Raw genomic sequence first — 142,772 nt, forward strand, 5'->3', positions numbered from 1 at the left:
CGAGTGTAGCACTTGCAAGGATAAGTGCCAGGAGAGAGACGAATGGACAAGGGAGTCACATAGAAAGCAGAAAGTGGGGGGGGGGGGGCGGAAGGAAAGATGTGCTTGATGGTGGGATCCCACTGGAGATGGTAGAAGTTATGGAACATTACGTGCTGGATGCCGAGGCTGTGCAACAGTAGCTGAGGACAAGAGGCGAGGATTAGTAGGGTGGTGGGAGGATGGGGTGAGGACAGACATGCATGAAATGCAGTGGAGGGCAGTATTGATGATGGAGGAAGGGAAGCCCCTAAGGAGGACATCTCCTTCGTTCTAGAATGAAAAGCCTCATCCTGAGAGCAGATGTGGTGGAGACGGAGGAAGGGAGAAGGGGTTGCGATTTTACAAGCAACAGGCTGGGAAGAGGTATAGTCCAAGTGAGAGTCCATGGGTTTATAATAGACATCAGTAGAGACAAAGAGATCGAGAAAGGGGAGGGAGGTGTTGGAAATGCACCAGGTGAATTTGAGGGCAGGGAGCAAGTGGAGGCAAAGTTGATGATGTTGACGAGCTCCGCATGGGTGCAGGAATTAGCACCAATGCAGTTGTCGATGTAGCATAGGAAAAGTAGGGGATGGACACCGGTGTAGGTTTGGAACACAGATTGTTCCATGTAGCTGACAAAAAGGCAGGTATAGCTGGGACCTGCGGATCTATGCAAGTGCCTTTTGTTTGAAGGAAGTGGGAGGAGCCAAAGGAGAAATTATTAGGAGTGAGGACATGTTCTGCTAGATTAAGGAGAGTGGTGGTGGAGGGGAAATGGTTGGGTCTGGTGTCCAAAAAGAAATGGAGAACTTTGAGGTCTTCCTGGTGGGGAATGGAGGTGTACAGGGACTGGACATCAATAGTGAAAAAAAAGATGATGGGGGCCAGGGCTTTTGAAATCATTGAAAAGAACCGATGTGTGAAGTGTCACAGATATAGGTAGGAAGGGACTGAACTGGGGGGGATACAACAGAACTGAGGTATGCAGATATGAGTTCAGTGGGGCAGGAACAAGCTGTATAGGGTCCATGAAGTTTTTGCTGCTTTGCCTCACTTTTATAGACTCTGTGTCCATCTCCTGAAAAATGGTGGAAAAAATTAAACTAAGATCTCCCCCATATCTTTTGGCTCTCTGCACGGATTACATTTCTGATCTTCCAGAGGACCAATTTTGTCCCTTGCAATCCTGACGTATCTATAGAATCCATTACGATTCTCCTTCACCTTTACTGCTAGGGCAACCTTATGCCTTCTTTTAACCCACCTGATTTCTTTCTCTTGCATTTCTTATACTTCACAAGCACCTCATTTGTTCCCACTTGCTATGCACCTCCATTTTTTGTCAATATCTCTTGAAAATCAGGGTTCCCTACACCTGTTATCTTTACCTTTTATTCTGACGGATGCATACATGCTTTGGACTCTCAAAATTGGACTTCCTGAAGGTCTCCCACTTACCAAGTAAATCTTTGCCAGAATACAGCCTGTCCCAGGCCACACTTACCAGATCCCTTCTGATACCATCAAAATTGGCCTTTCTCCAATTTAGAATCTCCATCCACGGACCAGACCCATCATTTTGCATAATTACTTTGAAACTAGTGGCATTGTGATCAGTAGATGCACAAACTTCTGACACCAGCCCGTCTCATTCCCCAAAAGCAGATAAAGTATCATGCATTTTTGCATTGGGACTTCTAAGGACTGAGTAGGGAAACTTTCCTGAACACGTTTGACAAACTCTATCCCATCTAATCCTTTTACAGGATGGCTATCCTAGTCAATGTGTGGAAAGTTAAAATCACAACCTTAATATAACAACCTTATGTTTCTTGCAACAGTCCACAATCTCTCCACAAATTTGTACCTCTAAATCCCTAGGACTGTTGGGTGGTCTGTAATATTGCCCAATTAACGTGATCAAGTCAAGTCAAGTCAACTTTTATAACTCAGTTTCACCCATAATGCTTCACTAGACGAGTTCTCCCGTCTGTCCTGGCTGAGCACTGCCATGACATTTTCCCTGAACAGCATTGCCACCCACTTCTCCTTTACTGCCTCCCGCTCTGAGTCTAAAAGAAAGGAACCCCGGAATATTGAACTGACAGTCCTGCAACAGTCTCACTTATGGCTACAATATCATAATTCCAGGTGTTGATCAATGCCCTGAGCTCACTTCCTACAATACTTCTTGCCTTGAAATATATGCAGCTCAGAACATCAGTCGCACCATGAACAATCTTTTGATTCCTGATTTTATCTAAGGTCTTGACCACGTCTCCACAACATTTCCACTATCTGCTCTGGCACCCTGATTCCCATCCTCCTGTAACACCAGTTCAACTACCCCCTTCCCCCCCATGGATAGAGGGGGAAGTCAGATCCCGGAGCTGAGCAGGGAGGTGCTTAACGAAACAATGTGTGAGGTGGGGAATGAGGGCACAATTGGGGAGCAAGGAGAGACAGAAGTTCCCATGGAGTCAGAGAATTCAACACTTACCTCAAGGTGCTCTGCGGGAAGATGAGATGTTCCTCCTGCTGTCCGAGACATTGGTGAGAGTATTGTGTGCAGGTTTCATCACCCGGCTACAGGAAGGACATCATTAAGCTGGAGAGGGTACAGGAAAGATTCACGAGGATGTCACCTGGACTGGAGGGTTGGAGTTACAAGGAGAGACTGGACAGGCTGGGACTGTTTTCCCTGGAGCGGAGGAGGCTGAGGGGTGACCTTCCAGATTATAAAACCAAGAGGGCTGTTGATAAGGTGCAAGGTCACAGTCTTTTCCCCGGCAGGGGCAGGAGTCTAAAACTAGAATGCACAGCTTTAAGGAGAGAGGGGAAATGGCATACTTCTGTTAACTCTGTTATCTAGAATTACAATCAGAGACTGAAAAGTCCGACAAGACTCCAATTATCCCGTTTCTCTATTTCCCATTCCTTTTAAAACCCAGTTTTCTGCTCCCTTTAAACTCATCTGGACCCCATTTCTAGCTCCCTTAAAACCCAGCAGGTTCACTGGGAATGATCATTTAACTGCGTAATGTAAAAATAAATTTTAATGGTGTTTTCTCATTGGTGCCCCCATATTCCAGTCCATCAACTCGCAGAGTGCTGGATTAGTGGAATTTTCCGATGGACCCTCTATCATCCGGCCCTGGTTAAATTCAGTGGGGCACACTGTGCTATCTCCAGTTGCAACCCAATTAAAATCTTGACAACATTCCCAATTAAAATCTCGACAACATTCCCAATTGAAATCAGTTCAAAAAATATTCGGAATTAAAATCACCTTTCTATATATACAATTGAAATCAGATAAACTTAAATAAATTTGTTCTTTAACGCAAATCTAAGGTTATCCTGTGAAGGATATAGGTCTGAGTACATAGCTAAAGTGCAAATGATACTTACTGCGATCTCTCTAATTATGTGTTGTAATAACAATGATTATAATCACATCTGCTTCTTGGAGTTGAAATCACCTACATAACTAATTAAACTCATGTTAATCACATTTGATAACTAGAGATAAGTGTAATTACAATCACTGATTAAAGTCACAGTGCTGACTTCAATGAAAATCACTGGTCCAGATTCGATCGTGACATGAGTGAGAGAGAGATAGAGAGTCCCATCCCCTTCCAGTGACAGAGAGTATTAGAGAGAGAGTGATCTGTAGTTCTCCCTGGAGGCTCCAGACCCCTCCCACATTGCACATGCGGTTATGGGTGGGTTAACCAGCAGCTTTGAACACCACCCACCCAACCCCTCCCCACCACATGCTGTATTGATGAAGGGTAGTATCTGGGGGTAAGATGGAGGCAAGTGGCAAAGGGAATTTGGAAGGGGAGAAGGGGATGAGGAGATTTCTATGCTGGGGTGGGTCAGTATGCACTTGATGAGCTGAATAATGTTTTTTTTTTGCAATTGTTGTATTTGCAATTTAGGAGTTGCCATCAAAATTAATCTTAGAAAGATCCAGTAGCAACAGACTGTGCTATCACCTACTGGGAAATAGACCGCTGACAGTATTCCTCTGTCCTGGGCCAGTCTTTCAAGTTGTCTCCAAGAAGGGTAGCCCATCTTATTGGTGTATTATCCCCCCCCCCCAGGAATGAGGTATTTGTAGCTTCTTTTAGTGTTTTTGTAGCTTGGGGCTTTTAACAGATGGGGTTGCTAGCCCCATGCCCAACCCTCCTCCTTTCACAGCCAGGCTTGGGACTGTCCATGGCAGAGTTATTAATGACAAGATGTCAATTAAAATCACTCAGTCACGAATCCAATTGGAATGATCCCCAGATTGCTCCAATCAAAATCAAGCAGTGATAATTCAGTGACAACTAGAGTGCCTCCAATTCAAAACTCTTAGTGATGACCAACAGAAATTACCCTAAAAGTCCCATTCAAGCCACGCCGTGGTAATTAAATTCACCCAGAGATTTTTCTGATCGACAACCAATTAATATCTCCCAGTGATGACATTAATTCCGATCAGCATCATAACACAAATCAAAAGCACCCAGCGACAATTCAAAACAAGATCACCCAGTAACACAAGAGGTTTTGCAGATGCTGGAGATCTGGGGCAACACACATGCACAAAGAACTGGTGTCAGGGAACTGAACAGTCAATGTGTTGTGCCAAGACCGGATCAAAATCAGCCAGTGATAGGAGGCCCTCTGTTGGTCAAGGTCGACCATGGACGTTGCGTCATGGTTGTCTACATGATATACCAGTCAGTACACAAGCCAGGGAAGTGCGATATGGACAGCAAGCTGTTACCTATGCAGCGGGCTCCCCTCTCCACGCAGTTGATGAATCCAATGGAATGGCAGAGGCTGATACAGTTTGGCACCAAAGGCATCTCAGGAGTTGCCGGTCAGCCCTTGGCCCCACTAATCCATACTGACTTGTCATGCTATCTAAATTAATCCCATTTGGCCCATATCCCTCTAATCCTTTCCTATCTATGTACAGTCCAGTTACTTCGAAACCCCTCAATTGTAGCTGCCTCTAACATTTCCTTTGGCAACTCGTTCCATAACCCACCACCCTCTGGGTGAAAATCTTATCTCTCAGGTCTCCTCTCAATCTTCCTCCTTTCGCCCTAAACCTGTGCCCTTTAGATCATCACCGGGGAAAAGACTGTGACCTTATCAACAGCCCTTATGGCTTTATAAACCTCTATAAGGTCACCCCTCAGCCTCCTTCACTCTTGGAAAAACAGTCCCAGCCTGTCCAGTCTCTCCTTGTAACTCAAACCCTCCAGTCCAGGTGACGTCCTCGTGAATCTTTCCTGTACCCTCTCCAACTTAATGATGTCCTTCTTGTAGCCGGGTGATGAAACCTGCACACAATACTCTCACCAATGTCTCGGACAGCAAGAGGAACATCTCATCTTCCCGCAGAGCACCTTGAGGTAAGCGTTGAATTCTCCCACTCCATGGGAACTTCTGTCTCTCCTTGCTCCCCAGTTGTGCCCTCATTCCCCACCCCACGCATTGTTTCATTAAACTCAGTTCTGGGTTCTGCCCCACCCTTTGTCTGTGGAGGGAAGGGGGGCTTTATCTTTCTCTGCAATCCTCTGGACCAGGAACTGTAACCCCACCCTCCCTGCACACGTCGCAGGGTCCCGGACCCCGAATGGTTAATGGGATCATATCCCTGCGTGTGCAGTGGATTGGCTGGGTCCTTCCACTGTTTTCAGTCCACAGAACAGGAGCAGGCCCTTCAGCCCATTATATTTGTGCCAAACACAATGCCAAATTCAACTAAATCCCTTCTGCCTGAACATGATCCATATCCCTCCATTCCTGCACATCCCTGTGTCTGTCTAACAGTCTCTCAAACACCTCGATCATATCTGCCTCCGCCACCAACCCATTCCAGGCACCCATCGCTCTCGGAGGAAGAATCCACGCAATCTAATATTAGACATTTTCACCCTGGGAAAAGATGCCAGCTGTCTACTCTTCTACGCCTCGCAGAACCTTATAAACTTCCACCAGGTCTCCCCACAGCCTTGGCCGCTTCGGGGAAACAACCCACGTTTGTCTTCTTCTTATGGCTCATGCTGTAATTCAGGCAGCGTCCTGGAAAACCCCTTCTGCACCCTCTCCAAAGCCTCCACACCCTTCCTGTAACCTGACTACCAGAACTGCACACAGTACTCCAAGTGTGGCCTAACCATACTTTTATACAGCTGTACTTTGCTCCTTGACTTCAGAAGGGAACCAGGGAAAAGAAGCAAGCTGTGGCGATTGGGGATTCTTTAGTTCAGGGTACGGAAAGGAGGCTCTGTGGATGAGTATGAGATTCCCGGATGGTATGTTGCCTCCTGGGTGCCTGAGCCTGGGACTTCTCGGAATGAGCTCTCAGCATTCTTAAACGGGAGGGGAGACACTGTGGACTATGTAGGTACCACATGCATACAGCAGGCAGGAAAAGTGACGAGGTTCTGCAAAAGGAGTTCAGGGAGTTAGGTGCTAAGTGAAAAGGATAGGACCTCCAGGGTTGTAATCTCAGGATTGCTACCCGTGCCATGTGCAAGTGAGGCCAGAAATGGGAAGATTATACAGTTTAACTCGTGGCTAGGAGATGGTGTAAGAGGGAGAGCAGAAGATTTTTGGATCATTGTGCTCTCTTCCAGGGAAGGTGGGACCCATACAGAAGGGAAGGTTTGCACCTGAACTAGAAGGGGACTAATATCCTAGTGGGAAGGTTTACAGGGAGCAGGTTCAGGAGTCTGAAGACCAAGACTCAGCATTTTAGGAACAGCCTCTTCTCTTCCACCTTCAGGTTTCTGAACAGCCCATGAACGTTACCTCGCAGTTCCTCTTTCCATTACTTATTTCCAAAAGCAAGTTGATGGTAAATTTTTATGTCTTGCAGTGTAGTGTAGCCATAAAAGAAAATTCCACAAGATAGAGCTGATTCTGATATCTCCAGTTGAAATTACCCTGAGATACAAACAGAACAGCAACCAATTAAACTGGTAGCAACAATTAAAGTCTGACTGACAGAGTCTCCTAAAACCGTTGTGATAACTCAAGTTCTGCTATCTCCAACTAAAATCTGTTTTAAAATCTTTACAATTAAACTCTCCAGAATATATCTAGTTAAAGCCCTGAGTTAACTCTAATTAAAGTCACTCTCAGATACCACTAACTAAAATCACCCAGATCCCTCTGATTAGAACATAGAACAGTACAGCACAGGAACAGACCCTTCAGCCCACAGTGTTGTGCTGGTCCGATTAAATTAGTAATCAAATGGGCAGCCTACCTAATCCCCTCTACCGCTATCACTATTCCAGGCAACGCATTCAGGAATCCATCACTCTCTCTACTTCAATGCATGCTCTCTGGTATCAGACATTTCAAACTTGGGGAAGGAGGTACTGGTTGCCTGCTTTATCTTGTGCACCTCATGATTTCATAAATCTGTTTCAGATTTCCCTTCAGTCTCTGCCTTTCCGGAGAAGACAACCCAAGTTGGTACAGCTCCTTTTCAATTATTCCTTTACAACTACAGTGTTTTCATTTCCTTCGACGCCAGTGTCATTCTTTGTAATGAATTGTTGTATCGGCTTTGATGAAGACAGACACAAATTTTTTGTTCAATTTCTCTGCCTTTTTCTCATACGCCAGTACAATTTCACCTGTCAGTCATGCAAGGGACCCGTGTTAGCCTTTGAAAACCTCTTGCCTTTTCTACGCAAATTCCTTGTTGTCACATTTCCAGCTGGGGAACTTCCTGCTCTCCTAAATGATGTTATGGAATATTTAGCACGGTCCAAAATGTTACCGGGCCATAAGACATCGTATCGGAATTAGTGTATTCACCCATTGATGCTGCTCCACCGATTTTGTTATCAACCCCACTCTCCTCTGCCTTCTCCTCACAACCTTTTATGCCCTGACTAATCAAGGATCACTCAACCTCCACTTTAAATATATCCAATGACATGGCCTCCGCAGCTGCCTGTGGCAATGAATTCCACAGATTTACTGCCCTCTGGCTAAAAAAAATCCACCTCGTCTCTGTTCTAAAGGAACATCCTTTTATTCTGAGGCTGTACCCTCCAGTCTGAGACTCTCCCACCATTGGAACCCAAAATACACAGTAGTACATAGAGATACACAGAGACCTAGACTGTAGGAAACATCTCCATCTTACAATATTTGCTAGGTTTCATTTCTTCTAAACTCCAATGAGTACAGGCCCAGAGCCACCAAGTGCTCTTCATACCCAGGATCATTCTTGTGAATCTCCTCTGGACCCTCTCCAACATTGCATATCCTCTCTTAGAGAAGGGACCCAAAACTGCTCATAGTTCTCCCAGTGCTGTATAAAGTCTCACGAAGGGACCTCTGGCTAGCTGTGTTTGACCGCCCCCCTCAACCTCCTTTGGCAGCCTTATCACTGGACCAAAAACAATGTGCAACTTCTCTCAATGGACAGAAAGTGCATTTGCTGTTCCCCAAGAGGAGTTAGTACATGCACTCCACATCCGCCACATCACCTCAACCGCATCTATATGCATTAGAGTATAGGTAGGCAGCTGCAGCTGAGGGTGTACCTCTGTTCAGTTCTGGTCACCCTGGAACAGGAAGGGTGTGGAGGCTTTGGGGAGGGTGCAGGAGCGGTTCACCAAGATGCTGCCTTTTCCAGTCCCTCATCTGCAAGGCACTGGGCAGGAGGGTGGTTGGACACTCCCCATTTGCCTGGGTATGTACAGCTCCGACAACTCTCAAGAAGCTTGACCCTGTCCGGATCGGTTCAGAACAGCCTGCTCAATCAGCATCCCGCCCAAACTCTCCAAAACGCTCCCTTCCTCCACCACCCGTGGTTTTCCCCACATCCTACCCCCACTGAAAATCAGTTTTCTTTCACTACCCAACAAACCCACTCAACAGATCTGTGATGGCACATTCCTCACACGGACTGGGGTGCTACAGGGGCTCTCAATAACCCCCCCCCATAACTTCTTGAAGGGGCAGTGCAGAAGCAGTCATCAATTCTGTAGTACTTGTATGTGTATATATAAACACATGTATATACAACATATCTATACACAGATATTATATATATATATATATATATATATATATATATATATATACACACACACTCACTCAAGTATATAAACACACGTGCACATAAAATAAAAATACACACAGAAGTAAAATTACACAAACATGCATATATAAACACACACAAGTATATATTTACGTAGAGATACAGCTGTATATATAGAAACATACATGTGCATATATAGACAAACACATAAACACATGTATTCACACATATATATACATTCACATATACAAACATTTGTATATAAATACACACTTATATACACATCCATATAAGCATGCATATATATTTATACATACTCACATGTATATATACAGACACATATACCTGTACGTACATACGTACGTGTGTGTGTGTGGATATATACATACATACACACACACACACACACACATATATATATATATATATATAGATACTTACATGTATACAGACAAAATAACACACCTATTCAGACATGCGTATATATAAATGCAGATATACACACATGAACATTTACACACACACAAACACATACGTACAGATACACCTACTCATGTTTGTGTGTATATAAAAACACCTATATAAGGACAGACATATAAATATACACACCTACTCAAACATACGCACATGTATATATGCACAATACACAAACATAAACACATGTTTATAGACAAATATACATAAGTATATACACATGTCTATTTATATCTATGTCTCTCATATATAACCATATAACAATTACAGCACGGGAACAGGCCATTTCGGCCCTTCTAGTCCGTGCCGAATGCTTACTCTCACCTAGTCCCACTGACCCGCACTCAGCCCATAACCCACCATTCCTTTCCTGTCCATATACCTATCCAATTTTACTTTAAATGACAATACCGAACCTACCTCTACCACTTCCACTGGAAGCTCATTCCACACAGCTACCACTCTCTGAGTAAAGAAATTCCTCCTCATGTTACCCTTAAACTTTTGCCCCCTAACTCTCAACTCATGTCCTCTTGTTGAATCTCCCCTACTCTCAATGGAAAAAGCCTATCCATGTCAACTCTATCTATCCCCCTCATAATTTTAAATACATCTATCAAGTCCCCCCTCAACCTTCTACGCTCCAAAGAATAAAGACCTAACTTGTTCAACCTTTCCCTGTAACTCAGGTGCTGAAACCCAGGTAACATTCTAGTAAATCTTCTCTGTACTCTCTCTATTTTGTTGATATCTTTCCTATAATTCGGTGACCAGAACTGTACACAATACTCCAAATTTGGCCTTACCAATGCCTTGTACAATTTTAACATTACATCCCAACTCCTATACTCAATGCTCTGATTTATAAAGGCCAGCATACCAAAAGTTTTCTTCACCACCCTATCCACATGAGATTCCACCTTCAGGGAACTATGCACCATTATTCCTAGATCACTCTGTTCTACTGCATTCTTCAATGCCCTACCATTTACCATGTATGTCCTATATGTATATGTATATACACAGACACACACAATAAACCTATAGACATCTATATATACACACTCATATATAGAGACCCTTCAATACACACATATATATAAACACATACATATATAGACAAATGCATATAAACAAACACGTATACTGTATATACTCAAAAGTGCACACATGCACACACATGTATATAAGGCCACGTGTATATATACACATTGGTACACACATACCAGTTTATATATGTATTTATAGGTGTATTTATACCCATGCAAATATTCACACAAGTACACACACACATATATAGACAAGTACACACAAACGTGGGAATATACACACACATACAGGTGTATATATAGAGGTGTATTTATACACGTGTATATAAACTCACATGCACACACACACATACATGTATACAAACACATCTGCACACACGTCTACAAATGCATGTATATACACACATACAAATGTGTACATAGATGTACACATGTGTACACGTACACTATCAGGCGTCTGCACACTCACGTGCATACACGCGCACTCACGTGTATACACACACACTCGGAGATGTCTGCACGCCCACATGTATACACAATCACACATACACACACTCACACACGTCTATCTCAGAATCAGGTTCATTACCAATGGCATGTTATGCAAAATTTTTTAACTTAGCAGCAGCAGTTTAAAGCAATACATAATCCAGCAGCGAGGAAATAATAAACAAGTCAATTATGTATATTGAATAGATTAAAACATACATTGTATATTAAAAGAAAGTGAGGTACTGTCCAAAGCTTCAATATCCATTTAGGAATCGGATGGCAGGGGGGAAGAAGCTGTTCCTGAATTAATGAATCAGGCTTCTGTACCTCCTACAATAGACAGTAGACAGTAGGTGCAGGAGTAGGCCATTCGGCCCTTCTAGCCAGCACCACCATTCACTGTGATCATGGCTGATCATACACAATCAGTACCCCGTTCCTACCCTCTCCCCATATCCCTTGACCCCGCTATCTATAAGAGCTCTATCTAACTCTCTCTTGAATGCATCCAGAGACTTGGCCTCCACTGCCATCTGGGGCAGAGTATTCCACATATCCACCACTCTCTGGGTGAAAAAGTTTTTCCACATCTCTGTTCTAAATGGCCTACCCCTTATTCTTAAACTGTGACCTCTAGTTCTGGACTCACCCATCAGTGGGAACATGCTTCCTGCCTCCAGTGTGTCCAATCCCTTAATGATCTTATATGTTTCAATCAGATCCCCTCTCATCCTTCTAAATTCCAGTGTATACAAGCCCAGTCGCTCCAGTCTTTCAACATGACAGTCCCGCCATTCTAGGAATTAACCTTGTGAGCCTACACTGCACTCCCTCAATAGCAAGAATGCCCTTCCTCAAATTTGGAGACCAAAACTGCACACAATACTCCAGGTGTGGTCTCACCAGGGCCCTGTACAGCTGCAGAAGGACCTCTTTACTCCTATACTCAATTCCTCTTGTTATAAAAGCCAGCATGCCATTAGCTTTCTTCACTGCCTGCTGTACCTGCATGCTTGCTTTCATTGACTGATGTACAAGAACACCTAGATCTCGTTGTACTTCCCCTTTTCCTAACTTGACTCCATTTAGATAGTAATCTGCCTTCCTGTTCTTGCCACCAGAGTGGATAACCTCACATTTATCCACATTAAACTGCATCTGCCATACATCTGCCCACTCACCCAACCTGTCCAAGTCACCCTGCATTCTCATAACATCCTCCTGACATTTCACACTGCCACCCAGCTTTGTGTCATCGGCAAATTTGCTAATGTTACTTTTAATCCCTTCATCTAAATCATTCATCTATATTGTAAACAGCTGCGGTCCCAGCACCGAACCTTGCGGTACCCCACTGGTCACAGCCTACCATTCCGAAAGGGACCCGTTAATCACTACTCTTTGTTTCCTGTCAGCCAGCCAATTTTCAATCCATGTCAGTACTCTGCCCCCAATACCATGTGCCCTAATTTTGCCCACTAATCTCCTATGTGGGACTTTATCAAAAGCTTTCTGGAAGTCCAGGTACACTACATCCACTGGCTCTCCCTTGTCCATTTTCATAGTTACATCCTCAAAAAACTCCAGAAGATTAGTCAAGCATGGTTTTCCCTTCATAAATCCATGCAGACTCGGACTGATCCTTCTACTGCTATCCAAATGTGTCGTAATTTCCTCTTTTATAATTGACTCCAGCATCTTTCCCACCACTGATGTCAGGCTAACCGGTCTATAATTCCGTTTACTCTCTCCCTCCTTTCTTGAAAAGTGGGACAACATTAGCCACCCTCCAATCAGCAGGAACTGTTCCTGAATCTATAGAACATTGGAAAATGATTACCAATACATCCACAATTTCTACAGCCACCTCTTTAAGTACCCTGGGATGCAGACCATCAGGTCCCGGGGACTTATCAGCCTTCAGACTCAACAGTCTATCCAACACCGTTTCTTGCCTAATATAAATTTCCTTCAGTTCATCCTTTACCCTAGTTCCTTTGGCCACTGTTACATCTGGGAGATTGTTTGTGTCTTTCCTAGTGAAGACAGATCCAAAGTACCTGTTCAACTCATCTGTCATTTCCTTGTTCCCCATAATAAATTCACCCGTTTCTGTCTTCAATGGCCCAATTTTGGTCTTAACTATTTTTTTAACTACCTGATGGCAACAGTGAGAAAAAGGCATGCCCTGAGTGCTGGAGGTCCCCAACAATGGGTGCTGCCCTTCTGAGTCACTGCTCCCCACAGATGTCCCGAGTACCCTGCAGGCTAGTGTTCAAGATGAAGCCGACTAGGTCGTGAGCAGCAGCCCCCCAATACCAGACAGTGATGCAGCCTGTCAGAACGCTCTCCATGGTAAAACTACATAAGTTTTTGAGTGTATTTGTTGACATGCCAAATCTCTTCAAACCCCTAATGAAATATAGCCACTGTCTTGCCTTCTTTATAACTACGTCGCTATGTTGGGACCAGGTTAGATCCTCAGAGATCTTGACACCCAGCAACCTGAAGCTGCTCACTCTCTCCACTTCTGATCCCTCTATTGGTATTGGTATACATGCACATGTATATACACAAATGTATATATGCACACATATATCTGTGCACACGTGTACACATGTATAAATACACACATACTGCACATGCATATACACACAGTATACACACATGTATACACACATTCACATACATGTATATACACAAATGTACACATGTATATTTGCACATGTGTATATATGCACACTCTTGAGTATATATGCACACACACTTACACATGTAAATACTTGCACACATGTATATATGTACAAACATGTGTATATACAAACATAGGCATATGTATATATACACATACACACGTGTATATACACACACATATATGCACACACATGCATACACAAAAAAACAAATACAAACACATACATACACAGCCATATACACACATCAGCATACACATGCGTACACACATGTATCCATGTAGTATTTATACACGTGTATATATACACACACAAATACACATAAACACAAGTATATGTGCACACACAAATGTGTGTATATGAGTGTGTGTCTACACATTTGTACATGTGTGTATACATGCGTGTATATTTACATATGTGAGTATATGTCTGTACTTGTCTGTGTGTATACGTGTATGTGTTTGTGTGTATATGTGTATCGATGGGTCTGTGGGTATATATTAGATTGTGTGTGCACATATTTGTATATACACGCACTTACCCATGTATATTTACACACATACATATACACACAAATGTATATATAAACACATTCACACAAGTATACACACACATATGTATAACAAAACAGATAAACACGTATGCACAGTCACATGTATAAATACATACACATTCCCACATATATATATACACACACGTAAACAATCATATGTGCACACACATATGCACATGTATATATGCAATGACGGGGTTATATACAAACACGTATATACTCAGACATTTACAAATATATATACACAGACACGTCAATGCACACACTCACACACAAACATATATAAACACAAATGTATTCACACACCCACACATATACAGACACATGTATAAATACACATGCATATATAAACATGTACACATACACAGATATATACATACAGACATGTATATATAAACACATGCATATATACACATGTACATACACACACAGGCAGAATCAGAATCAGGTTTATTATCACCGGCATGTGACGTGAAATTTGTTAACTTAGCAGCATCAGTTTAATGCAATACATAATCTACCAGAGAGAGGAAACAACAATAATAAATAAAACATAATAAAGTAAATCAATTATGTATATTGAATATTTTTTAATGTGCAAAAACAGAAATGCTGTATATTTTAAAAAGTGAGGTAGTGTCCAAAGCTTCAATGTCCTTTTGGGAATCAGAAGGCAGAGGGGAAGAAGCTGTGAGTCACTGAGTGTGAATCACTGAGTGTGTGCCTTCAGGCTTCTGTATCTCCTACCTGATGGTAACAGTGAGAAAAGGGCATGCCCTGGGTGCTGGAAGTCTTCAATAATGGACGCTCCCTTTCTGAGACACTGCTCCCCAAAGATGTCCTGGGTACTTCGTTGGCTAGTGCCCAAGATGGAGCTGACTAGATTTACAACCTTCTGCAGCTTCATTCGGTCCTGTGTAGCCCTTCCATACCAGACAGTGATGCAGCCTGTCAGAATGTTCTCCATGGTACATCTATATAAGTTTTTGAGAATTTGTTGGCATGCCAAATCTCTTCAAACTCCTAATGAAGTATAGCTGCTGTCTTGCCTTCTTTATGATTACATCAATATGTTGGGACCAGATTAGATCCTTGCGTATCTACAGTGTATATATGTGTGTGTATGTGTAGTGTATATATGCGTATATATAGTGTGTGCCTGCATGTGCATGTATGTGAGTGTATGCATGTGTGCGCACATGCGTATGTGCGTGCGCGTGTGTGCACTTATTTGTGTGTATGTGTATATGCATCTGTGTGTTTGTGCATGTACGTGTGTGTAATGTACGTGAGTGTACTCTAATGTACTCTGTCACTCAATTCTTGATGCCCAGGAACTTGAAGTTGCTCACTCCACTTCTGTTCCCTCTATGAGGATTGTTCTGTGTTCCTTCGTCTTACCTTTCCTGAAGTCCACACTCAGCTCTTTCATCTTACTGACACTGAGTGCCAAGTTGTTGCTGCGGCACCATTCCACTAGTTGGCATATCTCACTTGTGTACGTCCTCTCATCACCACCTGAGATTCTACTGACAATAGTTGTATCATCAGCAAATTTGTAGATCTACTTCTAGCCACAGAGTCATATATACACACAGATATATATATATTTTTTTTTTAATTTATATTTATATTTATATATATATATATAGAGAGACACACACACACACACACATATATACATACACATATATTTACACCAATACATATATACATACACAGACACATATACACAGATACATATACACATACACACAAATAAGTGCACATACGCATGTGCGCACACATGCACACTCACACACATGCAGGCACACACTATATATACGCATATATACACTGTAGATATGCACACATATATACACTATATACACACACATATATACACTATATATACACAGGTATATATCTATATACTATATACACGTGTGTATATATATATGTGTGTGTGTGTGTGTGTGTGTGTGTGTGTGTGTGTGTGTGTGTGTGTGTGTGTGTGTGTGTGTGTGTGTGTGTGTGTGTATGTATATGTGTATATATGTGTGTGTACCTAAAAGCACATACCTAAAAGCAAACACATATGTATACACTCACGTGTATGAAACACCCTGGTTTCCTTGGCTGCGTACATCTAGGGACTATGCCCTCAAGTCCTGCCAAACTCGTGAGACTGAGATGGCTCATCCCAACCTGGTTTTGTGTGGATGCTGTGTAATTTGCTACCCTGTTACAAACTAGCTTCAGGAAATGACAGACAGTACACTGCATACGATTAAAGGAATTATATTTATGAATCTTAACTAAAGGATTCGTAAAGAATAACAAAAAGAAAAGGGCCCATTCTAATTAAACTGTCAAATGTGCACAAGTTGGAGCTCAGCTTGAACTCCTCTGTCACTCACACACTGGGCCCTCATCAGCGTGAATGCCCACATCACCTTCTGAATGTCCCTCGCAATCCACCTTGAACAAACGGGTCTCCCACCTGATTGTCTGCTACGACCACTTCTCCCCAGTGTCTTCCCTCTTCATCTCCCGCTGAACAAAAGCCAACCTTATTGTCCCTCGCCAAGAAAACCTACCGCTAATTGAATGGCATACACTTCACATCACCCCTTATCTTCAACAATAACCCAAACATGCTGACAGCAGAACAGGCCAGCTCAATTAAATACCTACAGCATAACATAAATACACTCATATACACACAAACACACATACATATGTATATATACACAAAAACATATAGACACACATACATACAAACACATGTATACATACACGCACATATATACATATAAACACATGTATTTATTAACATATATACAAACATGTTTTACATGCACAAACATGTATATATACACACAAACATACAGACACACAAATTCCTCCATTTTGTTGCTGCTGAGGTACAGGCAGAAACAAACAAGAGGCGGCCATAGTTAAAATCGTCCACTGTTGGTCCAACCAGTTGGTGTCCATGCTACAGGATTACTTTGATAACATCAGCTGGAATGTCTTCCATGATAAGGATGTCTCCGAGTTCACGGATGGGGTCACGAGTTTCGTCTGGAAGTGCATCGAGGACATTGTCCCCCAGGAATCAGTCAGGGGTCTATCCAATCAGAAACCCTGGGTCAACGGTTTTGTGTGAGCTGCCCTTACCACGCAACACAGGGCTTACGTTGCCAGTAACCAACAGGAACTCAAGAAACGCAGCTACGATCTGTGCAAAGTCAAGGCAGTGAAAAAATACAGGGAGAAGTTCCAGATACAACTCTCCACCAACAACACACACAGCTTATGGCAAGGTCTGCACACCATTGCTGTCTTCAAAGCTAAATACAGTGGAGTTTCCAACATCAATGCCTCTCTCCCAGATGAGCTAAATATCTGTTTACCCTTGATTCGATGTTGCCAACACTGAGCCCGAGGAGAGAGCTGCTGATGCGACCGGCAGCTTGTTCATCTCCGAGGCTGAAGTACCAGTGAGTGGACAGTCACAAGGCTGTGGGACCGGATGGTATCTCAGGACAGGTTCTCAGAGTGTGCGTGGCACAACTGCCAGGTGTGTTTACAGACAGATTTAATCTCTCCCTCTCCCAGATTAGATGTGCCCTCCTGCTTCAAAGCATCCACCATTGTTCCTGTACCTAAAACAATCAAGGTAATATGTCTGAACGACTGGCGACCTGTCGCATCACCTCAATAGTAAGCAAATGCTTTGAGAGGTTGGTCAAGGACTACATCTGCAGCATGTTACCACCCACACTGGACCCCCTAGAATTCACTTACCGACACAACTGATCAACAAATGATACAATAGCCACAGCTCTGCACACCGTCCTTACATGTCTGGAGAAGAAGGATGCTTATGTGAGAATGCTGATCTTGGACTACAGTTCAACATTCAACACCATCATTCCCTCCAGGCTCAACAAGAAGCTCAGAGACCTCGGCCTTCACACTGCCTTGTGCAGCTGGACCCTGGACTTCCTGTCAGATCACCGGCAGGTGGTAAGAGTGAGCCCCCTCACCTCTGCCCCTCTGATCCTCAACACAGAAGCCCCTCAGGGCTGTGTCCTAAGTCCCTCATTTACTCTCTGTATACCCTTGACTGTGGCACCACCCACAGCTCCAATTTCCTAATTAAGTTTACTGATGATACTACAGTGATTGGCCTAATCTCGAATAATAACGAGGCAGCCTACAGAAAAAATACTTATCCCCATGCCCCAGCAGTGTCAAGAAAACAACCTCTCCTTCAATGCCACAAAAACAACGGAGCCGGTTGTGGACTGCAGGAGGAGTGGAGACAGGCTAGCTCCTATTAACGTCAATGAGAGGGTGAACAGCCTTAAGCTCCTTGGCATACACATCACCAAGGATCTCATGTGGTCTGTACATACTGCCTGTGTGATGAAAAAGGCACAACAATGCCTCTTCCACCTCAGACTGTTGAAAAAGTTTAGTATGAGCCCCCAAATCCTAAGAACTTTCTACAGGGGCACAATTGAGAGCATCCTGACTGGCTGCATCAGTGCCTGGTATGGGAACTGTACTTCCCTCAATCGCAGGACTCTACAGAGAGTAATGAGGACAGCCCACCGCATCTGTAGATGTGAACTTCCCACTATTCAGGACATTTACAAAGACAGAGAGTAAAAAGGGCCCAAAGGATCACTGGGGACCCAAGTCAGCCCAACCACAAACTGTTCCAGCTACTACCATCCAGGAAACTATCACAGAATAAAAGCCAGGAGAGCTTCTTCCACCAGTCCATCAGACTGATTAATTCATGCTGATACAATTGTATTTCTATGTTATATTGACTGCCCTGGTGTAATACTATTTATTATAAATTACTTTAAATTCCACATTTAGACAGAGACGTAACATAGAGTTTTACTCTTCATGTATATGAAGGAAATAAGTAATAACGTTAATTGAATACTTACACACATATATACACGCGTGCATATATACACATGCATAAATATACACATATATGAACACACATGCATATACACACACATAAACATGCACATATATATATGAACACAAACATATATACACATGTATACACACACATTTATGCACATACGTAAGTATATACACACATACATATATACAAACACACATATACACATCTATAGACACACATGTATTAACACATACACATGCATATAGTCACACACCTTCCCACATATACACATATATACACGTGTCTATGTATATTGTATGTACACAAAAGCATATATATATTAACGCATACATATATACATGCATTTATAAATACACTAACACACAGGTACGTGCATACATGCACGCACATGTGTATATATACACACACATGAATATTATCACATGCATGTGTACATATGCACACACATATACACATGTATAATCAGATACACACATACACTATATATATACCCACATACACTATATATATATATATACACACATCCACACACGTGTATATATTTAAACACACCCCTGTGTAATATATACATACGCTATATACGTCCATGCACCCCTGCATATATATATATATATATATATATACACACACACACACACACACATATATACATATACTTACACAGACATATATACACTCACACATACACACATGTATTTACATAAGAGTGCATATTAACATAGATGGACATGTGTTAATATACACACGTGTGTATATGTACACACACAATACATGCATATATACTGTAAGATTCAAAATTAAGATGTGCGTTTCTGACAGGTCCGGGTTAAAGTCAAAGGACAAATGTGATTTAATTATGTCTAGGGACAACTGTGATTTAATTATGTCTGGGTTAAAGTCTGTAAACAAGTGTGATCTATTTATGAATGCAGAAGCCTTGACAAAATTAACTGTTTGTGGAATCATTGAAGTCCTGAGATATGGACTATTGTTTTACAGAAACGTGTAAAAAAACAACTCCAAATATGGAATGGGAAAACACTGTGTACCTCCCGAGTCAGGGAGGGGAGGGGTAAGGAAGAAGGATAAAACCTGCTGCCCTGTAAGGTTCAGGGTTCCCTTCTCTGAGGGGGCCCAGCTGTGCAGAACTGTTAATAAACTTTGTTTCCTTGAATTTGTCTTGAAGCCATTATTCGGGAGCGTGGCTCGATTCTGACATATACACACACAAATACACGTATATACACACTCGTGCACAAATGAATACACACACACTTTTTGGAGTGTTGTTTTGCCTTCAAGGTGTAGTTTTTGCCAGGATACTGACTCACCAGCAGTTGGACCTCCCAGATACAGGTGCATTTTTACCACAATCAATTGAAACACCCTAATTTGGTTTGTCATGTTGAAGGGGGTGAATACTTATACAATCAATTACTTTGTGTTTTGTATTTGTAATAAATTTAGATCACTTTGTAGAGATGTGTTTTCTCTTTGACATGATAGTCTTACTGATATCAATGTCAAAAAGGCCAAATTAAATCAATGTGATTCGATGTTGTAAAACAATAAAACATGAAAACTTCCAAGGGGTGAATACTTTTTATCGGCATCGTAGATATGTGTGTAAAATTCCGATTAATCTCACTGTTAAACTCTCTCGAAAAACATCTGTGAATATGGCCTGAATATAACTCAATTTAAGATGACCAACATATCCCCATTACTGTAAGTCATTTAATTAAAATAATGCACGATTTAGAGAATCGAAACTTACTAAATTCACAGTAAAACAAATAAAAATCAATGCAACTCTGACAACAGGTGAATGGTGGGGCGCTGGGAGTGTAATGGAACAGACACAGCTTGCAGGACAGGCACATGGTTTCCCCAAAATGGCGTCACTGATAGTCAGGGTACTTGGAACGTTGGCCTTCTTCAGTTAGGGCACTGATCGCAGGAGTTGGGGTCGTATGTGCGGCTGCCCTTGGACTCCCCCTTCTGCCTTTCTCACACTCCAGCCAGCTCCCTTCCTTTCTCAGCCCCGATTCCATCATTGAGCTCTGCGGACCTCTGGCTCCTCCCTGTGGCCGTTGCAGGTACAGCAGCCCATTGACAGGAGCTGCGGTCAAGTCGAAGTCGAGTTTATTCTCAGATGCACAAGTCCACGGGCACACAGGTGCAATGACACACTTACTAGCAGCAGAAGCACAGGCTTCTGTTAAGATAAGCAACATTCACAGGGAAAACAAATTGTACAGCTTTTACAAGAAAGAACACAATTTAAACAAAAATAAAACTTCCATTGTACTGTAAAATGGTCACGGTATTTCTATACTGAGGCAGTTATTAGAATTGTGCCGGCTGGTTGAAGAACCAAGTGATGGGAGGGAAGTAACTTCCTGAACTGGGTAGTGTGGACTTCAGGCTTCTGTACCTCCTGCTCACACGTCCTCTGGTCACAGCTTTGCAAATCATTTCTTCTTGTGCTTCTTGATCTCGCCGCTCGAGATTCAGTGTCACACAAACCTGCCATTTTGACCTGGCCCACGCCTTCATTAACCAGGTCCAACACTTCCCATTTTTGGATCTTCCCCCTCCTTACACAAGTCAGTTGGTTGTGTGGAGGGATGGGGTATGCACACAGTGGCAAGCAAAAGTTTGGGCACCCCGGTCAAAATTTCTGTTACTGTGAATAGTTAAGATGAACTGATCTTAAGTCATAAAGTTAAAGATGAATCATTCTTTTTAACATTTTAAGCAAGATTATTGTATTATTTTCGTTTTCTACAATTTTAGGGTAAAAAAAAGGAAAGGAGCACCATGCAAAAGTTTGGGCACCCCAAGAGATTTGAGCTCTCAGATAACTTTTACCAAGGTCTCAGACTTTAATTAGATGATTAGAACTATGGCTTGTTCAGTCATCGTTAGGAAAGGCCAGGTGATGCAAATTTCAAAGCTTTATAAATACCATGACTCCTCAAACCTTGTCCCAGCAATCAGCAGCCATGGGCTCCTCTAAGCAGCTGCCCAGCACTCTGAAAATTAAAATAAATGATGCCCACAAAGCAGGAGAAGGCTATAAGAAGATAGCAAAGTGTTTTCAGCTAGCTGTTTCCTCAGTTTGTAATATAATTAAGAAATGGCAGTTAACAGGAACGGTGGAGGTCAAGTTGAGGTCTGGAAGACTAAGAAAACATTCTGAGAGAATGCTCATAGGATTGCTAGAAAAACAAATCAAAACCCCCGTTTGACTGCAAAAGACCTTCAGGAAGATTTAGCCGACTCTGGAGTGGTGGTGCACTGTTCTACTGTGCAGCGAAACCTGAACAAATATGACCTTCATGGAAGATTCATCAGAAGAAAACCTTTCCTGCGTCCTCACCACAAAATTCAGCGTCAGGAGTTTGTGAAGGAACATCTAAATAAGCCTGATGAAAAAAACACCTCTCCAATTGTTAAGCACATGGGTGGATCGATCATACTTTGGGCTTGTGTTGCAGCCAGTGGCACAGGGAACATTTCACTGGTAGAGGGAAGAATTAATTCAATTAAATACCAGCAAATTCTGGAAGCAAACATCACACTGTCTGTAAAAAAAAAGAGCTGAAGATGAAGAGGATGGCTTCTACAACAGGATAATGATCCTAAACACACCTCAAAATACAAAATGGACTACCTCAAGAAGCACAAGCTGAAGGTTTTGCCATGGCCCTCACTGTCCCCCAACCTAAACATCATCAAGAATCTGTTGATAGACCTCAAAAGAGCAGTGCATGCAAGACGGCCCAAGAATCTCACAAAACTAGAAGACTTTTGCAAGAGAAGAATGGGTGAAAATCCCCCAAACAAGAATTGAAAGACTCCTGACTAGCTACGGAAAGCATTTACAAGCTGTGATACTTGCCGAAGGGGGTGTTACTAAGTACTGACCAATGCAGGGTGCCCAAACTTTTGCTTCGGGCCCTTTTCCTTTTTTATTTTGAAAATGTAAAAGATGGAAACAAAAAAGTAATCTTGCTTAAAATATTGAAGAAATGTGTCATCTTTAGCTTTATGCCTTTTGGAAATCAAGTCATCTTTTATTCGCTTAGCTATTCACAGTAACAGAGATTTTGACCAGGGGTGCCCCAACTTTTGCATGCCACTGTATGTGGGGCTGGGAGAGAGGGGGAGGGTTGTGGAGGTATGTGGGACAGTGGAGCCACGTTAATCTGCCCATACCTTTCCTGGTTCAACACCATTTAGCTGATTAACTGGGTGCGCACTGGGACACATAATCAGTAATGTAACCAGCTGTTTCCAGTCATTAATCATTAGACACCCTCGCTAGGCAACCCAGCCAGGGCTGATCAGGCCCGGCTTGTGTTTATCCTATGGACCAAGGTAATCCAAGGCATGCAATTTTGAGTGGTCGTGTATTTTAGACTTTGATTGTGGTGGAGGCAGATACAATAGTGGTGTTTCAGAGGTTCTCAAACAGGCACAAAGGCATTCAACGGTTGTGGAGATATGGGCCAGATGGGGTCATTTTAATTTGGCACCATGGCTGGCATAGACACTGTGAGCTAAAGGACCGGTTCCTGTTCTGTGTTAAGTACAGCAGTGCAGAATCCCCTGAGCAGACCTTTCCCAAACACCATGGGTGAAGTAACCTGCACGCTATCTACATTACACCTCTGCCAGGTCAAAGACTTACCTTTGGCTTGATTTGATGCTTTGTGCAATAGGTGAGGATAGCTCCAAGAGATCTCCAGAAGCTCGACACCACCCAGGACAGCTCAGTCCGCTCAATTGACATTCCGGCGCTTCCCCCCCTCCCTTCTTCACCACCGCCGGTGTACATCAACTGCAGTGTGCACCGTCTACTGAAGGCACCAGTTACTCAGCCGGGCTCCTCCGACAGCTCCTCGTCACTGGTGAGTGTGTAAACCTAATTCCCTACCCATCAGTGAGTATGCAATGTCCAATATTAACACCTGTCACCCGTGTAAAATCTGCCTCTAGTGAATGCAGGACTCACTATTTTCTGGTGCGTATACAGGATAATATTGCCCAGCCGTCAGCTCTGCATGTACTCGCACAAGGCGGCACAATTTGTGTGTGACCTAATGTGGCATCCATCACTTGTGACGGGGCAAGAGCCAATGTAACTCTTGTCACCAGTGAGCAAAATACAGCACAGAGGGCAGGTTTGCTGTCATGACATCGTGTTACTCGGCTCCGTCGCCTTCCTGTTCTTCGAATCATTACTATAGTCTGACTCGATGCAATTTGAACTCGTGACCTCGTTCTGATCTGGCGCCTTATTGTCTGCTGACACTGCACTTTGTCTGTTGTACAACACTCCCGTCACCTCTTCAAAAAATATCTTAGCCATTATGTGCTAAGGACGCATTTCCCCATACTCTAACGCTACGCCACCTTCCTAACCAGTCCTTGCCTTTCCACATGCTGGTCGAGGCTGTCTCAGATCGTCTCCAGTGACTTTCCTGCCACTGATGTCAGCATCGCCCGTCTGTAGCTCCCTGGCTTGCCCCTTACAGCCCTCCTCCAGTCTTCCTGTAACTTGCCCGTGACGATGTATGTATTTCCACCCTGCAATATATTTCCGACTTTTCCCAGTTTCCTGGGATACGCTTGGCCCAAACTTGGGGATTAATCTACCTTTATGTCCCAGACACGTTGTTCTCGTCCCTAAACACACCTTCTTCCACGTCCGTTTCCACGGTGAAGAGACAAGTATTAAGACCTTTCCCGTCCCCTGTGCTCCACACACTACCCTGATCCTCAGGGATCCTATCCTCTCGCTGGTGAACCATGTGCTCTTGATATACTTGTGGAAACTCTCAGCACTCTCCCTCACTTTGTTGGCCACTATCATCTGTGTGGCTAAATGGCTTCAGTTAACTGCTGAACAATGCCTCTCCTGACCGGACTCATCATCCAAGGCTCCCCACCACTCACTCACCAGCCTGCACAGGGACATGGCCCTAACTCTCCCATTGAGAGCCCACACCTTGCCAGCCATCCCTCTCCTGGGATTCAGATCTAACATCCATCACTAGTGAGCGTGCACATGGACTTGTGCCTCTTTTCTCACAAGTGAATAGTAAGTGTGCGAGGACTGGAGCTTCCTATCACCAGTGAGTGTGAAAGACTTTCACCACCCCTGCATGTGTGTGTGTGTGTGCACGCAAATCCCAACATGCCATCTGTCAGCAAGACACTGACAATCTCTCCAGAGAATAGGCAGCCCTGGTACCTGATGCTCCACAACTGAGTGTCAAATGGAGGGGGCCGGTGGGTGTGCGAGGCCCACCACACCACGTGCCATCACTTTACGCGACTCATCCAACCTGGCGCCAGTGAGGTTGTGCCCAGTGTTGTCATACAGTGTACACACCCCATCAAGAGTGCAAGGTCAAGACCCCCCCCCCCCCCCCGAACCACTGTGAGCGAGGCTTATATCCCATCTGTCTCAGTGCAAAGCCTGATGCTGTCGGTCAATGAGTGCACACCTGTTACTGAGTGTGCAAAGGCACCACACAACCATTGCCAGTGTGCAAGATCTGGTGCACGCCTATTATGGGTGTGCAAGGTTTGATGCCAGTGGGAGGGGTGGGAAAGGGCCGAGGAGATGGCAGGGCGGGAGAGCTGCGGGGGGGGGGGGCGATGAGGCAGGAGGGCAGAGCTGATGCCCCATGGGACGAGACGGGCAAGTTGGGGATGGAGGAACAGACGCTGGTGGACACCACATCTTACACCCTCAGGTATAACTGGGAGGGGTGGGGGTGCCTGCACTGACCCTCTGAGAACCCAGCCACGTTGTGAAGGACGGTATTAAGAACACACTGTGCACAGTTGGATTGGTGCCCCTTGGGGAGTCATTTCAATGTATAATACAAAGCAACTTTACAGATATTGTACAGAATGCTTCAGCATGAGGCGGCAGGGTGGGGAGAGGCCTGAAGGGGCGTGCGGCAGGGAGGGGAGAAAAGACACGCTAAAGGAACCTGACAGCGTGGGAGACACGGGAGTTAAAATGAATGAAATAGGAAAGGATGAAGAAAAAAATGAAGAGCTAAGGCTTAGAGACTGTAGTGTGGGAATGGGAGGGTGGAAGGGGTGTGGAAGAGAGGGACAGGGATGGCGAGAGCGCGAGGCTGGGTAGGGAGGAGGTGACTGAAGCAAGGGGGTGAGGGGGAAGCGTCGGATGGCTGAAGACAAAGTGAGACAGAGTGGGCGCGTTTGAGAGTGTGAGCGACATGGAGGAGACCCCACTCCCAAAGGAATCTGTACAGCGCCCCCAAGGCTGGTTCATACCGGTCGAAATCGGCATCCCCACACCGCGACGGGCACGGAAGCAGTCTACGCGGTCCCCCCCAAACCCCACCCACCCCTCACCCATCCTCCCTCCCTCGCGCCTCCCCCCACCCCCTCCCTCCCAAATCCTGTCCAGCACAGGGAAGCATCCTCCTCCTGTCCGCCTCGCAGGGTAGTGCTCACACGCACAACCCCTTCCTCCTGGATCGGTGCGGAGATCACAGTCCGTGCTCCCGACCCGCGGCGTGGCTCCTGGTTGCTCTGTCCCACCGATCAGCTTCGAGGAATCCCGTCCTGGCCCCGCCACACCTCGCATTACGGTGCAGACACACACACATCGACACTACCACCGCCTCCAGAATCTGTGCAAAGTCTATGGCTCCTCACACCTGTCTCCCACCGACTTGGGGGTGGGGGTTTCAAAAAAATCCCATCCAGTGTGGGTGAGCACTTCCCTCCTCCTTCGCCCTTCATTGTTCTGCCGTCTCATGTTAAGGTGCGTGCACACACACAGACGCTGTCCCCTCCTCCAGAATCTGCATGGAGTCCACGGCTCTTCCTTCCTGTCCCCCGCCAATCGAGTCCGAGGAAACCTGTCCGTCTGCGGCAGACCCTCTTCCCTGGTCTATCTGTCCGAGGCGCCGCCCTCCTCCTGCTCCCGATCGGCCGCTGTGCCGGAGTGTACTGAGTCCTTGGAGAAGGGGGCCAGTTCTCCGCAGCATTGCGGGAAGCCCCGTGTTTATATTTATATATTTATAGATACCTACGCAGTATGAAAAGGACAAGGTGGGTGGGGGTGGGCCGCTGGGCAGTCACCTGGCGGTGGGGTTGCTGGGGGAGCTGTGCTCCGGCGAGGACTCGGGCCCCGGCCCTTCCGTCTCGACTGAGGGCTCCTCCTCGTGGCGGGCCAGTGCATCGGGGCCGGGCTGGGCGGAGGGCGAGGCCGGGAAGGGCGAGGAGGGCAGCGGCTGCTCACTGGGCGTGGCCGTCTGCATGATCTTCTGGCGCACCTCGCGAATCTTCAGCTGCAGGCACACCTTGGTTGGGAAGATGTCCGAGTAGCGAGCCTGGAAGGCAGCCGTAGCTTGTGCTGCAGGGGCAGAGGGGCAGGAGTGAGGGGGGTGGGAGGGGAGTGTAAGGACATGGGGAAGGGTGGGAAAAACAGGGATGAAGAAGAGAGGAAGTCGTTACAACGAATAGTCCTGGATGGTGTGACGTCCCCTCTAACAAGCAATGTCCCATGCCCACCCCCCGGCACCTCCTCAGCTCTCTCTCTCTGATTTAACAGCAGCTGGATACAGTACACCCAGCCACACGTTTGATTTTGTCACTGTTATTCCTGCTCAGTAATGGAGGCACGGGGGCACGGGATCCCTCACTACATCCAACCCCGCCGCGGCTTGTTCCCACCCCCTCCACATGCGTTCCGCTCGTCGCTGTGTAAGCGGACACAGGGTTGAAGGGACATTGGGAGGGAGGGAGAAGGGGGAATGGGGGGAGGAAGTGGAAGATCGCCACGCGGTCACTCACCAGAGGGGAAGAAACCATGCTCCTGGAACAGCTGCATGACCAAGGCACGCCGCTGGTCGAGGGTTCGCCGCAGCGAGGAGTAGGGCACCTTGTCCGCCAGGTCAGCCAGCACGTCGTCCGCATCCGATCCTTGACTCACTGAGAGAACAGGGCACATCAAAGGCTGGGGCTGGTCTCGATGGCCCTCTTCCTTCTCAATCTACCCCTTTCCTCGCCCCCCTCCCTTCCCATCTCCTTCATGGTTCTCTCCTGCTCCCTCACAAAGCAGATCCACTCTCTGAATTTTCCCCATGACTCTCACTCTATACATCACACCCGACCCCCAGATTCCACCCCTTACTGAGGGAGGGGGGGGGGGGTAGAATTCAGAGCAGCCAATTAACCCATCCACCCCACCCATCGTTGGGATATGGGACAGAACTGGAACTCCTGGAGAAAATGCACTGGTTACAGGGAGAACGTGCAAACACCACGCACACAGAGAAGAAAGCTGGTCTGCACAGGGAGTTATAAGCTACCGGGGGAAGGAATTAGAAACAAACTGACACAAACTCAGTGAGAAGTAGTACAAATCCTCCCTTCCTCCTCCTCCCCCGTTCCCAACTCCCTTCCTACACCTCTCAGTTTCACCCCCATCTCCGGCCAGTCCACATTAACTGCACTGTGTCCCACACTGACCCCCGAGGGTCTCTCCTTCCACTCGACAATTGGCTCTGGGCTCAAAGCAGCACAGGACCTTTGCAACTGAGGACATCAACCCTGCCCAGACCCCACTGAAACAGGAGCTGCCCACGCACCACATCTGGGTGACCTCCCCCAGCCCCACGTACCGGGTCTGTCAAAGGTGAAGATGTCGCCCTCCCGGCTGGCGCTCTTGGGCGTGTTGGGCTCAGAGCTGCAGCTAGATCGACGGCGCAGTTTCCTCTTCGGGGAGATGGGGTCTTCCGTTGAGGAGTCCAGGTCTGGGGGGAGAGCCGCAGTATGAGAGCACGGAAGAGGGAGGGAGGGGCGCAAGAGGGTGGGGGTGCAAGGAGAGGAAAAGAGACAGGGGTAACAGAAAGACAAGAAGAGGGGAAGAGGAGAGGGGTGAAGGTGATTGGGGATAGCAGGGGCAGGGAGGAGTGAGGGTGGGGGGTAGAGGGAGGAGCAAAAGAGAGAATAAAGGGGATAGAGGGAGGTAGGGGGAGTGGGAGGGAGAAGCTGGAAAGAGCTAGCAGAATGGAGGTAGGATGGGTAGATTGGGGAACAGGGAGGGAAGTGTGGGTGGTTGGAGAGAGGAGAGAGTGGGAAAGGTGAGGGTGATGGGGTGGAGAGGTGGTGATGGAAGAGGGGGAAGTGACGGCTGTAGGACAGTGGGGAGAATGGAGTACCACCCCATACCTGTGGAATTCTTGCGTTTCTTGCGGTAGCTGCTAAGGATGGTGCGGGGCGAAGTGGTGAGGGCCTGCAGGGTGGGCGAGGGCAGCACCTCCTCAGGCCGGAACTCGGGCAGCTCGGCAAAGCGCTCCTCAAAGTCCACCTCCAACAGCACGCTGCGGGGAGGAACAGCACCATCAGACCGGGAAGGGCAACACCATCATACGGGACAGAAGAGCCATCAAAAAGCAACCAAGTCACACTGGGTGAGAGTTTCAGATTCACCAATAAAAAAAAGCAGGATTAAGTGGAGTGGATTAAGAGTGTTAAGAGTGGGAAACTGAGCCTTTGGCTTAAGAGGCTTCAGAGGGAGGCACAAGTGAGTCACTGGTAAAGAATTTGCATTATTAGTTTTATATAATATACCAAGTCATAACAAATTAAATTAAATAGGGATGCAGGATCAGGTGGTGTGTTGTAGCTGCATGTTTTGGGAGCTGGTGGATCTCTGTGTTTCCTGGTGACCACATCCGCAGCGAGTGTCGGCTGCTCGAGGAACTCAGGCTCAAAGTTGATGACCTGGAATCTGAGCTTCAAACACAGCGATGCATCGGGGGGGGGGGGGGGGGGGCGGTTACCTGGACACACTTTCAGGAGGCAGTTGCAACGATTAGATACTTCAAATCCCGCATCGCGAGGTAACAGAGCGTGACTGACTGCTCGTGAGACTGGTGGAGGAAACCAAGATGCAAGATATGTGGAAGGGCATGTGGTAATGAGGAAGCAGGGAGTCTGCAGAACAGGCAGATTTGGAGAAAGAGGAAAGAAGTGACAGATGGAATACAGTCTAAAAAAGTATGGTCATGTACACTTTGGTAAGAAAAAATAAATGGGGGGGGAAAATTCAAAAATCCAAGGTGCAAAGGGACTTGGCAATTCAGGATTACCTAAATTCATTTTCAGACTGAGTCTGTGGTAAGGAAGGCAAATGCAGAGTTCAAGAGCACTCAAATATAAGAGGAAGGATGTAATGCTGAGGCCTTTTAAGGTATTGGTCAGACCACACTCAGAGTATTGTGAGAAGTTCTTATCTAAGAAAAGTAGTGCTGTTTTTGGAGACGGTGCAAAAGCGGTTCACTTTCTGGCCTGGGATGGGGAAAGGGGGAACTGGGGGAAAAACAGGGCCAAGAGTTGGGGGTGTCCCAAGCAGAGAGAGACACAGGGCAGGATCTGACCCCCCCCCTCCCCCACGCCATGAACCCAGTCCCCATTAACAAATTATCTCCACTGGCCGCCACATTAACCCCTCACTTCCCCATGATCCCAGTCCTCGCCCCACGTCAACCCCTCACCTCCACGACCCCAACCACCACATTAACCCGTCGTATCCCCATGACCTTGGTCACCACGTAAACCCATCACATCCCTGTGACCCCAGTTGCACACCACTCACTTGTCCACCGAGTCAAATGTTTTCTTCAGTGGCGGCGGCCGGACCTTCACCTTCTTGGGAGGTTCTTTTTTATCAGTGGGGTCAGAGGGGGGAGCTGCAGCCTTACCAGGCTCGCCAGAGGCAGGTGAGGTTTGGGAAGTGCTGGGTGCCTCCCCTCGGCTGTCCAGGAGCGAGCCCCGCCACTCTCCGCTGCCTGCGTACTTCACCTGTCAAATGCACACAGTGGTGTCAGGGGTCAGATGCACCGGACGAGAGGCCATTTTCCTCCATATCTCTCTCTCTCTCTGTTCCTCACCCCAATACCTTTCTCTCTCTCTCTCTTCCCCCAGGGGTGCCCTATTGGACATGTAGCATATAGTCCTCTTTCAAGTCCCATCCTTCTTCACACCCTCTTTCTCAGTGCTCTCTCAAAAGGCCCAACCCCTCCCTCTCAATCTCTGCCTCCCAGCCCTCAGCCCGACTCCGCACTTCCCAGCGCTCTTTCTGTCTTGTTTCTCTGCCTCCTCTCATCTGTCTAATCCAGTGGTCCCCAAAGGTTATGACAGCACTGCTCCTAGAGTTGGGAGGGGTCACTCAGTAGGAGGGGGGCAGCTGAGGGGTTACAGGTTTAATTTAAGAAATAAATTAATTATAAGCATTTTATCTTCAGTACCTCATAACTGATTACGAAGATCAAGTAATCATCTTTTGTTTACCCATCATTCCCTGACTTTGCTCGAAGCACATTATATTCGTTGAAAAGAAATGTGACACTTCTGTATTTGCATATCATGAGAAATCTGGGCTGAAGAAATTGTGTTATTTCCATGTCCAGTGCATTATTACTGTCTACTACTGTAGTACAGTATAAGCTAGTGTGATTTCTATACTCTCTTCACGCAGTGAAGCAATTCATCTGAAGTTTAGAATCTACTGTTCAATGGTCTTCACTGCATTTCTCTAGCACACGGCTCAACCAAGATACTACTGCCCTACTTTATGTATCTTTAGGCAGAGAGCCTGAGTTGTGAGGGCATCATACCCTCCCCCTTTATTGATCACAGTGCTTGAGGTTGGACTGAACAATAGGAAAATGACCGTGGTCATTAAACAATAAAGAAAATAGCAGAGGCAGACCAAACTAAAAAGTGCAGACAGTATAGTGTGGAGTACCAGAAAATATAGGTTGATATCAGCACTAAGCAATCAACAGCAGCCAATGTGCAAAAGTTTTTTTTCCCCAAACGAGGCAATGAAACTGTCCAGGCCCTTTGAACATTTGAAGAAAATACACTCTGAGAAAGCAAACAAGAACTCGGCTTATTTTCAGCCACTTCACAATTCAGAAATGGAAAACAATGTTTGGAAAACATGTTTGCCAGCACTTCAAAAAAAAAGTGCTAGTTTGCATCCTTCATACATTTCATTGCTTGTTACTAAATCTAGAATGCCCCATACAATTGGAGAAAGACTGATTCTGCCAGCAGTAAGGGAGATTCTGAGTATGGCTTTGCATACATCACCAGACCAAATAATTGAAGTGATTCTGCTCAGTGACAACTCTGTTCAAAGACAAATAGATGAGATGTTGGAGATTGTGCAACATATCTAGGGCAACAAAATTTACTCTGCACTTGGAAAAGTCAACTTTGCAAAGCAACAAATCTTTGTTGCTTGTTTATGTTCACTTTGTAAAAGAGGAAAGCATTGTTCAAATTGTAATTTGCAAGGGAACTATCAACAGATACAAAAGGAAAGTTAGTATTTCGGGTTCTTGAGTAAGTTTTCAAAGAGAAGAACATTCCGTTCACAAAAATTCTTGCCCGTGCCACAGATGAGAACACCAATGACATGATAGTACCGATGGGGTTATTACTTTCATGAAAAAAGCTGTACCCAACATATTTACATCTTACTGTGTAATTCACAGATGGTATCTTGTCACAAAAAAACCCCAAGTGATCAGCTACGTAAATCATTAAGTACTATTGTCACAGTGGTAAATAAAATCGTCCCATGCTCTCAATTTTCAGCTATTTTGAGAGCTTTGTATTGAGAATGATGAACAGTTTGAGTAATTGCTGTTGCACACAGAAGTCAGATGGTTCTCAAAGGAAAACTGCTAATATGTCACTAATATAGCTGTTAATATGAGACACTCGTATGTGCTTTTTGAAACTAATAAAATTCTTTGAAGACTCGAATGCTTCATTCAGTAATAACTCAAGAATAGTAACCATGACATTGCTTATTTGGCAGAATTATTTGCAAAGTTTAATGAAATTAATCTTCAATTGTAAGGAAATGATTTGAATCTTATCAAAGTCAAATCAGTCGTCTTCACATTTCTGTCCCAAGTTAACCCTATTTAAGTCCAACATTGGCCATCTAATTTCCAAGTCTATGAGTTGGAAGAACAAGAAAGAACACCAGATGATGTTCTTCAAGTATACTGTGCCCCACCTGGGTAAGCTGCATAAAGATGTCAGAGAGATTTCAGGATCTTCTCTTGATCCAAATTCCAGATTGGGTAATAAATCCATTCCTGAATACTTGTAACGAGGAAGGATAGGGAAAGAACCGATTTCACTACAAAATGACTGAGCTGACGCCAAGGTTTAAAAATTCACATCAACACTTTTGATTGCAGAAAGTTATCTCTGAGTGCTATCCTGCACTGTGGAAAAATATTAAGGTGTTCTTGGTCGCCTTTCCAACATCATATTTAGTGGTGCGTGTTTCAGTGCAGTCTCTTTCAAAACAAAATAGTCTGCAAATTAGTGCACGTAGGGATCTGCTGATTGATACTCTACCTGATGTCAGCTTCACTGTACTGAGCCCATCCGTCTCATTGAAAGGTGAAAAAGCAATGGACTACTGAATAGTTGGACTACTAACGTACACTCTAAAACTATTGATGAAAATTGATTTACTGTAATTAAATAGAAATAATTTTATTCGTAGTTTTAAATAAATTTGAATCATTGGTTTGCAATTTATTACTCCTTTGAATTTCTAGTTCCTATTTTCTTCACTGTGCATCACAAATCTAAATTCTTTAGTTTTTTTTAAGTAATGGCTGGAAAGAGAGAGGGGTCACTGTGAACTAAGGTGCAGGAATCCAGAGAAACACTGGTCTATTCCATCTCCCCGTCACTATTCTAGAACACAGAACATAGAAATCTACAGCACATTTCAGGCCATGTAACCTGCTCTACAAACTACCTAGAACTGCCCTACCGCATAGCCCTCTATTGTTCTAAGCTCCACCTACCCAAGAGTCTCTTAAAAGATCCTATTTTATCTGCCTCCACCAACCACCATCATCAGCAGTGCATTCCACACATCCACCACTCTGTGAAAAACTTACCCCGACATCTCCTCTGTACCTACTTCCGAGCACCTTAAAACCATAGCCCCTCTTGTTAGCCATTTCAGCCCTGGGAAAAAGCCTCTGGCTATCCACACGATCAATGCCCCTCATCATCTTATACACCATCAGGTCACGTCTCATTCTCTGTTGCTCCAAGGAGAAAAGGCCAAGCTCACTCAACCTTTTCTCACAAGGCAACGTCCTTGTAAATCTCCCCTGCACTCCTTCTATAGTATCCACATCCTTCCTGTAGTGAGGTGACCAGAACTGAACACAGTACTCTGTGGGGTCTGACCAAGGTGTTACATAGGTGTAACATGACCTCCCGACTCTTGAACTCAATCCCATGGTTGATAAACACCATATGCCTTCTTAACGACTCTCAACCTACGCAACAGCTTTGAGTGTCCTATGGACACTGACCCCAAGATCTCTCTGATCATCCACACTGCCAAGAGTTTTACCATTAATACTATATTGTCTTTAAATTTGACCTACCAAAATAAACCACTTCACACTTATCTGAGTTGAACTCCATCTACCACTTCTCAGCCCAGTTCTGTATCCTGTTGATGTCCCCACTGTAACCTCTGACAACCCTCCAGACTATCCACAATACTCCCACGTGTCATCAGCAAATTTACTAACCCACCCTTCTACTCCTTCATCCTTGTTTGAAATGAGAGAAAGTCAACATGATTTGAGAGGAACACGTATATTTCAAAAACAAAGGATAAGAACAAATGTAAAAAATCCTTGTATTTCAGTCAGAGGGGTGAATCTATGGAACAGTTGTAGTGAGAATTTAAAATCTTGCACCACACTTAAGTTTAAAAAATTATTTAAAAGTAAATTAATGAACAAATATAAAATACTTGATTTAAAATGAATGGGGGGAATGTAAATAAATGATGCTTTGAATTGGATTTTGTGTTAAAAGATTACGAAACTTTTTGTTTTGATGTGATGATTGATGCCAAGTATGTTTCTGTATAAGTAAGGGGGTAGGCGTAATAAGCTGTAGCTTCAGCCTACACCCTTTCGGTCTGTTTCAAATATTTTTATTATTTAATTTTGTCTTATGAAATCATCGTTGAAAATGATGCTTTTTGTTATGTTTGTACTGACCGAAAAAAATAAAAATTCCATTCATTCGTTCATTTATAAAAATCACAAATGAGGAGGGTTCCCAGAACCGACCCCTGCTGAACACCACTGGTCACCGGCCACCATGCAGAATACGAACCTTCTGCAAACACTCTTTGCCTTCTGTAGGCAAGCTAGTTCTGGATCCACAAAGCAAGGTCTCCTTGGATCTCATGCCTCCTTACCTTCTGAATGAGCCTTGCATGGGGAACCTTATCAAATGCCCTACTGAAATCCATATACACTAATCCACTGCTCTACCTTCATCAATGTGGTTTGTTACTCCCTCAAAGAATTCAATCAGGTTTGTAAGGCACCACCTGCCCTGAAAAAGCCATGCTGACTATCCCTAATCCCCAATTCTAACTCTTCCTTCCTGCTCCCCCACCATCCTTCCATGCCACACCATCTCCTCCAACACACCCAACCCTCCACAACTCTCCCACTCCGTCTCTTCCCACACCCTCCCTCTCTTCCCCCTCACCGCAGGCTCCTTCTTGACCATGACCTCGGTGTTGGTGGACCTGCTGCTGTAGGCGGTAGGACTGCCGCTGCCCTTGGCTGGGACCCCCATCCCAGTCTCTCCATGGCCCCTGTCCTCGCCGGGTGGGCGCTCCTCCCTGGGGAACCCCTCCTCAGGGCCCAGCAACCCCAGGAGCTGTGATCCCTCCTCCAGCCGCGGCGATTCAGGCCGCCCGTCCTCTCTCTCCGGCACTGACTGCTTGCCCACTCCCCGTCCGGATGCTGGCGTGTCAAGTCCAGCTGGTGGAAGGCTCAGGGGGCCGGACTTGGCCTTGGCTGCCTGCTTCGGAATAGGTTGGGGTCGCAGGTTAAAGGTCAGATTCCCTGTGGGTTGGAGAAGGGGAGGGGAGGAGACAACAAGCAGAGATACCGATCAGAATTGGGATCTGGAAGCCACACAGCAGAAAGTGGCCACGTCCCGTTGAACCTTTCTCATTCGGAAATCTATCCAAGTAGGGAGGCGGGTGTGGAGGGAGAAGAGGAAAGGGGGGGAACGGGGAGGACGAGGTTGGAGCGGGGCTCCAGAGGGGTGCGAGATGGGGGCAGAAGGATCAGGGGCCATGTGTAGGGAGGCGAGTATCCCATCTGGACAGGTGGAGTCAGATCATGAGACGGCAGGGAGCTCACATCTGGAGCTATGGGAAGGGCCGATTGCACATCGACATAATATGGGAGAGTTGAGACGGCACAGGGGAAAGAGAGGAAGGAGAACAAGAGAGATCTCAAGGATCTCACACCCAGAGGGGGAGCAGGTGCAGAATTTGGGGAGGGGATGAAACAGAACCAGACTCAGGGGGGTGCTGCGGTGGAAAGAGGGGGGAGGGTGGAAGAGATCTTTGGTAGGGTGCTTGGGGAGAAAGGAGGGTAAGGGTAATAACAGTGATGTGACACTGGATCTCCTGGGATGGGGAGCTGGACCGCAGGACCCTCTGATCCTACTTCCCCACAAGTAGGCACCTCACTTACCTTGTGGAGGGATGGTCAGCCCAGTGTGGAGTGAGGTGGCTGGTCCCTGGGACGAAGCTGGAGCGGCTGATGTTGATGGGGCAGGAGGAGCAGGCGAAACCACCGCCTTGGGTAGGATGGTGGTTGGCAGTGAGCTGGCTGAGGTCGGAGCACCTGGCTTCACCGAGGCAATGGCCACTGGAGGCTGCACAGATGGGAGGGGGCCAGTGGTCAGGACTGGAGACTGGCCTAGGGGGAGAAAGGGTGGTAAGAGTAATAGAGCTCACGAGAGACACAGGGAAAGAGAGAGAGAGAAAGAGAGGGGGGGAGGGGGGAGAGGTGAGGGGGGAGAGGGGGACAGCGGGAAAAGGAGAGGGGGGGACAGAGAGAGAGGGAGGGGGGACAGAGAGAGAGGGAGGGGGGACAGAGAGAGAGGGAGGGGGGACAGAGAGAGAGGGAGGGGGGACAGAGAGAGAGGGAGGGGGGACAGAGAGAGAGAGGGAGGGGGACAGAGAGAGAGAGGGAGGGGGGACAGAGAGAGAGGGAGAGGGGACAGAGAGAGAGGGAGGGGGACAGAGAGAGAGGGAGGGGGACAGAGAAAGAGGGAGAGGGGGTACAGGGAGAGGGAGAGGGGGTACAGGGAGAGGGAGAGGGGGTACAGGGAGAGGGAGAGGGGGTACAGGGAGAGGGAGAGGGGGTACAGGGAGAGGGAGAGGGGGTACAGGGAGAGGGAGAGGGGGACAGAGGGAGAGGGAGAGGGGGACAGAGGGAGAGGGAGAGGGGGACAGAGGGAGAGGGAGAGGGGGACAGAGGGAGAGGGAGAGGGGGACAGAGGGAGAGGGGGACAGAGGGAGAGGGGGACAGAGGGAGAGGGAGTGGGGGGACAGAGGGAGAGGGAAGTGGGGGGACAGAGGGAGAGGGAGTGGGGGGACAGGGGGACACGGGGACACAGAGAGGGGGACAGAGATAGTGATTAGTGTAGGTGCAGTGACACACGCACACACACACACACACACAGAGGATCTCCAATACAGAGTGTTCCTCCCCTCCCCCCCAACAAGTATCTCAGCACACCCTCCCACTACTGGGCACACTGAGCTTAGCCTGATACATCATCCTTGTCCCTCTGATCATCAACATTCAGAACTCAAGCAGTCCACACATCCAGTGCCTGGAGTAGTAACCACAATCCCTGCCTGCACCTGTTGTATAGAACCCCCCCTCCCTCCCACCCCCATGTGCAATGGGCTCCATCCCACTGTTCCCCACACTTACAGCACCACACCCACTCAGGGAAGATCCCAGCCGCTCTCGCGGATCACCACAGCCGTGCTCTGTACATAACCACCCCGACCCCAGCTCCTCTACAGTCTGATGGACAGGCATACACACACTACTGTATCTCACCCTGCCCTGTACCTAGGGCCCTGCTACCTCTACTCTGTGCCGTCCACCATGTCTCTCTCAGTCCCCTACACTGGGTGTCACTGAACATGGATCACGCCTCCTTCACCATATGTGTTCTACTCTCGCTGACACCGCCCCCCCCCCCCCCCCACAAGTAGATCCTGGCTTCCCCACTGTACACCGTATGCAAATTCCAGTTCCTTCAATGTACACATATCCTGGCTTCCTTGCTGTACAAAGCCCCTTTACTTCCCCTCTCGCATACGATCTCTGATTTCCTTCCACTACACGCAACCCGAGCCCGCCGGCAAATTCGGTTTGCAACCCTGGCCCCTCCACTGTCCAGCACCCCCACCCACCTGTCAGCAGGGGCTGCAGCAGGGTGCAGCCGTCGGCAGCGATGGTGGTGAAGCCCAGGGCTACGGGCGGCTGCCTGAAGGCGGCGCTGCTGCTGGGGGAGGGGGTGCCATGGACGGAGGACACCGAGGTCACCAGGGGGACAGCCGGCTGCACACCCCCACTGGACGGAATGTAGGCAATCCTGGGGGAGAGAGCAATGGTCAGGACGAGGGTACACGCACTCCCACAGTGGGTCCCACTCTCCCTGCTGCCCCTCCCTTCCGATCCTCCCGCAGTGCAGCCCTCCCACCTCGCCGCCCCTCCATCCCGCGGCACTCCCTCCTCGCTGACCCTCCATCCACTGCCCTGACACCCACCTGGTTGAAGTCGGCAGCAGCATCTTCGGCGGGTGGCTGCCTGCGGCCATCACAGCAGCAGTGGGTGCGGCCGTGTAGCTGGTGTGGGACACGGAGCTGGCTGGCTGCTGTATCGGGTTCTGTGACGTGATCTGTGGCTGCACCACAGGGATCGGAGCAATTTGTATTATCTGTGAGATAAACAAAAAAATCACCAGGCAGGATACAACAATCTCCACCTAATCCATTCCAAATATTACCGTTACCCCACTTCACACAGACACAAAATGCTGGAGGAACTCAGCGGGCCAGGCAGCAACTATGCAAAGGAATAAACAGATAATATTTTAGGCTGAGACCCTTCAATAGACTTTGGAGCCTTGGCCTGAAACATCAACTGCTTATTTCTTTCCATAGATGCTACCTGACCTGCTGAGTTGCTCCAGAGTTTTGTGTGTGATGGATTCTGGCATCTGCAGACTTCCTCATTTTCTTGTCTATATTACCATTACCCTCCTTCAGCTGCTCCATGCCATCTGAAACTCCATTCCAGGAATTATTATTACCCTCCTTCAGTGGCTCCACTGCATCTGAAACTCTATTCCAGGAATTACCATTACCCTCCTTCAGTTGCTCAATTCCATCTGCAATTCCATTCCAGGAATTACTATTACCCTCCATTCCATTTGTAATTCCAGTCCAGGAATTACCATTAACCTTAATTCAGCAGCTGTATTCCATCTTGAAGTGTAGTCCAGATGTTACAATTCACCCACTTTATCCCATCCTGAACTCCATTCCTATTATCACCACTACCCTCCAATATCTTCCCCCACTCTATTCCATCCACATCAGCATTCCAGGTATTATCTCTACCCTCCTTCACAGCTCTATTCCAGTTAACAGTGCCCTCTAACTGTTAGAGGGTACTGGGAACACCCTCTAACAATTCTCAGCCTGGGTTCCACAGATCTCTTGCTTAATGGAATTGGACTATGGAATTAAATAAAGGTTGGGTTGGGTTAGGAACCCCCTGCTCTAAAACCTCCACCCTACTCTATTTCGATTTCAACTCCATCCCAGTTTTTAACGATCCTCCAGCACCTTCGCTCACTCCATACTGCCTTCAAACCCATTCCCATCATACCCACCACCTTCATCTACTCTTCATTCATAATTCCAGTCCAGTTGTTACCACCTATCTCTAACACCCTCAACCAGCTCCAATCCAGTTAGTACCACCACTATCTCAGCTGCCTCCTCTCCTCCATTCCAGTTTTAACCGCACCCCACAAGTTCAATACCCTCCCCTAACACAGCAGAACCTCCGGAGCCAGCTGAGATACACAAGAAGTGTGTGTCGTTTTGCGGTTCTGAGCTGCGTTCAACCACAAATCCTGCACGTGCTGAAACACTGGAAAATCATATCCACGTGGGGGGGGGGAGTGGGAATTTGGGAAACAAGTAGGATGAGGAAGGGAGGGAGGGTAGGTGGGAAGGGGATCCCGAAGGGGTTGTATAAAAGGCAAATGGAGGGGATGTGCGGGTGGGGGGGGAGAATGGGGGTCATGTGGGGGTAAACAGGGGAGGTGCAGGGAAATGGGGGGCACGACACAAGGAGGGTGCTCTCACCTTGCTGCCCTGCTGCCCCCCGTTGTGCAGGGTGATGGGCGGAGTGGCCACGTGGACGGCCCCCGACACAGTCCCGCGGACAGAGACCTGAGGCGAGGGCAGGGCCACTAGCACCTTGCCCTGCACGGGGCTGGGGGCCGGGAGCAATGCTGGCGGCTGGAGCACCTGAGCCGTGTTGATGGGTGACAGGGCTGGCACCGGGGACATCGACTGAGCTGTGGAGAGAGCGCAGCAGGGGTGAGGGGGTGATCACTGCACCAAGCACCTCCCCCCATCCCTTCCTGTCTCCCCACTGTCCGAGTCGACTCCACCCCCAGCACAAACACGCATTTCACTCGACGTTTATTTGACATATTTTATTTATTTAGAGATTCTTGCGGCCCTTTGAACCACACAGCCCTGACAACCCCAATTTAACCCTAACCTTATCACCGGACAATTTACAATGACCAATTAACCTACTAACTGGTAGGTCTTTGGACTGTGGGAGGAAACTGGAGCACCCCAGGTAAACCCACGCATACCACGGGGAGGATAGATAGATGACACCATTCGCCTGAGCTGCAAAAGTGTCTTTGTAGTTTGCTGAGGGCTAGATCTGTGGCATTCAAGTCTGGTGATCCAGGACTAGACAAGGAGGCCGGGTACTTACGCAGAGCTATCGCAAGAAGAAAGGAACAACCCTGAACAAGGCTAGAGGCAAAATCAGATGCATATCAATTCTGGCAGGATTTGCAGGCCATTACTTCCTACAAAGCAAAACCTAACACATGAATGGCAGCGATGCTTCACTCCCAGATGAGCTCAACGCCTTTTATGCACGCTACAAGGATTCCTGCTGCACCTGGTGACCCTGCGATCCCTTCCTCAGAGGCTGATGTCAGATTACCCTTCAAGAAGGGTGAACCCTTGCAAGGCCACAAGCCCCAGTGGGGTACCTGGAAAGCCTCTGAAAAGTTATGCCAACCAATTGGCGGGGGTGCTCAAAGACATCTTCAACCTCTCATTGCTATAGTCATTAGTTCCCACCTGCTTCATAAGGGCAACAAGCTTACCAGTGCCAAGAAGAGAGCTGCCTTATTGACTATCATCTCGTAGTACTCACATCTATGGTGATAGAGATGTTGGTTATGTCCAGAATCAACTGTCTCAGCAAGCTCCTGGACTCACCCCAATCTGACTATCGCCACAATAGGTCTACAGCGAATGCGATCTTCATGTGGCCTTGGATCACTTGGACAATACTAACACTTATGTCAGGCTGCTGTTTAACATAATCTGCATACAGCTCTGCATTTAACATAATAATTCCTACAAGTCAAAAAGCTCAAAAACCTGGACCTCTGTACCTCACTCTGCAACTGGATCGTCGACTTCCACAATCTGTGCGGGTCCGAAATAACATCTCCACCTCGTGATAATTGACACTGGTGCACCTCAGGGATGTATGCTTGTCCTACTGCTCCACTCTCTCTACACACATGACTGTGTAGCTAGGCACAGCTCAAATGCCATCTATAAATTTGCTGACAACACAACTACTGGCAGAATATCAGATGGTGACGAGAAGGCATACAGGAGCAAGATGAATCAGCTGGTTGAGTGTGTCACAGCAATAACCTTGCACTCAATGTCCATTAAGACCAAAGAATTAATTGTGGACTGCAGAAAGGGTAAGATAAGGAAACACACACCAGTCCTCATAGGGGGATCAGAATTAGAACGAGTGAGCAATTTCAAGTTTCTGGATGTCAACATCTACGAGGATCTATCCTGGGCACAACATATCGATGCAGTTACAAAGAAGGTACAACAGTGGCTATATTTCATTAGGAGATTTGGTATGTCACCAAAGACACTCGCAAGTTTCTGGCAAGCATTTCAACTGGCTGCATCACCTTCTGGTATGGGGAAATGGGGAGGCCATTGCACAGGATCAAAATAGCTGCGGAAAAGTTGTAAACTCGGTCAGCTCCATCATGGGCACTTGCCTCCCCTGCATCCTGGACATCTTCAAGGAGCAATGGCTCAAAAAGGTGGCATCGATCATTAAAGAGCCTCATCACCTAGGACTACACACCACCTTCGCATTGCTATCATCAGGGAGGAGGTACAGCAGCCTGAAGGCACTCGCTCAACAATTTATGAACAGCTTCTTCTCCTCTGCCATCAACTTTCTGAATGGTCATTGAACCCATGAACACTACCTCACTACGTTGTCTGCACTGCTTATCTAATCACACTTACTGTAATTCAGAGTTTTTATTATGTATTGCAATACACTGCTGCCGGATAACAACAAATTTCACAACACATATGCCAGATATCAAAACTGATTCTGACATTAACTACGCTACTGTGGTGCTACCGTGTTTTGATGCATGCGATATTTTAATGAATAAAATCTGAAGCCTGTCTCCCTCTGATTCTCACCTCTCCCAATACCCTCTTTGCCCCTCCACTCGTCACCCCCTCCTACCCTTCTCCCCTCCTCCTCAGTGCCTCTTCTAACTACAGCCTCTCCTATTCCTTAGTCCCTTCCTCCAGTTTCACCATCACCCTCACCCATCACTTCCTCCCCTCCCTTATACCCCTCTCCCATTCCGCAGGTATTCTCTCCTCACTCTCGCCCGTCCTCTCCCCATTCACTCTCAATCCCTGCTCCCTGTCCCCTTATCTTCCCTCCCCGCCCCTCTCCCATTCCCCTCCCCTCGGTCACCTCCTCACCTTTCGGGGTCCCTGTGGTACTGCCCATTGGGGTGGGTTGGATGATGGAGATGCCCTGGTGGGGCGGGACAGCTCCTGTTGCTGAGGCCGAGGCCGGGGGTAGCAGCTTGCCATTGGTGGGAGGAAGTGCGAAATGGAGGCCAGTGCACCCTGACTGGGCACGAACAGGTACGGGGACCGCAGACCGCCCCCCTCCCACCCCCTGGGGTTGGGGTAGGACGTACTGTAGCTGGGCCACTGCTCCCCCCCTCAGGGGCTGGGGCTGCAGGACCCCCAAGGGCAGGGTACCGTTGGGGCTGCCTCCGCCCTGGGCCACCAGCTGCAAGGAAGGTGGGGCAGCCCGCTGGACCCGGGAAGGGGCAAGCGGTGGGGGCGGGGGCCTCCTCTCAGGGGGGTAGAGCAAGCCCAGGCCAGGTGGGAGGCAGGCAGGAGGCTCTGAGGCAGGGGGTGGGCCGCCAACAGACCGTAACACTGTGGCCCCCCCTCCGCCTGCTGAGGCCTTGGGGCAGCGGGGAGCCGAGAGCCTCTCAGTACCTGGTGGGGCAATGACCGAGTGGCCGGAAGGGGGGCGGGTGGGCTCCCCCTCTTTTCTGGGAGGCGTTCGCCCTTCCCTGGCACGCTCCTGGGGCGAAGGGGGAGGCAGGATGCCGTGTGGGCCACGGGATTCACGGCTGTGGGAGGGGGTGGAGGAAGAGGATGAGGGGGTCACAGATGCAGATGCTGCGGCCTCGGAGGGTTCCCGAACAACTGTGTCACCATGGCTTGGCGCCCGGACTCCCGGCTGTGGAGAGCTGCGGATCACCGGTGGAAAAGTCTGTGGGGAGAGTCAGTGTCAGTCACCATCTTCCCATCAATTCAATGCCCCCCTCCCACCAATCCATCTTCCCTAACCAAACACCCTTCCCTCCCAGACTCGCCCACCAAGCAGGTCCCACATGCCGTAAGGGAAGGTGCAGCGGCAGGAAGGGGTAGCGGTGAGGGTGTGCCACAGCAAGTGCCCCGCCGGAGGGGTAAAATTCTGGTAATTGTATCAGGAAGTGATGCAGTATAAGGGAGGAGGGAGGGCTTGTTAGGATGGACAGTGTTGAAAAGGGAAGGAATGCATATTGCATGAGAAGAGGTGGAGTGGAGAGAGCAGAGGAGGTGTAAAAGGAGGGGGAAGTCACTGGGGAAGGAGGTAGTAGTCAAGGAGAGGAGGGAAGGGGCAGTTGGATGGGAGGGGACAGGGAGAGTCGGGGAAGTGGGAAGGCAGGGGGTTGTAGGAGGCCTGGAGTGGGGCGGGTGGGCTTTTGGAGGCTGAGGACTCCCACTGACACCACACACACCTTGGACTCTCCGTCATCAGCTGACATGCCTTCGCTGTCACTGTCCGTCACCCTCTCCTTGCACTTCAGGTCGATGTCCCCAGGAAATGCCTCCTCTGTCGAGTAGAACAAAGGCCCGATCAACTCCAAGCCGCGCTCTCGGCACCTCCCCCCTCCGTTCCCCTCCCCCCACAAGAACTGGCAGCCCACCATCCCCTCCCACGGGAACACAGACTTCAACCCTGACCATAAAGCGCATATAGAGTTAGCTCACTCGCTCCACTACATCTGCTCAGCCATGGCTGATCTAATTTCCTCTCAACCCCATTCTCCTTTCTCCCCCGTAACCTTTGATGCCCTTACTAATCAAGAACCTATCAAACAGCATTTTAAATATACACAATGACGTGGCCTCCACAGCAGTGTATGGTAATGAATTCTACAGGTTCAGCATCCTCTGCTTAAAGAAATGTATCCTCATCTATTCTGAAGGGACATTCTTACATTCTAAGGCTGTGCCTTCCGGTCCTAGACTCCCCCACTATTCTGGCCTTGAGAAACACAAAATGGGCTGAAACCTCAACTGTACTTTTTCCCATAGATGCTGCCTGGCCTGCTGATTTCCTCCAGCATTTTGTGTGTGTTGCTCAGATTTCCAGGATCTGCAGATTTTCTCTTGTTTGTTCTTTCAACGTTCGATAAGTATTTCATAGGGAAATCCCAGTTGAGCTCTTCTCCCTCTCCCCCACCCCTTGCCCTTGAACCACAAGTCTAGCCCCAGTCTCCCGGGAGCTCGGTCTACCTGCCAGTCACCTCCCATCCACCTCAACTCTGAATCTCAGCTTGGTGTCTCCCCACCCCATCAGCTTGCTTGGCCTTTCTCACTTTTGGCCAAAGCACTGCATCAGATCCCTGAAATTTTGCAAGTAGAAAGGATGGCAAAGATGATGTATGGCATATCTGCCTGCAATAGTTGAGGCATTGAGTACAAGAGTCAGGAAGTCATGTTGAAGTGGTATAAAACTTAGGTCAGGTTGCACATGTTTAGTTCTGCTTGCCCCATTATGGGGAGGATGCAGAGGGCTTTGGAGAGGGTGCAGAAGAGGTTGCCTGGTTTAGAGAGCATGACCCAAAATTAGAGAGGTTGGACAAACATGGGCTGCTTTCTCTGGAGCAGTAGAGGCTAAGAGAAGACCTGATAGAAGTTTGTATAATTATCAGAGGCACAGATACCAGAATCTTTTTCTCGGGGTTGAAATGTCTAATACGGGAGGGCAGGCGTTTAAGGTGAGAGGAGGTGAATTCAAAAGGAGAGTGCCTGAAACTCGTGGTCAGGGGTTGCTGTTGGAGACAGACATGATAGAGGAGCTCAAAAGGCCCTTAGATCAGCATATGAACGAACGGAGGGGCGTGTACATTGTGCAGACAGAAGGAACTTAGTTTTATTTGACATCATGGGCCACAGGGCTTGTTCCTGTGCTGTTCTATGAAAATGTTGGCCATTCCTCTCTCCCCGCCCCCCCCCCCCCCCCACCCCCCACAGACCCTGCTTGACCCACTGAGCTCCTCCAGTAGATGCTCCATCACTCTTGCACTCTGGGTTGGGATGTGATCTCCTCCAGTGCAGGAAAACTGCCCCTTTCCCTCATCCACGAGGCCCAGTTCCCTTCTCCCCGACTCACCCATCACGTCGTCGTCACCCTCCTCCTCGCAGATGACCATCCGCTCCTCGTCACTGGTCATGTCCTCGCTGGCTGTGCGCTGTGAGCGGAACTGCCGGGGGGGACAGCTCGAGGGGGTGGCCTCACCAGGTGGGTGGGGACTGAAGCCCCGAGGCCCTAGGGCAGGGTGTGGCCCTCGCATCCCAGCATAGGGCAGCGGGCTGACACACATCTGTGGGGGATGGAGGAAGGGGAAAGAGGGTGAGATGGGAACAAGCTACCCAACACCCCCTCCAGAGAATCGTCCTCCCCTCAACCTCAGAAGTCCATGGGTCTGTCTTCTAACTTAATCCCCCATCCTCTCCAGCTCAGTGCTTTAAGGACATCCTGAGGCCCTTTGCCCCTCTAAAGGGCGCAAGGCAGAAATACACTGCATCAGCCACATAACCTACAAGTCAGGAGTATAATGGGGCATTCCCCGTTTGGCTAGGTGGAGTTAGTCCATGCATTCCACATCCACCACAGTATCTGTCTCCCACCTATCTACAAGACAGGAGTGTGATGAGACACTCCCCTCTTAATGGGCAGAGCTAGTCCTCGCACTCCATATTCACATTACTCACCATGCTACTCTAACAGCCCCTCCTAAAATCCTTACCCACGTCTCCTGCCCAAGGGGACAATAACAAAGTTTCCTCGCCAACCGCGCTTTAACCACTTGGTGTTACGAGACCCGTGCGCCGCCCCCAAGACACTTCCCCAAACCTGGTGCATACCTGTGCCAGCTCCTCCAGCACCTCGGTGTCTCGCTCGCACTTCTCCGAGCTGTGGGCACCACTATGGGAGAAGGCACGGGGCCGGGTCAGCTGGGTGTTCCCCACCCCAGGGTGCTGGCCACCCTCAGGGTTCATCAGCAGGGAGATGGGTTTGCAGTCTGTTCCTGAAGGGTCCTGGCAGTCTGACGTCAACTCCGACGACACTGGAGTGACAGCGAGAGGGAGAGGGAGTTGAAGACAGTGAGAGCGAGTCAAGAGTCTGAGGAACTCAGTCACCAGCACTTTTCTCCCAAGTCCCAGGTTTACTGTTCCCACTGACCCCACCCCCATTGCTGGAAAATGACTTACAGCCAAACCAACCCACGCCATAGCTCTCAGCCCGTCCATCTCACCCATTCCCAGCTGTGTCACTCCCCCTCTCCGCAGCCCTCGCTCTACCCATGTCTCTTTCTCTCTCTCCCTGTCCATACATCACTGTCTTCCTCTCTGCATGCGTGTCCTTTTGCATGTGTTCCTGTCTATCTTTATTGTGTGTGTGCATGCCACCTCCTTTGTGTGCGGGTGTGATGTGTCTCTCTTCCAGCCACCTCTCTCTCTCTCTGTGAGTGTATCAGTCTGTCTCACTCTCCCCGTCTCCATGGGTGTTTCTCTCCCCCTCCTTTCTCCCCAGCTATATGCGGCTCGCATGTTCTCCTTGTGGTCTTGTGGCTTCCTCCAGATGCTCCAGTTTCCTCTCACTGGGGTGGTGGGTGGGGAGGGCAGTGAATTGCCTCTTGTGTGGGTGAGGGGCAGAATGGGGTAGGGGAGGGGGAAGATTCGGATTTGGTGAGAGTGTGAATCAATGAAACAGATCATTCTTCACTGATCAGTGGCCGAGGGTAGGCACGCACTCTACGGCCGAAAGATCTGTTTCTGTGCTGTATCTACAACTAACTCCTGACTTCCCCCCTCTTAAAAACCCCATGTCCTCTTGTCCTAGACATGTGACCATGGAAAAGAGGTGTTTCCTTTTTTTTTTTACAATCCGCCCTCACTCACCCCTCAATAAAATTTTTGAAAATTATCAGGTCCCCCACCAGGCCCCTCCGCTCCAGGAAGAACAGACCCAGCTTCTCTCGTCTCTTCCCGTCACTGTAACGTCCTGGGAATCCCCTCTCCAGTGCAGTCACCTCCTACACTGTAGTGTGGTGATCAGAAATTTACATAGTATCCCAAATGAAGTCTGATCAGTGTGTTTGGACCAACACCCCACACCCCTACTCTTATGCTCTACGTCCTGTATGTCACCTTCACCAGCTGTGCTGTGGGATCCTTAAACTGGTACCACAAGGTCTATTCGGTCCTTAAAGAGCAGCCAATTAACCTACTGAACCTGCACGTGTTTTTTTCTTGGGTATTTTGAAGAAAACCAGAGCACCTGGGTGAAACCCATGTGGTCACAGGGAGAACATGCAAACTCCACACAGATGGAGGCACACACCCACAGGCAGAGCATCAACATGGACCTCTGGAGCCAAGCCAGGGCGTCAATGATAGTCCAAAGCCACTGTTAGTCGCCCGTCCCATGCAGAGGGCATCACACTTCTTCCCTCTCCCAGTGACTGAGCCCAGCACCGTTGGGAGAGTACTGCAAAGGGCTAGCACAGAAACAATGGGCTGAAGAGCCAGTCACCAAGCCACAAGCCCAGAGGAGGAATGCATCCTTGTCAAGGTACCGGAGGGTCTGAGAGTAGACCCCACCCAACCACCACTAATCACATATACGCAACACAGCAGCTAGGTTACCTGCTGTGGCAGAGAGCGCACCGGTCTCTGACATGCTGCGTTCCCGTGGCTCCTTGCACCTCAGGGTCCCAGGACCCCCGAGGGCTGTCTTCACGTCGGAGCTGGACTTCTTTCGGTCTTTGTTGCACCACTTCCAGTCTGGGTGGGCTTTGAAGTGAGCTTCCTTCACCTGCCAACACCAAAGGCAAGGGAAACAGGGGTGTGGTTTAGGAGGAAGAGAGATTGATCACTCAGCACCAGCGATCCCCTCACCATCCCACCATGCTCTCCTGGGGTCAGGCACAGCGTGAAGCTCCCTCAATACCATCCTATCACACACTCCTGGGGTCAGACACAGAGCGAAGCTCCCTCAATACCATCCCATCACACACCCCCGGGGTCAGACACAGAGCGAAGCTCCCTCAATACCATCCCATCACACACTCCTGGGGTCAGACACAGAGCGAAGCTCCCTCAATACCATCCTATCACACACTCCCGGGGTCAGACACAGCGTGAAGCTCCCTCAATACCATCCTATCACACACTCCCAGGGTCAGACACAGAGCGAAGCTCCCTCAATACCATCCCATCACACACTCCTGGGGTCAGACACAGAGCGAAGCTCCCTCAATACCATCCCATCACACACCCCCGGGGTCAGACACAGAGCGAAGCTCCCTCAATACCATCCCATCACACACCCCCGGGGTCAGACACAGAGCGAAGCTCCCTCAATACCATCCTATCACACACTCCTGGGGTCAGACACAGAGCGAAGCTCCCTCAATACCATCCCATCACACACTCCTGGGGTCAGACACAGAGCGAAGCTCCCTCAATACCATCCCATCACACACTCCTGGGGTCAGACACAGAGTGAAGCACCCTCCACACCGTCCCATCACACACTCCCAGGGTCAGACACAGAGTGAAGCTCCCTCAATACCATCCCATCACACACTCCTGGGGTCAGACACAGAGCGAAGCTCCCTCAATACCATCCCATCACACACTCCTGGGGTCAGACACAGAGTGAAACTCCCTCAATACCATCCCATCACACACTCCTGGAGTCAGACACAGAGCGAAGCTCCCTCAATACCATCCCATCACACACTCCTGGGGTCAGACACAGAGCGAAGCTCCCTCAATACCATCCCATCACACACTCCTGGGGTCAGACACAGAGCGAAGCTCCCTCAATACCATCCCATCACACACTCCTGGGGTCAGACACAGAGTGAAGCACCCTCCACACCGTCCCATCACACACTCCCAGGGTCAGACACAGAGTGAAGCTCCCTCCACACCGTCCCATCACACACTCCCGGGGTCAGACACAGAGCGAAGCTCCCTCAATACCATCCCATCACACACTCCTGGGGTCAGACACAGAGTGAAGCTCCCTCAATACCATCCCATCACACACTCCTGGGGTCAGACACAGAGCGAAGCTCCCTCAATACCATCCCATCACACACTCCTGGGGTCAGACACAGAGTGAAGCACCCTCCACACCGTCCCATCACACACTCCCAGGGTCAAACAGAGTGAAGCTCCCTCCACACCGTCCCATCACACACTCCCGGGGTCAGACAGAGCGAAGCTCCCTCAATACCATCCCATCACATACTCCCGGGGTCAGACACAGAGCGAAGCTCCCTCAATACCATCCCATCACACACTCCTGGGGTCAGACACAGAGTGAAGCTCCCTCAATACCATCCCATCACACACTCCTGGGGTCAGACACAGAGCGAAGCTCCCTCAATACCATCCCATCACACACTCCCGGGGTCAGACACAGAGTGAAGCTCCCTCCACACTGTCCCATCACACACTCCTGGGGTCAGACACAGAGTGAAGCTCCCTCCACACCGTCCCATCACACACTCCCGGGGTCAGACACAGAGTGAATGTCCCTCCGCACCATCCCATCACACACTCCCAGGGTCAGACACAGAGTGAAGCTCCCTCCACACCATCCCATCACACACTCCCAGGGTCAGACACAGAGTGAATCTCCCTCCGCACCATCCCATCACACACTCCCAGGGTCAGACACAGAGTGAAGCTCCCTCCACACCGTCCCATCACACACTCCCGGGGTGAGACACAGAGTGAATCTCCCTCCGCACCATCCCATCACACACTCCCAGGGTCAGACACAGAGTGAAGCTCCCTCCACACCATCCCATCACACACTCCCAGGGTCAGACACAGAGTGAATCTCCCTCCACACCGTCCCATCACACACTCCCGGGGTGAGACACAGAGTGAAGCTCCCTCCACACCATCCCATCACACACTCCCAGGGTCAGACACAGAGTGAATCTCCCTCCACACCGTCCCATCACACACTCCTGGGGTCAGCCACAGAGAGAAGCTCCCTTTACATTGTCCCATCCACACTTGGAGCATGGTTTGGTACATACTGTGGCCATTTTGGAGACTTGGTTGTCACAAGGATAGGAATGGCTGCTGGATGTTCAGGGGTTTAGATGTTTCAAAAGGAACAGGAAGGGAGGGAGGGAAAGGAGGCGGATGAGTGGCATTGCTAATTAGGGATAGTATCATATGTGCAGAAAGGGAGAACACTGTGGAGTGACTGTCCACTGAGTCAGCGTGGGTGGAAGAAAGAACAGGAAGGGAGCAATCATTCTACTGGAAAATTTGATAAACCCCCCAATAGCAACAGGGACACTGAGTATCCTACAGGCAGTTTTTGGAAAGGTGCAAAAGTAACAGGGATGTTGTCATGGGGATTTCAACTTCCCTAGTACTGATTGGCACCTCCTTAGTGCAAAAGGTTTAGACGGGGTGGAATTTGTTAGGTATGTTCGGAAAGGTTTCCTGATGCAATATGTAGACAGGCCGCCCAGACAGCTATACTGAATCTGACACTGGGCAATGGAGCAGGTCAGGTGACAGATCTCTCAGCGATAGTTGTGACAGAAACCACGACATACTGATCTTTACCGTAGCCTCGGACAGGGGTAGGAGCAGATGGTCGGGGTAAGTAATTGGGGAAGGGGGAATTATGCTGCCATTCTGCAGAAGCAAGAATTGGGGAGCATAGTTGGGAATGGATGTACTCAGTGAAATTCACAGCAGAGATATGGATGTTGTTTAGGGAACAATTGCATGTGGTTCTGAATAGGCTTGTCCCATTGAGGTGGGGAAAGGAACCTCACCCTTGACAAAGTCCCTCATGAGAGGCTAATCCAGAAGACGAAGATACACGGGGTCCACAGCAAATTGGCTGTTTGGATTCAGAACAGACTTGTGCATAAAACACGAGGACAGTGGTAGAAGGGAGTTGTTCGAGCCAGAGCTCTGTAATTAGTGGAGTTCCACAAAGATCGGTGCTGAGACCTCTGCTGTTTGTGATGTATACAAATGACCTGGATGAAAATGTAGGTGGGTGGGTTAGTAAATTTGTGGATGATACCAAGAGTGGTGTTGTGGATTGTGTAAGAAGACTGGCAAAGAATACAGCACCATTATAGATCAGTCACAGATACGGGCTGAGAAATGGCAGATGGGGGTTTAACCCAGATAAACAATGAGTTGCACCTCGGTAGGACAAATGCATGGAGACAGCACTCTGTTAAGGAGATAGTATACTTAACTGTGTTGCTGAGCAGAGGGATCTTGGGATCCAAGTTCATAGATCCTTGAAAGAGGCTACCCAGGTTGATAGAGTTATTAAGGCTTATGGAATGCTTGCTTTTATTAGATGAAGTATTGAGTTTAAAAGTCAAGAGGTTATGTTGCAACATTATAAAACTCTGGTTAGGCCACATCTGGAGTACTGCGTACAGTTCTGGTCTCTGGTCGCCCTACTATAGGAAGGATGTTGAGGCTTTGGAAATGGTGCAGAAGAGGGTTACTAGGATGCTGCATGTGCTATCACAAGAGGCTGGATAAACCTGGAGCACTGGAGGCATATACAGAGTAGACAGAGTGTATCTGTTTCCCAGGGTTGAAATGTCTAATACCAGAGGGCATGCATTGAAGGTGAGAGGGTGAAGAATCAAGGGGATGAGTGGTGTAAGTTGTTTTTTTTTTTACTCAGAGTCATGGATGCCTGGAACATGCTACATGGTATAGTGGTAGAGGCAAATATATTAGAGGCTTTTGAGATTTTGGATAAGCACGTGGATGCAAGGAAGATGGAGGGATATGGACACGGTGTAGGTAGGAAGGATTAGTATTTGGCTGTTTTAGATTTTCTTTTTAGATGGTTCAGTATAATGTTGTGTGCCAAATGGCCTGTTCCTGTGCTGTATTGTTCTGTCTTATATGGTCTAACCATAGTTGACAGGTGGTGTGGAAGAGGAAGAAAGAAGCTTAAAGCTTAGGAAGCAAGGATCAGACAGGGCTCTAGAGTTACAGGGTAGCCAATAGTGTTTAAGAATGGACTTAGGAGAGCTAGAAGGGGGCATGAGAAGGCCTTGGTGAGTAGGATTAAGGAAAACCTCCAAGGCATTCGACATGTGAAGAACAGTTGGATGATTAGTGTGAGAATAGGACTGAACAGGGATCGAAGAGGAAACATGCCTGGAGTCAGAGAGGGGTAGGGGAAGTCCTTAACTAACACTTTGCTTCGGTACTCACTAGTGAGAGGGACCATGACGAATGAGGACAGTGTAAAACTGACATGCTAGAACAAAATATTAAGACGACGTGCTGGAACTTTTGAAAATCATTACGATTGGCAAGTCCCTGGGGCAGGACAGGATTTACCTCAGGTTACTACAGAAAGTGAGGAAGAAACTGCTGCGCACCCTCACTGCTCACAGTAGTAGTACCCAATGATTGGAGAGTGGTAAATGTCATTCCTTGCTCAAGACAGGGAGTATGAATATTTCTGGGAATTATAGACTAGTGAGTTGCACCTTAGTGGTGAGCAAAGTATTGGAGAAGATTGTTAGTGCTGGGATTTATGAACATTCGGAGATGCATAGTCTGATTAGGGGTAGTCAGCATGGCTTTGTAAGGGACAGATCATGCCTCACGGACCTGACTCAATTATTTGAGGATGTAACAAAGCACATTGATGAAGGAAGAGCAGTGGAAGCAGTGTATATGGATTTTAGTAACATGTTTGATAGATCTCCACGTTAGGCTCATTCAGAAAGTCAGGAGACATGGAAACCAGGGAAACTTGGTGACGTGGATTCCAAATTGACTTGCCCATGAAGGCAGAGGGTGGTTGTCTATGGAGCATATTCTGCCTGGAGGTTGATGATCAGTGGTGTTCTGCTGAGATCAGTTCAGGGACCCCTGCTCTTCTTACTGAGTAAGTGGCAGGATGGGGTAGATTAGTAAGATTGCGGTTGACACAGAAGGTTGGTGGTGGTGTGGATAGTGTAGAAGGTTGTCGTCGGTTACAATGGGACATTGACAGGATGCAGAGCTGGGCTAAGAAGTGGAAGGTAAAGTTCAATCCAGAAAAGTGTGAAGTGATTTGCTTCGGAAGGTCAAACTTCAAGACAGAATTAACGGAGAGATTCTTAGGAAGAACACAGGGATCTTAGGGTTGCCATGCAAGTTAACAGGGTTAAGGCGGCATGAGGTGCGTTGGTCTTCATAATTCAGGGGATTGTTCAAGAGCCACAAATAATTTTGCAGTTTTATAAAACCCGTTAGACCACACCCGGAGTATTGTGTTTAATACTGATCACCTCATTATAGGAAGAATGTGAAAGCTGCAGAGAAGATTTACAGGGATGTTGCTTGGATTAAAGAGCATGTCTTATGCGTATATGTTCAGTGAACTCAGGCTTTTCTCTTTGGATAAGAGGCACAGACTGAATGGATAGCCAGAGACATTTTCTCAGAACAGAAATGGCTAATACAAGGGCATAAAGACGATTAATGGAAAATATTGGGGAGACGTCAGAGGAAATTTCATTTAAAAAAAAGTCATGGGGTGGTGGTAGAGGCATAAGGGACATTTTAGAAATTTTCAGGTAGGCACATGGATGATAGAAAAATGGAGGGCTACATAGGAGGGAAGGGTTAGATTGATCTTATAGTTAAAATGTCAGCACAATATTGTTGGCCGAAGACCTGTACTGTGCCATACTGTTCTACAGTTGCAAGAAAACCCTTTAGCATTTGGAATTATCTGCATTAATTACTCATAAAATGTGGTCTGATCATCTAAGTCACAATAATAGACAAACACAATCTGCATGAACTAAAAATACCAACATTTGTACTACTTCTCGTCAATACTGACAACGCCATTTAAACAATCACAGTCTAGGTTCAAAAAAAGTTTGTGAACCTCTGAGTAATGCTTTCTACAAAAGCTATTTGGAGTCAGGTGTTCCAATCAATGAGATTGGAGATGTGGGTTGTCACTGCCCAATATAAAAAAAAAAGACACATAATGTCAGGTTACTGACAGAGCCTGCTCTTCAAGAAAGATCTGTTTATGTGCACCATACCTCGATCAAAAAAAACTTTGAGGACAGAAGAATTGTAGAGATGCATGAAGCTGGAAAATGCAAAAAAAAAGCAATTCTAAAGACCCAAGTGTTCATTGGTCCTCAATAAGTGAAATTATCTACAAATAGAAGAAATTCAATACTATTACTACTCTCCCTACGAGTGGCCTTCCTGCAAAGATCACACCAAAAGCACAACATGCAATGCTGAAGGAGGTGAAAAAAAGCCCAAGTGTAATAGCAGAAGTCCTGCAGAAATCTCTAGAACTCACTAAAATGTCAGTTCATGTGTCCACTATAAGAAAAACACTGAACAAGAATTGTGTTCATGGAAGGACACTGTGCAGGAAACCACTGCTCTCCAAAAGAAATTGTTGCATGTCTCAAGTTTGCAAAAGACCACCTGGACATTTCACAATGTCTCTGGGACAATGTTCTGTGGACAGTAGAGACAAAAGTAAAACTTTTTGGCAGAAATGCTCACCACTATGCTTGGAAGAAAAAGGGCAGTGCACACCAACGCCAAAACCTCATACCATCTGTGAAGCATAGTGAAAGGAGCATCACGGTTTGGGGCTGCTTTGCTGCCTCAGGGCCTGGACAACTTGCAATCACTGCATCAAGACATTTTACAGGTGGATGTCAGGGTAGCAGTCCGTCACCTGAAACTTAATCGTACTTGGGTGATGCAACAAGATAATGATCCAAAACACAAGAATAAATCAAAAACAATGGTTTAAAAATTAGAATATTTGTGTTTTGAGATGGCCAAGTCAGAGTACAGACCTTAACCCATTTGAGATGTTGCTACATGACCTGAAGTGTGCTGTTCAGGCAAGGTGTTCCAGAAATATTGACGAACTGAAAATATTTTGTATGGAGGTATGGTATGAAATTCCACCTAATTATTACACAAAACTGATCAGCAGCTATAGGAAACATTTGGTAGAGGTTATTGCTGCTAAAGGAGGTTCTACCAGTTATTAAATATAAGAGTTTACACACTTTTTCCAGCCTGGACTGTGAATGATCAAACAATGTGTTCAATAAAGACATGAAAAGTACAAATGCTCATGTGTTATTAGTTTAGGCAGATTGTGTGTCTATTATTGTAACTTAGATGAAGATCAGACCACATTTTGAATAATTAATGCAGAAAGGCAGGTAATTGCAAAGGGTTCACAAATATTTTCTTGTAACCGTAAGTTTTATCACACACTCCCAGGGTCAGACACAGAGTGAAGCTCCCATCACACACTCCCGGGGTAAGACAGTGTGAAGCTCCCTCCATACCATCCCATCACTCACTCCCAGGATCAGACACAAAGTGAAGCTCCTTGCACACCGCCCCATTACACTCTCCCAGGGTCAGACACAGAGTGAAGCTCCCTCCACACCGTCCCATCACACACTCCCAGGATCAGACACAGAGCGAAGCTCCCTCCATACCGTCCCATCACACACTCCCGGGGTCAGACACAGAGAAAAGCTCTCTCCACACCATCCCATCAAACACTCCCAGGGTCAGACACAGAGTGAAGCTCCCTCCACACCGTCCCATCACACACTCCTGGGGTCAGACACGAGTGAAACTGCCACAATACTCAGTAACCCTGAGCCAAGTTCCAAACCCACCTGGAAGGCCAGGTCGTGGTATTTCTTTTTCTCATTGGGTCCCAGGGCGTACCACCACTCGCCCAGGATCTTGCTGACTGTCCTGTTGTCCTGGTTGGGGTGCCGCTGGTGAACTAGTGCCCGGTGCCTTTTGCTGAAGATCATGAAGGCGTTCATCGGCCGCCGGATGTGGTCCTTCTCACGCTGTAGCGGGGAGGGGTATTGAAGTCTGAGAGTGGGCAACAGGCCCGTTAACTCTTCCCACCCAAGTAACCGACCCCTACAGTTCAGTTGTTAGGAGGGGTTTAGTACTAGCCGTCATCACACTCTGCACATCTCCAAAAGTCCTTACACAGTTACACAGAATGGAAACAGGCCCTTTGGCCCAATTGCTCCATGCCAGCCAAGCTCCCCTTCTAAACACCAGCCCAATACATCACAGGCACATCCCTCCTCACCATCGTTTATATCTACCAGAGGCGCGGCCTCAAGAAGGCAACATCCATTACCAAAGATTCCCACCATCTTCTCACAGCTACCATCAGGCAGGAGGTACAGAGCCTGAAGCTCCACATTAGGAACAGCTGCTTCCCTTCAACCATTTGGTTCTTGAACCAACCAGCACAGCCCTAATCACCGGCTCACTGTGACCACTGTATACTACAATGTACTGTGTTCTGTTTTCTTTCACTGTGTGTATTCTTGTAAAAATGGTGTATAATTTGGGTCCCTGATGTTCTTCTCGTGAATGTTGAGACTCTGATGCTCTATGCTTGTGATGCTGCTGCAAAAAAGAATCCTTGTCTCAAGTCTTGCCGTGAATGTCAACATGGCCGTTACCTGAGGAGTCACAGAGATATATAGCAGGGAAACAGGCTCTATGGCCCATCCATCGAACACCCGGCAGAAGAGATTTTGCAGATGGTGGAAATCTTGAACAACATACAAAATGCTGGAAGAACTCAGCATGTTGGGCATCATCTGCAGAGGGAATGAATCGTCGGTGTTTTGGGCTAAGACCTTTCATCAGGTCCTGTTCCAGGGTTTTGGCCTGAAAAATCGATTATTCATTCCCCTCCATAGATGCTGAACTCCTCCAGCATTTTGGGTGTGTTGAATACTTTGCAAACTGTTTGCTGACCCCAGGTGTGACTTGAAGCCTCTTTGTACATCGAGATCGCAAAGTCCACCACCATTTATACTCTTAGAAAGTTAAAAGGATCACCATACTTCTATAGATGGGTGCAATGAACAGTGATCCTTTTAACTTTCTAAGAGTATAAATGGTGGTGGACTTTGCGATCTCGATGTACAAAGAGGCTTCAAGTCACACCTGGGGTCAGCAAACAGTTTGCAAAGTATTCAACACACCCAAAATGCTGGAGGAGTTCAGCATCTATGGAGGGGAATGAATAATTGATTTTTCAGGCCAAAACCCTGGAACAGGACCTGATGAAAGGTCTTAGCCCAAAACACCGATGATTCATTCCCTCTGCAGATGATGCCCAACATGCTGAGTTCTTCCAGCATTTTGTATGTTGTTCAAGATTTCCACCATCTGCAAAATCTCTTCTGCCGGGTGTTCGATGGATGGGCCATAGAGCCTGTTTCCCTGCTATATATCTCTGTGACTCCTCAGGTAACGGCCATGTTGACATTCACGGCAAGACTTGAGACAAGGATTCTTTGCTGAAGCTCCACAGATCCTGGGGAGACCCCACCAGGAGCAAAAGTCTCCTGACTATCAGAGAGATGGGCTTACCCCAGAGAAGTACACTGTTTCTGGGGTGGTGAGGAGACAGTGTGTCGATGGGGACATGAGGGGTAAATGAGTCACTGCATCACACAGCACAGACACAGGCACTTCGGCCCAAATGCTCTGTGAACATCCAAGATTCACGTCTAAGCTGGTCCCATCTGCCCTTGTTTGTTCCATTCCTCTCTGACTTTTCCATTCCATGTACCTGTCCAACTAACTTTTAAATGCCTCTACCATTTCCACTGGCAGCTCACTCCATATATTCACCACCCTTAGTGTCAAAGCTGCCCCTCAACTTCCAAATAAATTTCTCCCCCCTCATCTTAAACTTGTGCCCTCTTGTTCTCAATTCCCCAAGCCTGGGGAAAAGTCTGTGCGCATTCACGCTGTCTACGCCCTTTCCAATAATGTACACTCCTGTAAGGTCACCCCTCAGCCTGGCGCGCTCCAAAGGAAAATAAAGTTCCAATCTGCTTAGCCTCTCTGCAAAACTCAGTCCAAGGCTCAGCAAAATCCTCGCAAATCTCCTCTGCACTCTTCCCAGCTTCAAGTCATCTTTCTGATAGCAGGGTGACCAAAATTGCACACAATACTCCAAGCACGGCCTCACCAACTGAAACATAACTGCTCAACCCCTATACTCAGTGCCCTGAGTGATGACGGCCAGCATGCCAAACACCTTCTTGTCCGCCTCTGACACCAATTGCAGGGAACGACGTACCTGAACACCTGGGTGCTTCTGTCCCACAACATCCACAGGTTCCCCCCTCCCCCCACCAATCTTCACCCGAGCCGACAGAGACACATGTGACGTGCTTCAGAGTGAGGAGGGGGCATCAGAGGTTGTACAAATCTCTGGTGAGTCTGCACCTGGAGCCCAGTGTTCAGTTTTGATGGGTGATTTTATAGAGGTCAACGAAACCACAAGGGGCATAGATGCACACGGTCTTTTCCGCAGGTCTGGGGAATAAAGAACTAGAGTTTTAAGGCTAAAGAGGAAAGATTTAATAGGATGCTGAGGGGTAACTTTTTCACCTTGGGGGTGGTCTGTATATGGAATGAGCTGCCAGAGAAGCAGTTGAAGCAGGTACACTAGTATTTAGTCTTTAGAGAATAGAGTGAGGGGTGACTTTACAGGTGTATAAAACTACGAGGTGCACTAATGGGGTGAAGGAGGAGTTTTTCCCTGGGGTTGGGGAATCAAGGAGGAGGAATAGGTTTAAGGTGAGAGTGGAGACATTAAGTAGGAACCTGAGGGGCAAATTCATTACCAGCAGGGTTATCCACATGTGCAACAAGATGCCAGAGGAAAGTAAATTAACATGTTTATAAGACATTTGGACAGAGGCAGAGATAGAGAGAGAAGATGAGCCAGTTTGATGCAGACTGCAGGATACACAGGAGTGACGTTATAGAGGAGGACAAAAGCAGGAGGGGCACTTCATGTTGTGGCCTATGAGTCCACCAGCACAAAGGCAGCAAAACCGAGAGCAGCGAGTGAACCTGACGGAAACACTCAGGAGCCTTCTTGCACAGCTCCCCTTAAGGCGGGTGTACATTCTACCGTTCAAGCACACCCTCACTCCCCTGCACGCACAGCCCACCCACCTTGTGCGGGCTGCGGCCCTCCTTCTCAGAGGAAGAGTCCCTCTCCTTGGGCAGTGCGCTGAGCGACTTGGTGCGGCGCTTCTCCGGAGGCAGGCAGACCGTCTCCAACCCGGCATTGGGTAGGAACCTGTAAGCAGTGACACAGAGAGGGAGGGAGTGGGGATTGAGGGGATGGAGGAAAAGAGGAGAAGAGGGTGTGGAGAGGGGTTGGAAAGAGGGGACATGGAGGGAGAGGGTAGACATGACGGGGGAAATGACAGGTGAGTGAGGGAGGGAGAGAAGCAAGGGGAGAATGATGGATGGGGAAGGAGCAAGGAGAGGAAGGGAGCAGAGAAGGGATGGGTAGAGAGGAAGAGGGAAGGCGCAGGAGAGGGGAGAGAGAAAGTGAGTGAGTGTCACAGACAGTAAGAGGTGAAGGAGAGGTTTGAGGTGGTTGGGGGGAGGGCAGAGGGAAAACCAGCCTCGTGTCGGTGTGGAGTTATTTACAGGGAGAGGCAGCCCCCACAACACCCTCCACAATATAAAACTCTGGTCATTGCCATCCGAGGAATCGTTTGCAGTTCAGGTAAAGGAGGAATATGGAGCCCTGAGAGGGGACAGGTTCTCCCAACCGTAGACAGGACACCCCCGCCATACTCACGCCTCATCCTGGTCACTCTCCGTCTCACTGTCTCCTCTCTGGCTGGGCAGCCCCTGCATCTCCTCGACGTGGGACTGTGCTCTTAGGCCATCAGTGGATCCCCGTGGTGGGCTGCCGCCTGCCTCCTCCCGTCTCTCAGGCTCCCGGGGCGACTCTGCCGGGACACAAGCTTGCTGCGCCGACTGCACAGGCTCTATGTGCAGGAGATAGAGGAGAGGCATTAGAAAGAGGAGGGGAGAGATGGTGAGTGGGTAGAGGGGTAGGGGGTAGATAGAGATGGGAGCCAGGAGAGGGTAGGGGTGGGGGGGGGGGAAGAGAAGGAGTTCAAGTGTGTGTAAAGCTGAGACCAGCACTGATGAGCCCATAATGACCGACTCCACCCCTCTGCCCCACCCAAGAGATGACCCAGTCTGACTATCACCCACCCACCTACCTTTCACTTGATTGGACGAGCCGGCTGGACAGGTGGGCTTCTGGGCCTCCGGGGGCTGTACCGAGGCATCCGGCTGGCTGGGAGCCAGGAAAGGAACCAGAGAGTGCCAGGGATAGACGGGTACAGAGCGCGGTTCCACATTGGTCCACACTGCAGGGACAGCAAAGAGAACATGGCTGCAGGGCACACGGAACGTAGAACTCAGAGCAGGGCAGCACACGATAAAGTGGTAAATCATCGCCTTGTTCACTGAATAGGGAAACATCTGTCTTGCATGCTGTCCATACTTGCCTCAAACACACACAGCCCTCCACCCCCACAGGTAAAGTGGTTTATACTATCACCCAATGGAGGTAAGTAAAAGCTTATCTTGCACACTGTTCATACAGATCACACTGTAACAGTGCGTTGAGGGAAAAGCAGTAAGGATCCAGAATGAGTGTTACAATTCAGAAAGTGCAGTGCAGGTGAACAATAAGGTGCAAGGGCCAAGATAAGGTAGACTGGTAATAGCAGGTTTATTATTGTCCTATATACTGAAATGCAATGAAAAGCTTTGTCACTTGGGGGCTCAATTTCTGCCGATGTCTGTAAGGCGTTTTTACGTTCTCCACATGACCCTGAGTTTTCTCCGGTTTCCTGCACATTCCGAAGAGGGAGGAACTCAGCTTCTACAGAAATGAATAAACAGTCGACATTGTGGGCCAAGAATAGGTGAAGCCGGGTGGGTGGGGGAGGTGGGCTGAAGTAAGAAGCCGGGAGTGGGGTTGTAATATGTCAGTGGAAAAGGTAAAAGGGCTGGAGAAGGTATCAGACAGGAGAGAAGAGTCACCCATAGTAGAAAGGGAAGAAGGGGAGGTGATAGGCATGTGAGGAGAAGACATAAGAGGGGAGACAGGGTGGGAATCGAAGTGGGGAGAAGGAAAACTACCAGACATTAGAGAAATCAATGTGCATGCCACAAGCTGAAAGCCCCTCCAACCTGAGTGGCCTCGTTCTGACTGACATCAGAGTTGGAAATGAAATGGGTGGCCACTCATGGTGGATGGAGTGGAGGTGCTTGACAAAGCTGCCCTCCAATCCATGTCGGGTCTCACCAATGTAGAGAAGGCCACATCAGGAGCACCAGATACAGAAAACGACCTCAGCAGATTCACAGGTAAAGTGTTGTCTTACTTGGGAGGACTGAAGGGAGAAATGGACAAGGGAATCATGGAGAAAGCGATCCTGTGGAAAGCGGAGAGTGGGAGGGGAGCACGCGTGTTTGGTGGTAGTAAGTTGCTGAAAACGATGTGCTGGATGCGAAGGCAGGTGATCCTTGTTAAGGCAGCGGGAAAATGGGGTAAGAGCAAATGACTGGGAAAGGGAGTGCAGCTGAGGGAAGCATCAATGGTGGAGGAAGAGAAACTGAAACCCTGATCTTGGAGGATATCTCCGATGTCCTGAAAAGCCTCATCCTGGAACAGATGCAGCAGAGATGAAGGAACTGAAAAAAAGGAATGGCATTTTTCAGGGGAGAGAGTGGGAGGAGATATAGTCAAGATAACTGTGGGAGTCAGTAAATTTATAAAAGAGACCAGCAGGTTGTGTCCAGAACGGAGACAGGGAGATCAAGAAAGGGGAGAGAGGTGTCAGAAATGGACTAAGAATCAAGAAAGGGGAGAGAAGTGTCAGAATTGGATCGAGGACTGTTGTTCTGGATTTCCAGCATCTTGTGTTCAGGTTAGAGTTAGTGAATTGTGGCCCTGCTATGCTGGTGCTGGAAGAATGGTGACACTTGCGGGCAGCCCAACACAACCCTTGCTGATGTGTTTCGATGTACGTGACAAATTAATCTTTAATACTACACACTGTTCATACAGATCAGATCATTTCGCAGTGCACTGAGGCAGAACAAGGTGAAAAATTGATACGGAATAATATTACAGGTAGAGAGGAAGTGCACTGCAGGCAGACAATAAGGTGCAAGGGAATTGGAATTGGTTTATTATTGTTACATGTACCAAGGTACAGTCAAAAGTTTGCCTTGCTTACAGTTCATACAGATCAGATCATTACACAGTACGTGGATAAAATATGAAATAACAGAATCCAGAATGAAGTGTAACAGCTATCAATGTGGGCAGACAGTAAAGTGCAAGATCATAAATGAGGTAGATTGTGAGGTCAAGACTCCATTTTATTGTATAGGTGGTCCTGCTCAAGAGTCTGATAACAGTGGGGTAGAAACTGTCCTTGAGCCCAATGGTATGTGCTTTCAGACTTTTTTATCTTCTGCCAAATAGGAGGGGGGGGGGGGAGAAGAGAGAATATCTGGGGTGGGTGGGGTCTTTGATTATGCTGACTGCTTTACTGAAGCAATGAGAAGTATAGACCAAGTCTACTGAAGGAAGGTTGGGCTCCCTAAAATATGGAGCTGTGTCCACAACTCTCGTTGACAAATCTAACCAACTCCACATAGAGCCCATATCCCTCCATTTCCTGCACATGAGCAGAATTAGGCAATTTGTTTGCTCCGTCAATCCATCATGGTTGATTTAATATCCTTTTCAACCCCATTCTCCTGTCTTCTCCCCGTAACCTTTGATGCCGTGACTAATCAAGAAGCAATCAACCTCCACTTGAAATATACTCAATGACTCGGCCTCCACAGCCGTGTGCTGCAATGAATTCCACACTCTCTGGTTAAATGGCTGTTAAAGAAAAATGTAAACACTTCTATCACGCGTCTCCATCACAGCCCCTGGCAGCACATTTCAAGCACCGAGCACTCTCACTTACCGCTTGCCGCTTTCTCCATTAGCTCTGACAAGAAACATCAATTTTAGGTGCTTCCCCGCTCTCCTCTTTCCTCACTCTTGCCCCCCAAACCCCTTGCAGACAGATGAGCTGCCATTAATGAGAGGGATTCACCACCTCTCAGTTAACACCGATCGATACATTCCTGGTATCCACTCCCTCACAGATGTTCCCTTTGCTCACAACACCCGCAACCCCAAACCCACATCTTTCCCAAAACTTCCACCAAACATTCGCATACTGACACAGCAAGGCAGGCAAAGCATCGGGTTTTAGATTGAAAGACAAAAGGGAAACAGGACCTTCAGCCCCACAAAACACCCTCAGAGGAGGAATTTTGACATACCCCAGTTTTAAATGACCGGAACCTCATTTTGTAGTAGTGCCCCCACCTTGTACCCACCCGTGGAATAATCTCAACATTAAGTCTATCTAGCTGCTGTATATTACAGCACAGAAAGTCTCTTCTGCTAACAGAGAGCATGCCAACCTGACACCATTTCACTCTCCCCATATTTCAAACCTCCACAGCACTCTCCTCTCCACCTGATTCGTCTCTCACCCACGTACTAATGTAAATTTCTGGGATGTCGGTGCAATGGGGGAACCTTCAGGGTCACGGGGAGAATGTGCAAACCCCACACGCAAACAGGAGTGAGACATACGCAGGAAAGGGACAAACACTTACAAACAGGAGTTGGAGCCCCTCCGCTGGTCGAGGCTGACCAAGGACGTTGCTTCCTCGCCAGAGCAGTACAATATGGAGAGCCCACGTAGCAGGCTGCCCCTCTCCACACAACTCATGAATCCAAAGAAACGGCAGAGACTGATACAGTTCAGCTCCAGCAGTACCACAGGAGCTGCCAATCAGTGTTGAACTCAATGTAGGACTGCCTTGGGGACTCCAGCTCCAGGATTTTCTTCAGGGTTTATTCCCAAAGCCGTGAGTAAGTATAGCCACAAGACAGCAGAAGTTTGAGATCAGAGTTTTCCTTCTCCTAAATGAGCTGCCAACCATGTCTGACAAGCCTCATCTGCCCGAAGGGGGTAGGAGGGACACAAACACACAGAGGTTGGGATGAACTGGGCTCACTGGTGCTGAGAGGGCAAGGCTCTATCGACTGTACCACGTCCATTTAATGGGGCTGAAGGGAGCATCACTCCACCCGGTGTTGGGAGAAACCACAGCATAATGTACAGAGACTGTCTCCTTTACAGAAGGTGGATGTGGTGGAGATGTGATTGATTCCTGGACAAGGAAGCTGGTAAGCAAGGGAAAACTCCGCAGTACTGGAAACACTCTGGGGAACAGGGAAGAGCAAGAGGGTAATCAGGATGGATGACCCTGGGAGGCTCCCCTTCACTTCTGTGTAGAGACGGGGAGAGAGGGAGAGGGTGTGTGGTGGAAGAGGATTGCATATGCCCCTGACACTGCACACTCCCCTTCCTGCAACAAAGAACCCTCTCCTCACCACCATTCCTGCAAAACAGAACTCCTTCCTCAAAGCAACTCGCACAACATAGAACTCCCTACCTCGGTGACTCCATCTCATTACTCCTCTCTCTTTGCCTCCCTTCCCACATGCTACATCCTCAGCTCCCCTCCTGCAACAATCCTCCCAGAGCGGACAGATAGTGACTCATGCAAAATTCATGACCTCCTCCACCGCTTTCTAACCCACAAGACATAGGCGCAGAATTACGCCATCTGGACCTTCTAGTCGATCAAGACTGATTTACCTTCCCTCTCAACCCCATTCTCCTGCCTTCTCCCTGTAATCATTGATGCGCTTACTAGTCAAGAACCTATCAACCTTTTGTACAATGTCCGGTGTATGTTACTAAAAAGGGCTTCTTTGGTTTGTTACGAGTAGGAATGTTTCTTTGTCTGTTAAATGTTTCTCTCGCCGTTGTTTCGCTTTAGAATGGCTGATATGGTAATTGTATTCATTTGTTAATCAATGGGGAATGTTATTGTGTTTTGTGAGGCTGGGAACTTGGGGGAGGGGTTGCGCGGGCTTGGGGGTGAAGGGAGTCGGCAGGAGAGACGGACGAGGAAGGTGGACGGGCGCTGGACGGCTCGTAGGACCACCGCGACTGGCGCTAGATGGCTCGTAAGACCACCGGGTGGTCCCAGGGGCGACGACGTGGCTGTCGGATGATTCGTTGATTGAGCTCCTACGATGTGCACTACACTGACTGAACTTTGATAAGTTGGCGCCTTTTGTTTTTTTCTTTCCTTGTATATATATATATTGTATTGCCTAATACTTCTTTAGTTAATGCTAGTAAATTCTATAAAGTGTATGTCATATCGGTATTTGGTGTGAAGTTGATACGGTGAGCGGCGCGAGACATAAACTCGATTCTCACAGCACCTGCATGTACGGGAGGTGGGTTGGTGTGTGGCTGGATCTCCTTTTCCCCTAGACATATACCAGCCTGTTGGGTAAGTGTTACACTTTGCTTCAAATATACCCAATGACTCGGCTTCTACAGTTGTCTGTGGCAAAGAATTCTAAAGATACATCATCCTCTGGCTAAAGGAATTCCTCCTCATCTCTTTCTAGAGGGATGTCCTTCTATTCTGAGGCTTTACCCTCTGGCCCTAAACTCCTCCACAATTGATAATATCCTCTCCAGATCGACTCTGTTCAGACCTTTCAGCACTCAGTTTGCCCACCCCCACTCCCCAGGTGATGCAATCGGCAGAGCACGCGCTGCAGATGTGCAGGAAGCGCGAGCATCTGGACGGCTGGGAGCAGCAGGGTGAGGAAAGGGGAAATACAAACGGGGCGACCTTCACACAACAGAAGGAAAAGGAGCCGAGGACAAAGGGAGGCCCGTGCTGGACAGAAACACAGAGCAGGAAGTCAGCAGGCAAACACTCGGGCTGGAAGTTGGAGCAGGGGGTTGGGTTTCAGTCTTCCTGGGCTAATTCTGCTTCTTCTTCAGCACAGTGACACAGTCTGTGATAAGTAATCTCACTCTGAACCCTTCACACATTCTCAGGGTCAGACACTGACTAAAACTCCCTCTACACCACCCCATCACACATTCCCAGGGTCAGACATTGACTAAAACTCCCTCTACACCACCCCATCACACATTCCTAGAGTCAGACAGTGATTGAAACTCCCTTTACACCATCCCCTACTCCCAGGGTGAGACACCGATTCCAATTCCCTCTACACCATCCCATCACACATTCCTAGGGTCAGACAGTGATTGAAACCCCCTTTACACCATCCCCTACTCCCAGGGTGAGACACTGATTCCAATTCCCTCTACACCATCCCATCACACATTCCTAGGGTCAGACAGTGATTGAAACTCCCTTCACACCATCCCCTACTCCCAGGGTCAGACACCGATTCCAATTCCCTCTACACCATCCCATCATACACTCCAGGGGTCAAACGGAGCGCAGCTCCCTCTACCCTGTCCCATCAAACACTCAAGGTCAAGGGAGAATGCATGCAGTGGGACTGAATATTTGGGTGGGGCAACAGTTGAGTGACCTTGATCTCTGTTCTAGATAGCACAGGTACGTGGGCAGAGTTGAACTGTTTCCACCCAACCCCTTCAGAAGGCAATGTCTGTACAGGGGATGTGTATTTCATGAGGTCCAGAGAAAGTAATGGTGTTTCATGCAAGGGTCAGTGAGCGCACGCTCTGGAATAATATTGTACAAGTTTTCCAACTGGGCACGCACAGAGAGTGCAGTGAAATGCTCAGGAATCCATCAGTGTCCCGTGAGTTGGTGTAGAACAGTCATTGGAGAGGTCAGGACATAATGGCCCTCTCTCCAATGTTTTACTGATAATCGCACACAAGGTAACGGCAAGGGTTGCTGCTCATCCCACCATTCCATGTGAGCATTGTCAAGGACAATACGATCAGCCTCTCGATGAGCTTGAGGTCCAAGAGTCTGAAAGCGTCCGCACAAGTCAACGGGTTGGTAGAGGAAGTGAGCGCCATGCTTGACTACTAGTCAAGGCACTGAGTTCAAATTACATTGTAGGTTGTAAATCTCTGGGCCTTGTCTGGAATACTGCATTCAGTTACAGGAAGGAGATGGAGGCTTTGGAGGGGATGCTGCTTGGATTGAAGATCATGTAATATAAGGAGACAAACTCCTAGATGCTGCCTGGCCTGCTGAGTTTCTCATTCATTTTGTGTGTGTTGGCTGGTCCTTTAAAACATTTTTTCTCTCACTGGGGGGGGGGGGGGGGGGGAATCTCTGAAATGCATTGTTCCCAGTGACAGTGGAGCTTGGATTTTTGGAGGTACTTAAGGTGGAGTTGGATAAATGTTTGGAAGATCTTTCTTTTCTCTGGTGTGGCAGAGGGCAAGGGGAGAAGTTTTTAAAAGAGTATGAGATGTGTAAATAGAGTAGACAGATGGTATCCTTTGCCCAGGGCGGAATAGATTTATACTGGAGGACAAGCATTTAAGGAGAGAGGGGCAAGTCTTTTTTTTAAATCTTAGAGTGATGGGTGCCTGGAATGTATTGCCAAGGGTGGTAGTGGAGGCAGATATGGCATTTAAGAGGCTCTTGGGTAGAAACATGGAGAGATACAGGCTACATACTGCCAAAAGAGACCAGTTTAATTTGGCACAATATCACAAGCCGAAGGGCCTGTTCCTGTGTTATACTGTTCTGTGCCCCAATGGCTCAAGGCATCTTCTATCGTACTGTCATCAGCGTCATGAACAGACATCTCATACACTAAAAGCTCTCCCAATCTACCCAATCACTGCCCTTGCACCTTATTGTCTGCCTGTACTGAACTTGCTCTACAAACGTAACACTTTATTCTGCATTCTATTTTCCTCAAAGTACTTAACCATGCAAATTCCTCCTTGTTCAGCCCTTTACCACCTATCACCTCCCAGCTTGTGCGCCCCCCCCCCCCCCCACCTTCCCCTACCTCCTTATTCTGGCTTCTTCCACCTTCCTTTCCAGCTCTGATGAAGGGTCTCAGTCCGAAATGTCAACTATTTATTGAACCATATTGGATCGACTGCGAGAATGAAGCAAGCGCGTGTAGCTGATTAATCACGCAATGGATTGATTTGGCCTCTTTCTTTTCGTGTGGGCATTTTGTCTTAGGGTCCCAGCTCGTTGCTCCTGCACTATACGTTACCCAGCATGTGTCGCGGCTAATGACTCAGTAAAAACATATAATCCTACTGCACTATTACTGTTGCTTTTGCTCTGCGCATAGGTAACACTTAACTCCTTCCACAGATGCTACCTGACCTGCTGAGTTCCTCAGCATTTTGTGTGTACTGCGCTCGATTCCCAGCATCTGCAGTCTCTCATGCTTACGTAATGATCTATCTGGATGGCTTACAGAGTACAGTTTTTCACTGTATCTGGGCACATGTGACCATAATAAACTGATTTCCAGTGATCATGGTTGACCTATGCTGGCCTCAACTTCTGTTCTGTGCCAGTTACCCGTAACAGCTCAATTCTTTGATCTTCCAAACATTTATCCAACTCCACTTTAAGTACCTCCAAAGATCCAGCCTCCACTGTCTCTGGGGACAATGCATTTCAGAGATTTCACCCCCCCAACCCCCCACTGAGAGAAGAAATGTTTTTAAAGGACCAGCCAACACACACAAAATGAAGGAGGAACTCAGCAGGCCAAGCAGCATCTATGAAAAGAGTACAGTTGACATTTCAGGATGAGAACCTTCAGCAGGACTGGAGAAAACAGCTGGGGAGTAAATTTAAAAGTGGGATGAGGGGAGTGTGAAACACCAGGTGTTGGTGAAACCTGGAGGGAGAAGGATCAAGTAACAAGCTGGGAAGTTGATTGGTGAAAGAGACATGGGGAATGGGAGAAGGAAGAGGGAGAATGGGGGGGGAGGAGCACCAGAGGGAGGCAATGGGCGGACATGGACATAAGGAGAGAGGGAAAGGGGGGTGGGGCATTACTGGAAATTTGAGAAATTGATGTTCACGCCATCAGGTTGGAAACTACCCAAATTTAATACAGGGTGTTGTTACTTCAACCTAAGTGTGGCCTCATCACAATAGCAGAGGCCATGGATAGGCATATCAGAATGGGAAGTGGAATTAAAATAAGAAGCCACTGGAAGACCCCACTTTTCTGAGTTTTAGCCCAACTCGCCGACTGTACTTTTTTCCTAAATGCTGCCTGGCCTGCTGAGTTCCTCCAGCATTTGCTGATTTTCTCTTGTTTGTTAAAGGACCAGCCCCTTATTTTGTCTCTGCGCCCCGTCATTTGGGACTCTCTCACCACCAGGACCACAGCTGCTCACAAACTCCAAATAACCCTGTCCAGCATTTCAAAGGAAGGAGCTTGTTCTGGGTGCCTGACCCCCGTCTCCACCTACACCAACCACATTCCCCAGCAGTCAGTCTCCATCTCTATCCCTTGGCCTCTTGTGCCTATCTGGATACTTCTTCAGTGCTGTGAGAGTCTCTTACCGCACCACCCCCTCGGGCAGTGTTCCAGGTTCCAGCCTCCAATCCCCTACCCCAACTCCTGGGGAAACAACCCTCCTTCGAACCCCTCTACACACCTGTCCTTACCCTAAATCTATGCTCTCTTACCTTAGACATGTGATTGTGGGGAAGAGTTCCTAATCAGCTCCCCTTCTCGATAATTCTAACACATCCCTCTCAGCTCCCTCCGCTCCAGCGAGAACCGTTGGAGCCTCTCTCTTCACTGGAGCGCTCTGTACCAGGCAATACAGTGGGAAGTCTCCTCTGCACCCTCTCCAGTCACTTCCTTCCTACAACATGATGATCCGTATCTCGGCTGTGGTCTGGCTAATGTTTTATAAAAGTTTCCATTACCTCCCCCGAAACAACCCACCAAACCCACACACAGCTGGGATTTGGAAAGGAAGCAGAGCTCTCCATTCAAGATGGCATTGAGCTGAAGTTCTCCATCGAGCTCCTCACCCAGACCTTCTTGTCTTTAGGGTTATAGGGGTGGTTTTGGTTAAGGTAGGGGTCAGGGACAGTGATGTGGGAAGAATTAGAGGTCAGGGCAGGTCTAGGCCTTCAGAGTGGATGTGTGATGTAGAACATCCATGGTAGGATGTTGGGCCAGCAGACCAGCGAGGATGATTGTTTGTGCCCTGCCCCCCCCCCCCTCAGGTCAGTGGGGGTGGGGGAAGAGAGAGAACAGGTAAGGTGGGAGTGGGCTAACGATGACAGTACAGGAAAGAGAAAGATAACCTAGTGACATGGTGTCATGACAACCTTTCCCTCAATGGAAAATAAAAGGTCATTGAAGAGGACTGTCTACATCAGTGGTGTTGAGGTTAAGAGGTTCAAGTTCCCAGCAGTGAACATCACCAGCAGCCTGTCCTGGTCCAACCACAAAGATGACACAGCCATGAAATCACATCAGCATTGCTGGAGGCTAAAGAAATTTGGCATATGCCAGTCAACCCTCACCAATTTTAACTGATGCACCATAGAAAGCATCCTATCTGGATGCATCACAGCTTGGTATAGCAACTGCTCTGCCTGTGACCAAAAGAAACTGCAGAGGGTTGTGAACACAGCTCTGCACATCACAGAAACCAGACTCCCCTCCATATATTCAGTCTATAGTTCTCGCTGCCTTGCTAAAGCAGCCAACATAATCAAAGACCCTCCCATCAGACAGAAAGTACAAAAGCCTGAAATCATGTATCACACGGCTCAAATACAGCTTCTATCCTGCTGCTATAAAACTACTGAACGATTCCCTAGTATGATACCATACACTCTTGACCTCACAATCTACCTCATTATAATCATTACTGTCTACCTGCATCGCACTCTCTCTGTAACTGTTACACTTTATCCTGCATTTTGTTTTAGCTTGTTCTCCGTCAGTGCGCTGTTGTAATAATTTGATCTGTATGAACAGTATGCAAGACAAGCTTTTTCACTCTATATTGCTACATGTGACAATAATAAACCAATTGCTGCCACCAACAGACACGATTGTACCACATGGTTTTTTTTTAATACACTCACTGGCAGCAGCCCCTCGTCAGCCAAACCCGGTTATTAAACCCCAGCGCCGCGCAGGCAGATAATCACAGACTGTCCCCAGCCCTCGCGGACCCAGTAATTACCACCGCACTAATTACAGAGACCCCCCACTTCCCCGACAGATTAATTACAGAGCCCCCTCTCAAACTTGACGGGCTAATTATGGGGAGGCGACGAGGGGTGCTGGCACCGGCAGAACGCCTCCCCTGCTGGTGAAACCGCCGCTCATTCCCCCAGCTCCGGGCTCGGGATGAGTGCCGGGGTCAGGAGGCGGGGCTTTGGCTCACATCATCTGCCACAGCGAGGGGAATGGCTGAACTGGGGGTGGCAAAGATGAGCGGGATCGTGCATCTCTCAGGAGCCCCGCGGGGCCCTGCCGCTTGTGGTGAGGTCTCCACCGTGAAGCCCTTCAAGTCAACAGTGAGGAGGCAAGGCCCTTCGGCCCATTGAATCCATGCTGATGGTCAAGTGTCTGATCACACCAATCCCTTTTCACACTCATCCCCCTCCCACATCAGATATTCCACCCCTTCCACACACAGACTTGATAGGGTGAGCAATTGACAGCAGATTAACCCACCTGCCCTACACATCACGGGGTCACAGGGAAGGCAATTAAACTACACAGCCACACACCCCCACTGGCGGACATGTCCCACACACAGAGTGGGAAGAGGGAAATACACATGGAGAGTGCATCACCCCTCAGCCCACCAGATCCATGCCGACCAACCAAAACCCATTGCACAACCGTCGGCCTGCCAACATCGTCAAAGGCAGCTTACATAAACTCTCCTGAGGTCACGCAGCGCACAGTCAACAGGTGGGTCTGGGGGGAGGGGGAAGGGAGGTAGGAAGAGGGTAGTGTGTGTGGGAGAGAGAGGTGGGAAGGAGTGGGAGGGAAGGGGCTGGGAGAAAGGAGGAGGATGAGTGGAGAGGAGGAGCCTGGAGATGAAAGTAGGTAGGGTGGAGGGTCAAGGGTCGAGGGCAGGGCCACAATACCAGATCGCGACATAGCCAGGTACACAAACACCACCACCTCCCCCCATCACTCCCCAGACGAAACCCTCCACCCAAATCGCCCCATTCTAAACAATCCCGCGGTACACAGACTGAACTCCATCCCCACCCGCTGCGAACCCGGGGGAGGGGAGGGGGAGAATAGAATGAACGTGAGCCGCTCTCACTGACCGAACATGCTGAGCCCACTCCGCTGCGGAGTCACGGCCGGGGCGTACATAGCTGGCGATTCCGCGTCCGGGGTCCGGCAATCAGGGCGGAGAAATGAACACCCTTCTCCCCTCTCTCACACACACAGCCCCCCCGGTCACCCACAACCGAGGGGGTCGACCATTCCACTCTGGGCGTCCCCGCTAGGGCGGCGCAGGTCCTTCCACCGAGTCTCCCCAAAATCCAAGTTCCAGCAGAAATGCTGTTGTACGGTGCACCAACGAGGGTTCCCTCCTCGGTGGGGTGGGTGCGATCGGGACTACTACCCGCTGCAAGGGTGGCGGGAGAAGTCCGGAGAGTGAGAAGTAACAACTTTGAACCGGACACGATTTCAGCTGATGACTGCCCAAGCCTCTCGGGGCTCTCTAGGGCATCCTCCGGGCCAAAAGGGGTGGCCGCGCTCACAGCTCCGCTAGCTTCCTGCGGTAGGTCAGCTGAACTCTCCAGCTACGGCTCAAGGAGAGAAACTGTCTCCCGGACGGCAGTGGGGCGTGGTGGACTGAGAGGATTTGCTCTGCGACCGGCGTGGAGAAACCGGAGCTCCGCGTTAGGGCGCCGACACCTTCCCCTGGGGTCCGGCGTTGGACGGAGCATCACTCCGGCCAAGGGCGGAGCGCGGGGAGTGAGGCACTCTTCCCAGACTCTCTTCCTCACGCACTTTGCTGCCTATGAACGAGGTGGGCGCCCTTGATGAGTGCCGTCAGTGGAGATTTTCTACTGTCGGGTCCCCCTGTACTCCACCCTCCCGCGAAGACCCCTCTGTCTAACCACTTCACGACTTCTCTCTGCACCCCCTTGCCTTTTGCTGTAGGTTCTTGCTCCTATACACCCACCTCGTCTCCCAGCGTCTGCTCTTGACCCTCGTCCTCTCTCTCTCTGTGATGCCTCCGCCTCCCTTGTAGCCGTTGCCCAGCCCTCGTCTGGTTTGTATACTCCCTCTGCGCTGTCCCGTTACACTCACGGGGATGGCTCTCCTCTGTGCCAAGTTAAGGTCTTCCCCTCTGCCCGGCGAAACTACCCGTCTCTCTCTGTAATCCCCGCCCAAAGTCCTTTTCCTCTGACTGTCCTATCACCACTTAGTTCCCTGTCACTATTGTTCCACTCCTTTCTTGCGCTCCCCAAATATTCTCTTGTTGCCTCCCTGTTCCCCGCTGGTACATTCACTCAACCTGCTTATCTTCCTGTTCCTTCCCCTTAGTTGCCTGCACTTGTTCCCTCACGCCCACGTGTACCCTAACCCCTCTACCTGTTGCCCCTTGTTTTCAGACCGGCTTTACTCCCTCCTGTCACTCCCCGTAGTCTGCTCTCCTCACCTGTACTCTCCCCTTACTGTGCCGTTTTCACCTGCTACAGTACTCCTGATACTTTTCCCTCACTGCCTGTTCCCTGAGCTTGTTGACCCACTGCCTGTTGACCCCACCTTGTTTATCTCCTTACTATTTGTACTCCCTTTGTACTTTCCCTTCCCTCCCCTGTACTCTGTCAGTGCTTCTGCACTCCCCTTCACCGCCTATACCCCTCTATCAGCCTTGTGACCCTCTCACTAACTATTCTCTATCCTTCCTGTAGTGTTGTACACACCCTGTAGGACTGTACAGTCCGTATTTCCCTTCTGTCTCTTGTGCTTTCCTCCCTACCACCCCTCTACTCACCCTTCCTCTACCTGTACTGTCCCTTTACTCCTCCCACTGCCTGTGTTCTCCCCTCCTCTAACTGACTGTAGTGTCCCTACACTCCCCCTCCTCTCTCTGCTTGTACTCTCTTCCCCCCTCGCTGGTGGTACTCTATAACCCCTCCTTTCTCTGCCTGTAGTGTCCCTACACCTTTCACCACCCCCCCTCGCCTGTACTCTCCCTCTCTGGCTGTAGTGCCCCTATACTCCCTCCCTCCTTTGCTGCCTAGATTCTGCTCTCACTGCCAGTAGTGCCCCGTTCTCCCAGCCGGCGTCTCCCCGGAAGGGGCTCCGACCACTCCGCCAACCACTCGTTCAGCTATCAGCGCCGTTCCAAACGGTCGGCCGCCCTGCTTCCTGCTTCGCTCGCGGCCTCTCGCTCCCGCTCCGCCGCCGCAGCCATTCCCACACTCCCTGAACCGCCCGAGACACCTGGGCGGGGTCGAAACCTATGCGCCTGCGCCGCGCCCCTCCCTACTCCGCCAATCGCAGCTCGGTTCGCCCCGCCATTCAAATCTGTTGTCCTCTCGCAGGCCTGCCCTGATTGTCAATCACTCGTCAATCTCGCCCCCAACAACGAGAGCATCGACGAGAACTCCATCAATCAAAATCAGAGACCGCCTCTGCTCCAACACCATTGGGCAATCTGTCTGACCATGCCATCAATCAACATAGTTTCCGCCTTCGCTCCCATCTCATTGGTCATTCCGACCGGCCATGCCATTAACCGGGTTGCACTCCCCGTCCGTGTAGTAAAAGGCCAATAGGCGGAACCCACACATCAATTAATATCAATTCCAGCTCCCCCTACTCCAGCGCCTTGGCCAATAAAACCGACGCTAACATCAATCAGCCGCAGCATTAGCCACTGCCGCCTCTTATTGGCTCGTACCCTGCGGACCGGTTCACGGAGCGAGGGATGGCGTTGCCCGCTGAGTGCCGCTCTGGGATTGGCAGGTGAAGTTGTAGTATGCTAATGAGTTTGAGGAACAGCATGACTCAAAGTGGGAGCGGGACGAGGTCGAGGAACAGTCAGCGCAGAGATTGGACCGGAGAGACATGATTGATAGGGGCATTAACCAATCATAACGAGGGTCAGATGACGTAAGACTCAATAGAAAAAGGAAGTACAGTCAACGTCCCACCCAGCAGAATACAAAGGGTGAGATGTATGAGGGATGATGAAGAGGAGTGGGCATTAGGACATAGGGTAGGGAAGAATGAGGGAGGGAGGAAGGAAGGAGGGGATGAGGGCTGACACGAGTACCGCGTACTGGGCTCAGCACACAGATGCAGTCACAAGGACGGTGCATCAGTGTGGACTTTCTCAGGAGGTTCGCCTTGTCACCGAACACTCTTAACATAGATGTCCTGTGGAAAGTATCCTGACTGGTTGCATTCCGGTCTGATACGGCAATTCGAATGCGCAGTGAACGCAAGAAGCTGAAGTCATTAGTGGACTCGGCCCAATACATCACGAACAGAAGAAAACATTCACCATTAAAAGATGCAACACCATGTGGACATTATTATCTTCTCGCAGCCTACATCAGACAGGAGGTACAGAAACCTGAAGTCCACACCACCAGGTTCAGGAACAGCTACTTCCCTTCAACCATTCGGTTCTTGAACCAACCAGCACAACCCTAATCACTACTTCAGTATTGCAACACTAGGGCCACTTTGCACTATAGTGGACTTCATTTTGTTCTGGTTGTGTTCTTTCTTGTAAAATGGTGCATAGATAGATAGATAGATAGATAGATACTTTATTCATCCCCATGGGGAAATTCAACATTTTTTCCAATGTCCCATACACTTGTTGTAGCAAAAACTCATTACATACAATACTTAACTCAGTAATAATATGATATGCATCTAAATCACTAACTCAAAAAGCATTAATAATAGCTTTAAAAAAGTTCTTAAGTCCTGGCAGTTGAATTGTAAAGCCTAATGGCATTGGGGAGTATTGACCTCTTCATCCTGTCTGAGGAGCATTGCATCGACAGTAACCTGTCGCTGAAACTGCTTCTCTGTCTCTGGATGGTGCTATGTAGAGGATGTTCAGGGTTTTCCATAATTGACCGTAGCCTACTCAGCATCCTTCGCTCAGCTACCGATGTTAAACTCTCCAGTACTTTGCCCACGACAGAGCCCGCCTTCCTTATCAGCTTATTAAGACGTGAGGCGTCCTTCTTCTTAATGCTTCCTCCCCAACACGCCACCACAAAGAAGAGGGCGCTCTCAACAACTGACCTATAGAACATCTTCAGCATCTCACTGCAGACATTGAATGACGCCAACCTTCTAAGGAAGTACAGTCGACTCTGTGCCTTCCTGCACAAGGCATCTGTGTTGGCAGTCCAGTCTAGCTTCTCGTCCAACTGTACTCCCAGATACTTGTAGGTCTTAACCTGCTCCACACATTCTCCATTAATGATCACTGGCTCCATATGAGGCCTAGATCTCCTAAAGTCCACCACCATCTCCTTGGTCTCACACTTATCAATTCCCTCTCCCTCTTCCCACACGTGCCCATTCTCTCTGTCTCAGCACCTTAAATAGAAAAATCCTACCAAATTTTAATCTCTCAAACTTTGGAAACCAAACCCCAGGCCATCTGCAGACTTCTTTCAGCACTGTACAAAGGGAACTTCTTGTATCTGGAGATGAGTCCATTTTAAGTCCCAATGCTTTCCAATCTGATCTTTTCCCGAAGTTGGGAAAATCTGAAGGACTTCCCATCTGCATTCTGCCCTTGTTTGAGCTTCCCGGACATCCTGTTGCCCATCATACCTGGAGCAGTTATGGGATACAAGAGGGGCTGTGGGATTTACAGGGGTGTGTCTGAACAACAGTGCCACTCCCCAGCACAGAGTGCATGAGAACAACACTCACCCCTTTCTGCCTTCAGTCCCAGCCACGTGAGATGACTTTGGACATCGGGCATTCAGGAGAAGTTTTTGCAATCTCCCTTGCACCAATGTTGAGCACAACCAGGCAACCGACATGTGTGAATGTGTGGTGACAGAGAGAGGCCTCTTCCTCAAGTGCTACATGAAGCAGATTCACACCCACACAAGGAGTTAGTTAGTCACTGTTAGTCATGGACCCAGTGTTATACAGTGGGAGATCTGAACCCCCGTGTTTAGGCAATGAGAGACACGCACCCTCTTGTTAGAAACTCCCGCAAATCACATTGCTACAGATATTAACCCTATTGTAACACAATTTGAACAACAGCACACTCATCATCATCACATACAGAGATAGAATACTGGCCTTGGTCATACAGTGTCAGAAACACCGGAATGTTGTTGTTATATAACAAAGTTCACATGGTGATAGGGAGAGATTCTCACCGGGGTTATACTCACACAGACTCTTGACTATACTGTCAAGTGACAGGGCTTCCAACAAGTTATAGCAACAGACCCAACCTCCCCACCATACTGTACCCCAGTGTTATACAGCGACACACCCATCCCCACCGGTACTGTACCCCAGTGTTACACAGCGACACACCCGTCCCCACCGGTACTGCACCCCAGTGTTACACAGTGACACACCCGTCCCCACCGGTACTGTACCCCAGTGTTACGCAGTGACACACCCGTCCCCACCGGTACTGTACCCCAGTGTTACACAGTGACACACCTGTCCCCACCGGTACTGTACCCCGGTGTTACACAGTGACACACCCGTCCCCACCGGTACTGTACCCCAGTGTTACACAGTGACACACCTGTCCCCACCGGTACTGTACCCCGGTGTTACACAGTGACACACCCGTCCCCACCGGTACTGTACCCCAGTGTTACACAGTGACACACCCGTCCCCACTGTTAGACAGTGACAGACCCGTCCCCACCGGTACTGTACCCCAGTGTTACACAGTGACACACCCAACCCCACCAGTACTGTACCCTGGGGTTATTCAGTGATACACCCATCCTCACTGGCACTGTACCCCAGTGATACACAGTGACAGACCCGTCCCCACCGGTACAGTACCCCGGTGTTAGACAGTGACACACCCAACCCCACCAGTACTGTACCCTGGGGTTATTCAGTGATACACCCATCCCCACTGGCACTGTAACCCAGTGATACACAGTGACAGACCCGTCCCCACCGGTACAGTACCCCGGTGTTAGACAGTGACAGACCTCTCTGATATCCATAAGCCCATGAGGGGGAACCCCGGGTGTAAAGCTATGACTGTTAGATAAGGAGCAGAGAGCTGTTGATAACATGGAGATGATTCATAGTCACTGCTCTGCTTCCCCTAACGCTGACCCTCTTGCCCCTCCTCATCAGACCCCAGCCCATGCTGAGCTGGCTGTCTCTGCCCCCCACCACCAACCCCTCCAGGCTAACAGCCAGGGACTTACAGCCCCTCCCTCTCCCATCTCTGTTCCTTGTCTCTCTCCTCCTGACCCTCATCACCCTTTGTCTTTCTCATCTCCATCTCTCCAACACCTGCAAACACACCTCCCACCTGTTCCCCTCCCCAGCTCTACCCCCCCCCCCCCAAAAGGGCCTGCTCCACCTCCTCTCTCATCAGATTGTACAGTCAGCCCTTTGTCACCTCCCTCCTCCATCTGCTCCTCATCTTCTCCTCCTCACGTGGAATCAATCATCACCTGCCTGCACGTGCTGTCTACTTTACACCGGATCTGTCCCTTCTCTCTTTCCACTGCAGATGGCTCTCAGCCTGAAATGTCGGTTGTCCACTTCCCTCCACCAATGCTGCCTGGTCCACTGAGTTCCTCCAGCATTTTGCATGTTGCCCTGGATTTCAGAGACTTGCAGTCTCCTGTTCACCCCACCCCACTGTGATCTCCTGTCAATGGTTGTTTTGGGCAGCATGGGTGAATCCGACCCACCTGCATGCAGTAGATCGACCTCAATGACCATCAGGTCCCCTGTCTACGTTAAGTAGTCGGTCCATCCTCTTCCCTGTGCTTGGCTGTTAGAATTCCTTTGTCTTCAGTGAGGTGAGAATTTCGGTCCCTGCCACCCCCTTAGGGAATGTGTTCCAGATTCCAACCCCAGCCCTCTGGGGGAGAAACTCCACTCCTCCTCTTGCCTTAACACCTCCACCATGGGAAAACCTTGTCTCCCCTATAATTCTGTTCATTCATATCAGGAGCCCTCTGCACTCCCAGGAGAACTGTCGCAGCCTCTCCCATCTTTCCTTGACACTGAAACCCTCCACCCCAGGCAAAGTCTCCTCTGCCTCCTCTCCAGAGCAGTCACCTCCTTCCGACAGTGTGGTGATCAGAGCTGTACTCGGGTACCCCAGCTGCCATCTGACCAGTGTCTGTACCCCTTCCCCGCTCTTATACTCTACATCCAAGCCAGTGAAAACACGGCTTGTACGTCTCCTTCACCACCTCGTGCTCCTGTGTCAACTCTTTCAGGGATTCCTGGACTTGTACACAGAACACAGAACTGTACACCACAAGAAAAAACACAAAAGATCCTGCAGACGCTGAAAATCCAGAGCAGCACGCACTATGCACTGAATGCTGGAGGAACTCAGCAGGTCAGGCGACATCTATGGAGGGGAAATAAGCAGTCGACATCTTGGCCCAAAATGTCAACTGTTCATCCCCCTCCATAGATGCTGCCTGATCTGCCGAGTACAGAAACAATTGTCTCTGCCCACGAATTAACCTTGTAATTAAACCAAATCCCTTCTGCCTACACAATGGCCGTATCCCTCTATTGATGATAGGTGCCTGTGTAAGTATCTCTTACCCACCTTTTGTACCCAAGGTCCCTCACTTTCTTAATCCTCCCTTGTATCTGTCCACGCCCATCCAGGACTGTGGGCTCAAGGCAAAGAGCAAGCTGCACTTTTATTATTATTACTATTTTTTAAATTTAGAGATACAGTGTGGAATAGGCCCTTCTGGCCCATGGAGCCACACTGCCCAGCAACCCACTGACTTGAACCCTATCCTCATCACAGCGTAATATACAATGACCAACTAACCAGTACGTCTCTGGACTGTGGGAGGAAACCAGAACGCCCAGAGTAAACCCACTCATAGTTACATCAGGGTTTTTATTGTATCATGACAATAACATAATTGGACAAATTTGGTCTGTTTTCTCTTGAGCATTAGAGTCTGGGGGAGGGCGGAAGACCTGATAGGAGGTTTATACATTTATGAGAGGCATAGAGTAGACAGATGATCTTTCCCCCAGGGGTCTAAACGGCTGATACTAGAAGGCATGCATTTAAGGAGGTCTAGGACCCATATGGAGCCAGTGATCATTAATGGAGAACGTGTGGAGCAGGTTAAGACCTACAAGTATCTGGGAGTACAGTTAGACGAGAAGCTTGACTGGACTGCCAACACAGATGCCTTGTGCAGGAAGGCACAGAGTCGAATGTACTTCCTAAGAAGGTTGGCGTCATTCAATGTCTGCAGTGAGATGCTGAAGATGTTCTATAGGTCAGTTGTGTAGAGCGCCCTCTTCTTTGTGGTGGCATGTTGGGGAGGAAGCATTAAGAAGAGGGACGCCTCACGTCTTAATAAGCTGGTAAGGAAGGCGGGCTCTGTCGTGGGCAAAGGACTGGAGAGTTTAACATCGGTAGCTGAGCGAAGGGCGCTGAGTAGGCTACGGTCAATTATGGATAACTCTGAACATCCTCTACATAGCACCATCCAGAGACAGAGAAGCAGTTTCAGCGACAGGTTACTATCGATGCAATGCTCCTCAGACAGGATGAAGAGGTCAATACTCCCCAATGCCATTAAGCTTTACAATTCAACCGCCAGGACTTAAGAACTTTTTAAAAGCTATTATTAATGCTTTTTGAGACGGTGATTTAGATGCATATCATATTTTTTACTGAGTTAAGTATTGTATGTAATTAGTTTTGCTACAACAAGTGTATGGGACATGGGAAAAAAGTTGAATTTCCCCATGGGGATGAATAAAGTATCTATCTATCTATCTAAGGTGAGAAGAGGACAGTTCAAAGGAAATGTACAAGGCAGGTTTGTTTTTACACAGAGAGTAGTGTGTGCCTGGGGTGGTGGAGGCAGATACAACAGGGGCATTTAAAAGGTAAGCTAGTATATTAAAGTCCCCCCCTCAGAGTGGGATTCAACCCCTTCGCTCATCATTCTAGTTCTTACTACCTGGATTCTTAACAGCTCTGATGTGCAGATGGACTTTGGGGTCCAAGTTCACAGCTCCCTGAAAGTGGCTGTGCAGGTCAACCGGCTGGTGAAGAAGGCTGCCTTTGTTAGTCGAGGCACTGAGCTCAAGAGGCAGAGATAGTGTTAGACCATAATACTGTAAGACTTTGGAGCAGAATTCAGCCGTTCGGCCCATTGAATTTGCTCCCCATTCGATCATGGCTGATTTACTTTGGCCCTCAAGCTTAATCTCCTTCCGTCTCCCCGTAAGCTTACAGCAGAAGAGGTTCGCCAGGATGCTGCCTGAATTAGACAGTAAGAGCTATAAGAAGAGGCTGAGGGGAGGCCTGATAGAGGTTCAGAAAATACTGAGATGAATGGATTGTGGACAGGTTTCTTCACCCAGTGTGGAAATATCCAGTAGCAGAGGACTTAACATTTAAGGTGAGAGGGGGTAAGTTCAAAGGAGATGTGAGGAGCAAGTTTTTTTTTACATGGAGTGGTGAGTGTGTGTGGAATGGACTGCCATGAGTGGTGATGGAGGCAGATACAACAGAGGTGTTTTAGAGGCATTTAGATAGACATTTGAATGTGCAGGGAATGAAGGGATACGGACCACGTGCAGGCAGAAGAGATTAGAGTAATTTGGCATAGTATTTGTAATAGATGTTGTGGACTGAAGGGCCTACCCCTGTATTGTACTATTCTGTGTTTCTAAACCTCCTTCCCTAAACTGTGATCTTGATAGTTCTGAGCGAATGAAATACCTTCTCTGATTCCCTCTAAACCTCCTGCTGTTACCCTAATCCTTGGCTCTCTCAGTTTAGTCACATACACACACACGCACGTACACACACCAGCAGAGGTAGGGCTTCATGTTTAACTCTTTAACTGTCCAGCTCCCTGTTCCCTCTCCATCAGTCCCTGGTTCCCAAAATTCCCCGTCTCCAACCCCATTTCCCACTCCCTTTAAAACCAGCAGGATCCCATTTCCAACTCCCATTAACCCCACAGGACTGCATCTCTCACTCCCCTTAAACCACCAGGACCCTGTTTTCCTGCTCCCTTTAAACCCACCATGATTCATTTCCCAGTCCCGATAAATCCACCAGGATCCCTTTTCAAACTCCTGTACACCCACCAGGAACCTATTTTCCACTCCCATTAAACCCACCGGAACCCCTTTCCCCACTCCCGTTAAACCCACCAGGACCCCGTTTCCCACTCTCTGTACACCCACCAGGAACCTATTTTCCACTCCCATTAAACCCACTGGGATCCCATTTCCCACTCTGTTCCACGCAGACCTCGTTTCCTGCTCCCTTCAAACCTACCAGGACCCCGTTTCCCACTCCCATTAAACCACTGGGATCCCATTTCCCACTCCGTTCCACGCGGACCTCGTTTCCTGCTCCCTTTAAACCCACCAGGACCCCGTTTCCCACTCCCCTTAAACCCACTGGGAGCCCATTCACCACTCACTTTAAACCCACCAAGAGCCTTTTTCCTGCTCCATTTAAGGTCATTCAATGTACAGATTCACACTCGTGTAGTCGCGTACACACACACACACACACACACACACACACACACACACACACACACACACACACACACACACACACACACACACACACACACACACACACACACACATTGAGTTGCAGTCATGGTCATTCGGTGCAGAGATTAATATATGCAGACCCACACACATCATTGTGGAGCTCTCTGACCCTGTTGTAGAGATACACAGATGTACACACTTAAGCAGAGCTGTGCATACTCAGGAGAACCCCCAATTCTCACATAGAGACGGATGCTGGTGCTCCGTGATTCACCCATTGATAGAGTGTTACATATGAAGCACTGGTGTGGGTCAGCAGTGAGGGGGAATGGAAGGAGACTGTGGTGTAGACAGAGACAATGTGGAGAGGCACACTGGGGCACTGACTCAATCCAGTCCCTTGGGACTGTGTGTGTGTGTGTGTTGTGTATACGGCCGTGTGCGTGTTTTGTGTATGCACCCTAGTCTGAGTGTGTATATGTTGTGTATGTGCACAAGTCTTTGTGTGTTGTGGATGTGCACTAGTCTGTGTGTGTACTGTGTATATGCACTAGTATGTATGTACTTGTGTGTGTTGTGTCTATGCATTAGTCTGCGTGCGTGTATGTGTGTGCATGTGTTTAGTCTGTGCAGAAGTCTGTGTGTGTGTTTGTGTGATAAAGTGTATAAATGTCTGTTGTTTATGTGCACTGGTCTGTGTGTGTGTTGTGTATGGGCACTAGCCTGTGTGTGTTGTGAATATGCACTGGTCTGTGTCTGTGTGTATGTGTGCTGCGTATATGCACTAGTCTGTGTGTGTGTTTTGTCTGCGCAGTAGTCTGTGTGTGTTTGTGCCGTGGATATGCACTGGTCTGTGCACTAGTCTGTGTGTGCGCTTGTGTTCTGTAGTGTGTATGTATATTGCATATATGTGCACATGTGTGTGTGTGTAGCATGCATGTACTTTCTGTGACCCTGTGGTTTCCTCCAAGGTGATCCCGATCCCTCTCACGTCCCAAAGACATGCAAGGTGAGAGTGTTCATCAGCCACTGTGAACTATACGGTTTAGTGAGTGGGTGGATGGTCGAATCTAGGGGGAGTCTGTGGCAATGAATTGGGGTTGGTATCAATGGGTGCTTATGGTCAGCAAGGACTCAGTGTTTATTTTTGTCCGACGTGGGATGGGGTGGAGGGAGGGAGCAGGAGATAGCAGAGAGTCACAGCTCCTGTAAACATTTAATCCTCCACGATCTGGTCACAACCTCCCTTTATCATCAACTGCATCTGAAATTTACCAAAGGCCATGAGAAGGTGCAGCACTCCCTGCTGGTGTAGCCTTGCTGCCTGTGCTCAGAGCTGGGTCTGCCTCAAGCAGTCTGCGATCGGGGGAGGGCGTGAAGCCCAGTGTGACTGACTCACCGCTGCCTTCAGCAGGCAATGGCAGACAGCCAGGACCTCCTCGCACCATCACCAGGGCAACAGGAGAACAGGCGGAAGCTGTCAGTGAGGCTGGAGGTGGCAGGGTTGCTAGTGAATCTTAGAGGTTACGGGGTGAGTGGGTGTGTGTGTGTTGTGTATGTCTGTGTGTGTAACTATGTAATTGTGTTCGTCAGTGTGTCAGAGGTTGTATGTGCTGTATGGGTATGTGTCAGTGAAAGCATGTCAGTTTGTGTATGCAAATGTATGTGTGTGTGTGTGTGCACGTGTCTGTGTGGAGGGAGGAGGCAGTGTGAAGGGTTTACAGTGAGATGGAGGGTAAAGGAAGGTACAAATGCCGATGGTCGGAGGGAGGTGATGGGTTAAAAGGCAGAGAGCCTGCGTATTGTGTTCCAGCCTCCCTAGGGCCCTGTGGTGAATCACCGGCTCCAGTCACAGCCCCACACAGCAGTTAGTGGGCTGTTAACCCTTCCTAGGGCAGAGGAGTGGCAGAAGCACTCAATATATCGCTGGTTAACCATTCATAACCCCGTCATTTACTACTAACCCCTTCATGCACCTACCATTCAGTTAACCCCTTCACACACCCACACCTCACCAATCACTGTTAACCTCTTTACTCCCACCATTCTTTTAACCCTTCACACATCATAAACTTCTTCAGTCCTAGCACCTAGTTAACTCCTTCACTTTTAAACCTTCACACACCCATGCCACTCATTGTTAACCCCTTCAGCCCCACCACTGACTGTTAACCCTGCACATACTCATTACTCAGTTAATCCTTTCACACACCCACCACTCGCACACCTCTCACCACCATAAACTACCCACCCTTCCATGAACACGGCCCCCATCAAAACCCCACTCTAACAAGACTCGCTGTTAACCCCTTCAACAACCCTGCTGCCCAGTCGCCATCACCAAGACAACCATTTCATTGTTGTTGCCCTAGTAACACAATTATTACACAGTGACTGGCAGGACCCCAGGGAGTAGTGAGAAGCTGAGAGAGCTCAAGGTACAAGCCTAAAGATCAGATAGGAAAGATTTCAAGGAATTTTGGGCAAAAAAACAAGTCAGTGGGAAGGCATTTTGATTAGCATGAATGAGGTATCTTTGATGTATCATTCTATGATTTCTGAAGGTGTCAACACATGGATGAGGTGGTGAAGGAGGTGTACTGAACTCTTGCCTTTACTGGCTGGGACAGTATGGGGGGGGGGGGTTTGTACAAACTTTAAAAGTCACAGGTCAGATCACAGCTGGGGTACCATGTACAGTTTTGGTCACCACACTGTAGGGAGGAGGTGACAGCACTGGAGAGGGGGCAGAGGAGATTCCCCAGGATATTGCCCGGGACAGAGTGTTCCAGCGACAAGGAGATGGAGGGGGTTGAGTATGTTCTCCCGGGAGAGAAGGGAGCTGGGGGTGGGGTATGCTCACAGAAGATCGAGTTGTATGGAATCACGAGGGGCCTCTGGTCCTATACACCTTTGCTGCGGGGAAAGGTTTACCACTATCTACCTGATCAAATCTATCAATCAGATCCTCTCTAATCCTCCCTAAACCCTGCCATCTCTGCTATGGGAAAGAGTTTATCACTATCTACTGAAGCACTGGAGAATGGGGAGTGACTTTACAGATGCTTATAAAACCATGAAGCACAGAGATCGGGTGAAAGCGCTCAGCCTTTTAACCAGGGAACTAAAAACTAGAGGGCACAAATTTTAGATGAGAGCGGAGGGATTTAAAAAGGACCTGAGGACCAGAGGGTGGCTCATATATAGAATGAGCGTCTAGAGGAAATGGTCGAGGCAGGTACAACAATAAAATTTAAAAGGTACTTGGGCCAGTACGTGGCAGGGAAGGTTTAGCTATGGGCCAAATGCAGCTAAATGGGACTAGCTTGGATGGAAATCTTGGTCAGCTGGGCTGAAGAACTCTTTAATTCCATGAATCGTTTCACAAGGCTTACCATTAACAACAGCAGGGGAGGGAGCCAAGAGTACTGCAGTTAAGAGAACTTCAAAAACATCCCCACCCTCTGTGAATGGGGGTACCAGTGGGTGAGTACGACAGGCAAGAGCTGATGTATTCACAAAGATTCCTGGAGAGGTGCCATAGAGCCTGTTGACATTGATCCCATTTCATTCCCCTCCAATTACCCCCACAAACTGGAAGGGGGGGTAGAGATCAACATTTGACATTTAAGAGAAGTTAGGATAAGTACTTGGATGGTAGGTGTATGGAGGACTATGCTCCTAGTGCAGGTCGATGGGAGTAGGCAGTCTAAATGGATTTGGCCTAGACTAGATGGGCCAAAGGGCCTGTTTCTGTGGTGTACTTCTCTGATGCTCCAACTAACTCACCAACCCTGCATGTCACTGGATTGGGGAGAGTGACGCGCGTGCGCGCGCACACACACACACACACACACACACACACACACACACACACACACACACACACACACACACACACACACACACACACACACACACACACACACACACACACACACACACACACACACATTGGGACTGAACCGGAGACTCTGGAACTGCGAGGCAGATGCTCTAGCCGATGCACCAGGGCAATGTCTGAATACCCTGCAACGTTTTATGGAGCTAAAGGTGTCACACGGTGAGGTGACGATCACAGTAGGGGTAAAGCTGACAAGTGGAGAATGGAGACAGCAGTGAGCTGAAGGACTGTGTCACCAGTCACTGCTGTGACCCTGCTCTCTGCTTGGGATGGTACAGGGGTCGAACCTGCAGTGAGGCGAAGACAATTCACGAGTATTTAAATACAGGGTGAAAGGGACACTGAACTTAAAGAAGATCAAGATTAAATCTCACAGCTCACAGCAGGACTAGAATATAGTTTAATACAGTGTTAACTGTGATCAATCTGCCCACACTGCTACTGTATCCCGATGTTACAGTCACAGACCTGTCCTCACCGGTAATGTGCCCGTTATACAGTAACAGACCTGTCCCCACTGCTACTGTACCCTTATGGTGTTATTAAGTGACTGCCTCCACCCCAGAAACTCAAAGATGAGAGAGACAGAGAAGGAGAGGGAGGGAGTGGTGGGGAGGGGTTAATGGAAGGGCAGAGCATTGAACATGGTAACTGGAAGCAGTCTCTGACTGCTGCTGTAATATCTCTCTGATGGTCCCAGTGCGGCCCATGAGATCACCAGCTCTCAGCGACAGACCGCAATCCAACCCATTTGTGGTGTCCTCCTGGGGGCTGCCAATAAACACTCCCCTCAGGAGGAGAGGGGTAGGGAGGTACAGACGGGCAGTGTGAGTGCCACCACAGGGAGGATGACTGGAGATTACTTACTATTACTGCTGTGAGCTGTGGGGAGAGGGAGAGAGGGAAGGAGGGAAATGACAAATAGAGAGAAAGAGAAGGACAGAAAAGTAGGGGAGTGAGAAGAGAGAGAGGGAGAGACAGATGGAGGGACAAAGAGAGGGAGGGACAGAGAGAGTGGGAAAGTGAGAGAGAGTGACTGGGGGAGACAGAAGGAAAGAGATGGAGAGTGACAGACACACAGAAAGGGAGTAGTAGAGAGGGGGGGCAGAGAGTGAACAAGACCTATCCCACAGTCACAATGTGTAAAATGTGGACCCGATCGTAACTGAAGGATGGGAGCTTTAACTACAGATCACAGTGACAGTTTGCAGCGTCTCCGACGCACAAACACATACACACACTCCTGTCCCAGCTTGTAAAGCACACTGAGTTCCTGAGGGAGGGGGTGGCGGCAGAGCGGGGTTGCAGTTGCCGGGAACCATCAGTAGGGGGGGCAGTGTTCCTGCTCGACGAGCCGCCGCTGACAACACACGGTGAACACCCAGCACACACGCATCTGGTGGGAGGGGCTGGAATCTGAACAGTTAGGAACTAAGTTAAAACGCAATACCAAAGGGCAGTAATCTCTTGTTACCTGAGCCATGTACAAAGATTGGGGAAGTAAATACAGGGTTCAAAGACTGGTGTGGGAGAAGTGGATTTGAGTTTGTGGGGTATTGGCACCAGTGCTGTGGAAGGAGGGAGCACCTCCTGTGGTGAACAATGCTTGGCAAATCACATAACTAGGGCTGTAGATAGAGTTTTAAACTAAATAATGGGAGGGTTCAACAGTTTAGAAAAGTAAGGAAAAAGTAAAACAGGAGAAACACGCAAGAACAGTTACAGAAGTCCCCAGAATAAAGAATAAAAGTTGAAAGGGATGAGAATTTAACTTCAGGTAACATGGAGATAAAGCTAAAGAGTGAGGAATACAGGACTGAAGGTGTAACCTTTCAATGCGCACGGTATATGGGGAATAGGGTAGATTATCTTGTTCAGGAATTGAGGATATAAAAAAAATCATTTTGAACCTATGTAACCTCTGGCTAAAAGAATAATTTGGACAGAATAGGAATTTTAGAACTGAAGTAAACAGTGTCTTCAGTAGTTAGCTAAAGCCGGCTTATACCAGCTCTCCCTTGGTTTGCAGAAAGACATTGAGAGTTTCATAACATAAGGACAGGAAGAAACATCCATCTGTATTTAAGTCAGGGCCTAGCAAAGGGAATAACTGATAATGACTGGACAGCATATTCATTTGTAATTAAGCCTTGATCTAGCAGACTCTCTTATCTGTTAAATAAGTTTCTCACCAACAGACTTGGTGGGCGTACCAGTTCAAATGATATCTTGCAACAGTAATATATGGGGTTTACCATGTATAAATATACAGCTGTAACTGGAGAGAGTGGGCCCACTTGTCGGATGGTGGCAATACTTACGTGCCTTCCCTCTGACAACTGGGTCTCACACTCCTGCAGGAGGGTGCACAATAAACTGATGTAACTATAAGAAGCTGGTCTCCTGAGTTTTATTCAGATTCCACTTTTAACATTGTAGTGCAGTTAGAGATTGGGAGGTATCTCAGAGTTGTGGCTGACAGAAGATCACAGTTTGAAGCTTTACATCCAAGGATACATTATATCAATAGGATAGGCAGAGGGGCTGGGGTGGCTCTTTTGATAGAAAAAGCAAATCAAGTCCCTAGAAATAAGTGACATGGGATAAGAAGAGGTAAGAAACTGTAAAAGATGCTGATGGGAGTTATATTCAGACTTTCAAATAGTAACCAGGATTTGGGATACAAATTACAACAGGAGATAGAATAGGAATGTAAAAAGGGCAATGTTACGATGGTCATAGGGGATTTCAATTGGGAAAATCAGGTTGGTGGTAGATTCTAAGAGAAGGAATTTGCAGAATGCCTACAAGATGGCTTTTTAAGATCGGCTTGTGGTTGAGCCCACTAGGGAAAAGGCAATTCTAGACTGGGTGTCGTGTAATTAATCAGATTTGATTAGGGGGTTTAAGGTAAAGGAACCCTTAGGAGACAGTGTTCAATGATAGGATTCACCCTGCGGCTTGAGAGAGAGAAGCTACAATCAGATTTATTAGTATTACAATAGAGTAAAGGGAACCACAGAGGCATGTGAGAGAAGCTGGACAAAGTTGATTGAAAGGGGACACTATCAGGGATGATGTCAGAACAGTAATAGCTGGAGTTTCTGGGAGTAGTTTGTAAAATGCAGTATCAGTTCATCCCAAGAAATAGTATTCTAAAAGGAGGTTGAGGCAACTGTGGCTGACAAGAGAAGTTAAAGAAGCAGAAAAGCAAAAGGGAGGGCATATATTATAGCAAAGATTAGCAGGAAGCTAGAAGATGGGGAAATTTTTTAAAAACCAACAGAAAGCAACTAAAAAAAAGCCATAAGGAGAGAAAAGATAAAATATGGTAAGCAAGTCAATGTTATAAAAGTGGCTACCAAAAAGCTTTTCAGATATATAAAGAGTTTAAAAAGGAGGCAAGAAGGGATATCAGACCGCTGGAAAATGATGCTGGAGAGGTAGTTATTGGGGGCATCAAGGAAAAGGCAGACAAACTTAAGTATTTTGAGCCAGCTTTCACCGTGGAAGACGCCAGCAGCATGGCAGAAATTCAAGAGCTTCGGGGCAGAAGTGAGTGCAGTCACTATTACTAAGGACTAAGGTGTATGAGAAGCTGAAAGGTCTGAAGATAGATAAGTCACCTGGACTGGATGGACTACACCCCAGGGTTCTGAAAGAGGTAGTTGACGAGATGGTGGAGGCATTAGTAATGATCTTTCAGGAATCACCAGATGTTGGAATGGTTCCGGAGGATTGGAAAATTACAAATGTCAATCCATTCTGTAATAAGGAAGAGAGGAAAAAGGCAGGAAATTATAGGCTAGTTAGCCTGACTTCAGTGGTTGAGATGATGTTGGAGTTCATTATTAAGGATGAGGTTTCGGGGTACTTGGAGACACATAATAAAGTCAGCATTGTTACCTTATGGGGAAATCTCGCCTGACAAATCTGTTGGGAATTCTTTGCGGCAATAATAGGCAGGTTGGACAAAGGAGAGTTAATGGATGTTGTTTACTTGGGTTTTCACATAGCCTTATGACAAGGTGCAACACATGAGGCTGCTAAACAAGAGCCCATGGTATTACAGGTAAGAAAACAGCATGGATTGGCTGACTAGCAGGAGGCAAAGAGTGGGAATAAAGGGGGCTTTTTCTGGTAATTGCCAAAAACTAGTGGTGTCTGCGAGGATCGGCACTGGGTCCACTATTTTTCATGTTATATGTTAATGATATGGTTGACAGAATTGATAGCTTTGTGCCAGAAATCAAGTGCAAACAGACTTAAGAATCCTTGTGCTGGATTCCCTAAAGGTTAACTTGCAATGAGTTGTTAGTAAAGTAGGCAAATGCAAAGTTGGTATTCATTTCAAGACTAGGATATACAGTAAGAGCAAGGATGTTATGTTAAGGCTTTATAAGGCATTGGTCAGAGTGCACTTGGAGTATTGTGAACAATTTTAGGTCCCATATCTAAGAAAGAATGTGCTGGCATTGGAGAGTGCCCAGAGAGGAGGTTTGTAAGAATAAACCCTGGCATTAAAGACCCAATATGTGAGGAGCATTTGATGGCCCTGGGCCTGTACTCACTGCAGTTTAGAAGAATGAGGGGGGATCTCATTGAAATCATTTGAGTATTGAAAAGCTGAGATGGAATTGACTTGGAGATGATGTTTCCAATAGTGAGAGAGTCTAAGACCAGAGGGCACAGCATTCCTCCTCATTTCTGTCCCTTTAGAACAGAAATAAGGAGGAATTTATTTAGCCAGAGAATGGTGAATTTGTGAAATTCATTGCCACAGACAGCTGTGGAGGCCAAGGCAATGGGTATATTTGAAGCAGAGCTTGATAGGTTCTTGATTAGTAAGGATGTCAAATATAATGGGGAGAATAGCGTTGAGAGGGAAAATAAATCCTGCCATTACTTAGTGGCAGAACAGACTTGATGGGCCAAATGATCTAATTCTGCTCCTGTCTATGGGGGAGGAGACAGACAGACACACACACAAAGTACCAGGAGAGGGTCTTGAACCCAGACCCCTGGGGCCAGGGCACTGTGCTTCTCCTCTCACAGAACAGTACAGCACAGGAACAGGTGTTTTGCCAAACTAATTTAATTAGTAATTAAACTCCTAACTAAACTAATCTCTTCTGCCTACACAATGTCCATATCCCCTCCATTCGCTACACATCCATATGCCTATCTAGGAGCCTCTTAAACACCTCTATTGTACCTGCATCCATGACCACCCCGGCAGCACATTCCAAGCACCCACCACTCTCTGTGTAAAACAAAAATTACCTTGCGCACCTCCTTTGAACTTTCCTCCTCTCACCTGAACTACATGGCCTCTAGCAGTAGATATTTTGACCCTTGGGAGAAAAGATTCAGACAGTCTTTTAATACCTCTCATAATCTTATTATTACCTCCATTAGGTCTCCCCCTCAGCCTCTGTTGCTCCAGAGAAAACAATCCAAGTTTCCCCAACCTCTCCTTATATCTCATGCTCTCTAATCGAGGCAGCATCCAGGTGAACCTGCTCTGCAGCCTCTCCAATGCCTTCACATCACTGCACTTTTCTGTAACATTGCATTCTACATCTCTTTCCCTTCAGTACCACCCTGACGTGCTGATTTATGAAGGGATCTGTCTGGATTGCACACGGACTAAAGCTTTTCACCGACAATAATAAACTAACACAGATTGATATGATGGTTAAGGTGGCATGCATGCTTCTATCAGTCGATGCACTGAGTTCAAACATGAGGAAGTTATGTTGCAGCTTAATAAAACTTTAGATAGGCCACATCTGGAGCATTGCATACAGTTCTGGTCACCCCATTATAGCAAGGACATCAAGGCTTTGGAGAGGGGCAGAGGTGGTTTTGCCTGGATTTGAGGGCATGTGCAATAACAAGCGATTGGACAAACTGGTTTTCTCTGGAGCACTGGAGGCTGAGGGGAGACCTCATAGACTATGAGAGGCATAGATAGAGTAAACAGACAATACATTTTTCCAAGGGTTGAAATGTCTAATACCAGAGGGCATCCATTTAAGGAGAGAGGGGTTAATTTCAAAGGAGATGAGATGGGCAAGATTTTTTTTTTTTTACACAGAGAGTGATGGGTGCCTGGAACGCTCTGCCTGTGGTGGTGGTGGTAGAGGCAGAAACATTAAGAGACGTTTAGACATGAATGTGAAGAAAAAGGAAGGATGTGGACATTGTCTAGGCAAAAGAGATTAGTTTAGTTAGCCATTGATTATTAATGTATTTAGTTTGGCCCGACTATGTGGGCTGAAGGGCCTGATTCGCTCTACATTCCATGTAATTCCAACTCCCAGCACTCACACACCCTCATTTAAACAGACCGAGTTTCTCTACTGCAAGGTCACCAGTGGGAGAGATCCTGAACAAGTTTGTGTTGGCAAAGGAAAAGGTTAATTCGAAATCTCTGAACTGACACAGGGAGTGGATTGTGGGAGGAATTTCTCCGCCCATAAGACGGGATTCTGAGGCAGGGTGCAAGTCAAGTGTCTTATATCAGCAAAGTAAGAGATGATTCATCAAGATCCACACCCTCCCCTTTCCTTACACACCAAAGTTCAGAGCAAATTAATTATCAAAGTACATATACAATCCTGCGATTCGTTTTCTTGTGGGCATACGCAATAAATCCAATAACCAAGATAGAATGAGTGGAAAACTGCACCAACAGAGTGGACAACCAATGTGCAAATGACAGCAAACTGTGCAAAAGAAAGAAAACATAGAAAATAACAAAAAATAAATAAGCAATAAATATCGAGAAGATGAGGTGAAGAGCTTGTGAATGTGAGTCCATAGATTATGGATACAGTTCTGTGATGGGACAAATGAAGTTGAGTGAATGTTTTCCCCTTTGGTTCCAGAGCCTGGTGGTTGAGGGGTAATAACTGTTTCTGAATCTGGTGGTATGAGTCCTGAGGCTCCTGTACCTTCTGCCTGAAGCGAGATGAGGGCATAACCTGGGTGTTGGGGGTCCCTGATGATGCATGCTGCTTTCCTGCGCCAAAATTCCATGTAGATGTGCTCAATGGTGGGGAGGGCTTCCGTGATGGACTGGGCCATATCTGCTACTTTTTGTAGGATTTTCAGTTCATTGAATATGGTGTTTCCATACCTGTCTGTGATGCAGTCAATCAATATACTCTCCACCACACACCTATAGAAATTTGTCGAAGTTTTAGATGTCATGCCAAATCTTTGCAAACTTCTAAGGAAGCAGACATACTGCCATGCTTTCTTCATAATTGCAGTTGTGTGCTGGGCCCAGGACATGCCCTCTGAAATGAGAACACTGAGGAAATTGAAGTGGCTGACCTTCTCCACCTCTGATCCTCCCATGAGGACTGGCTCATGGAACTCTGGTTTCCTCTTCCTGAAGTCCATAAACAGCTCCCTGGTCTTGCTGACATTGAGCAAGAGTTTGCTGTTGTGGCACCACTCAGCCAGATTTTCAATCTCCCTCCCGTATTCTATTTCATCACCACCTTTCATTCGGCCAACAACGGTGGTGTCACCAGCAAACTTGAAAACGGCATTGGAGCTGTGCTTAGCCATACGGCACATGGGGAGGAGGGAGACAGACAGATCGACACACACACACGCGCGGGGAGGTGGGAGGGAGACAGACGTACGTACGGACAGACAGACAGACAGGGGAAGGAGGGAGACAGACAGATCAACAGACACACACACAGACAGGGAGGAGGGAGGGAGACAGATGTATGTACAGACAGACAGACAACACACAAACACACACACACATATATACACGGGGAGGAGGGAGACAGACGGACAAACAGACACACACACATGGGGAGGACGGAGACACACACTGACCCTTACAGGGAGAAAGGTCTCCCCCCAACACACAAACACCGGTTGTTGTGACTGAACCCAGGTCTCTGAGGCTGTAAGTCAGCAGTTGTACCCAATGAGGCACTGTGCCATCGAACCTATAATAGCCTCTGGAGTCTCTAAGACCTGCATTAGAACATCCCTCAGACTCTCCTTCCCCAGCATCAAGAGCTCCAGTCAACTCAACAAGAAGATACCTGATTACATGACTGGCTGGTATGGAAGCTCCGATGCACGGAATCACAACAGGCATCAAAGGTTTGTGTACTCGGCCAGCTCCGTCACAACCCTCCCCGCCACTGAGGATACCTTCAAAAGATACTGCCTCAGTGATCCATCATTAAAACCTTCACCACCCAGGACATGCCCTCTCCCTATTACCACCACTGGACAGGAGTCACAAGAGCCTGAAGTCGGGGTCGATCACAGACATTGCACCCCAGCTGTCCATGTGATACGCAAGCCAGAGCAGTTCAATATGTAGAGCAAGCTTTTGCCCATCTAGCAGGCCCCCCCTCTCCACGCAGCTGACGAATGCAAAGGAACGACAAAGACCGATACAGCTTGGCACCAGCGGTGACGCAGGAGTTGCCAGTCAGCATTAGACTCAATGTAGGTCTGCCTTAGGCACTTCAACTCTGGATTTTTCCTCTGGGTTTACTCCTGAGTGGGTAGAACCACAAGGCAGTGGAGGTATGAGATCACTTCCTTCCCCTAGATGAGCTGCCAACCACAGCTGACAAGTCCCACCTGCCTGAAGCGACAGGTTCTAAAATACCAGTAATCCGCCTTTGCCCCTTTTCTTGTCAGTATCATTTACTTAATTATTTTTTTGAGATACGGCGTGGAATAAGCCCTTTCAGTCCTTCAAGCCACGTCACCCGGCAATCCCCCAACTGAACCCGAGTCTAATCATGGAACAATTTACAATGACCAATTAACCTACCAACTGGTGCATCTTGGACTGTGGGAGGGATCTGGAGCACCCGGGGAAAACCCGCATGGTCACGTGGAGAACGTACAAACTCCTTACAGACAGTGATGGAAATTGAACCCAGGTCACCCGTACTGCAAAGCTCACCACGATGCTACTAGGCCGCCGAATTGATTCCACTAGGCTTAGTAGCTGAGCCACATGTGCAGGCCAGGAGCTGGACCTGGTTGTCAGAGGCTATTTGTGACACATGCCACTGGGAGGTTTATCCTCACTACCACCCCCTTGGCTATAGCAACCTTGGTTAAGGAACCAGACCCACACTCCATGATTTAAAAACAGCTTCTTCCCTCCGACATCAGATTTCTGAATGGTCCGCAAAACCACGAACGATAATTTGTTAGATCTACAAGGGATTCTGCAGATGCTGGAGATCTTGAGCAACCCACACAAAATGCTGGAGGAACTCAGCAGGTCCAGCAGCACCACTGGAGGAGAAGAATGATCAGTGTTGACGAAGGATCTCAGCCCGAAACAGCAACTGTTCAAATGTCTCATGGTATTTTCCTCCATAGATGCTGCCTGACCTGCTGAGTTCCTCCAGCGTTTTCAGTGTGTTATAAAACTACCATGACTTTTTTTGCATAATTATTTATCTTTGTAATTTATAGCAATTTTATGCCTTTGCACTGTACTGCTGCTACAAAGAAACAAATTTCACGACATACAAGTCAGTGATTATAAATGAGATACTGATTGTGATTCTAGACCTGACAGAAGTCGCATCCCTCTCTTTTTCACCCTCTAGTCTGCAAGGAGAACAACCTATCCCTCAACTTTATCTAACGTCTGGGACTATTCAGGCAAACTTTTCTTCCACCTTCCCTGCATTCTCTCACTCCTTGAGTCAGGCCCTTTGCCCCAACAAAACTGTGACGATCATCAACCACTCATGATCCCATTTTGTTCTCCCCACATTCCCATCCACTACCCCCTGACCTTGGCAGGGAAGATTTACGAGGATGTTGCCAGGACTCGAGGGCCCGTGTTAGTGGGAGAACTTGGCCAGGCTGGCTCTTTCTTCCTTGGAACACAGGAGAATGAAGGGCGACCTTACAGAAAGGTTTAAAAATACGAAAGGCACAGACAAAGTAAACATTACTAGTTTTTTCCCCAGAGTAGAGGGCACATATGTTTGATAATAGGGTAAAGGTTTAGAAGAGTTTAAAGAGTAAAAAGCTTTTAACTTCTTCACTCCAAGTTGGTGAGTATGAGCTGTCAGAGGAAGTGGTTTAGACAGGTACAATAGCTTCATTGAAGAAGCACTTGAACAAGAACATACAAGGACAGGGCTTGGAGCGGTATGGGCCAAACACAGGAAATTCGGGCTAGATTGGTGGGTACCATGGTTAGCATGGGCTGGTTGAGCCAAAGGGCTTGGATCTATGTTGTATTGCTCCCTGACCCCATTGTCCCCACCCACACACCAGGGGTGACTGACAAAGCTAAGATGTGAGAGGAAGCCAGAGCATAGGGAGATCCACGAGGAGAGGAGAGGAGAGAAGGTGTAAACTCCACAGAGATACACACAGGGAGAAGGAAGGAACACACAAACACACACACACTACAGTGCAGGAGTCTTAAGCACATGTAAAAAAAATCTGTAAAGTGAAAATACTTTCAAAAATAATAACTTTAAAAGTTTCTAAATATCAAAAAATTACTATGAAGAACAGAAAACAGTTTAAAAAAAACTAAATCAAATCAATGGCAACACGAGTAAATCTGCAGATGCTGGAAATGAATAAAAACACAAAATGCTGGCAGAACTCAGCAGGCCAAACAGCATCTATGGGAGGAGGTAGTGACGACGTTTCGGGCCGAAACCCTTCATCAGGAGTGAAGTAACATGGGATGGTCGAGGGGGGGATAAGTGGGGGGAGGGATGAAGTAGAGAGCTGGGAAGTGATAGGCTGAAGGGAAATGGGCTAGGGGGAAGGTGGAGAATTATGGGAAATAAAAGAGAAAGAAAGGCAGGGCTGGGGGGAGATTATAGTGAGGGGGGAAAACAGAGAGAAAGAGAATCAGACTAAAATTATAGATAGGGATGGGGTAAAGGGGGGGGCAGGGGTATCAACGGAGGTCTGTGAGTTGAATGTTCATGCCGGCAGGTAGGAGGCTACCTAGGCGGGAGATAAGGTATTGCTCCATTGACCTGCATGTTGCCTCATCTTGACGGTAGAGGAGGCCATGGACAGACATGTTGGAGTGGGAGTGGTCTGTGGAATTGAAGTGTGTGGCCACAGGGAGATCCCGCCAATGCTGGAGGACTGAGCGCCACCTTCCCCCTAGCCCATTTCCCTTCAGCCTATCACTTCCCAGCTCTCTACTTCATCCCTCCCCCCACTTCTTACCCCCCGCCCCCCCCCCCCCCGACCATCCAATGTTACTTCACTCCTGATGAAGGGTTTCGGCCCGAAACGTCGTCACTACCTCCTTCCATAGATGCTGTCTGGCCTGCTGAGTTCTGCCAGCATTTTGTGTTTTTATTTAAATCAAATCTATATTTGGTGTGACCACCCTTTGCCTTTATAACTGCAATAATTCTCTTAGATACGCTGTTATACAGTTTTATAAGAAAATCAGCTGGTAGGTTGTTCCCAGCCTCTTGGAGAATTTGTCACAGTTTTTCTCAAGACTTGGGCTTTCTCTCGCTTGCTTCTGCCTCTCCAGGTAATCCCAGACAGTCTCAATGATGTTGAGATCAGGATTCTGTGGAGACCATACCATCTGATGCAGAACTCCTTTTTGCTGAAGATAGTACTTTATGACCTTAGCCATGTGTTTAGGGCCATTGTCCTGCTGAAGAATGCAAATGGGACCCATCAGACGCCTCCTTGATGATATTGCCTGATGGATGAGAATCTGCTTGTAGTTTTCAGCAGAGAGGATTCCATCAATTTTAACCAGATCACCAGTTCCATTTGCAGAAACAGAACTCCAAACCTGCAGGGAACCTCTGCCATGCTTCACTTTTGGCTACAGACACTAATCCATGTAGCGCTCTCCAGCTTTTCTACGGACAAACTGCCTCCTGTTTGAGCTAAAATTTCAAATTTTGACTCATCAGTCCAGAGCACTTGCTGCCATTGTTCAACACCCCAGCCCTTATGTTTTTGTGTATAGTTGAGTCTCTTGGCCTTATTTCCATTTCAGAGGAATGGCTTTCTGTCAGCAACTCTTCCACGAAGACCACCCCTGTCAAGACTTCTCTGGACTATAGAGGGGTGTACTTGGATTCCAGTGGCTTATGGGAGTTTAGAGCTGATAACAATGCTGGATTTCTTCTGATTTAGAAGGGATGTCACTTAGAAGTATCTCTCATCTGCTGCTCTCAGTTTCTGTGACTGACTGCTACGTTTCTGGTCCTTAACTTTGCCTGTTTCGTTATGTTTCTTGAGAAGAGCCTGAAGCTCCTGTCTGCCATGAAATTTCTGCTTGGGAAAGACACTGCAGATGCAGGATGACCACCTTGTGACATGTTGCTGTGCTCGCTCTTGCCATAGTGTAAGAATTGATGATTTGAAGGTTAAACCGTCACATCTGCCACAGCCTCACCCTTTTGTGTGGTTGCATCACCCAGTTTCAGTCCTTCTGCACCCATTTCAGTTAATCAGTTTAGTTCATTCAACTCATGATGTCAATGATCATTAGCATCTGTTCGTTATCTTTGTTCAATCATGCACTGGGCTAGATACCAACAAAGTTATCAAGTTTTTGTTTGAAAAGTGGTCATTAATAGTTACTTTCTTTAATGAAATACAAACATTTCTCTAACATCTAATTTTTGGGAAAATAAATGCTTGGAAATCTAAAATTTGTTCCTTTCTACCGACGCATTACTGCAGAAGACAAAAAAAAAACACCTAAAACAAAATTTATAATAAAAATCTAGGGTGCCTAAGATTCTTGCACAGTACCGTATACACACATGTGCACACACAGAGCGCCGGAGGTGCTCAAACACATACACACAATGCCGACGGGTCTCTGAAACTGGTTGGCAGTGGCTCTACCCACTGTGCCACGTTGGCCCCTGCACATCACCAGCTCAGCCTTGGGAGCCTTCGTTGACTGAGAATTCACTGCCTGAGGGCAAGAACTCTAGCCTCGGCAACACTCATCAACTGGGCATCCAGACAGAATTCCAGCTCCGAACACCCTTGCCCTCATCACTTCTGCAGCCTCAGTGGGAAAGAATTCCACATATTTGTAACCCTTCACGAGAACAGATGTGGCCAGGGCTGGAGGACTTCAGTTATGAGGATAGGCTGGGACTGTTTTTCCTGAAGCAAAGGAAACTGAGGAGTGACCTTACAGAGATTTGTAAAACCATGAGGGACAGAGATAAAATGGTTGGTTTTAGGCTTTTTCCCCCAGGGTGGGGGAGTCTAAAACTAGAGGGCACAGGTTCATAAGGGTGAGTGGGGAGAGATTTAAAAGGAACTTAAGGAACAGGTGGTAGGAATATGAAATTAGCTGGCAGAGAGAGACAGGATGGAAGGAGTAAATGAGGGAAGGAAGGGAAGAAGAGAGGAGGAAGGGAGGAAAGAAGAAAGCGTAAGAGGGAGGACATAAGGGAGGAAGGAAAGAAGGGACAAAGGAAGGGAGGGAAGGCGGGAGGAAGGAAAGAAGGGACAGAGGAAGGGAGGGAAGGCGGGAGGGAGGGAGGGAGATAAGAGAGAGAGAAAGAGTGAAAGGGAAAGAGGTGAGGAATAAGGGAAGGAGGAGAGTTGGGGGAACAAAGGGGGAGGGACTGAGTGAAGGAAGGGAAGAAGGAGAGGAGGAAAGGAAGTGTGTGTGTGTGTGTGTGTGTGTACGCGCACACGTGCGGAAACCAATGGTAATGGCCAACATGGGTACAGGAGACAACGTGAGTGCGACACACAGCCAGCCTCCAGCTGCCGCGCTCTTCACCTCTCCTACTTCTGCTGTCTAGTCACATAAGCAGTGGTGGTGGGGGTATAAATAGGGACCAGGAAAGCTTAGAGGTTGGTTACCAGGATATGGCAGTGAAGGGTGTGAGTGGTTGTGTGTGGGAGAAGCAGAGAGCTAGGAGAAGGTGGGGTGGGAAAGTGTACTCGAGGCTGCCCAGTCCTGGTCTACATAAGAATATTAGAAATAGGAGCAGGAGTAGGCCATCTGGCTCATTGAGCCTGCTCCGCCATTCAATAATCTGGCCATGGACTCATCTCCACATACCTGTCTTTTTCCCATAACCTTTAATTCCCCTACTATGCAATAATCTATCCACCCTTGTCTGAAATATATTTACTGAGGTAGCCTCCACTGCTTCATTGGGCAGAGAATCCCACAGATTCACCACTCTCTGAGAAAAGCAGTTCCTCCTCATCCCTGTTCTAAAGCTACTCCCCCGAATCTTGAGGCTATGTCCCCTAGTTCTAGTCACAGTGGAAACAACTTTCCTGCTTCTACCTTATCTACCCCTTTCATAATTTTACATGTTTCTATTAAGATCTCCTCTCATCCTTCTGAATTCCAGCGAGCACAGTCCTGGGCAACTCAATCTATCCTCGTAGTGTAACCCCCTCATCTCTGGAATCAACTTGGTGAACCTCCTCTGCACCGCCTCCAAGGCCAGAATATTTTTCTTCAAGTAAGGAGACCAAAACTGCATGCAGTACTCCAGGTGTAGCCTCACCAGTACCCTGTACAGTTGTAGCATAACCCCCCTGTTCTTAAATTCAATCCCTCTAGCAATGAAGGCCAACATTCCAATTGCCTCCTTGATAGCCTGGTGCACCTGCAAACCAACCTTTTGTGATTCATGCATAAACACTCCCAAGTCCCTCTGCACAGTGTCATGCTGCATTTTTTTTACCATTTAAATAATAATCTGATCTTCTATTTTTCCTTCCAGTGGATGACCTCACATTTACCATCATTGTATTCCATCTGCCAGACTTAACCTATCTATATCTCTCTGTATCTTCTGCACAATTTGCTTTTCCACTCAATTTAGTATCATCACCAAACTTAGACACACTACACTCGGTCCCCTCTTCCAGATCGTTAATGTATATTTTTAACAGTTGCGGGCCCAGCACTGACCCAAGCACACCACTCACCACTGACTGCCAACCAGAGTAACACCCATGTATCCAAACTCTCTGCTTTCTATTAGTTATCCACGCTAGTACATCACCCCCAACTCCAAGCATCCTTATCTTATGGATAAGTCTTTTATGCGGCACCTTCTTTGAAAGACTTCCACTGTTCCTCATATAATCTGTGCTCCTAGTCTACAGTAGCTAAATCATCCCTCATCCCATTGTAGTCTCCATTGCTTAGGCACAATACACTGGTTTTAAATCGAACAATTGCACCATCCATTTGTATGAGATGGATGAGAATGGGTGTCCAGAAAGAACACGTGTAGAGAGAACACATGTGAGGTACAGGAGGTGAAGGTAGCTGTAGTAAAAAGGACAGTCTCCTGTGTTCAGATGTAGGACACCATTTCAGGTTCGTATCCCACTAACACCTACCTTCTGTGTTTTTGTAACTGACCTACACACACGGCATGACTATAATTGACCCCACACACAGTGTGACTGTACCTGACCCCACACACACGGTGTGACTGTACCTGACCCCACACCTATGGTGTGACTGTACCTGACCCACACACACACACACACGCAGTGTGACTGTAACTGGGTCAATTACATACACGACGTGACTCTAACTAACCCCACACACCGCCTGACTGTAACTAATCCACACACACAGCCTGACTGTAACTAACCCCACACACACAGTCTGATTGTAACTTACCCACACACACGGTGTGACTGTAACTGACTCACACACACTGTCTGATTGTAACTAACCCCAAACACATGGCATGATTGTAACTAACCCCACACACACAGTGTGACTGTAACTGGCTCACACACAGTGTGACTGTAAATGACCCCGCACACATGGTCTGACTGTAACTTACCCCCACACATGGTGTGACTGTAACTTACCCACACACACAGTGTACAATGCGTTGGTGAAGTGAGTGCCTATAACTGATGCATGCATCTTTCTGGAAGGCACACAAACATTTTCACTGTATCTTGATTCACTTGACAGTAATAAACCAATTACTGATGCTGAGATATACCGGAGCTCGAGCACACCTGTATGAGAATGGGAGCAGGATATAAAGCAGGTGATGTTACCGACGGGAGGTAACAATACTCTGTTGTCAGGGTAGTGTAGCGATTAGTGCAATGTTATTACAGCTCCGAGTTCAATTCCAGTGCTACCTGTAAGCAGTTTGTGCATTCTCTCTGTGAGCAAGTACATTTCCTCTGGGTGTTCCAACGCACTGGTTAGTAGGTTAATTGGTCACTGCAAATTGTCCTGTGATTACATTAGTGTTACATAGGTGGGTTGCTGGATGGTGCGCGTCACTGGGCCGGAAGGGCCTGTCTGCGCTGTATCTCTAAATAAATAAATAACAGAGGCCTGCCTAACAACAGGGCAGCACCAGACTCCACATGTTCCTGCCTATGACGTGTAGCAGGGAATGGGGAGGGTGGAGACTGGAGGGGAGACAGTTAGTGATCAGGCACATGGACCCTGCAGATGCTTCAGACCCGACGGAAAATCAGAGGCCACTGTTGAGACTCAGTAGTTTGATCAGTGAGAGGAGGGGAGTGAGGGAAAGAGGTAGGGCGAGCATCAGGGAGTGAGGCTGAGGAAGTGATGTTGTGCGTAAGTAGGGCTGTGAGAGTGTGAGAGCAGGTCACCATGGACACAAACTCCTGTACAGAGCACCCTGTGTAGTGTGGAGTCACGTGTGCAGAGCGTGAAGACACTGTGGGAATGACACTGACCGGGGGGGGTGTGGCTTCACTATAGCCTTTCACCACTGGCACCCTGATGATGAGCTCAGTGTGTTTCACTGGGTGTCTTTGACTGAGCCCTCATCTGCACCCCCGACACACACACACATCTCTCTCTCTCTCTCTCTCTCTCTCTCTCTCTTTCTTTCTTCACCAGGCCACCTGCATCTCCACCATCTCTGACAGGGACAGAAACACACATGTTCCTTCCCCAAATGCATCCTGATAGAGTCTGTCAAATGTAGTCCGGACAGTTTTCTTAATCAGTGCATGGAAGTCCCAATGAGAGAGTGTGCAAAACGTGATCTGCTACTAGGGAATGAGACAGGGCAGGTGACAGAAGTTTGTGTAAGGGAACACATTTCATCTGGTGATCACAATGCCATCAGCTTCAAAGTAATTATGGAGAAGGATAGGTCCGGTCTGCAGCTTGAGATTCGAAATCGGTGAAAGGCCAATTTTGATGGTTATCAGAAATGCTCTGGCAAGTGTGGACTGGGACTGGCTGTTTCCTGGCAAAGGTGTGCTTGGTAAGTGGGAGGCCTTCAAAAGCGAAATTCTGAGAACACAAAGCTTGTATGTGCCTCTCAAAATAAAAAAGTAAAGATAACAGATGTAGGGAACTGTGGTTTTCAAGAGATATTGATGCCCTGGTTAAGAGAACAATAAAAGAAGGTGCTTTGTAGGTATAGGCAGGTAGGAAGACACGAGTTGATTATGGAGTTTAAGAAATACAGGAGAACTCTTAAAAAAGGAACCAGGAGGGCTAGAATAAGACACGCAGTTGCCTCAGCAGCCAAGGTGAAGAGAATCTTAATAGACTCTACAGGTGTGTCGAGCAAAAGGATTGCAAGAGACAAAGTAGATCCTCTGGTAATCCATGCATGGAGCCAAAAGAAAGCTTCAAACTTTAAAAGTGCATTTATTATCAAAGAATGTATAAATTATACAACCTTGAGAATTGGTTGCTTACAGGCAGTCACAAAGCATAGAACCCGGCAGAACCCAATTTAAAAAAATAAGAACAAACCCCACAGTGACCACAGAGAAAGACAAAAATAAGCACAAAACAAATCATATAAACAATAAATGCGAACAATTCTAGCATTCCAAACCAAAATGAGTCCTTAGATCCAAATCTCCAGAGCAGGCCAGAGTAGGCCCAAAGCCTCAGTATTAAGTTGATCATACTAGCAGGACAAGTCACTGAAAGGTTCGCAGACATGAAGCACAACAGCTGGGGGCAGTCTAACAGCCTTCACATCATGGAGCGAGAAGACCCTAGACTATCGTTTAAATTGTCCGAACCTCACATCAATTGTCCAAACGACACTGGCGAATTGCTCCAGGCCTAGATTTCGCTGCATTTTTTCCACTTGTATTTACTCAGAGGATGGACACAGAGTCTATAGAAGTGAGGGAAAATGGCATCAACCGCATGGACTGTATACAGATTACAGAGGATGAGGTGTTTGCTGTCTTGAGGCAAATTAGGGTGGATATATCTCCAGGACCTGACAAGGTGTTTCCTCAGACCCTGTGAGAGGCAAGGGCGGAACTTTCTGGGGCCCTATCAGAGATATTTAAATCATCCTTAGCGACAGGTGAGGTACCAGAGAATTCAAGGATAGCAAATGTTATTCCGCTGTTTAAGGACTCTACCCAGGAAACCAGGAACCAGGACCAGGAAATTATAGGCCGGTGAGCCTAACATCAGTAGTGGGAAATTTATTGGAAGGTATTCTAAGGGTCTGGATACATGAGTATTTGGAAAGACATGGATTGATTAGGAATAGTCAGCATGGTTTCATGCATGGTAGGTCATGTCTAACCAATCTTACAGAGTTTTTCAAGGAAGTTACCAAGAAAGTTGATGAAGGCATGGATGTTGTCTACATGAACTTCCACAAGGCACTTAATAAGGTCCAGCATGGGAGGTTCGTCAAGAAGGTTCAGTCGCCCATCATTCAACATGAGGTAGTAAATTGGACTAGATATTTTCTGGGGTGGGGGAACTCAGAGACTGGTAGTAGATGGTTGCCTATCTGACTGGAGGCCTGTGATTAGTGGAGTGCCGCAGGGATTGGTGCCGGTCCTTTGCTGTTTCTCATCTATATCAATGATCTGGATGATAATGAGGTTAACTGGATCAGCATATTTACAGATGACACCAAGATCGGGGGGTGTAGTGCACAGCAAAGAAGACTATCGCGGCTTGCAGCAGAATCTGGACCAGCTTGAATAACGGGCTGAAAACCGACAGATGGAATTTAATGTCCTACCAAGACAAGTGTGACGTATTGCACTTTGGTAGGACCAACCCGGGTAGGTCTTACACAGTGAATGGTAGGGGACTGAGGAGTGCGATAGAACAAAGGGATCTAAGAATACAGGTTCATGATTCATTGGAAGTGGTATCACAGGTAGATAGGGTCGTAAAGAAAGCTTTTGGTACTTTAGCCTTCATAAATCAAAGTATTGAGCACAGGACATGGGATGTTGTGTTTGTAACACCTTAAGGAAAGACTTCACTGCTAATGTAATGGTTTTTCTGCAGCAGCAATATTTGGGTTCCGGCTACGGGGGCTTTGGAATGTGCGCCGTCCAATGACGAGAGTTTTTTCTTGCGTGTCTGAGAGCGAGGTGATCTGGGTCTTTTGTTCGGCGGAAGATGAAGGGAGAAGATGCCAGAAAGGAGCGGTTGTAGACACCAGGACGGAGTGGACTTGGAGTGGGGCCGGGAGTCGATGAAGCCCGGGGAAATCGATGGAGGGCCGATGGAAGGGAGACTGAGAGCTCCAACATGCACATTAGACTGCTTCATTAAAATGGGCCCTTTTCTTCTTGTTTTACTATTCTAACCCTTTAGTCAAATTAAGAATTATAAAACTAAATCGTTTAATTACATATGGTGTACTGTCTGTAATTTCGTGGTACTGATTTGTAACAGGGTACCACATCATGCACCATTCACACAAACTGGAGGCTATGCACCTCAATCTTATACACTTGGTGGGGCCAGAGATTGTCTTCCCTACAATTACGCAGCCAACAGGACCTGAGGATTACATGTTGAAGTTGAGTAAGACATTGGTGAGGCTTAATTTGGAGTATTGTGTGTCGTTTTGGTCACCTACCTACAGGACAGATGTAATAAAGGTTGAAAAGTACAGAGAACATTTACAAGGATGTTGCCGGCTTTGGTGGACCTGTGTTATAAGGAAAGATTGAATAGGTTAGGAGTGTAGAAATTTGAGAGAAAATTTGATAAAGGTATACAAAGTTATGTGGGATATAGATAGGATAAATGCAAGCAGTCTTTTTCTACTGAGGCTGGGTGGAACAACAACTGAAGGTCATGGGTCAAGGGTGAAAGGTGAAACGTTTAAGGGAAACATGGGGGGAAACTTCTTCACTCAGAGGGTGGTGAGAGTGTGGAACAAGCTGCCAGCGCAAGGGGTGCATGCGAGCTCGATTTCAATGTTTAAGAGAAGCTCAGATGGGTACATCGATGATAGGGTATCGAGGGCTCTGGTTCCAGTGCAGGTCGATGGGATTAGACAGCTTCAATGGCTTGGCAAAGGGCCTGTTTCTGTGCCATACCTTTCTATGATTTTATGACATGATAGTCCCTGCTCACCATAACATGGTGGTCAGTTCCCTGACCCCTGAACCTCCCCACTACATTCCAGCAAAATCTCTTCAAGTCTTGGTGGCTGCGCACTGGGTAAACTCTCCTGGTCTCACTTGGTCAGCTCCCTCCTACACCAGCCACCAGTCTGCAATATCTTTGAGTCTACGCTAGGATACAGTACTGTGCAGAACTCTGAGGCACGTATAAAAAATCTGTAAAGCAAAGATGCTTTCAAAAATAATGAAATGAAAGGTTTCTCAATATTAAAACATTTACTATAAAGAGCAGTAAATGGTAAAAATCCAAATCAAATCAATTTTAGTATGACTATCCTTTGCCTTTAAAACTACATCAATTCTCTTAGATACATGGTTGTGCAGTTTTATAAGAAAATTGGCCTGTTTCGAGCATCTTGGAGAACTTGAATTTCTTCTGCAGACTAGCTGTCTGGGATTCAGACAGGCTGTCTGGCTGTCTTATAGGGAATCTCAGACAGCCTCAATGATATTGAGATCAGGGCTCTGTGGAGGTCATATCATCTGAAACCATATAAAATATCTAGGGTGTCTAAGACTTTTGCGCAGTACTGTATTAACCTAACCTTCAATTCCACCCCAGTCTGCAATGCACTCCTGGGGATCTGTTATTCCATATATAACCCCCTGAACCCATAGATTATATCACAGGGGTTTGAGGGGACTGTAGTTTTTATACAGTGATTGTAGTTATTTCTGTCTGACTGTACTATTCCTATTACTTAATGACTGTACAGTTTTCACACTGACTGTAGTTATTACACGCTGACCATAGTTATCACATTAACTGTAGTTATTACACACTAACCGTACAGCTATCACACACCGACTAGAGTTATTTCACACTGACTTTAGTGCTATTACACAATAACTGTACAGTTAGCACACACCAACTGTAGTTTTTATACACTGTGACTGTTTAGTTATCACCCACTGACTGTAATTTTTAGTGTCTATACACTGTAGTTATTACACACTGACTGTACAGTTATCACACTGACTATATAGTTATGACACATTGTAGTTATTATAGACTGTACTGTTAGTGTGCACTGACTGTGCACTATTACCAGTGCCCATTACACTGTACAATTATTACACAGTAACTCTACAGTTATCACATGGTAACTGTTAACATGTCTGGTTCATTCTCGTGTTTCCTTACCACACAAAGTTTGGCCTATTTTCATTCTTACATCCTCTCTCACCTGACCATTAGCTCCCCACAAAGATTCACCCCCACCCACCCAGCCCAAACGAACTCTCACAATTCACATCAGATAATTGACCCACCTACCCTGTATATCTTTTGTTGGAATGCAGGAGGGAATTAGAGCACCCGGGAGTAAGTGGGGGAGAAACACACACACACACACAGAAGGGGAGGGGAAACCGAACCCCAGTCTCTGGGGCCAGGAGGCTGCGGCTCCACTCACTGCGTCACCAAGTTCTGGGGGTCACATTGACTTGTGGGCACAAATGAATCCCACAGCTCCACAGTCTCCCCCTCACACTTCTTACAGTCTGCTGCCCTGTTAGCCTATTATGCAGGAAAGAACCAGAGATATGGGGCACTGAAGGTTGAAGATTGATCTTATGAAGCTATGAAGGGTATAGATAGGGTATATTTAATGTGGAAGTTAATAGGCTCTTGATTAGTAAGGCTGTCAAAGATTATGGGGGAAAAGCAGGAGAATGGGGTTGAATGATGGAATGACAGCAATGTCGATGTCCCGAATGGCTTAATTCTGCTCCTATGCCGTATGGTAGACAGGAGGATTGGAATGTCTAATGCATGTGTCTTTGGGCATGCAACTAGGGTGAGAGGGCAAATTCAAAGGAGATGTGTGACACAAGTTTTTTTTTACACAGAGAGTTGCCTGGAATGTGTTGCCCAGAGCGGTGGTGGAGGCAGATACAACAGAGACTTCTATGGGACTTTATTCACCACAGTTGCAAGCAGGAAATGGAGTGATAGAGATCACGTAAAACAGGAAGGAAGAGAAACAGACCCTTCAGCGTCCGATTGTATTTGCCTCCACCACCACCCCGGCAACACATTCCAGGGACCCACCACCCTCTGTAGGAGAAAAAAATGCTCCATACATCTCTCCCCTTAAATAGACGTGCTGTAGTATCAGAGGGTGGTGGGTGGAAGTACATCTGTACTAAAGAAAGTATAAGGCACTCCTTCCCTCAGCAAGCCCTAGGTCACCCTTGGGCAAGGTGTAACACCCCCCCCCCCGACCCCACCCACAGATCAGGGTTACATGAAACTAGGGAAGTGGGGGGGGGGGGTAGTCCTATGAGCAGCTGGTGCACATCATAAGTCTGGTTATGCAAGCAATCACACCAGGCAGACAATCTCTAAAAGTATTGATAATGGCTGGGGTCACCTGTCTTGTAAAGATGCCGTCCAGAAGGAGGTGGTGGCAAACCTTCTGTAGAAAAAATTGCCAAGACCATGATCACCTACATCATACGATATGGCACATAATGATCAAACAAACTAATTTTCAACTTTTGAAGCAGGGGAGAAAGAATCTGACTAGCAGGTAGATGGGATCAGTTAGTTTGGTAACCCGGTAGGCACAGAGACGATGGGCAGAAGGGCCTGTTCTGTTTCAGTGCTGTACATCTCTGCCCATTATTCCTGCAACCTACCTCTGGGACCAAGTGACTCCTCCTCCCGCCCACCACCAAAGCTGTGTTGATGTGAGCTAAGAAAGAGAGGATCGATGGAGTGGTAACCGGACCCTGCGGGCTGCAGGCCTTCCATCATCAGCCTTTACATTATTTATTGCAGCATCTTCCCCTCTCCCACCTCACGTGGCCTGACTCTCCTCTCTCCCCACTGGTTACAGAACAGTATCCATCTCCCAGACAGCTAGTCTATGCCTCATCACACTGGGGGACATGGACGCACCTGTCAATACCAACCCCAACTCCGCTACTGCCTGTGCACTCAGTACAGCAGCGGTGTCCGTGACCACTGGAATAGACAGAGGGTTGTGGACACAGCTCAGCACATCACTTAAACCAGCGTCCCCTCCACTTCTCGCTGCCTCAGTAAAGCAGCCAGCCCAATCAAAGGCCCCACCTACCCTAGACATTCTCTCTTCTCCCCCCTCCTATCCGGCAAAAGAAACAAAAACCTCAAAGTACATACCACTAGACTCAAGGACAGCTTCTACCCCACTACTATATGACTATTGATTGGTTCCCTAGTACAATCAAATGGACTCTTGACCTCACATCAGGTAAGCGCAATTATGAAGAAAGCACAGGAGTGCCTCTACTTCCTTAGGAGTTTGCAGAGATTCGGCATTACATTTAAACTTTGACAAACTTCTATAGATGTGTGATGGTGAGTATATTGGCTGGCTGTATCAAGGCCTGGAATGGAAACACCAAAGCTCTTGAACAAAAAAAGTAGTGGATATGGTCCAGTCCATCACAGATAAAGCCATCACAGATAAAGAGAGTATGAAACATTGTAGCAGGAAAGCAGCATCTATCACTAAGGACCTCACCCTCCCTGCCACCCGGATCATGCTCTCTTCTCTTCAGGAAGAAGGTACAGGAGCCTCAGGACTCACAGCACCAGTTATTATCAGGCTCCTGAACCGGGGGGTGGGGAGGGGGATAACTTCACTCAGCATCACTTGCCCCATCAGTGAAATGTTCTCACTTTCGAAGACTCTTCTTGTTCTTGATATTTATTGCTTATTTGTTTATTGCTATTATTTCTTCCTGTATTTGCAGTTTGTTGTGTTTTGCACACTGATTGAACACCCAGGTTGATGTGGTCTTTCACTGGATTTATTGAGTATGCCCACAAAAAAATGAATCTCGGTGTTGCACAGGGTAACGTTGATAATAAATTTAGTTTGACCTTTCAACTTCTGAACTTTGAATAATTTACCTCGTTATGGCCCCTCGCACTTTACTGTCTACCTGCACTGCACTCTCTGGAAATGGAACACTTTATTCTGCACTCTATTATTGTTTTACCTTGGATTACCTCAGTACAGTGACTTGATGAAACAGTCTGTATGGATGGCGTGGGAAACGAGTTTTCCACTGTGCCTTACTACATGTGACATCAATAAACCAATTACAATCACAATTCCAATCACCGCTGGCTTCTTTACCATATCGGACCAATTGTCAGAATGCAGTTGATCCCCACCCCATTGGTCCTTCTGTGAGGCACACAAAACATTTCACTCATACTCGATACCCGGAGGAAACAAACTCTGTTCACTCTGTCTATTCCTCTCAGGCGCCATCTCTCCAGAGAACATAACACGTTTGTCCACCTCTCCTAATAGCTCATGGTCTCTAAACCATACAGCACCCTCCTGGTGAACCTCAGTCTCTGTCGCTGCAGAGAAAACACAAGTTTGTCCACCTCTCCTGATAGCTCATGGTCTCTAAACCATACAGCACCCTCCTGGTGAACCTCAGTCTCTGTCGCTGCAGAGAAAACACAAGTTTGTCCACCTCTCCTAATAGCTCATGCCCTCTAAACCATACAGCACCCTGGTGAACCTCTTCTGCATTCTCTCCGAAGCTTCCACACCCTTCCTGTAATGGGGCAACACAATACTCCAAGTGTGGCCAAACCAAGGTTTTACACAGCTGCAATGTAACTCCCCAAATTTTGTACTCAACACTAATGTTCCCTCTGATTTTTTTTTTAACAGCTGCGCGGACCAACTGTTGCGCTCAGCAGGAAATGTTTCACATGGCCTGAAAACTAAAATGTTGTTTTTGTAATATGTATACTATGAATATTTAAAATGAAAAATCACATACCTTTGGTTTTATTTATTAATTGAAGGATATAATAAAATACAGTACAACAAAGAAAATCCTTCACTTTTCGTAAGCTTTTTCTCACCTGTCTGTGCTCCAGCTGCCTGGCTACAAAGACTAGGTAGGCAGGTGCGTTTCGGTTACTGTGCGGCCGCGTACCTACGCAGCTCAGAGGGAGCACACCGACCTATCCAGGCAAGCATGGCATACACCTTCGTTACCAGCCGATTTAGATAGATAGATAGATGATAGATAGATAGATACTTTATTCATCCCCATGGGGAAATTCAACTTTTTTTTTCCAATGTCCCATACACTTGTTGTAGCAAAACTAATTACATACAATACTTAACTCAGTAAAAAAATATGATATGCATCTAAATCACTATCTCAAAAAGCATTAATAATAGCTTTTAAAAAGTTCTTAAGTCCTGGCGGTTGAATTGTAAAGCCTAATGGCATTGGGGAGTATTGACCTCTTCATCCTGTCTGAGGAGCATTGCATCGATAGTAACCTGTTGCTGAAACTGCTTCTCTGTCTCTGGATGGTGCTATGTAGAGGATGTTCAGAGTTTTCCATAATTGACCGTAGCCTACTCAGCGCCCTTCGCTCAGCTACCGATGTTAAACTCTCCAGTACTTTGCCCACGACAGAGCCCGCCTTCCTTACCAGCTTATTAAGACGTGAGGCGTCCCTCTTCTTAATGCTTCCTCCCCAACACGCCACCACAAAGAAGAGGGCGCTCTCCACAACTGACCTATAGAACATCTTCAGCATCTCACTACAGACATTGAATGACGCCAACCTTCTAAGGAAGTACAGTCGACTCTGTGCCTTCCTGCACAAGGCATTTGTGTTGGCAGTCCAGTCTAGCTTCTCGTCTAACTGTACTCCCAGATACTTGTAGGTCTTAACCTGCTCCACACATTCTCCATTAATGATCACTGGCTCCATACGAGGCCTAGATCTCCTAAAGTCCACCACCATCTCCTTGGTCTTGGTGATATTGTGTTGCCACTTTCAGGGGGCTATCGATTTGGACCTTAAGGTCACTCAATGGCCCAGAGATCCTCGTATATTACTTGTTTCATTCCCAGAGACTGCAGATGCTGGAATCTGGAGCAATTGGAGAATCTGGAGCAACAAACAATCTACTGTAGGAACTCAAGGGGTCGAGCAGCATCTGTTGGGGGCAGGGGTGGGGGTGGGGAGAGGATTTGTTGACATGTTGGATCCTGATACACGGTTTTGACCCAAAACGTTGATAATTCCTATCCTCCCACAAATGCTGCTTGACCCACTGAGTTGCTCCACCATAAAAGGCTCATGCCATTTACTCTGTACTTTCCCTGGTTAATCCCTTCTGTTCCCTCTCCAAAGCCTCTACATACTCCAGTAGTGGGGTGACCAGAAGACAATAAGACCATAATACTATGAGACATAGGCTCAGAATTAGGCCATTCGGCCTGTCAAAACTGCTCTGCCTTTCATCCTCATGGCTAATTTACTATCCCTCTCAATCCCATTCCCCCCCCCCCCCCCACCACTATGTTTGACGAACTTACACACCAAGAATCAATCAACCTCTGCTTTAAATATGCAATGACTTGGCCTTCACAGCCATCTGTGGCAATAAATTCCACAGATTCTAGTCTCCCTGGGCAAAGAAATTCCTCCTTATCTCTGTTCTAAAGAGACATCTTCTATTCTGAGGCTGTGCCCTCTGGTCCCAGACTCCCCCATTATAAGAAACACCCTGTCCACATCCACTCTATCCAGGCTTTTCAATATTCATTAGATTTCAATAAGACCTTTCTCCCCACCCCACCCCCCCCCATATTCTTCTAAATTCCAGCTCAGAGCCATCAAACACTCCTCATACATTAACCCAGAATTACTCCGTGAACCTTTTCTGTACCCTCTCCAATGCCAGCACATCTTTTCTTAGCCCAAAACTGCTCACAATACTCTGTGCGGTCTCAACATTATATTACATCCTTGCAGGAGGAGGAGCATAGGAAACTGATACAGGACTTTGTGATATGGTGCAACTCAAACTACCTGCGTCTCAATATCACCAAGACCAAGGAGATGGTGGTGGACTTTAGGAGATCTAGGCCTCATATGGAGCCAGTGATCATTAATGGAGAATGTGTGGAGCAGGTTAAGACCTACAAGTATCTGGGAGTACAGTTAGACGAGAAGCTAGACTGGACTGCCAACACAGATGCCTTGTGCAGGAAGGCACAGAGTCGACTGTACTTCCTTAGAAGGTTGGCGTCATTCAATGTCTGTAGTGAGATGCTGAAGATGTTCTATAGGTCAGTTGTGGAGAGCGCCCTCTTCTTTGTGGTGGCGTGTTGGGGAGGAAGCATTAAGAAGAGGGACGCCTCACGTCTTAATAAGCTGGTAAGGAAGGCGGGCTCTGTCGTGGGCAAAGTACTGGAGAGTTTAACATCGGTAGCTGAGCGAAGGGCGCTGAGTAGGCTACGGTCAATTATGGAAAACTCTGAACATCCTCTACATAGCACCATCCAGAGACAGAGAAGCAGTTTCAGCGACAGGTTACTATCGATGCAATGCTCCTCAGACAGGATGAAGAGGTCAATACTCCCCAATGCCATTAGGCTTTACAATTCTACCGCCAGGACTTAAGAACTTTTTAAAAGCTATTATTAATGCTTTTTGAGATAGTGATTTAGATGCATATCATATTTTTTACTGAGTTAAGTATTGTATGTAATTAGTTTTGCTACAACAAGTGTATGGGACATTGGAAAAAAGTTGAATTTCCCCATGGGGATGAATAAAGTATCTATCTATCTATCTATCTCTCTATATTCCAGTCCTCTTGAAACAAATGCTAACTTTGCATTTGCCTCCCTCACCACAGACTCAGGCTTTGCAAGGACAGCAGACAAAACTCCAGATGGGGCCCAGGCAAAGCCTTGCGTGGCCGCAATATGACTTCTTGATTTCTACCATCAGAGTGGAAGCACAGGAGACTGCAGCTGCTGGTACATGGAGCAACACGGACAAAATGCTGGAGGAACTCAGTGGGTCAAAGGATTGTGAGGACTGTTGAGAGGATCACTGGGGTAGTGCACCAACCCATGGCCGGTCAGTTGCTCAGGCAGTGACAAGCTGAAGCTAAACACCCATCTCCCACACACTGCAGTCAGAACACATCACCTGCCCAAGTGGTTCAAGAGAAAGGCACTTCTGCATCAGGGGACCAAGATCTCCCGTGAAATACAGATGCACTTTCCTGGATGATTTCCTCGCCATGCCGCACTTCTGTTATAAAGGTACAGCATCTCTGCCAACAGCACCACATCCAGAAAGTGCACCTTAAGACCCCTCTGTATGTTGCTGTTCCTGCCATTTACTGTATACTTGCATGTGACCTCCCAAAGTGCAGCACCTCACCATCACAGAACAGTACAGCATGGATACAAGCCCTTCGACCCTACCAGTCCACGTCGACCACGGTGCCGACCGAGCTAATCCCAATTTCCTGCATTTGGCCTGTATCCCTCCAACCCCCCACCCCTCCATGTACTTATCTAGGTGCTTCTTAAATGATACCACTATACCTGTCTCAATCCTTTCCTCTGGCAGCTCATTCCCAATACTCATCACCCTTTGTATGAAAACATTGCCACTCAGGTCCCTTTTAAACCTTTCCCCTCTCACTCTAAACCTGTGCCTCCTAATTTTGGACTCTCCGACCCTGTGAAAAAGACTGTGGCCACCCAGCCTCTCAGCATGGTAGCATGGTGGCTACTGTGAAAGCTTTACTGTGCAAGCTGTAAGATCAGGGTTCAATTCCCGCCACCTTCTATAAAGAATTGGTACATTCTCTCTGTGACTGCTTGGGTTTCCTACGAGTGCTCCGGTTTCCTCCCAAATTCCATAAAATGTACGGGTCAGGGTTCGGGCTAGTGAACAGTGGGCATGCTATGTTGGCACCAGAAGCGTGGCGACACCTGTGGGCTGGCTGCCCCCAGCACAATCTTCACTGATTTGACGCAAATGGCACATTTCACTGTATGTTTCAATGTACATGTGACACATTAGGGTAATCTTAAAAAAAATTATTTATGCCTCTTATAATTTTAAATATACCTATAAGGTCACCCCTCATTCTCCTCAGCTCCAATAAATACAGTCCTAGCCTGACCAATCTCTCCCTATTACCAGGTCCTCTAGTCCTGGTAACATCCTCGTAAATCCTCTCTGCCCTCTTTCCTGGTCTCCCTGCAACAGGGCAAACAAAACTATATAGTTAAGCTCCACCTGCTCCTTCTCTGTCCGCACCTCCAGCTGGACAATATCCTGCTGTACATTCTCAGCAGATTTGATACGTCTTCCGATGGCATGATTATCTCAGCCCCATGTGCTCTCTGTCTTCCCACCACCAGCAACCCACCCCTCCCTGCTATGAGTCACAGTACAGGAAGGGGACAGTGAGCCTAGTGGCATGATGGCATCATGACAACCATGGTGTCATTGACTTCAGAAAGACAGGGACAGTACACATTCTCTGATATGCATCCTAGTGCTGAGGTTGAGAGCTTTAAGTTACAAGGAGTGAACAACACCTGGTCCAAGATGAGACGGTGAAGAAAGCTCATCAACACCTCTACTTCCTCAGGAGGCTCAAGAAACTTGGCATGTTTCCATCGACTCTTAACAACTTTTATTGATGCACCATGGAAAACATCCTATCTGAATGCATCACTGTTTGGTACAGCAGCTACTCTGCCTGTGACCACGAGAAACTGCAGACATCAGCACATCATAGAAATCGGCCTCGCTTCTACGGACACTGTCTACACTTCGCCTCACTGTCAGGCAGAAGACACAAAAGCCTGAAAGCACGTACCACAAGGCTCAAGAACAGCTTCTATCCCACTCTTATAAGACTACTGAACAATAACAGACTACTGACTACCTTGTACAATAAAGTAGACCTTTATCTACCTGGTCATGGCCTGGAAACTTATTGTCTGCCTGCACCGCGCTTCCTCTGGTAACTGCAACACTTCATTCTGTATTCCATTATTGTTTTCCCTTGTACTACCTCAAAGTACTGATGGGATCAAATGACATGTGGCACAACTATTCGAATGTGCAGGAACGTAAGAATCTGCAGAGAGTGGTGAACTCAACCCAATAAATCACGGGCACATCCCTCCCCACCATCAGTAGCACCCACAGGAGGCGCTGCCTCAAGAAGGCAACTTCCATCATCAAAGATCCCCCACCATCGAGGCCATGCCATCTCCTCACAGTACCCATCGGGCAAGAGGTACAGAAGTCCTACACCACCAGATTTAGGAACAGTTACTTCCCTTCAACCAACAGACACAATTTTATTCTTTCTTGCAAAAGTTGTATCTAATTTATACTTTAGCTACCTGATACTGCTGTGAGTATGTTTTTCTTCGCACCGCTACATACAGGGAATTGCACATAAGGCACTAAACTTGGATCTGTGCAGACAGCACACAAAACAAAGTTCTTCACTTGGTGAGTGTGACAACAATAAACTGATCTCACAACGTAATACCACTGTAGTGGGCCGCATCTCGAATAATGACGAGTCAGACGACAGGAAGGAGACTGAGAGCTTAGTGACATGGTGTCATGATAGCAACCTTTCCCCAATGTCAAAACAGGAAGGTGCACATGCTCCTGTCTACATCAACGGTATTGAAGTTGAGAGGATTGAGAGCTTTAAATTCCTTGGTGTGAACATTAGCAATACCTGTCCTGGTCCAACAATGAGGAAGGTCACCAAGGTCTCTATTTCCTCAGCAGCAGCTCAAGAAATTTAGCGTGTCCCATGGACTTGTACCAATGATTATTGATGCACCACAGAAAGCATTCTGTCTGGACGCACAGCAGCTTGATACAGCAACAGCTCCACACGTAACGGCAGAGAGTTGTGGACATGGCTCAGCACATCACGGAAACCAGCCTCCCCTCCGTGGACGGGGACACTTCTCGCTACCTCAGCAAAGCAGCCCGGATAATTGAGCAGCCCTCCCACCCGGGACATTCTCTCTCATGGGGCAGAAGATACAAAAGCTTAAAAGCATTTATCAGTAGGTTCAAGGAGAGCTTCTACTCTGCTGTTCTCACACTCTACCTCAGTATGATCTTGCACTTCATCATTGACTGGCACTGCACTCCTTTCACATTACACTCTGCATTCTTACTGCTTTACTTTGCTTTAGCTTAATGCAGTGCAGAATGATTTTGGCCAGTAAAAAAACTCATGACATGGTACATTGAGCTACAGCAAGTGTGCATTCACATATAAATCAAGTATATGAACAGTATGCAAGACAAGCTTTTCCCATGTGACAGCAATATGCCAGTTCCAATAATGAATCAGAGCCACAGAAGGGAAACCGGTCCTTACCTGTGCCAGGTCGTGCCATGATGACCTCCTTCTTGGGCGCTGGGTGGCTGGTCTCACTGTCCTGCGAAGGCACAATGACGGGCAGGAGGGCAGCAGGCGAGGGGTGGAAGGCCAGCGGCTGGAAGGGTGTCTCCTGGTGGGAGGGGGCGCCCAGCTGGGGGGCGGGCTGCCCCGGCGAGGCCCCCCGCACCATCCCCGGGACGCGGCTGGCATTGATGGGCACGGGGGCCTGGAGCGGGGTCTTGCCGCAGCCCCCCGCGCCCCCAGCGGGGGTCCTACAGAGGAGGGGAGGGTGCTGCTGCTGCTGCTGCTGCTGCGGTGGGGGCGGGGGTTGCTGCTTCTGCTCCCCACCGCCGCCGCCCCGGCTCCGGGCCCCGGAGAGTTCGGCGAAGCGGGGCGGGCAATGGGACCTCGGGGTTGCGGACAATGACAGGGGAGTCGCGCCGGGCAGGGGGGACCCTGCGTACAGAAGGGCCGGCAGGGAGGGGGTCGGAGCTGAGCGCCGAGGGCGAGGGGGTGAGAAGGAGGCGGGGGGAGGGCTGGCAGGCGGAGGAAGAAGAGGAAGGGGGCAGCGGTGGCTCAGAGGGGACGGGGGTTCCGGTCTGAGACCACTCGGCCCGCAGCTTGCCCCTCCCCGGGCTGACAGGAACGGTGAAGGTTAGGCTCGTCTGGAAGGTCGGCTGGATGCCCGTGGGCTGCCGGTGCTGGTGGTGGTGGTGGACATGGTGGTGGGGCGGGGGGCAGTGGCTGGGGAGCTCCCTCCGGGCTTAGCACCCCGCCCACCTTGGGCGTGCTGGCATGCCGGCGGCGGGAAGAGGAGGAGGACGACGAAGAGGAGGAGGAGGCGGAGACGGCAGAGGGGCAGGGGACGCGCTGGACAGCGGGGGAGGCGGTGATGGGGCTGAAGTTGGCTGGCCGGAAGCCGAAGAGGGGGGGAGGGGGAGGGGGAGGGGGCAGGTGAGAAGGGCGACTGGTTGGATACGGGCGAGAAGCCCGGCGTGCCGGACCGCGAGCTGCCCAGCGACACCAGCATGTTGGCTGCCTCGCACTCGTCCGAGTTGAAACTGGAGAGGTCGGAGGAGACGCCGGCGGGCGGTCGGGGGTGGGGCTCGGCCCGCGAACCACTGGCCTCACTGTCCCGGGACGTCTCATCCCAGTCGTACTCAGAGCTGCCCTCCAGGGGCCCGTGGCTGGACCTTCCCCCATCTCCGCCTGCCCCGCCCACCCCCTCCAGCTCCTTGGTGCGCATGGAAAGGTGGCGGGAGCAGTAGCCCCTCCTCTGAGACTCCTTCATGCAGCCGTCCCGGGAGCAAAGACGGCGCCACTGCTTCCCGTTGAACTTCTTGCGGATCCCGTTGGGCGTGCACACCACATCCCCTTTCCTGTACTTGTGCTGCGACTGGGGGGCCGTCGCGCCGGCGGCCGAGGAGGAGGAAGAGGAGGCAGCAGAGGGGGAGGAGGCAGAGAGCGGGGTGCGGGAGCGGGGCGCTACCGCTGAGGAGGAGGAGGTGGAGGAGGCAGAGGAGGAACATCCCCCCACTCTGGGGTCGGGGGCCTCCTGGGGAGGGGGGCGGCCGGCAGTGCGAGGGGGAAGGTGAGGGGGACGAGGGGGGCCCCGGGCTGGCCATCTCACTGGGCCCGCAGGTGGGGCTTGGACTTGCCAGCTCCGGGCAGCAGCGGCGGCGAGGCGAAGGGCGGGACCCTCTCGGTGGTGGAGGAGGGGCTGTGGCAGAGGAGGCAGAGGGTGACGTGACAGGGAGGGGAGGGGGGCCCCTCGGAAGGCGCAGGGAGGTCGGGCCCAGCCAGGCCTCCCGTGGCTCCGACGATGCATCAAAGAGGGACCCGGTAGGTGGGAGGCGAGGGTCCCAAGGAAGAGGAAGAGGAAGTTGGAGGGACCGGGCCCTCACGGTAGGGGGGTGGGTGGTGCGAGGGTCGGGTGCAGATCCGGACACTAGGGGAGAGGGGTGTGCCAGAAGGGAGGGGTGGGTGGCCTGACGGCGTCTCACCACCAACAGGCTCTGACCCACCCTCCCCCTCTCCTTCAGCCCCTGCTCCTCCAAGGCGCAGGGCCGAGGGGCGGAAGGCCCCGTTCCTGCGAGCTGGGACACCCTGGGGTCCCTCGCCTGCTTCCCTCTCCCTCACCTCCACCCCCTCCTCCTCATCCTCATCTTCCTCGCCTCCAGCCGAATGCTCACTGGCTGTCTCTGTCCCAGAAGAGCTCTGAGCAGGACAGGGGTCAGGAAGGTGGGGCTGGCGCTCAGGGGAAGAGGCTGGGAGTGGAGGGACAGAAGATTCGCTGATGCTGCCACCCTCTCCACCTCCGCTCCCCCCAGGGTCCTCCCGTCCTTCCTCTGCCCCACTCAGCTCCTCCACTGCCTTTCTGCGGGGCGCCCGGCTCTTAAAGGTGGCCGTCTTGCGGCTGGAAGCTCCCTCGGGCCCTTTCCCCCCCCCCTCCTCCCGCCTACACCTTCCTCCTCCTCCTCTCCCCCCTCCCCCTCTGCCCCTCCCTGCCCGGGGCCTGCTCTCAGTCCTGGTCTGGACCCTCCTGCTGCTGGTGGTGGAGGTAGTAGTGGTGGTGGTGGTGCTGGTGCAGGTGGTGGTGGTGCTGGGGGTTGCAGGGCCACTGATTGCTGCTGACTCGTCGCCCTCCTCGCCGTATCGCCGCTTCGAGCCCCGTGCCCTCCCGCTTAGGAGGGTCCTGTTGTTCCCACTGCCGCTGGGCTTCCTGGCTGGCTTCATTGCTCATTTTAGTCTGGGCTTCTGCGCCTGGAGACAAGAGGGACAAAGAGAGAGGTGGACAGCCATCAGTCAAAAGCGAGATGGGACCCCAGCCTGAGTTGGGGGCACAACAACCTCCCCCCTCAATACTCACAAAATGTTGGAGGAACTTAACTTCTACTGGGGCAACACCCTTCATCAGACCTGGAAAGGAAGGGGGCACAAGCCAGAATCAGGAGGTGGGGAGAGAGGGTATGAGTCCAAGTTGGCAAGTTATAGTTTCCCTGACCTGCTGAATGCCTCCAGCATTTTGTGTGTGTTGCTGAAGATTTCCAGCATCTGCAGAATCTCTTGTATTTGCAACCTCTCTCTCTGCCTAACCGACATTAAGGATCTGGGAGTCTGGAGAGATCGGTTACAACCCCCATGACTCTCCATTTCCATAGAGCGTTCTGGCCAGTTGCATTACCCCCTGGTGCAAAAGGGTCCAATGCACAGGATCACAAGAGTTTGCTGAGAGCTGTGAACTCAGCCAGCCCCATCACAGGCACAGGCTCCTCCAGAGGACACAGGGCCTCAGGGAGACAATATCTGTCATTAAGGACCCTCACTACCTGGGACATGCCCACTTCTGGTTACTACCAGCAGGGAGGAGGTGCAGGAGTCACAAGACCCACACTCAGTGATTCAGGAACAGCTTCTTTCCCTCCACGACCAGATTTCTGAATTTTCCATGAACACTATCTCACCATTCCTTTTATTTTGCATTAAAGATTTATGTTTGTAATTTATAGTAATTTTATGTATTTCCAATGTACTGCTGCCGCAAAATAACAGATTTCATGCCAGCTCTGTCAGCGATAATAAACCAGATTTTGATTCTGATTTCAGAAAGGAGATGGAGGGTGAACGAGTGCCAGTGTACATTGGGGATAATCAGCAGTGGAGAGAGTCAGCAACATTAAATTCCTGGGCATTAACATAGCGAATGACTCAGCACCTAAATACAATCGTAAGGAAGCTGCGCCAGTGCCTTTACTTTTTCAGGAAGTTAAGGAGGTTCGTCTTGTCACCAAACAATCATACAGACTTCTACAGATGTCCTGACTGGTTGCATCGGGTCTGGAACAGCAATTTGAATACACAGGAATGTAAGAAGCTGCAGAGAGCACAAGACCAATGCATCACGGTCACATCCCTCCCCACCATCGGTGGTATCAACAGGAGGCACTCTCTCAACAAGGCAACGCCCGTCACCAAACATCCCCAGCGTCTGGCCCCATGCCACCTTCTCATAGCTCCCATCGGGCAGGAGGTACAGAAGCCTGAAGTCCCATACCAGCAGGTTCAGGGACAGCTACTTCCCCTCAACCATTCGGTTCTTGAACCAACTGGCACAACCCTAATCATTGCTTCAGTATAGCAACTCTAGGACCACGATGCACTACAATGGACTTTTTTTTAATTCCAATTGTTTTCACTCTTGTAAAAATTGTGTATAATTTATGTTTTTCTTGTGAATGTGTGTATCTGATACTGTGTGCCTATGACGCTGCCTCGAGTAAGATTTGCATTGCGCATGGACTTGTGCATCTGACAATAAACTTGACTGTGACTTAAAACTCAACTTGACATGACATAGATTCAGACAACAATACACAGAACATAAGTTATACCTTAATTATATAAGCCCATTAAACAAAGGAGCAGGTTTAGGCCATTTGGCCAAATAAATCTACTCCCCATTCAATCATAGCTGATTTATCTGTAACCCCCTTCCCAATGAAGTCTCTAAGTCCAGATGAAGTATCTCAACCCAAAATGTCGATTGTCCATTTCCCATCACAGATGCTGTCTGACCTGCTGTTCCTCTAGCCCTGTTGTAAGTTGCTCCAGATTCTAGCAGCTGTAGTCGCTTGTGTCTTCTATCAATCTCCCATCTTAAATACACCCAATGACTTGGCCTTCACAGCCCTCTATGGCAAGAAATTCCACAGATTCTGCAGATGCTGGAAGTCCAAGCAACAATCACAAAATGATGCAGGAACTCAGCAGGCCAGGCAGCATCTACGGAACAAAGTACGGTCGATATTTCCGGCCAAGACCCTTCATCAGAACTGGGAAAAAAAGATGATCAGTCAGATTAAGAAAGTCGGGGGAAGGGGAGGAAGAACCACAAGGTGATAGGTGAGACAGGAGATGGGAGAGGGGTGAAGAAAAGAGCTGGGAAGTTGATTGGAGAAAGAGATACAGGGCTGGAGAAGAGGAACCTGATAGGAGAGGACAGAAGGCCATGGAAGGGAAGGAGGAGGAGCATCAGAAGGAGGGAGGTGATAAGCATTTAAGGAGATCAGGTGAGAGAGAAATGGGAATGTGGAATAGTGGGGGGGGGGGGGGGAATTACCAGAAGTTCGAGAAATCGATGTTCATGCCATCAGGTTGGAGGCTACCCATACGGAATATAAGGTGTTGTTCCTCTAAACTGAGTGTGGCCTCATAGTAGAGAAGGCATGGACTGGCATGTCAGATTTAGAATGGGAACTGGAATTAAAATGGGTGGCCACTGTGAGATCCTGTTTTTCCTGGTGCTTGGCGAAGCATCTCTCTGTCTGCGCTGGGTCTCACTAATCTACTGGAGGCCATATCAGGAGCACCAGATACAGTAGATGACCCCAAGAGACTCACAGGTGAAGCATTGTTTGGGGCCCTGAATGGTAGTGAGAGAGGAGGTGGCACTTGTTTCGCTTGCAAGGATAAGTGCCAGCAGGGAGATCAGTGGGGAGGGACGAATGGACAAGGGAGTTGTGTAGGGAGCAATCCCCACAGAAAGCAGAGAGTGGGGGAGAGGAAAAGATGTGCTTGATGGGGGGATCCTGCTGGAGATGGCGGAACTTACAGAGAACTATGTGCTGGAGACTAGTGGGGTGGTAGGTGAGGACAAGAGGAACTCTATCCCTAGAGGGGTAGCGGGAGGATGGGGTGAGCGCAGACATACACGAAATGGAAGAGATAAGTGTGAGGGCAGCATTGATGGTGGAGGAAGGGAAGCCCCCTTCTTTGAAAGAGGACATCTCCTTAGTTCTGGAATGAAAAGCCTCATCCTGAGAGCAGATGTGGCAGAGACGTAGGAATTGAAGGAAGCATATAGCGTTTTTACAAGTAACAGGGTGGGAACAGGTACAGTCCAGGTAGCTGTGAGAGTCAATGGGTTTCTAATAGACATCAGTAGATAAACTTTCTCCAGAGATAGAGACAGAGAGACTGAGAAAGGGAAGGGAGGTGTCAGAAATGGACCAGGAAAATTTGAGGGCAGGATGGAAGGTGGAGGCAAAGTTGATGCAAAGTCGACGAGCTCCACATGGGTGCAGGAAGCAGCGCCAATGCAGTCATTGATGTAGCGTAGGAAAAGTTGAGGAGCGATAGCAGTATAGGCTTGGAACATAGATTGTTCCACGTATCCGACAAACAGGCAGGCTTAGCTGAGACTCATGCGGATGCCCATGGCTACACCTTTTGTGTGAAGGAAACGGGAGAAGCCGAAGGAGAAATTATTAAGAGTGAGTACAAGTTCCGCCAGTCGGAAGGCAGTGGTAGTGGAGGGGAACTGGTTGGGACTGGTATCTAGAAGGGAGAGCTTTGAGGCCTACCTGGTGGGGAATGAAGATGTATAGGGATTAAACATCCAAAGTAGAAATAGATGATCAAGACCAGGGAACTTCATAGAAACATAGAAATCTAAAGCACATTACAGACCCTTTGGCTCACAATATTGTAACTTGCTCTAGAAACGGCCTAGAATTTCTCTACCACATAGCCCTCTATTTTACTAAGCTCCATGTACCTATCTAAGAGTCTCTTAAAGGACCAAATTGTATCTGCCTATAGCACTGTCGCTGGCAGTACATTCCACACACCCACCACCCTCTGTGTAAAAAATCTACCTCTAACATCTCCTCTGTACCTACTTCCAAGCACCTTAAAGCTGTGCCCCTTCATGTTAGCCATTTCAGCCCTGGGAAAAAGCCTTTGGCTATCTACACGATCAATGCCCCTCATCATCTTATACACCTCTATCAGGTCACCTCTCATCCTCCGTCGCTCCGAGGAGAAAAGGGCAACTACACTCAACCTATTCTCATAAAGCATGCTCTCCAATCCAGCCTTGTAAATCTCCTCTGCACACTCTCTATGGTATCCACATCCTTTCTGTAGTGCGATGGCCAGAACTGAGCACTCCAAGTGGGGTCTAACGAAGGTCTTATATAGCTTATATGTAACCTCATGACTCTTGAACTTAATCCCACGGTTGATGAAGGCCATCACACCATACGCTTTCTTAACAACATAATCAATCTGTGCAGCACCTTTGTGTCCTATGGACACTGACCCCAAGATCTCGCAGATCTTCCACACTGCCAACAGTCTTACCATTAATATTATATTCTGTCTTCAAATTTGACCTACTGAAATGAACCACTTCACACTAATCTGAGTTGAACTCCATCTGCCACTTCTCAGCCCAGTTCTGCATCCTGTCGATGTCCCGCTGTAACTGCTGACAACCCTCCAGACTATCCACAACAACCTGAACTTTTGTGTCATCAACAAACTTACAAACCTGCCCTTCTACTTCCTCATCCAGGTCATTTATAAAAATCACAAAGAGATTACTGCAGAACACCAGTGGTCATCGTCCTCAATGCAGAAAACCAACCATCTACAACCACCCTATGCCTTCTGTGGGCAAGCCAATTCTGGATCCACAAAGCAAGATCTCCTTGGATCCCATGCCTCCTTATTTTCTGAATAAGCCTAGCATGGAGAACCTTATTAAATCCCCTACTGAAATCCATATACACTACATCCACTGCTTTACCTTCATCAATTTGTTTTCTTACCTCCTCAAGGATTTCATTCAGACTCATAAGGCATGACCTGACCTTGACAAAGCCATGCTGATTCTCCCTAATCAGCTCAAATCTTTCCAAATGCTCATACATCCTGACTCTCAGTATCTCCTCTAACAACTTGCCCACCACAGAAGTATGACTCACCGGTCTATAATTTCCTGGGTTAGCTCTACTCCCTTTCTTGAACAAGGGAACAACATTTGCAACCTTCCAATCCTCTAGTAGTTCTCCCGTCCCCATTGATCATTGCCAGAGACTCAGCAATCCCATCCCTCGCATCCCACAATAGCGTGAGGTACATCTCGTCCGGAAATTATTGAAAAGATCAAGAGCATGTGAAGTATCACGAATGTACACAGATTCCAAATTCACCACTCTCCAGCCTGAATAAGCATCCCTCATCTCAATTAATGCATACAGCTCAGAGAAAGGCCCTTCAGCCCAACTAGACCATGCCAAATACTATATCATCCTCCCTGCTAGACCCAGTTGGCTGCATTCTCACCCATAACCCTTCAAGCCATCCCTTCCATATACCTATCCAAATGTCTCTTAAATATTGACATTGTATCCACCACAACCACTTCCTCAGGCAGCTTATTCCGGGTCCTCACTACTCAGTGTACCCTCTCCCCTCTTGTATCTGTGCCCTCTAGCTTTGGAATGTTCTGTCCTGGGGAAAAGCTTGTGGCCATCCACCTTATTCATACCCTTCATGATATTAAAAACTCCTGTGCGGTCACCCTTCATTCTCCTGCAATCCAATGTGGCTACTCTTTCCCTACAACTCAGTCCCTCTAGTCCAGGCAGCATCCTCAGAAATATCTTCTGCACCCTCTCCAGTTTGACAATCTCTTTGCTGTAAGAGTTCAGAACTGTAAACAATACTCCAACTGTGGCCTCACCAGCCACTTATATAACTGCAACATAATATTCTGCCTCTTAAACTGGATGCTTTGATTGATGAAGGCCAGCATGTTAACTGCCTTTTTCAACACATTGTGGCAGCTTTCAGTGAACAGTGCACTTGTTCCAGAACACAAATCAGTGCCCACCATTCAGTGCACAATTCCTACCCTGTTTGAATATCCAAAATGCATCACCTCACACCATCTGTCGAAATTTGCCATTCCTCTGCCCTTCTTCCTACTTGATCAAACTCTCTTTGTAACTCATTACAACCTGCTTCACTATCAATAAGGTCCCCGATTCACTATCAGCGTGATCCTCTGCTTCACTATCAATGTGATCCCCCTCATTCACGATCAACTTGATCCCTCATTTCACGATCAACTCGATCCCCTCGTTCACGATCAACTCGATCCCCTCATTCACGATCAACTCGATCCCCTCATTCACTATCAATGTGATCTCCTCATTCACGATCAACGTGTCCCCCTTCATTCACGATCAATGCGATCCCCTCATTCACAATCAATGTGATCCCCTCATTCACTATCAACGTGATCCCCTCATTCACTATCAACTCGATCCTCTCATTCACTATCAATATGATCCCCTCATTCACGATCAATGTGTCCCCTTCATTCACGATCAACGTGATCCCCTCATTCACAATCAACGTGATCCCCTCATTCACTATCAACGTGATCCCCTCATTCACTATCAACGTGATCCCCTCATTCACTATCAATGTGATCCCCTCATTCACTATCAACTCGATCTTCTCGTTCACTATCAATGTGATCCCCTCATTCACGATCAACGTGTCCCCTTCATTCACGATCAATGTGATCCCCCATTCACGATCAATATGATCCCCTCATTCACTATCAACGTGATCTCCTCATTCACTATCAACATGAGCCGCTGATTCACTATAACTTGAGTTCCTCATTCACTATAATGTGATCCCCTCATTCCCTATCAATGAGATCCCCTCATTCACTATCAATGTGAGCTCCTCATTCACTATCAATGTGAGCCCCTCATTCACTATCAACATTATCCCCTCATTCACTATCAACATGAGCTCCTCATTCACTATCAATGTGATCCCCTCATTTACTACCAACATGAGCTGCTGACTCACTACTTGAGCCCCCCATTCCCTATCAATGTGATCCGCTCATTATCAACATGAACCCCTCATTCACTATCAATGTGATCCGCTCATTATCAACATGAACCCCTCATTCACTATCAATGTGATCTCCTCATTCACTACCAACATGTTCCCCTTATTCGCTATCAATGTGAGCCCCTCATCCATCATCAATATGAACCCCTCATTCACTATCAATGTGATCCGCTCATTCACTATCAATGTGATCTCCTCATTCACTACCAACATGTTCCCCTTATTCGCTATCAATGTGAGCCCCTCATCCATCATCAATATGAACCCCTCATTCACTATCAATGTGATCCGCTCATTCACTATCAATGTGATCTCCTCATTCACTACCAACATGTTCCCCTTATTCGCTATCAATATAAGCCCCTCATTCCCTATCAATGTGATCCCCTCATTCACTATCAACATGATCCCCTCATTCATTATCAATGTCAGCTATTCAATTAAATCTATCAATGTGATCCCCTCATTTACTATCAACATGAGCTGCTGACTCACTACTTGAGCCCCCCATTCCCTATCAATGTGATCCGCTCATTATCAACGTGAACCCCTCATTCCCTATCAATGTGATCCGCTCATTATCAACGTGAACCCCTCATTCCCTATCAATGTGATCTCCTCATTCACTATCAACATGTGTCCCTCATTCACTGCCAACATGTTCCCCTTATTCACTATCAATGTGAGCCCCTCACTATCAACATAATCCCCTCAATCAGTGTCCTCAGCAAACTTTCTAATCATGCCATGTACATTCATATCCAAATTATTTATCTGAATAATAAATAACAGGGATCCTACTACTGACTCCTGGGGCACTGCACCAGTCACAGGCCTCTAGTCAGGGAACTGACCTTCACCATCATCCTCTGATGACTATAATGGAGCCAATTCTAAATCCAACTCACTAGCTCCCCCTAAATCCCATGCAATTTAATTTTCCAGATCACCCTGCCAAACCTTGTCAAAGGCCTTACTGGCATCTAAATCATCAATATCCACCCACCTCTCTTCATCTTTCTTATTTAGAGAGGCAGCACAGAACAGGTTCACTAGCCCAACGAGCCACACCACCCGGCAGCCCAATGACCCACACCACCCGGCAGCCCAACGACCCACACCGCCCGGCAGCCCAACGAGCCACACCACCCGGCAGCCCAATGACCCACACCACCCGGCAGCCCAACGACCCACACCACCCGGCAGCCCAATGACCCACACCACCCGGCAGCCCAACGACCCACACCACCAGGCAGCCCAACGCCCAAGGACCCACACCGCCCAGCAGCCCAACGACCAATGACCCACGCCACCCGGCAGCCCAACGACCCACACCACCCGGCAGCCCAACGACCCACGCCACCCGGCAGCCCAATGACCCACGCCACCAGGCAGCCCAACGCCCAAGGACCCACACCGCCCGGCAGCCCAACGACCCACACCTCCGGGCAGCCCAACGATCCACGCCACCTGGCAGCCCAATGACCCACACCACCCGGCAGCCCAACGACCCACGCCACCTGGCAGCCCAACGACCCACACCACCCAGCAGCCCAACGCCCAACGACCCACACCACCCAGCAGCCCAACGACCCACACCACCCGGCAGCCCAACGACCCACACCGCCCGGCAGCCCAACGAGCCACACCACCCGGCAGCCCAATGACCCACACCACCCGGCAGCCCAACGACCCACACCACCCGGCAGCCCAATGACCCACACCACCCGGAAGCCCAACGACCCACACCACCAGGCAGCCCAACGCCCAAGGACCCACACCGCCCAGCAGCCCAACGACCAATGACCCACGCCACCCGGCAGCCCAACGACCCACACCACCCGGCAGCCCAACGACCCACGCCACCCGGCAGCCCAATGACCCACGCCACCAGGCAGCCCAACGCCCAAGGACCCACACCGCCCGGCAGCCCAACGACCCACACCTCCGGGCAGCCCAACGATCCACGCCACCTGGCAGCCCAATGACCCACACCACACGGCAGCCCAACGACCCACGCCACCTGGCAGCCCAACGACCCACACCACCCAGCAGCCCAACGCCCAACGACCCACACCACCCGGCAGCCCAACGACCCACACCACCCGGCAGCCCAATGCCCAACGACCCACACCACCCGGCAGCCCAACGACCCACGCCGCCCGGCAGCCCAACGACCCACACCACCCGGCAGCCCAACGACCCACGCCACCCGGCAGCCCAACGACCCACGCCACCCGGCAGCCCAACGACCCACGCCACCTGGCAGCCCAACAATCCACGCCACCTGGCAGCCCAACGACCCACACCACCCGGCAGCCCAACGCCCAACGACCCACACCACCCGGCAGCCCAACGACCCACACCACCCGGCAGCCCAACGACCCACGCCACCCGGCAGCCCAACGCCCAATGACCCACGCCACCTGGCAGCCCAATGACCCACACCACCCGGCAGCCCAACGCCCAATGACCCACACCACCCGGCAGCCCAATGACCCACACCACCCGGCAGCCCAACGCCCAATGACCCACGCCACCTGGCAGCCCAATGACCCACACCACCTGGCAGCCCAATGACCCACACCACCTGGCAGCCCAACGCCCAACGACCCACACCACCCGGCAGCCCAACGACCCACGCCGCCCGGCAGCCCAATGACCCACGCCGCCCGGCAGCCCAATGAGCCACACCGCCTGGCAGCCCAACGACCAATGACCCACACCACCCGGCAGCCCAACGACCAATGAGCCACACCACCTGGCAGTCCAACGACCAATGACCCACGCCACCTGGCAGTCCAACGACCAATGACCCACGCCACCTGGCAGCCCAACGCCCAACGACCCACGCCACCTGGCAGTCCAACGACCCACACCACCCGGCAGCCCAACGACCCACACCACCCGGCAGCCCAACGACCCACGCCGCCCGGCAGCCCAACGACCCACACCACCCGGCAGCCCAACGACCCACGCCGCCCGGCAGCCCAACGCCCAACGACCCACACCACCCGGCAGCCCAACGACCCACGCCACCTGGCAGCCCAACGACCCACGCCGCCTGGCAGCCCAACGACCCACACCACCCGGCAGTCCAACGCCCAATGACCCACACCACCCGGCAGCCCAACGACCCACACCACCCGGCAGCCCAACGCCCAATGACCCACACCACCCGGCAGCCCAACGACCCACACCACCCGGCAGCCCAACGCCCAACGACCCACACCACCCGGCAGCCCAACGACCCACGCCGCCTGGCAGCCCAACGACCAATGACCCATGCCACCTGGCAGTCCAACGACCCGCACCACCCGGCAGCCCAACGACCCACACCACCTGGCAGCCCAACGACCAATGACCCACGCCACCTGGCAGTCCAACGACCCACACCACCCGGCAGCCCAACGACCCACGCCGCCCGGCAGCCCAACGACCCACACCACCCGGCAGCCCAACGCCCAACGACCCACACCACCCGGCAGCCCAATGACCCACACCACCCGGCAGCCCAACGCCCAATGACCCACACCACCCGGCAGCCCAACGCCCAACGACCCACACCACCCGGCAGCCCAACGACCCACGCCGCCTGGCAGCCCAACGACCAATGACCCAATCCGCCTGGCAGTCCAACGACCCGCACCACCCGGCAGCCCAACGACCCACACCACCTGGCAGCCCAACGACCAATGACCCACGCCACCTGGCAGTCCAACGGCCCACACCACCCGGCAGCCCAACGACCCACGCCGCCCGGCAGCCCAACGACCCACACCTCCGGGCAGCCCAACGATCCACGCCACCTGGCAGCCCAACGACCCGCACCACCCGGCAGCCCAACGACCCACGCCACCTGGCAGCCCAACGACCCACGCCACCCGGCAGCCCAACGACCCACGCCACCTGGGAGCCCAACGACCCACACCACCCGGCAGCCCAACGCCCAACGACCCACACCACCCGGCAGCCCAACGCCCAATGACCCACGCCACCTGGCAGCCCAATGACCCACACCACCTGGCAGCCCAACGCCCAACGACCCACACCACCCGGCAACCCAACAACCCACGCCGCCCGGCAGCCCAATGACCCACGCCGCCCGGCAGCCCAATGACCCACGCCGCCCGGCAGCCCAACGACCAATGACCCACGCCACCTGGCAGTCCAACGACCAATGACCCACGCCACCCGGCAGCCCAACGACCAATGACCCACACCACCTGGCAGCCCAACGACCAATGACCCACGCCACCCAGCAGTCCAACGACCCACACCACCCGGCAGCCCAACGACCCACGCCGCCCGGCAGCCCAACGCCCAACGACCCACACCACCTGGCAGCCCAACGACCAATGACCCACGCCACCCAGCAGTCCAACAACCCACACCACCCGGCAGCCCAACGACCCACGCCACCCGGCAGCCCAACGACCCACACCACCCGGCAGTCCAACGCCCAATGACCCACACCACCCGGCAGCCCAACGCCCAACGACCCACGCCACCCGGCAGTCCAACGCCCAATGACCCACACCACCCAGCAGCCCAACGACCCACACCACCCGGCAGCCCAACGCCCAACGACCCACACCACCCGGCAGCCCAACGACCCACGCCACCTGGCAGCCCAACGACCCACGCCGCCTGGCAGCCCAACGACCAATGACCCATGCCACCTGGCAGTCCAACGACCCACACCACCCGGCAGCCCAACGACCCACGCCGCCCGGCAGCCCAACGCCCAACGACCCACACCACCTGGCAGCCCAACGACCAATGACCCACGCCACCTGGCAGTCCAACGACCCACACCACCCGGCAGCCCAACAACCCACGCCGCCCGGCAGCCCAACGACCCACGCCGCCCGGCAGCCCAACGCCCAACGACCCACACCACCTGGCAGCCCAACGACCAATGACCCACGCCACCTGGCAGTCCAACGACCCACACCACCCGGCAGCCCAACGACCCACGCCGCCCGGCAGCCCAACGACCCACGCTGCCCGGCAGCCCAACGACCCACACCACCCGGCAGTCCAACGCCCAATGACCCACGCCACCCGGCAGCCCAACGCCCAACGACCCACACCACCCGGCAGCCGAACGACCCACGCCGCCCGGCAGCCCAACGACCCACGCCGCCCGGCAGCCCAACGACCCACGCCGCCCGGCAGCCCAATGACCCACGCCACCCGGCAGCCCAACGCCCAACGACCCACGCCACCCGGCAGCCCAACGAGCCACACCGCCCGGCAGCCCAACGACCCACGCCACCCGGCAGCCCAACGACCCACGCCGCCCGGCAGCCCAACGACCCACGCCGCCCGGCAGCCCAACGCCCAACGACCCACACCACCTGGCAGCCCAACGACCAATGACCCACGCCACCCAGCAGTCCAACGACCCACACCACCCGGCAGCCCAACGACCCACACCACCCGGCAGCCCAACGCCCAATGACCCACGCCACCTGGCAGCCCAACGACCCACACCACCCGGCAGCCCAACGCCCAACGACCCACACCACCCGGCAGCCCAACGACCCACGCCACCTGGCAGCCCAACGACCCACACCACCCAGCAGCACAATGACCCACACCACCCGGCAGCCCAACGACCCACGCCACCTGGCAGCCCAACGACCCACACCACCCGGCAGCCCAATGACCCACACCACCCGGCAGCCCAATGACCCACACCACCCGGCAGCCCAACGCCCAACGACCCACACCACCCGGCAGCCCAATGACCCACACCACCCGGCAGCCCAACGACCCACACCACCCGGCAGCCCAACGACCCACACCACCCGGCAGCCCAACGCCCAACGACCCACACCACCCGGCAGCCCAACGACCCACGCCACCTGGCAGCCCAACGACCCACACCACCCGGCAGCCCAACGACCCACGCCACCTGGCAGCCCAACGACCCACACCACCCGGCAGCCCAACGACCCACGCCACCTGGCAGCCCAACGACCCACACCACCCAGCAGCCCAACGCCCAACGACCCACACCACCCGGCAGCCCAACGCCCAATGACCCACGCCACCCGGCAGCCCAACGACCCACACCACCCGGCAGCCCAACAACCCACACCACCCGGCAACCCAACGACCCACACCACCCGGCAGCCCAACGACCCACACCACCCGGCAGCCCAACGACCCACACCACCCAGCAGCCCAATGACCCACACCACCCGGCAGCCCAACGACCCACGCCACCCGGCAGCCCAACGACCCACACCACCCGGCAGCCTAATGACCCACGCCACCCGGCAACCCAATGACCCACACCACCCAGCAGCCCAATGACCCACGCCACCCGGCAGCCCAACGCCCAACGACCCACGCCACCTGGCAGCCCAACGACTCACACCACCCAGCAGCCCAATGACCCACGCCACCCGGCAGCCCAACGCCCAACGACCCACGCCACCTGGCAGCCCAACGACTCACACCACCCAGCAGCCCAATGACCCACACCACCCGGCAGCCCAACGCCCAACGACCCACGCCACCTGGCAGCCCAACGACTCACACCACCCGGCAGCCCAATGACCCACACCACCCGGCAGCCCAACGCCCAACGACCCACGCCACCCGGCAGCCCAACGACCCACACCACCCAGCAGCCCAACGACTCACACCACCCGGCAGCCCAACGACCCACACCACCCAGCAGCCCAATGACCCACACCGCCCGGCAGCCCAACGACCCACGCCACCCGGCAACCCAACTGTATATCCAAGCCTAATCACAGGACAATTTACAATAACCAATGAGGTATGTCTTTGGTCTGCAAGAAAAATCCAGAACACCTGAAGGAAATCCATGCACTCACAGGGAGGATGTACAAACTTTCTGACAGAGGACACTAGAGTTGAACTGCAGCAGCCTGAGCTGTAATAGCCACATGCTAACCACTGTGGCGCCCCAGAATTCCCTACAACTGAAGTCAGGCTCACAGGTCCACAGTTCCCCATTCTTGAATAACAGAACAACATTAGCCACCTCCAAATCTTCTGGAAATTCGCCAGCAGCTAATGATGATGCAAATACCTCAAGCATCTCTATGATTTCTTCCCTGCACTTGGCCAGACCCTGGAGATTTGCACACCTTAATGTCCAGCACTTCAATGCTGCAGATAACTCCTTTCTTGCAATATGCATGTGATCCAAGACTTCACTACTTATCACTCTCATTCCTTTTGCATCCATGATATTTTCATTCGTAAACACTGAGGTGAAATAGACATTAAAACTCTCGGCCATCTCCTTTAACTCCACACATAGACCATTGATGGTCTCTAACAGGAGCTAGTCTCTCCCTGGTCACCCTTTTACTGTTAATATCACTGGAGAACCTCTTGGGAAGTTATCTTAATCCTGACTACCAATGCCATCTCATACCTTCGTTTTGCCCTCCTGATTTCCCTCTTAAATTTTGTCTTTAGCTTTTCATATTCATCGTGGTATTCATTTGTACCAGCAGCCGAAACAGCTGCCTGGACAAAAAAGACACGTACGTTTGAATGCTCTTCATAGACTTCAGTTCAACATTCAACACAATCATTCTTCAGAAACTGATTGGAAAGCTGAGCCTACTGGGCCTGAACACCTCCCTCTACAACTAGATCCTAGACTTCCTGACTGGGAGACCTCAGTCAGTCCGGATCGGAGGCAGCATCTCCAACACCAGCACACTGAGCACAGGGACCCCCCAGGGCTGTGTGCTCAGTCCACTGCTGTTCACTCTGCTGACCCACAACTGAAAGTGAACAAAACAAAAGAGATGGTTGTTGACTTCAGGAGGGCACGGAGCGACCACTCCCCACTGAACATCGACGGCTCCTCAGTAGAGATCGTTAAGATTGTTCACCTGGTGGAGAATCTCACCTGGTCCCTTAACACCGGCTCCGTAGCAAAGAAAGACCAGCAGCGTCTCTACTTTCTGCGAAGGCTGAGGAAAGTCCCTCTCCCACCCCCTATCCTCATCACATTCTACAGGGGTTGTATTGAGAGCATCCTGAGCAGCTGCATCACTGCCTGGTTCGGAAATTGCACCATCTCGGATCGCAAGACCCTGCAGCGGAAAGTGAGGTCAGCTGAGCAGATCATCGGGGTCTCTCTTCTCTCCATTACAGACATTTACACTACACGCTGCATCTGCAAAGCAAACAGCATTATGAAGGACCCCACGCACCCCTCATACAAACTCTTCTGCCTCCTGCCATCTGGAAAAAAGCACCTAAGCATTTGGGGTCTCACGACCAGACTATGTAACAGTCCAAGCCATCAGACTCCTCAATACCCAGAGTCTGGACTGACACCAACTTACTGCCCTCTACTGTGCCTATTGTCTTGTTTATTATTTATCGTAATGCCTACCTGTTTTGTGCACTTTATGCAGACCTGGGTGGGTCTGTAGTCTAGAGTAGTTTTTTTTTTGTGTTGTTTTACATAGTTCAGTGTAGTTTTTGTATTGTTTCATGTTGCACCATGGTCCGTAAAAATGTTGTCTCGTTTTTACTGTGTACTGTACCAGCAGTTATGGTCGAAATGACAATAAAAAGTGACTTGACTTGACTTGATGATGTATACCTCCTACTTCTTCCTTACCAGAGCTTCCTTATCTATCGTCAGCCAGGATCCCCCAAATTTGTAATGGCTACCTTTCACCCTAATAGGAACATGCTGCCCCTTGACTCTTGATATGATTCTTTAAGACACCTCCCACTTACCAAGTGTTCCTTTGTCTTTAAAGAAAGTCACCCAGTCAACCCCAGCCAGATCCTGTGTAATGCCCTCATCTCTTCTATTCTGAGGCTATGCCCTCAGTTCTAGACTCTTATACTGATGGGAACATCCTGTCCATGTCAAATCTCAAGATCAAAATCGACAATTTTCAGACGCACAAGTCCATGTGCACACATATACAATGAAAAACTTAATTGCTACAGCATTGCAGGCACATACACAACATTTTGCCTTTTCTACAGCCTTTCCTCCTTGGAGCGACGGAGGACGAGAGGTGACCTAATAGCGGTGACGAGAGGCATTGATCGTGTGGATAGCCAGAGCCTTTTTCCCAGGACTGAAATGGCTAACATGACGAGACATAATTTTAAGGTACAAGGGGGATGTTTTTCACACAGAGAGTGGTGGGTGCGTGGAATGACTGCCAGTGAAGATGGTAGAGGCAAATACAATAGGGTCTTCTAAGAGACTCTTAGATGGGTACCCAGTGCTTAGAAAAATAGAGGGCTATGCGGTAGGGTAATTCTAGGCAGCTTCTAGAGTAGGTTACATGGTCGGCACAACATTGTGGGCTGAAGGGCCTGTAATGTGCTGTATCTTTTCTGTGGCCTATTAATCAGATAATCAACATTACATGACATAAAAAGACATTAATTAAACATAAAATTACCAATTTTTTTTTAAAAATTGAAGTTCATTGTAGTGCAAAGTGATCACTATCCAGGCCTTTCAGTGTTCAGTTAGCTTCAATGAGAATAACGCCTCATCCTTCTGAATTCCCCCCTCATCCTTCCAAAGTCAGGGAATCATACAGCACAGAAATTGGCCTTTCAGCAAAACATGATGGCCACTCTCAATAGCAACATTTTGCCTGTGTTTGTCTCATATCTCCTGCCTATCCGTGCACCTGTCCAAACATCTTTCAACAAGACTGTAGCTCTAGCAGTTCCTCTGGCAGCTCACTCCGTAAGTGAACACAGAACAATATAGGTGTCTGGCACAGCCAGCCAAGGGTAGTGGCAGAAGTGGATACAACAGAGGCATTTAAGAGTCGGCTAGATAGAGACATGAGCATGCAAGTAATGGAATGCTTTGCACCATATGCAGACAGAACTGGCATCCTGTACAGCACAAACATGGTGGGCCGAAGGGCCTGTTCCTGTGCAAATCCAAGGAAAGAGGATGCAGAAAGGAGACAAAAAGCTGTGGAGAGTAGTAGGCACATCCCTCCCCACCACTGACAGCGCTCAGCACCCGTTACGACACCCACGACTCTCCATTTCCATACAGTGTCCTGGCCAGTTGCATCACCACCTGGTATGAAGGCTCCAATGCACAGCAGCACAAGAGACTGCAGAGAGTTGCGAATTTAGCCAACTCCATCACAGGCACAACCCTCCACAGGATACTTCCAAGAGACAGTTCCTCAAGAAGTCAAAATCTGTCATTAAGGACCCTCACTACCTGGGACATGCCCACATCTGGTTACTACCAGCAGGGAGGAGGTGCAGGAGTCAGAAGACCCACACTCAATGATTCAGGAACAGCTTCTTTCCCTCCACCATCAGATTTCTGAACTTTCTGTGAACACTACCTCACCATTCCTTTTATTTTGCATTAAAGATTTATGTTTGTAATTCTTAGTAATTTTATGTATTTCCAATGTACTGCTACTGCAAAACAACAAATTTCATACCAGCTCTGTCAGCAATAATAAACCAGATTTTGATTCTGATTTCAGAAAGGAGATGGAGGGAGAACAAGCGCCAGTGTACATTGGGGATAATCAGCAGTGGAGAGAGTCAGCAACATTAAATTCCTGGGCATTAACATAGCGAATGAGTCAGCACCTAAATACAATCATAAGGAAGCCACACCAGTGCTTTTACTTTTTCAGGAAGTTAAGGAGGTTCGTCTTGTCACCAGACACTCTAACTGACTTCTACAAATGTCCTGCCTGGTTGAATCTGGACTGGTACAGCATTTCGATTACACAGGAATGTAAGAAGCTGCAGAGAGCAATGGATTCAGCCCATCACAGTCACATCCCTCAACCCATCGGTAGTATCTATAGGAGGTACTGGTTCAAGAAGGCAATGCCCAATATCAAAAATCCCCACCATCTGGGCCATACCATCTTTTCACTAATTCAGGTAGGATGTACAGAAGCTTGAAGTCTCATACCAGTAGGTTCAGGAACAGTTACTTCCCTTCAACCATGAGGTTCTTGAACTGACCTGTACAACAGCAATGGTACACACCACTGACCACTCACACTAACGGGAGCTTAGGCACATCCCTCCCCACCACTGACAGCGCTCAGCACCCGTTACAACACCCACTGCCTTTAGGAGTCTAAGCATTGAGTCACTAAGCTCAAGCGTCAAGAAGTTAGGCTGCAGCTTCGAAAAACTGTGGTCAGGCTGAATCAGGAGTATTGCCTTCAATTCTGGTCACCTCATTACGGGAAGGTAGTGGAGGCTTCGGAAAGGGGGCAGAAGAGGTTCTCCAAGATGCTGCCTGGGTTAGAGGGTATGAAGGAGAAGCTGAACAAACCTGGGTTGTTTCTCAGGAGCAGCAGAGGCTGAGGGGAAACCTGATAGTGGTTTATAAGAATATGAGAGGCACAGATAGAGGAGACAAGGGTCGGAATGTCTAATACTAGAGGGCGTACATTTAAATTAAGAGAGAGAAGCTCAAACGGGATGTGTGAGGCAAGTTTTCTTTTTACACGGAGTGCCTGGAATGCATTGCAAGGGGTGGTGGTGGAGGCAAATACAATAGAGGTGTTTAAGAAGCTCTTAGATAGGCATGTGGATGTGCAGGAAATGGAGGAAGATAGACATTGAGTAGGCAGAAGGGATTACATGTCATGAGCTTCATTAATTTGGCACAACAGTCTTCTTGTTCCAGTGCTTTACTGTTGAGTTGTGATTGTGATTTTCTTTTTGTTTTGCACTGATCTCTTGTTTTGCACAGTCTTTTTCTTCACTATTTTGTATAATTTATGTCTAATTTATATTCGATGCGTTTTCTGTACCTCCATGCCTGTGATGCTTCTGCATGCAAGCGTTTCACAGAAAACATCCTATCTGGATTCACCACGGCTTGGTAAAAAAATTGCTCTGCCTACGACTGCAAGAAACTGCGTAGAGCTGTGGACACAGTTCAGCACGTTACGGAAAGCAGCCACTCTTCCGTGGACTCTTGTCTACACTTCTCGCTACCTCAGTAAAGCAGCCAGTTTCATCAAGGACCCCACCCACACCAAACACTCCCATCTCCCCTCTGCCACTGAGAAGATACAAAAGGCTGAAAGCACGTACCACCGGGCTGAGGGTCAGCTTCCATCCCAGTTATCAGACTCTTGAATGGACCTCTAATACCTTGTTATGATATTTACCTGCACTGCACTTTTTTGGTATTCTAGCTTAATGCACTGTGTAATGATCTGATCTGTTGACTATAAAAGATAGTCAGAGCTGCCCAATGCATCATTGTCACTAGCTTACCCACCATCAAGGACATATAAATGGAAAGGTACCAGAAAAGGGCCAGTGACATCATGAACGATCCCACCCACCCTGCTCATGGACTGTTTGTCCCATTCCCACCAGAAAGCAGGCACCTCAGTGCCACCAGACTCAAAAACAGTTACTTTCCCCAAGTAATAAGGCTGATCAACACCTCCGCTCACTAACCCACCCCTCCAAACCCCACCCACCACTGCTTTATTATTTCCTGTCAGTGTCACCCTGTGTACATACACTCCTGTGTCTACTGTCACTTCATGGGCATACAATTAATCTATTCCATGAACTACCTTGTGTATTTATATATTTTTTTATTATTGCATTCTGTACCTTATTGTGTTTTTTTAAGAGATACAGTGTGGAACACGCCCCTGTGACCCTTAGAGCCACACTGCCCAGCAACCCCCAATTTAACCCTAACCTAATCACGGGACAATTTACCAGTACGTCTTTGGGACAGTGGGAGGAACCCAAAAAGAATCCACGCATTCTATGGTGAGGACATACAGAGATGCCGGAATTGAACTCTGAACCCCAGCGCCCAGGTTGTAACAGCGTCACACTAATCGCTCCGCTACAGCGGTTTCATTTCTGTGCTGCATTTCTGTCCTTTACCCTTGTGCACTGGAAATGGCATTAAACAATCTTGATCTTGATAAACAGCATGCAAGACACGCTTTGCACTGTATCCCAGTAAATATGACAGTAATAAACCAATTTCAATATCAAAACCTCACTGTACTCATGCACAAGCAACCTCGAATTGACTTACAAACACAACAGGGATAAGCTGTTTACTGGGAGTCACAAGTCCCCTGCACTTTCCCACCACAGGTCAGTTCTCAGATTACTCCTGTACTGGATGCCAAGGAGCTTGATTGTCTAAGAGCGATCGATGTAATGGCCTCGATCGATGTACACCAGTTCCTTTGGGACCCTGCTGCTGAGATTGAGCTAACACCTCTCTGCTTTGGGTTCGAGTTGCTCCCTTTGATTCCAGTTGCAGAGAAGGGAATTCAGCACGTTCCAGTTGACTGTCACCAGTGCTTTCAGATGCGTGCTCCTACCTGGATGCATTACAGTCTGGTACAGCAACTGCTCTGCTTGAGACTGCGAGAAACCGCAGAGATGTGGACACAGCTTAGCACATTACGGAAACCAGTCTCTGCTCCTGCGATTCTCTCTACACTTCTCACTGTCTCGGGAAAGTGGCCAATATAATCAAAGACCCCACCCACTCAGACATTTTCTCACCCCACCCCCCCACCCCCCACTGG

The 142,772-nt window shown here is 48.8% G+C and overlaps 1 protein-coding gene and 1 pseudogene across 2 annotated transcripts; both read right to left on the minus strand.

The window, feature by feature from the left end:
* Positions 1 to 26,178: 26,178 nt before the first annotated feature.
* On the minus strand, positions 26,179 to 119,653 carry LOC140733080 (protein capicua homolog). Of its 2 annotated transcripts, none has more exons than XM_073055908.1 (20): positions 119,461 to 119,653; positions 61,424 to 61,573; positions 60,991 to 61,183; positions 60,351 to 60,477; positions 57,005 to 57,187; positions 48,927 to 49,095; positions 47,142 to 47,344; positions 46,387 to 46,597; positions 44,726 to 44,820; positions 43,401 to 44,214; positions 40,674 to 40,888; positions 39,063 to 39,232; positions 38,706 to 38,887; positions 36,961 to 37,188; positions 35,957 to 36,318; positions 30,975 to 31,180; positions 29,546 to 29,697; positions 28,996 to 29,127; positions 28,166 to 28,303; positions 26,179 to 27,725 (listed from the first exon to the last, which is right to left on the minus strand). In XM_073055908.1, the coding sequence occupies exons 1-20, from the start codon at positions 119,651 to 119,653 to the stop codon at positions 27,448 to 27,450; spliced, it is 4,401 nt and encodes a 1,466-aa protein (XP_072912009.1). In that variant the 3' UTR covers positions 26,179 to 27,447. The 2 variants fall into 2 exon arrangements, with proteins under 2 accessions (XP_072912009.1, XP_072912018.1); XM_073055917.1 differs by lacking the exon at positions 119,461 to 119,653 and adding an exon at positions 73,452 to 75,591.
* An 82-nt stretch (positions 119,654 to 119,735) lies between these two features.
* LOC140733108 (protein capicua homolog) lies at positions 119,736 to 121,428 on the minus strand (annotated as a pseudogene).
* Positions 121,429 to 142,772: the final 21,344 nt, after the last annotated feature.

The sequence above is a fragment of the Hemitrygon akajei genome, chromosome 1 (assembly GCF_048418815.1).
Source record: "Hemitrygon akajei chromosome 1, sHemAka1.3, whole genome shotgun sequence".
Lineage (NCBI taxonomy): Eukaryota > Metazoa > Chordata > Chondrichthyes > Myliobatiformes > Dasyatidae > Hemitrygon > Hemitrygon akajei.

Coding starts and splice junctions, on each gene's coding strand:
- LOC140733080 (XM_073055908.1), bottom strand. CDS start 119,653: ATGGTGCGGGGGGCCTCGCCGGGGCAGCCCGCCCCCCAGCTGGGCGCC. Junction 38,888..39,062: donor CTGCTGCCGACTTCAACCAG/GTGGGTGTCAGG, acceptor TCTCTCCCCCAG/GATTGCCTACATTCCGTCCA. Junction 27,726..28,165: donor GCATGGTTTCTTCCCCTCTG/GTGAGTGACCGC, acceptor CTGCCCCTGCAG/CACAAGCTACGGCTGCCTTC.